This window comes from Sparus aurata, chromosome 6 (assembly GCF_900880675.1).
Source record: "Sparus aurata chromosome 6, fSpaAur1.1, whole genome shotgun sequence".
NCBI lineage: Eukaryota > Metazoa > Chordata > Actinopteri > Spariformes > Sparidae > Sparus > Sparus aurata.
The window spans coordinates 1,048,932-1,193,110 of record NC_044192.1 but is presented as its reverse complement, the minus strand read 5'-3'; the positions used below and the strand labels follow the sequence as shown (position 1 = coordinate 1,193,110).

The 144,179-nt window shown below is 44.3% G+C and overlaps 2 protein-coding genes across 5 annotated transcripts in view; both read right to left on the bottom strand.

The window, feature by feature from the left end:
- The window catches only part of pcbp4 (poly(rC) binding protein 4), a 488,978-nt gene extending 413,710 nt beyond the window's left edge, over positions 1 to 75,268 (bottom strand). Inside the window, exons 1-2 of the mRNA XM_030418806.1 lie at positions 75,214 to 75,268; positions 74,728 to 74,842 (exon numbers count right to left, since the gene is read on the bottom strand). The gene's annotated coding sequence lies outside the window, so the exon portion shown is untranslated. The remainder of the gene's footprint in view (positions 1 to 74,727; positions 74,843 to 75,213) is intronic.
- Positions 75,269 to 77,721: 2,453 nt separating this feature from the next.
- dag1 (dystroglycan 1) lies at positions 77,722 to 128,533 on the bottom strand. Of its 4 annotated transcripts, none has more exons than XM_030419737.1 (4): positions 128,002 to 128,533; positions 99,817 to 100,589; positions 82,122 to 82,583; positions 77,722 to 81,965 (listed from the first exon to the last, which is right to left on the bottom strand). In XM_030419737.1, the coding sequence occupies exons 2-4, from the start codon at positions 100,240 to 100,242 to the stop codon at positions 80,136 to 80,138; spliced, it is 2,718 nt and encodes a 905-aa protein (XP_030275597.1). In that variant the 5' UTR covers positions 100,243 to 100,589; positions 128,002 to 128,533; the 3' UTR covers positions 77,722 to 80,135. The 4 variants fall into 4 exon arrangements, with proteins under 4 accessions (XP_030275597.1, XP_030275600.1, XP_030275598.1 ...); XM_030419740.1 differs by lacking the exon at positions 128,002 to 128,533 and adding an exon at positions 127,427 to 127,449; XM_030419738.1 differs by lacking the exon at positions 128,002 to 128,533 and adding an exon at positions 127,051 to 127,375.
- Positions 128,534 to 144,179: the final 15,646 nt, after the last annotated feature.

Below are 144,179 nucleotides of genomic sequence, written 5' to 3'. Positions count from 1 at the left end.
GAGGTTCAGACACATGAACCTGCTCACTGATGTTACACCTGCATGTGCTGCCGTGTGCAGATGCATCTGATGCATTTACACCTTTTCAACATCTAACTAGCAGCCGTCTGTAATGCTTCTGGGATGCATTAACACTCACTAATCTGCTCAGGATGCATGAAGCATGAAGAGAAAGGTTCCTGTGAGCAGCTCGTCTCAGAGAATCATTAACGTAAACCTTTGTTTGTGTGTCAGGACCTGTTTTCTTACAGCAGCACGCATGAGATACTGCAAATAAACACCAGAGACACACCCGGGACTGCACGATGCCGTGACGTTAATGCATGAATTAAGACCGCATGTGCTGTTGGACCTACATACGAACCTGCATTATTCAACACGCAACAAAGAGCAGCAGAGATGATTTTCCTGCTGAGCTGAACGATGAACACATTCCTTCAGTAACAACGTGTTAATGACTCAAAGTGAAAACATTCTTCACGCTGTCAGGTTCACCGCTTTGACTCGGCTCGTCTCTCCACGTGATAAAAGCTCCTCTTGTACTTGTTTTAAACAACCATTACTGTCTCGTCCTCTCTCACTGCTGTTGTCTTGTTTAATTATTACTGAGAGTCACGCCTGAACCGCTAAGAAACAGGAAACCTTTCCCCGTGTCAGTGTGAGAGTGCACTGTTAGTCATGTTCTACACACACACACACACACACACACACACACACAGGGCAGCCTGCAGCGCCCCCCTGGAGCAGTTCAGCGTCTTGCTCAAAGGCTCTTGAATAATGTCGCCTGGCACTTTGGATGTAAAACCCGCCACCTTCTGGTCCGCAGCTCACAGCTGGAGTGTTCCCAGTTGATACCGGGCTCGAGCCAGCAGCCCATCTGATTTTCATTCTGCCTCTTTACCGCCGGGCCAACTCGTTCCCCGGCGACTCACTGTGGAGATTTCCTATTTTCATGTATTTTAATTGCAGAATGTGGCATTTGGAGCTCCGTTCAGGCTGTGTTTGTCTTTTTCACCATCGCCAGCCTCATTTTAAACGCTCCCTCTCTCAGCTTGTGGTTATATTTAACGTCTGGCAGAAAATCACTCGGTTTCAATCCATACAAAATGAAACAGTTCTCATATTTGATCATACACCGAGTTCATATTCATTCAAATTAAAATCCGTCTGTCTCCTTCTACCTTTTGCTCTAACGATGCAGCAGTGACATTACAAACCTGTTCATTTACACATCAACACCGTCTGTGATTGGCAGCTTGAACTGTATTGTTTGTAGCCTGGATTCTTCTTCTGTGTGTCTGATATCACAGCTGAGCTCTGTTTGTAAAATATGCTGCTCTGCTGCCAGACTTGTCCATGTTTCTGACTGGTCAGACGCTGCAAACACTGACCCTGTGAACACACTCATGCCCAGATTAGATGTGCAACGACTGGTCGACTAGTCACTGACTAATTTAGTAGTCTGGGACTAAACTAAGTTTGGAACATTTCATCCTGGACACAACAAAGAAAACAGCCACTTTCAAAATGTGTTAGATGAAACTCGTGCATGAGCATTTGAAGAGGAAACACATTTTAGGAGACTCAGACGCACCTCAGGAAGAGAGTTAGCTCCCATGCTAGTAGCTAGCCTATTACTGTATGTGCACACTCGACCACTTGGAGATGCTGACTTTCCTCAGTATGAATAAACTGTGATTGGCCTGTCGCCTCATTAAGTTGCATCTTGCAACTCTTGAGTCTTTAGACCAGAGAATGTTTAACAAACTTTATGTTGTGCATGCTGATTGTGATGCACAAAATGCACTTTTGTTAAAGGAAAGAAAGTTTATTTTATTGCAGCTGCCACGTACATAAATATAATAAATAAGAGCCATTGTTTTTTTGTGCAATTCATAATCTGACTAGTTGACTATCAAAGGGTGGATGAAAAAGGGCTGGTTTATATCAGGAGGACATGTGAGGGAGGAGGGGACAGGTGAGGAGTGAGGACAGGTGAGGGAGGAGGGGACAGGGGAGGACAGGTGATGGAGGAGGGGACAGGTGAGGAGTGAGGACAGGTGAGGACAGGTGAGGGAGGAGGGGACAGGTGAGGACAGGTGAGGGAGGAGGGGACAGATGAGGACAGGTGAGGGAGGAGGGGACAGGGGAGGACAGGTGAGGACAGGTGAGGGAGGAGGGGACAGGTGAGGACAGGTGAGGGAGGAGGGGACAGGTGAGGAGTGAGGACAGGTGAGGACAGGTGAGGGAGGAGGGGACAGGTGAGGACAGGTGAGGGAGGAGGGGACAGGGGAGGACAGGTGAGGACAGGTGAGGACAGGTGAGGGAGGAGGGGACAGGTGAGGACAGGTGAGGGAGGAGGGGACAGATGAGGACAGGTGAGGGAGGAGGGGACAGGTGAGGAGTGCGGACAGGTGAGGGAGGAGGGGACAGGGGAGGACAGGTGAGGACAGGTGAGGACAGGTGAGGGAGGAGGGGACAGGTGAGGACAGGTGAGGGAGGAGGGGACAGATGAGGACAGGTGAGGGAGGAGGGGACAGGTGAGGAGTGAGGACAGGTGAGGGAGGAGGGGACAGGTGAGGACTGGTGAGGACAGGTGAGGACAGGTGAGAGAGGAGGGGACAGGTGAGGACTGGTGAGGACAGGTGAGGACAGGTGAGGGAGGAGGGGACAGGTGAGGACAGGTGAGGGAGGAGGGGACAGGGGAGGACAGGTGAGGGAGGAGGGGACAGGTGAGGAGTGAGGACAGGTGAGGGAGGAGGGGACAGGTGAGGACTGGTGAGGACAGGTGAGGACAGGTGAGGGAGGAGGGGACTGGTGAGGACAGGTGAGGACAGGTGAGGGAGGAGGGGACAGGTGAGGACTGGTGAGGACAGGTGAGGACAGGTGAGGGAGGAGGGGACAGGTGAGGACAGGTGAGGACAGGTGAGGGAGGAGTGGACAGGTGAGGACAGGTGGATGGACGAGGAAGTCAGGTGATAGCGAGCGGAGGCTCTGAGGGCATCAGTTTGAAATTAGTGTGATATGGACTGAAGGAAATGTCCCGACCAATCACGTTAGCCTACACTACCTGGTGTATCTATAAGACAGAGGCTCACAAAGGACCCATCAGGACGGCACCGGTCCAATAATAACAAGCCTATTAAAAATAATGATCCAGTCTAATGATACAACCACAGGTCACATGACGGCACGGCGGACTCCAGTAAAATGATGTCCTTCATTGTAATCCATGGTTCTGTTGGTACTGTGGCCACGCTGAGCCCATAAAGCCGCGTTCATATACGAGCGTGTCAGCTGCCATCGTTCCTGCAGCTCCCAGCTGCCGCCATCTTTACACCGCGGCTGTAACTGTGTGCTGTTTGACAGCCGCTTCATTAAAGGCACATGGTGTAGATTACAGTTTATCAGTGGGAGGTGACAGCGTGTCCTCTGAACCGCGTCCTGCTGCTTCTATCTGTATGTATGTATCCACATGAGGACACAGAGACACACACACACACACACACACACACACACACACACACACACACACGGTGAAAACAATTATGAGTTGTCAAATATCGACCAATCAGAGAGGAAATGGTATCACCTCCTATGAAGGTCAGGTCTTCAGCACATTCATAAAACCTTAAGATGCCTTCATAAGGCTGATTATATTAAAACGCTTCACTAATGTTTATAATCATCAACGACAACTTATACCAAAGTTTATAAAATATTAGAAATGACAGACATGATGTTAATGTTCAGCAATCATCATGATTTGTACCTTTTTAATGTGACGACAGTGTTTGAGAGAAGAATCTGACTTTATAACAGTGGTATAATTCTAAAGACATATACCACTTTTATACCAACATTATCATCTTTATGCAGGTTTTTAAAGACGGTAAACCCACTAAAAAGAGACTTCACACTCCCAGTGGACGACTTTGCCTTTCTGTTACATTCTTTAACACAAATGCACCAGATATCAAAGATCAAAGTTCATCAGACTGAAGACATATTCAAGACAAAAGTACGTAAAACTGGATTTAAGGAAGACAGATTTCTCTCCTGTATCATCTCTTCATCGGTGTCTAAGAACAATTTAAGTGCTTCTTGAACAAAGATGGATGGAAAAGTAAAACAAGCCAATGGTCTTAACTTAACATCGTTCCTGAACAGGTATGAAACACCTGTGACTGCTGCAGAGTCGATTAACGCGGGAGTGGATATCGAATATAGAAGAAGGGCCCACATCGTGTTCTGGGAACAATATTTGTGGTTTTGGTTCGGTGGATTCTGGGTTTTGCACCGTCCCTCTCCGTCTGACGAAACGAGGCATTTTTGGGCCACTATTCTGCGTATTACTGGAACATTAGTGTCCATGGAAACAGAGCTATGGACAGGTACCGAGCCGCTCCAGTGTTACTGTAGAGGTGTCGGCGTCACATTGGCCCGGTGGCTGAAGGCAGCAGCACAGAGCAGCTCCAGGTGTGCCTTGAAACTTTGCCCAAAAGCTGTGAAAATCATCATCAACCAAAATGACTCCATGTACTTTATTTAATTTTTAATGTGCTTTTTAACCTTCGGGTTAACGATGTTAGAGCCCGGCCCGGTGCCAGGTTCTGTCACGTAGCGCTGAATTTCAAGGACTTTGCCAAAGTAACTTCCTGAGTCCCTGAGCGTCCTCCCCGCACACCTGCTGGGACTCAAACCAACAAACAGGATATGAGGTCACAGCATGATATATCACCATGCCAACCCTCAATGGGCGGGCCGCTGGACCGCAAATAAATCTCTCCCCAGTTGATCATCTGTTGGTGTGTGTGTGTGTGTGTGTGTGTGTGCCAACAGGTGTGTGTATACACGACACACACAAACAAATATTTGTGCATGTTTTCCATTACGTGCATATGTGTGTGTGTGTGTGTGTGTGTGCACCCACAGATGCTCTTGTGTGAAGCTTTGTGTGAGCTTTGTAAGCATAAAAACAAAATTCAAAGCAGATTACACGCGACACGCTGCGTGCACATACAGCACTACAGTCGTCTCCGTGCTTTGAATTCCTCCGGTGTCGACAAAATAAGATTACATCAAAAGCTGTTTGTTTCTGTGAGGTAGAATGAAACCCCGTCCATACTGCCGCATTCAGCGCTTTAGCGTTGGTAGTCAGATAACGGCGTACATAATCAAAAGCATGTTTTGTTTTGTTTTTTTTACGATCAATGAAACGAGAAATATAATAGGATTTTCCCTGTTGCGTGACAGAGAGGAAACACAGCGAGCTGATTGGATGGACCAGTGGAAGAGACACTTTGAAGCGAGGGTTTATTTCGATGTTGCTTCGTGCAGCAAGGTCACAGATTTCCACAGTGGATATTTAACTGGTCTTCACCTGCTGGATGACCGAAGGACGCTTCAGTGTTTTTACCATGTGTCTGGTTTTGCTGGATTTCCTGTAAGGATAAAAATAAATGTATGACTGGTTTTTCATCCAATACACTCTCTCTTAGATTTTATGGCCCTGCTATGGACCAATAAAAAAAGGAAGTTGTTTCTGTACAAAACCATAACTCTACAACTTTATTCACTGACCTGGGTGATACTGGATCTTACTGTATGGATAAGAAAAGATGTTTTAATGTTTTCTTTGCCATCATTTTCCTCTCAGAATGATCTCGGCCAGTTTCAGTGCCGAGGTCATGTGCAGAGTTTCCTGATGGACAGAAACCTGCAGTTGCTTTGTTGCAGAAATAACTAGCTAAGGGCAGTTACATTTAGCAGCAGTTAGCTAGTTAGCAGTTTTATTTGCCTACTCAACCCTGAAGTGCCAAACCAGGCAAGAAATATCATCGTGCATCCTCCGTCCTCAGGCTGGCCCCGTTTCTCTCAGAGACTGTGTGGTTCTGTCACGTCCAGAGCTGCCAGTCTGGACCGTCACCAGGCCGCCAGCTTCATGGCAGAAGGCCTGACACATGTTTAGTACTATTGGCTACTGTGAATGCTAATCAATATCTGTGATAAGTTCCTGCCTAACTGCCTATGTTTACAGAAAACACATAACTATGCTCCAACAAAAAGAAGTCCAACAGCAGTTCGATGGGACCTGTAGTCGTCGCTGTTCACGTGTTCAAACAGCCGTCAGCATAGAAAGAAATACCTGTGTACACGTGGACCAGGTGTTTGTCTCCAATCCTTCACATATCACAGGAAGTGCATCAGAAAGAGACAGGAGGAATTATTACTGCAGGCAAAAACTGACAGCTGCAAAAAAATGCGAACTCATTCATCAACAAAAATTTGAACTGGGTCACTTTAAGCTCTTTATTCTTTGTTCTGTAAGTGGTGAAGAACTCCAGAACATTTCACAGCCCTCATATATAAATGTGCTGTTTGTGATTATGATGTTATGAGTATGAACAAAAGAAGGAACGTTCATCTCTGTCAGTTCAACTTTTTGTGTCACGTTTTTGTTTCTTGCGTTCTTCTCTCAGTTTGACCCGTGCGTCCTCACGATGTGACTCCAGACAGCAGAGGCTTTCTGTTTTATTGTTTATGTCCTGGCACACTCATTTGTGGCACACTGGAGAGTCTGTGGCCTTCAGATGAAGCAGCAGGAATTAATAATTGATGGACCGAAGTGTGTTGAGGGGAGGAGGGGCGGGACAGGAGGTTATTCAGCATATTTATCTGGGTCACTCCTGACTGCACATTTCAAAATACGCTGAGATGCTTTTCTGAGTTCCCTTCATCCCTCATCACTGAAAAGCACCGGTTAACATTTTAACTGTTTTATTTCCTCTGATCCACGACAGCAAACAAGAAAAACATCATAACTAAATGATCAAACTGTAAAATGTATTCAGTGAAGAACAGAGAGAGCTCAAGGTGAAGAAGAACAAAACAACACCACAAAATTCACTCTCGTCGACAAACACTGCACACTGATAATGCAGTTTCAGGTCACGACTCTCGACTGATCGCATGAGCAAAATCAGCACGCAAATAAAAGTTCTGATGCAAGCAAATCAGGCCGAGCAGCGCCAGTAGACGGAACATGATCCAGTGTGATGAGGCAGACGGGAGCCACTTATTGAAGAGATGAGTTTCCAGCCTACACATGCGGTCATGGTGCACACACACCAAATCATCACATCCAATTCATTTACTTAATCTTCCCGAATAAACGCACAGCTGAGGAAGAACTGCTTTGGAAAAAACGTGGGGTTGTTTCTGTGAGCGGGCGACGAGGGTGAAATCTAACGAGGGGCGTGTCGGGAAACTGTTTGTGAAATTGAATTTAATGGAGTAACAATATCATCTTTGGTTACGAGTCGGTTTTCTCTCCTCAAAGAAAGACTACGATTAATGAACACACACACACACACACACACACACACCTTTAATCACCCATCCCAATCCGCTTCACTGTGTTCGACAGAAAAGGGCAGAGCGGCGCAGACGGAGTTATTCCTCGATATCCCACCTCAGCTGTAATCTACACAGCAGATAAAACCAGCACCCGGCTTCAGAATCAAACCTTTGGCCCGCATTATTCACAGAGAATCCAGAGGTATGAGGGATGTCGGGTGACGAAGGGATAATAAATCCCACACACTCAACCTCTGTGTTCCCATTAAGCTGCTGGACTGGATGGAGAGTCGTGAGGTCAGATACAACAGGAAGAAGTGACGAGCTCTGACCTCCAGACTGTTTGTAGTAAACTGTGTTCAAGTGAAACAGCTGCTCCTCTGTGAACTGTGTCAATATGTATCAGATAATATTTGTTATTACACCCCTGAGAAATAATCAAACAAATAAGACCCAAAGTCGTCTGCAGGTATTCTTAATGTAAAGAGTTTATTACCCCGACTCCTCCTGCAGCAGGGGGCGTGTACTTATTCTCCGTCAGGTAATCTCTTCATCTTAATGACGCTGCCATGGACAATAATTATTAATAATTGATTCCTCTCACAGATTACTGTACATTTATGTGTTTATTGAACCTTATTCACTAGTTTGGGTGGAACTGGATCATATTCTATAATGATTTGCTGCTCTGTTCAGCTCTGGACACTCGGCTGTATTTGTTGCTGATGTATCTGATGATGGAGTTTACAGGACTGAGGTGATTTATGGTTTCTCCTGATTGAAAGATATCGGCAGATTGTTAATAACGCCAACCGACTGAGATATCTGTAGATTAAAGTGTTAAAGAGTCAGACTGCTAAAATGGTTTCTCACCTGTTGAAACGTCGCTGTGACTGTCTGATTAACACCCGCTCAAACATTAACGAAGCTGTGAATCGAACGTGACGACATGCTCATCACAACATACAGAGTGTGGAGACTGTTTCTGAGTCATGGAGGAAATTCCAGCACTCAGTTTTCCCTTCGTTGGGCTTCGTTTTGTATCAAACATACTGAAATGACAAATGTTTATATCTCAGATTGATCCTCTCGATATATAAACAGAATGTAAAGTGCAGCATCGCTCAGCACTCACACATCTGTTGGAGACGGTGATGGTGACTAAACGGCACCTGAAGCTGCTGAACCGCAGGAGCTGGAGCAGAAACTGAGGATGCTGTGCAGCTGAATCAGCTCAATACGCAGGTGATGAGGGTTGTTGTCTCAGATAGAGTTCAGATTAGTGCTCATTCACTGACGCTGCCTCCAGGGTGTCCAGGCGTAGACCCACAACAGAGCCAACCTTTTAAACAGTCTGTTAATCCTGATTGCACGCCCGGCCTTGATGCCGCCTCTCCAGTGAGACGAGAGCACAGCGATAAAACATCTCCTGGAGTCTGCGAGATTGTTTTAGAGCTGAAGAATCTCAGGAACAGCTGAAGGCTCAGTTGCACTCCAGTTTCTTTCTCCTTTCCTATTCACTCCTCATCTCACTGCCACAGTTCAAACTGCTGGAGAGCGGGAAGACAATCATATAAATTAAGTTCAGTTGCTTTGTTCTTTCTACAATATTCTCTCTGTGCAACAGCACCTGCTGTGTCCTCAGTCAGGAGTTACAAATGTTCACTTTATAAGCAGCAAACACAAATAACAGAAGCACATTTGACTGTAATAGCTTCCAAATATCCGCAGTTTCTTTTTCCAAACTGTAAAATTAAGAGCTACATGCAAGATTACAAAAGTATTCAGATTCTAAACTTCTCTTCCTGTCGTCCTGATGTCGACTCAGATTCAGCAAACCTTTTAAACATTTTTTTAGCTTGTTAATGTCACCTCATCCTCAAGAGTCTAACATACAGTTGTGTTCAAAATAATAGCAGTCCAAAATCACTAATCAGATCAATCAATGTTTTTGGTAGAAATTATATTTTTACATGGCAAATAATTTACTAATAGGTGTAGTAGAGTAACAGAAAACCAACAGACCCATCAGTCATGACATGCATGCTGCTGAGTCTGAGTAATTGAATCATTAATTGGAAGGGGCGTGTTCAAAATAATAGCAGTGTGGAGTTCAATTAGTGAGGTCATTCACTGTGAAAAAACAGGTGTCAAACAGGTGTCAAACAGGGGGCCCTTATTTAAGAACAAAGGCAGCACATGTACCAGCTGGTTGTAGAGCATTTCTTTCTGAAAGTCGTTCCACACATTGTTCAGAAGAACAGTGCACTTTGATTAAAAAGTTGATTGGAGAGGGGAAAACATACAAAGAAGTGCAGAAAATGATAGGCTGCTCAGCTAAAATGATCTCCAATGCTTTAAAATGGCAACCAAAACCAGAAAGACGTGGAAGAAAACGGAAAACCACCATTCGAATGGATCGAAGAATAGCCAATATGGCAAAGACTCAGCCGATGATCAGCTCCAGGGTGATCAAAGAAGATCTAAAGTTACCTGTGAGTACTGTAACAGGTAGAAGACGCCTATGTGAAGCCAAGTTATGGGCAAGAAGCCCCCGCAAAGTGCCATTGTTGAAAAAACGACGTGCTGAAGAGACTACAGTTTGCCAAAGAACACATTGGCTGGCCTAAAGAGAAATGGCGCAACGTTTTGTGGACTGACGAAAGTAAGATTGTTCTTTTTGGGTCTAGGGGCCACAGACAGTTTGTCAGACGACCCCCAAAAACTGAATTCGAGCCACAGTACACTTTAAAGACAATAAAGCATGGAGGCGCAAGCATCATGATATGGGGATGTTTCTCTTATTATGGTGTTGGGCCTATTTATCGCATACCAGGGATCATGGATCAGTTTGAATACATAGAAATTCTTGAAGAGGTCATGTTGCCTTATGCCGAAGAGGAAATGCCCTTGAAATGGGTGTTTCAACAAGACAACGACCCCAAACACACCAGCAAGCGAGCAGCATCTTGGTTCCAGACCAACAAGATTAGCGTTATGAAGTTGCCAGCCCAATCCCCGGACCTTAATCCAATAGAAAACTTGTGGGGTGACAAAAATGCTGTTTCTGAGGCAAAACCAAGAAATGCAGAGGAATTGTGGAATGTTGTCCAATCGTCCTGGGCTGGAATACCTGTTCACAGGTGCCAGAAGTTGGTTGACTCCATGCAACACAGATGTAAAGCAGTTCTCAGAAACAGTGGTTATACAACTAAATATTAGTTCAGTGATTCACAAGAAAGCTAAATCTTCAAGCATTTTTCAATTTATAAAGTAAATGTTTGAGTTTGTAAAGAAAAATGCAGACACTGCTATTTTTTTGAACAGCGTAATATATGATTTTTTCCCTCACTTTTGTAAAGTAACAACAATTCATGTTTTGATTCGGAATAGAATGTGCAGTGTTCCCAATGCATTTGCGTGTATGGAAATAAAAACTGCCATAAGGATTTTGAGCTTTACTCACTGCTATTATTTTGAACACAACTGTATGTGGGTTTCAGCTTTTACTTGATTTACAAATTGTCACTAAGAGTGAAAAATATTTCCCAGTCACACGCATAAATTATGCAGCTGTTATATTAGAGAGCATCAAAAAATGAGAGAGGCATTAAAACAGCTGCCAAAGCTGGATTATATTTTGGCCGTGCGTTCTGGTTGTCTGGTAACTGGTCAGAGCCAGAAAAGACTCTGGCACACACCTCAACACAACTGTGAAGAGATGCTCGTGTAAACGCAGTTTCTGGGACATCATGTGTTCATCAGCGAGCTGCAGTGGAGCTGGTCGGAGTTCAGATAGAGTCGGGCGAGCTGGTTCCGTCTGTTCCCAGTCTTTGTGCTCAGCTAAGCTGCTGCCTGTGGCTTTCTAAAGAAACTATATCATATTACTGTCCGAGTCTCAGAAAGTAAACGGAAGAATCTCTCTCAAATTGTTGCTTAAAGAAAAGACGGAGTCATTCTGTGCTCTTTACTTTCCTCAGCCAGCCTGAACTCTTCTGGCTCATTAGCCAATCGACTGTCTGTTGGTTTTAAAGCGGTGAGAGGAGCTGATGTGACAAAAGTCCAGTCCAGCACCAGATGCTGATGCTGCATTTCTACTACTAATAAATTATTTTTAGGTTCAGCCTTTTAACAGTTGAACTCTCCTGGTGCAGAGTTACACAGAAGCTTCACTCCAAAAAAAGTTGGAACGCTGTGACAACTGTGAGAATCTGATCAGTTTTGACATACTGTATTAGAAAAAGTACAAAGACAATATACCTAAAGGGACAGTGTGTAACGATTTAAGTAATTTATTAACTCAAATCAACGTCTTCGTTCATAAGTAAGTCCTCATTGGTGAACATATACCTCTGCCAACAATCTGACTTATCCTCCTGAGTGAAGAATTACCTATCTGAATATACATAACACGGGCAAGCTCTGTGGAGGCCGCCATGTGTTTCCGGTTTTATAAAAAACTATGGACTGCCGAGAGGGACACAAAGCACTACGTGGTACTACGTATTGAGGCTAAACGCGTTTTCGCTCAGAGCTAGCTTGACTGCAGAACTGAGAGGGAGCTCAGCGAAAGCGCTCGTCACTAACAATAACAATAACTAACTACATCTTTACCTCATTACTTGAATCAGTAGAAATACTCGATGCTGTTGGGAAAGAGTCCATATTTTGAAAATGAGTTTCTTGTCCGTCAGGGCCACCGTAGCTTCCGGAACGTCTCCAACGTCTTCAGAACGGGAGAGGTGAGCAAAGGAGTGTTGCAATGTAGAACCTCACAGCTAGATGGTGCTAAATACTTGATATATTACACACTGTCTCTTTAAACTCTTCCAAACATTTCCTTGTATTATAACTATTAGCCACTGTCACAAACACAGCATCAGCAACATGGCTACCGCTAGCAGCCTGGCCACTGTCACTGGTGATATGTTAACGTTTTCCAATAGGCCACCATCAGCTAATCAATCACCCATTGCCAATATATTTGCAGGTGTGTGACGGCACTGCATGCATTTTCAGCGAAGGCAATAATGGAGGAGCTCACTGCAAAAAGCAAAACAAAACTGTTTGTCATTTTTTCTTGGTGAGTACGTAACTGTGAAGCTAACAAGGACCTGACTGCAGCCGTCTCTGCAAACATACGGTACCAGCAAAAGAGTCTAATGCTCAATTAAACCGAGAGATGCTCGGCTCTCACCAGACAAGTGCCTCATGAGGTGGATTTGTGCAAGAAAAAAATAAATACGAGATGCTGCAAATCGCACGGGATTACATTTATTCCCAACTCTTTAACTTGCTCCAGTAACCTGCAGACAGAGCTCCACTCCTCCGGCTGTCTACAGCATTTCTTCATGTTGGTCGACCAGCGACGAGTTGAGTCGATCGACGATGTGTTCGTCCAATCGCCTGTACTGTATTTTGTGACTTAAATAATGGAGGTTTTGAAACGTGTTGAGTCTCAGTGGTAAAAGGAAACTTATCAACGGGGGAACAGACTTAATCATAACACCAGAGCGCTCTCCATCTAATGGATGCCTGCAGTCAGCCGTCTGGCAGCCTCGTTAGCTCTAGTGACGTCACCACTGTCCCCTCCACCTGCTGATGTGAAAGTCAGCTAATCAGCGTTTAATGTGAATGTGATACACCGCGTCTGCTACCAATGTCAACCTTGGACGTATGTATCTGCTGTTAACTGCTAACATTACATCCTGGTCACTGGGCCGGCGAACGTTTACATTCTGGTGTTATTTGTTTCACGCAGCAGTTCAACACGTGCCAGAATCTGCACTAGATTTCGTTCTTGTGTCCAGTTTTCAGAAACGTGTTCTCTCCAAGTCACGACAGCAGGTGAGAAAATGGAGAGGAAAAAATCTTCAATCAGCGCCGCTGGCATGAAGTTCAATTACAAAGTCCCTTGTTCAGCTTGAAGACCTTCTGGTGCTTATATATGCATAGCTCTCAACAAGAGTGTGTGTGTGTGTGTGTGTGTGTGTGTGTGTGTGTGTGTGTGTTTAACTCAACCTGTAACTGAATGCATGTTGAATGCACGAAACCTCTGCAGTGTTCCAGTACGACGCTGTCAGGGTAGCTGTGACTGAGTGTGTGCGTATATAAATATATATGCATGTGTATCTGTGTGTGTGTGTGTGTGTGTGTGTGTGTGTGTGTGTGTGTGCATGGAGCGAGTGTGTGAGCATGCATATATATCTATATGTGACTGCGGCCGCTGCAGCGTGCAGGTAGCTGGTTTTTCACGCTGGCCGTCTCTGAGGTTGTGATTTTATGAAGCAGACAGTGAAAACTGGCCCCCAGACACTTCACAATATACATTACACACTCTGCTCCTCTTTGAAATGGGAACAAGTATACACTGTGTGACAGGAATGTACCGAGCTTATTAATTCTTCAGGCTATGTGGGGCATCGCAGGAGTGTTTTATGTGCTATACACCTCAACCTGTGTGGGGGGGGGGGGTCTGCAGCAGGGTGGCCTGGTGGTTAAACAGGAGCCCCAAGCTTTCCAGTTCAATTGCATTATGTCCATCCCAGTGAAGGTGTCCTTGCATGAGTCACCCGGCGTTCCCCGCTCGAGGGGCGTCGCTCACGGTTGCGACTGACCTCTGAACCCTGGAGAGCTCACGGGGACGCGGCGAGTAACAAGCCTCCAGTTTTGCTGCGTATGTGTCGAGTGCAGCGCTCTGAAGTACTCCTGCTTCTTTTAAATTAAAAAGTTTACATGGTCATGTCAGTGCTGATTAGGTTTCATGGCCTCAGGGCCCAGCGAGCCAACTTTAAATACACAGTATAATGTGCGTGGCCAATCACAAGTCAAGGCAGATTTTAAGAAAAACTGGTGTTTTTAATATCTCACAGGGACCGTTGTGTGAGACTGTTTTCTCTTTTCCCTCTTCTTGGCTTCATTTTATGTCTTTCAAGTTAGTTTTTTAATTCAAAAAGTTTATCTGGCACCCGAACAGACCCAGGTGATAATCTGAGCTGCCATTTTTAGTTTCACTTTAGTTTCGCCAAAATAAACCAGCAGTAACTGACATATTTTGTCTTGTTAATGTTAATCAAACAAACATCTTGATAAAAGTGTTTCAGTAAGAAAACGTGCAACATAATAACTCCTCAGGTTCAATAAAGTGCATTAAACTGGAGCAATAAGCCAAAAAAAGCAGCCGTTTAAAAGTCACCACAGCAACAAAGGACCTCCGAGGGATGTTTGATTTTATTAAATAGTTACTACACACACCTGGAAACTAAACGTCAATAATCTACTGAAAACAAATCATCAATCTGTTTCTGAACGATGCTGCAGAACAGTCGACATGCGACACACACACAGTGGAGAGCGTGATTAAAGATCAGGATGATTATTAACATTTATCTGGATATTACCATTAATGGTGCAATTCTAGCATTATTGTTGAATTATGTTATTGCTTGTCAGCTGGCACAGGTGTGTTTCTCTGTGGACAGGTGTGTTTTTACTGGTGCCAGAAGCCAGAATATTGCTCCAGGATCGAAGCGCCGACAGGAATACAGAGGACGATTCACATCATCGCTGTGTTGGAGCAGGTTCACTTCCCTCGTCTCTCACAGGGGCATAAAACTAAATCAACGAGTTCAGTTAATGGACCACACAGTCTGTTTAACAGTCCTCGTTTCTTAACTTTTCCAGCTCTTCAATTTCTCTCATTATTTCAACTTGTCTCACATTTCCTCTCCACCACTCATCCACCTCTAATATTATTCAGAACAGAATCCCAATGAAATGAACACTTGCATGAAAACAGTGATATCCAGCTTTTACAATACATAAGCCTACATCCAAATTCTAAGCAATCCTAGCATACTAATAACCACAGTTTACACTTTTCTTAGTAAGTATACAAAAAAAATCCACCTGGCTAATGTCAGAATTCTTACACAGAGATTTTGGGTCATTTCAGACCTGAGAAACTTTTTTAAATGATTTATTCACAATCAAAATAATGTTTTCAAGGACAAGAAACCCTTTTATTCTACAAGTTCTGCAGATTTATTTACTGAAAAAGTAGGATTTTACTAATGTAGTTGACTGGATGGAGCTCACTTTCAATTATTTGGATAGCACTGCTGTTGTGAAGGACTGCAATTCATTATTGTTTTCATTCTGGCATCAACTGATAGTGAAATAGTGAGATGTGACACGTCCACAATGTTTGAACGGTCCGAACTTCAATATTATTACAAATACATTCAGATGACTCAGAGAAAAAGCAGCGAACCTCCTGAAACCAGCAGTGAAGCTGAAAGCACTGAATGTTTAAACAGGTGAAATATCTCCCACAACAGTTGATTATTCAGTTTCAGTTCATTAAATAATTGATTATCAGCCAACTAGTTCCAGATGTACTTGTAGAAACTCGTTAGTAGTTTCATTTCAAACAAAACTAATATAAAGCTAAATAATAGATGAATGTTGTGAAGTAAATAGTACAATATTTCCCTTAGAAAGGGAGAAGTAGAAGCTGAGAGTGTGGAAAGAAAAGAACAAGCACACTTTATTGCCAAAAGTATTCGCTCACCTGTCTTGACACACATGAATTTAAGTGACGTCCCATTCTAAATCCACAGGGTTTAATATGACATTGTTTCCACAAGGTTTAGGAGTGTTTATGGGACTTTTTAACCATTCTTCCAGAAGTCCATTTGTGATGTCACACACTGATGTTGGACAGGAAGGCCTGGCTCTCAGTCTCCGCTCTAATTCATCCCAGAGGTGTTCTGTCGGGTTGAGGTCAGGACTCCGTGCAGGCCAGTCAAGTTTATCCACACCAAACTCTCTCCTCCATGTCTTTATCGACCTGCTTTGTGCACTGGTGCAGTCATGTTGGAACAGGAAGGACCATCCCCAAACTGTTCCCACAAAGTTGGGAGCTGGAATTGTCCAACATCTCTTGGTATGCTGAAGCATTCAGAGTTCCTTTCAGTGGAACTAAGGGGCCAAGCCCAGCTCCTGAAGAACAAACCCACACCATAATCCCCCTCCACCAAACTTTACATTTGGCACAATGCAATCAGACAAGTACCGTTCTCCTGGCAACCACTAAACCCAGACTCATCCATCAGATTACCAGATGGAGAAGCGTGATTCATCTCTCCAGAGAACACGTCTCCGCTGCTCCAGAGTCCAGTGGAGCTGCTTTACACCACTGCATCCGATGCTTTGCATTGCACTTGCTGATTTATGGCTTTCATGGCTCATTCCATGAAGCTCTCTACTGTTCTTGAGCTTCTCTGAAGGCCACATGAGGTTTGGAGGTCTGTAGCGATTGACTCTGCAGAAAGTTGGAGACTTCTATGCGCCTCAGCATCATTTTACATGACCTGTCACTTTGTGGCTGAGTTGCTGTCGTTCACAATCTCTTCCACTTTGTTATAATACCACTGACAGTTGACTGTGGAATATTTAGGGGAAATTTCACGACTGGACTTGTTGCACAGGTAGCATCCTATCACAGCACCACGCTGGAATTCCCTGAGCTCCTGAGAGCGACACATTCTTTCACATGTTTGTAGAAACAGTCTGCATGCTTTTATACACATGTGGCCATGGAAGTGATGGAACACCTGAGTTCAATTATTTGGATGGGTGAGTGAATACTTCTGGCAATATAGTGCACCTCAAATTTGTGAGTTAATCTACTCAGTTACATCCCAGCGGTGTCTGGACCTGGTTTACATACAGAGCAGGTTCAGGTGAGGCGACGGAGCTGCGTTGTTGTCACTGGATCAGATAGAAATTGAATTAACTTAATCAATTAAAAGAGTTTGTCTAACGTGTTTTAAGCAGCTGTGAAACTGATTTGCAGGATTTTACGCATCAGGAAAAAGTAGATAATACCTCGCAAACTGTCAAGATAAGAAGAGAAAAAAGAAGAGAAAGGATTTATGATGAGGAGGAGAGAGAGAAGGAGACAGAGAAGGAGAGAGAAAGAGAGAAGGAGACAGAGACAGAGAGAGAGACAGAGAGAGAGAGAGAGGGAGACAGAGAAAGAAAAGGAGACAGAGAGGGAGACAGAGAAAGAAAAGGAGACAGAGAGTAGGAGACAGAAGCCCCCTTTTAGATAGAAAAGGTGGCACATTTGCAGCAAGGTAAAGGCTGCAATGTGCCACCTTGTCTATTTAAAAGGGAGGTGAAATATTTCTTCATTTCCAAAAAGCCGCCACTGGTGTAGGCGTAAATATGTGACGTGACGTGAAGCATGAATTTGGGCGTTAACAGTGAAGCAGGTCAAATTTGTCTTCAAAATAAGAGCTTTACATTGCACCCCATTGGAGTTTAGAACTGGGTTCTTAGTGGGGGGCTTTTAATTTGAAATTTACGACCGTCCTTAGTAGGGCTGTGTATCACCAGGTACCTTGCGATACGATACTATCACGATATTTTGCCCACGATAACGATAATATCACGATACAGCGATTCTGTGATAATCGATATATTGCAAGGAATTTCATCCACGATACATCACCAGTGTATCGATAACGTACCTCAAGACGAAATATCTCGATATATCGTAGTATCGATATTTTGGCACACCCCTAGTCCTTAGCCTGCCACTACAACAACAAGCGGGAACAACCAAACAGCTACAGAGACCGAGGAGACGCTGCATCTCCTGGATCTCAGCGGCTGTCCAGTTGCTCATCTTAACGTCCGCGGATGAAGTGATGGACTGACTGCTGTGATCAGCTGTTTCCTGGTTTTAAAACTCCCCGGCTGTGGGTCGCACAACAGTGCAGGTCATCCACACCTCCGCCCACCTCACGCAGAGGCCGGCACATTAATGGCTCGGATTTACAGCAATGGAGGCGGAAAAAAGTGTTCCCTCCAAGGCCAAAATTGATGGAACAAAACAGACCCCCAGTATACCGCCTTCTGTCTAAATCCGCAGACCGAGCAGCAAAATGGACGGGCACATTAGCAGCTTGCTTCAGCAGCATCACCTCACTGTGAGACGACGTGTCTGTGTGTGTTTGTGTGCGTCTGTTTGTGTGTTGTTTCCAGGAGTGTGTTTCTCTTTAAACATGTCTGCTCTTATTTCTAAAATCCTTCTGAAGAGCCAGTTTGAGTTTTATGTAAACCAGCGGAGAGGACATTCTGGCAAAGTGGGGTCATCGTGTCGGTCCATCGTCGCCTTCCAGCAGTTCAATGTGTTGACTTCTGGTTCTGGGTTCAAGTAATAATTCAACACATTTGCATGTAAATTAATCAGTTGTGTTGCCTCCTGATCTCCGACATGATACCAGTTGATCCTGCGGCCTTCACAATGGCTGCGTCTGTAACTAACACATTATCATTTCTCCACCACAGCCATCCTTGTTCTGTGTTTTATTTATTTTTAGTACTTTATTTTCTAATTTTCATAACACAGAAAACACGAGGTCACTCAGAGGACATAAAGGGTGTTTGGAAACTTATAAGAACATTTTCTTTTTACATTAATTTCTGGTTCGCGGTCACATCATTTCAGATGTCAGGCTCCTTGTTCGCCCCGTGCTCTTCTCCCCTCTCCTTCTGCAATCTCAAGTCCTTCATTACATACTGTTTATGTTGTTTACAATCTCTGTCCATTGTTGAAGAGCGAGAGGTTCTTACAGAGGCCAGCGTCTTGTTTCTGCCTCCTTACTAGTCACCATAAGGATTTTAAAGTGTCTCTGATGTCCAGGTTCATATTAGTTTCTTAAGTACAGAGAAAGACCACTTGGTGACTTTAATGACCTTTAAGTCGACTGAAGTTAATAGAAAAGTAAAATTAGAGATGGTGTTTAAACGCCCCGAACAATGAAAGGCTAATATATTTGGGGATTTTGTTTCAGATTTAATTAGAACGACTCAATGACCAGAATAAATCGTGGCAATGTGTGTTTCTGCAAACCACAGATATGTAGAAAAGTTTCATTTATTTAAGACAAATTTTCTATTTCATGTTGCGCTTGTGGTCTAATGAGGTTTAGGCACAAAAACACTTAACCCCTTAAGGAACACCGTTCCAACATAGGAACACCCTTCACTAAACGAACATCCTTCGTAAAAACTAATAGTTTTTTGCTAATAGTTTTAGCATCAGAACTTAACAGTATATACTCACTGTTGGAAAGCTGAGACTGTCGTGATTATTTTAAGCCCAAAAAAGTTATTTCCAGACCATGTAATAGCCTTCTAAACTCACCATGACACAACATTAGAAAGAGCCCTCTGCCGCAGGAAGCAAGAATGCCTACACACCTTCAGAGTGTTCCCTTTTTCCACAGCTACAACGTCATGACACAATTTTTTTTTCATAGCTCACCAAGAGTCCATAGAATGGGAATATCCATGTCATTCTAGCCAAAACTAGCTCCAAGTGTCGAACCAGCAAGAAACCCTGCAGGGTCTCAGCTTTCATTTGAGACCAAGATTATGTTTCTAGGTAAAGGGGTTCTCAAGTTATAAGCCTTTGAATCTCAGTAGGCGCTCTTGGAAAAAAAGGACCCAAGCAAAACGCACAGACATGCCTTTAGAAAAAAAATTGTGAAAAATCAATGTTTTAGTCTTTTGACTTCAAATTTTGAGTGTAGCAAGCTGAGACCTGTGGCTGTGGCCTAATTGTGTCTGCTGTGTCCATAGACACACCTGAGCCCTTATATCTTAGTCAGTTTATTGACATTTGAATTGGACGGAAACCAAAACCTGTGTTCCAACCTCTGTAACTCTGTGTCAGTATGTCATAGAATCACACTTTCACCTCTGTTACCAAGCACATCCCTGAGTCTCAAACTATGTGGGAGCTGTCATGCTTTTGATTTTGGTATGTTGTTTTGGAAAAAGAAACCTTAAAATGGGGGCGTTCACTAAGAGGTTAAAGGGTAAACAAAGTTTTGGCTTAAAATACCTTTAAAGTCTGAAAATATCCCGACGTCTTATTAAAAAATAAATCATGGGATTCATTCTTACAAATGTTAAAACGCAATATCAGGCTATGACACCATCATCATCCTCTCCAGCTCCAGACATGGAAGTCAGCTCAACGTGAAATCGGAAAATGCTGCAAATCAGAAAAATGACCACACGGGTCGACTGTTAAAGCAGCTTATCACGACCCGTATGTATGGCAGTTATAACTGCAGCAAAGGAGGAAGTCAGCAACAGAGTCTGCAGAGGGAGGAGGACGATCACTGGGATGTGACGGTGATATGTGTCGTCAACATACATACAATAAAAGAATAATTCTCTCTAACACTGCCTGGAAAATGTGTCTCACTTCAGTTTGTTTGGGTCAAAATGACCCATTTTACACAACCTGAAACTCTACATGCTCGGCTTGCTCTAACATGAAGGAACATGGAGTAAATGTGTGTTGCCAGAAAGCTCAATTAAACTACGTTCCTGATGTGGAGTCAGGCTGACCCTGGTGGAGCTGGAGGGCAGAACACTGTACATGAAATCAGACTGGTTCCACCAACACAACTCGGGATATTCACTTCTTCTGACATTAACTTCATCTCTGATTTGCTCTCACTGGTGTAAACTGGTGTGCAAACTGACGTGCACAGGAACAGCAGCAGCACACACTCAGCTGGAAGGAAGCGTGAAATGTTTATGGTAAGTCTTCCTGTTTCCCCTCATCAGCGTCTGATCTGAGATCCTTCAGACAACGAGCAGAATTTCAATTACACAACTGCCTTCGCTCATCATTCTCAGTTCTGAGTTGGGCTTTGGAAACTTTCTAATATCCATTTTAAAGCTTTATTTCTGGCTGTTGCAGCACATCAGTAGTAGACATTATCCAACATTACAGGTGGGCACATTCACTACGTTCCACGCAAAACAAAATCTGGACTAAACAGATGGTTTAGAAGTTAGAGCCAACCACCATCTGATCGGATACACGTCACAATGAACGGCCTAATTCAACTGAATAATCTGAATCTGCGAGGTGCAAAAAAATGGAGTGGAGTGGAAGTATAAAGAAGCAGAAAATGTAAATTCTCAAGTAAAATACCTCAAAATTATACTTTTAACATTCCATCACTGGATAATAATCAGTATCAACCCTGAGAGAATCAGTCGACTACTCTCTGTGCCTACACACATCAACAACACAAAACAACAACAACAAACTTGTTGGTCAGTAAGTAAAGGTTTGATCTGAAGGTCAAATCTTTAAAGTGAAACTCTCGCCAAAAAGCAACCGAGGCTTTATTTGTGATTGAATATGAGTCAAACCTTCGTGTAAATGCATAATTACCAAGAAAGAAGCACTTTTAAGATTTACCTCTGGTGCGCCGCCGTCATGGCAGACAAAAAGTGTCGATCCCCGAGTGCGACCTGACAGGTAGGAGAGTAATGGTGGCCACCATTACTCTCCTGCCTGTTAGGTCGCACTCGGGGATCGACACTTTTTGTCTGCCATGACAGTGGTGCGCCAGAGATCCAGCTCCTACGGTGACTTGTTCAAAAAGCTTCTTTTTAGTAAACTCTGTGTACACAAACAATGTTCTCAATGCTCGTGTTCATGTGTAGAGACCCTGGTGATACTACCAGCAAAGTTTCATGTTGTGTCGAGACTTCCTACTGTTTTAAACAGAGAGATTTTGATGCTAACATAAAAGTGCCCGTAGCACTCCCATTGAAAATTAGCTTGCCTGAAAACGAAACTACGGTAAATCTTAAAAGTGCCTCTTTCATCATAATTATGCATTTACACGAAGGTTTGGCTCATATACATTCACAAATAAAGACTCGGTTGCTTTATGGCGAGAGTTTCACTTTAAGCTGAAGAAGAATTACATCACAGAGTAGTTCATGAGGTTAAAGACGGACAACGAGATCTGTCGTCAACAAAACCTGTGCACATTTTAAAATAAATGAGTTTATAGAAAATAACGTTCATTATGATCTGCAACACAAAAACAGAAGTCTATTTGTTCTGAGGCAACAGGTCGCTGCGCTGCAATGAAAGAAGAAGGTCACACCTGTGGAGAAAAGTGGTGAACGACACGTCACCTGAAATGATTTGTTTTCTGTTTAAAAACCAAATGAAAGAAGGACTCATGTATGGAGGAAGGACGCCGTCACCATCTGCAGAGCTGCTAATTGAAACGTGATGTCTTCAGCTGCATCGACTGCCTCCAATTTTCTGTTTTTCATTTTAGAAAATGACACGATGCACTTTGGGTGCACATTCAGTGTGCAGCTAACAGGTAAACAACCCATAATGAGCACTCGTCCCTCCGATGGCTTAATGAACACCGGAGAATGGAAAACAGACACATTTGTTAACGCAGCGATAGCATACGTCTGATATGTTTCTGCTTTGAACAACCTGTTTATTTTTAATTGATGTAACAGGCTGTGTAATGCATGAAATGAGTTGTGCATCGTGCTTCCTAAGCCTCGCCATCCATTCGGCTGGTGTCGCACAAATTGAAGCCATATCTGCTCTTTCCTGCTTCAGACGCCGCTGCTGTCAGACTTGTAATTCATTCGGTCTTAATCTCATATTATTATGCTAATAATAAGCAATCAAAAACATTTCAACAGCAAATTGAAAATGGAGAGTATTCCGATAGCAAACAATTCAACAGTGACAGCACATTTGGCGGCGCTGAGCTCGGGGAAACGTTTGGCGTTGATGTTTCATGTTTTCAAAAGCGCCGAGCAGCTTTCTGTGTTGACGACAGTCAGAAATGTTGATCGTGATCCTCAGATTTAACACGGCGGCTGCAGAGACGCACAGATTAGTGGACGACGCTCCTGTGAAGTGAACTGCTCTGTGTTGAAGGCTGATATTGATTTATTGACCTGATGTCCTCACACAGAGAAAGTTACTGTTTCACACTGTTATCAAACCCGTGAGCTTTTATTTTTATCTTTTATCTTCATGCACACGTTTGTACTTATAGTGCCGGCAGTTGCACGGTAATGTTTAATTGCAGCAGTCATTTGTTAAGTTATGAGCTTGTCTGGTTTCATTTGAAAATCAATTTTCTTTTCACAGTGCAGTCGCCACTGAGCAGGCTGGCAGAAATACAAACATTCAAAGTACCAGTGATTCTGCATGCTGCATCGCCTGGGTCATACTTCACATTACATGTACTTTACATTACTACAAGACATTTGGCCTCCCTGGGTCCCAATCCTCCTGTATTTCTCCCAATTCATGACAAACGTTCACACTTTCTCCCTTTTCAAAACAAAAGTCAGACTTCTGGGAGATTAATTCACATTTCTTCCATAAAGTTTTAAAGGAAATGTGTCAGTCAGAGAGGCCGACTAACAGGGCAGTGCTGTCCACAGACTCTCCAGACAGGCAGGTGTGAACAATAAATCAATGAATGAAAAGTAATCAGTATCACTTCATGCTATTTACGCTAATTAATTGTTTTCGCTTTAAATGCCACCAGAATATAAAAACCACAGCCCTTGAATCTCACATTTGTGGGGGGTCTAACTCACTTTGGTTTCAACATCCTGCCTATTTTTAATGTCTCCAGGTTGGCCGAGTGTGTCTATATGTGCGCCTCGCGTTAGGCAGCAGATTCTTTTGGCTGTAGAAATTATAACCAAGCAAAGGAGGAAGTCAGGTGAAGGAGTATGAAGAGGAATAAGGTGTATGTAGGAGAAGAGGATGGATGGTTCGGCCGGAAACAAGCACAGGACTTTCATCCAGTATGAAACCAGAAGTCAACAGTGACGCATCTTGGCAACAGAAGTTACAGAAGTAATGTTGTTAGTTTAACCTGAACCCCGATGTTCTCCTGACCCTCACCAAACTGTGACCAAACTGTGACCAAACTGTGAGCATTCAACGAAGGTCAGTACGTCTCTCGCTGAGACGCTGCAACACTCCACCGTCAATCGCTCTCTTCAGTCATTTAGGTATCAGGATGTGTTTCCTCTTTTGGGCAATCAACACAAGTTTGTGGCTCATTGGTAGAGCCAGAGTCTCGTTATCGGACGGTCGCTGGTTAAATTCTGCATGTCGAAGTGTCCCTGGGCAAGATATTGAACCCTAAACTGCTCCTGATGTGCTGGGCGGCACCTTGCATGACAACCACCTCCATCTGTATGCATGAATGTACAGTATGTATGAATTACTGTCGCTTTGGACGACCTAAAATGTCAATGTAAAAGTTTCCCCACAGTTTGGCAGCCACAGTTTTCACCCTAGATGTCAGTAATATGGTTTGGTAGGTCAAGTATGTGTTGGTGTTTGTGTTTATGCCGCTTGTCTAAAAAGGGGCGAAGCAAAGGAGGTGTAGATCACAAAAAGGCGTGTGACGGGAACGGGCTGGTCGCAGCTTTCACTAATTTGCTGTATGGAAACAAACAAGTATGAAAATAAACTTGCTGACTCGGTTGACTGCTGCTGCATTCAAATGTTCACTCCATGTGCAGAGTGAAGTGTGTTTGCTGTGTGGGAGGTGACGAGCAGCGTGAATATCTCGTGTTGTTGTTTGTGCCGTCTGTTTCCCACAAACTCCTCTCTTCACGTCTATTATTTGGTTCGGGATGAGAAAATAAATGATTTTGCAGACACGGTTTCCAACATCATGAGACAAATAATAAACCCACGTACAGAAAAACGATGCTGTTGTTCAATCATCAGGGCTGTCTATTGATGTGAACCAGCTGTCATACTGCAGTATGCTGGTAAGGCCAGCTGTGACTTGTGCGATTCTCCAGAGTGTGATTTCAGTTAACTTGATTCAACCTTGAAATCCTCAATCACAGACCCGGCGCGTCTCTCAGTTTGGAGAAATTAGCCCTCGCTCACAAGCTCTGCAAACAGAGCCAGAGTGAGTAAGGTCACTGATATTATTAGCAACTCGCTGACATTTGGTTGCCATGACAAGAAACAGCAACAGAAACAGCTGAATCAACTGAGGAACAAGTTAGCCTGTTAGCCAACAACAGAGGACAAAGACTAATCAGTGAGGCTGCTTTCTGCATGCATGAAAATAACAGAAAATAAATGTATAATAAGAAACTGAACAAAGCTGCGGTTCTCCAAACATCAAGTGTTCCTACATGAATTGTGCGTGAGAAATAAAAGAGCTCTCTGTTGCTGCACCACCATCAGGAGGAAGCAGTCGTACAAACATCAGCTGCAGAACTCTGGGTGGAGGTCAGCTGGAGCCGACAGAACGCTGCATCACCTCATCGTGTGAATAAAGCACAAGTCAACTCTTCCAGCTGGACTGCTGGACCTGGACAACCCCAGCACAGCGTCAACAGACTGCAGGTGTAGAGCACCTGTTTCTCTGAGAGGCAGCTGGAGATCACATGGTCATGGATTTCACACACACACACACACACACACACACACACAGACGTTTAACCAATCAGCATCCTTTAAGGAGCTAGTGGCAGCTGTGGGCGTGGTTTAGATGTGATGACCAGCGAGAGGAGGGACCGTTTCTTTGACGACAACAATGGCGGCTCCTCATGAGGTTAGCATAGCTGCTGTAGCTTCAGTTCTATCAGAGCTGGGCCAAAGAACGACATAATGATGTTACACTTCTCTCCACTGACTTCAGAGTTTGATTATCACCTGGTGGTACCGCTCTCCTAGTGTTGATCTGATTGGCTGAAGTTAGCCAGACGAAGACAGACGGATGGTTGACGGATAGTTTTTGCGGCGTTGGGTTGAAGAAGCTGCTTTTCCTTCTATTCCTCACACACAAGTAGAAAATCCCATAAATCTAGAGAAGTTGCCCGTGTTCAAACTCACTCTAATGATCACATTCACACAAACATTCATACACTGATGGTAGACCAGCTCATCAGGACCAATTTGGGGTTCAGTATTTTGCCCAAAGACACTTTGACATGCAGCTGGGGGATCCGGGAATAAAACCACCAACCTTCTGATTAGTGGACGACCACTTCTATCTCTTGAGCCACAATCCACATTAGTTATAAAACAAATCCTAACTAGATACAACAAAAAATACATTTCCATTTACCTATTTTCATATTTTCTCATGAAAAAAACAATCAGGATGTTCAGAATCTAACAGATCTGGTCATCAGATACACATGACTGGATCGTGAAATGCTGTTTTTGACCATAAACGAAGATGAACTGTTGCTGAATTATTAAACAGATTTTGAGGATTTCCCACTTGCTGTCAGAGACGCTGTGTGTCTGGAGTTTCGGCTGGATGTAAGCGGCTCGTTGACTCTGTTTTCTTCTGAATGTCAGGCTGAGAGTACGGTGACAAATCTCAGACATCCTCGTTAAACTTCCCCGGCTGTCCCCTCCCTTTCTGTCTGTCACAGACAAATAAAAACCTTCATCTTCATTCCCGTAACCTGCACTTCTTCTTATCTTCCTCACATTCTGACCATCCTAAAGGACAAATAAGAGACCACAGCCCCGTCTAACCCTCCCCTCCTCTTTCTTTTTTCACAGCTCATCAAACCTAATCTCTCTGGCAGCTTCCAGTTTGGTTAAAGAATCACAGAGTGGCGGGGCTGTAACCTCTCCCCCAGATGTTCAGTTCACATGACTAGAGAAAGACAGTGGTGCTCGTGGGGGCGACTGTGAGAGCGGCGCACACTGGTACCAACTAATTAAAGAAAACTCCCAGAATCCACTGTTTTTTTTTCCCTGGCTGGCTGAGGCAAAGCCATGTGACCCGTAAACAGAATGAGACAAGTGACCCGTGAAAAACCCACAGGAAATAGAGTCTGTGAGGGGCGGAGAGAGAGAGACAGACGGAGATGAGCGAAACAGGAGATGAGAGAGGTGCGACAGGTGGGTGGGGGTGAGACGGATGATGTGAAACTGAAGGAGGGAATGAGGGAGAGAGACAGAATGAACAGGACACAGTAGTAATAATGTCGGGTCACGCCCGAGGGTGGAGATCTGGACAGAGGGAGGAGAAAATACACCGAAACACATAACGAGTTTCGGTCTGGGCTTTATTACGCTGGTGTCATGAGGTCGTCTGCTGCGGTGGTCAAGTGCTTCACTCTGTTTGACTCAACACAGCGACGAAAACCGCAGGGGAAATTAATTAAAACATAGTCTGACATTCATAAGTAAAGCTGTTGTGTATTCTTTATAAACTTAGAGCGAAGATGCATCAAATTGTTACAGGGGGTGTTAAAAGTCCACAGACTGTTTCCTCCAGGAGAAGTTCAGATACTGAAACAGACTCATTTTTTAAGGTCAAATTCACGCACTTTTCAAGCACTTTTAAGGGTCATTTTCAAACTTTTCCAGTACCTTATCGCTGGGGTAAAATACATATCTACAGGAATATATATACTCATGATTATTTTTTATTTTTTTTTATCACAATTATGTACATTGTATTACGCTGTAAACATCCAAAATGATGTTTCATAATAGCAAAAACTTTAGAAATTAAAGGAGAACACAAAGTTTTATCCAAAAAAAAGGGAAGCCGCTCCGCGTTCTTCAGGCACACTTGCACCGAGACAAAGAGAGACCTGAGAGCACTCATTTTCTTTTTTGAAAATTTCTCGCTTATTCATCAAAAGTTTATTAATACTGAACGTGTCATCAGTCCAAATTGCATCAAATTCACCTTCTCCTCAGCCATCCTTCTCTCTTGCTACCAGGCTGCATGTGTGATGACACACACACACAGATTTTATTTATTAAGCACTTTCAAGCCCTTAAACTAAAATCCAAGCACTTTTCAGACCTTGAAAATGCAACATTGAAATTCAAGCACTTTCAAGGATTTTCGTACGAACCCTGACTCCAGTAAAGTAATAGATTACAGGCTCTGACATGTACTCAGAGTATCAGAGTAAAAAGTCTCCCTCTGAAGGACATTTGTGGTCAAAGCTAACTGAAGCTCACGTCATATTAATAGAATTCAAAGACTATTAAAGTTAAAGGTAGAATCAGTAGGATTTGTCCCAGCTGTTCCTGAACGCACCACAAAGACAGTTGATTGTTGAGTCTCATTCCCAGGACGTCAAATAGACACATGTTGGGTTGGTAAAGCGTCTTGAGCAGCAACAAAGAGAGAAAATCAGAAACTCTCTGCAGATACGAGACACTAACACGCCTTTTCTCCACATTCCAGTCTCCCTCTCTGTCTGTTTACGCCTTCTTACGGCTTTTACGTCTTTGTCTCTTCTCGCTGCGTCTGCCGGGCGTGATGTGCTCTGATTGGCTCTTCTTTGGACTTTGGCAACAATCAAGTCGCAAAATCAAGTCAAGAGAGCGACGACTGTGATTCAAGTTTAACAGAGAAGATACATAAAGAGGACGTAGATATAAAAACGACTGACGGCACCGATTCACTTCTGAGTATTACAAACAATGAAGGAACAAAACGACGTGTAGAATATATTTAATTGCTATGTATTCATGAAATAAGCCTCATTTGAACAGGTTGTGTGTGTAGTTTGTAATAACTGACAGGAGATCATTGCTGATATTATTCCTGTGCAAATCTGCCACGTCTCTAATTTGTACAGGAAACATCCCGCTGCACATCGATGATGACATCCCCCGATGAAACTAATCTCCTGGGAATCCAACTCTAATTTCAGATGTAGTTTGTTTTTGGCCGTGTAATTTATTTATTTGGCTCTGAGAGATCTTCATCTGCCATGACGAGAGCCGGCAGCAGCAGAATCCACACAGACGGATTGTGAATAAACATTTTAGTGTAAACTGGAGGTTTTTCTGCCGTTTCTGAAAGTTGTCAAATATTTGCCTCAAATAATTTTATGAAGCGCCGCCGGATTTCCAGCCGGCCTCTGAGAGGTGACTCATGAATTAAATGAGATCTGCACATAATTGCCTTGTTTAAATTGCATGTTATTTTGTGTTTTATTGCAATAAAAGCGTGTGTGTCGTGTGTTACGCCCTGTGTGGGTTAACCAGGCTCCCCCAGATGACTCGGGAGCATGTTCAGTGCACTAAAAGCCCTTTAAAGGTCTGTAGAAATGCTTGTGTTCGAGGCTGTATGCTAATAAAACACCACTTATTCAGTCTGATTCAACATTACTGCCCTCCTGGCCTAACACTTAGCCTCTAGCCATGCATCAGCATTCATAATGAGGCACACTGAGGCAGCCGCTTGCTCGTCACAGCTAAGTGCCTGAGAATGCGCCGGGTCGGTTTTATTTTACTGCCCTTATGCTTCATCCATCTGACAAATGCACAGAGACGAGCAGGAATACATGCAAACACAAGACATGAGAGAGCTACTCAGTCTTTATCACACTTGTGAGATCCTAATTTCATTTCTTTTAACTTTAACTTTTAAACCTCGCCGATGCTCGGCTGCTCGTAAAGCAAAGAATGATGCCCGGTCCGATCCAGACCAGGAGGGGTGATTTCTCAGTTTCTTTATTGTTAAAACATTTGGAGCCTAAAATTAAAAAATGGCCTTTTCTCTTTTCCCTTCACTAATCTTTCCCTCTCCCTCCCTCTCCACCCATAAACAGCTACAACACCATAAATCCACACAGATAGCCTGCTGCTTCTGCTTACATTTGTTAAATATTAACAACGCATTGGATCACAGATCCAGAATCGCTATAGCAGTAATATAAGCACTCCCCTGGCAAACAAGAAAACCTCCAAAATGTTAGATTCTTCACTCTGAACGCAGTAAAAAAGCAGTAAAGAGCAGCAGCAGCCGAATGTGGTGATTCAAAGGAAGAACCAACAGAACACCTGCTGAGGAGATCTGTCTGTGAACGCTCTCATGCTTTAAATTCTCTGGCTGATTATCCAGCACGAGGTCTTCAGGGGCCTTCAGAACCCAGAACTGACCCAGGACCTGAGTCAGACCAGGGTCCGGTTTCACAAACATGTTTAAGACTGGTCTGCATCGTCAGGCCCGTCTCAGTGTGGTGACAGTACAGACAGATGTTTCCGAACCCTGAACAGTCAGCCAGCCGACCCCGAGCTGACTCTGAACTAACAGCCATGTTTCCATGGGAACAATCGTTGTTGACCAGCGCCAACAGAACAACCACAACCACATTACGGATCCGGAGCAGCGCAGCTCGGCTACACGTTTGTACCGTGCAACATATTTCCATGCAGCTCTGCCACAAGAATGCATTCGTCTATTCTTCGTCTAAGGTAGCTGCAGATACATGTTGCTAAAAAAGTGTTAGATTGGTAATTAAAACTGCTGAATAATAGAGCACCAAAAGCTCTGAGGTAGAAATGACTCATTAAAAATGCATCTTGATAAATGAGAGACTTCTCAGATCCAATAAAATACAACACAACACTGCAGACGTGAGGTGATCGTGTCAAACATGTTAGCAAAGAAAGATACAAAGGCACAAAGCATTTTCCTCCAAGCTGCAATCAAACTCCTCAGCTACCTCATCACTGCAGTCTATAACCAACTCCTCACACACACACACACACACACACACACACACACACACACAGTCACACACCAACACACACACACACAGTCACACCAACACACACCGAGCTCACAGAAACATAAGCTAGCGAGGCTATTTGTCAAACTGATTTTCGCACATTTGTCATTTATGCATCTTCGCCAATTCATCACTTCTGCTGTACTTTACACTTCAGCTGCTCTCAAATATGCCAAGGTTGTTACACACTGGAACTATTCTTCATCTGTGAATACTGTTTAGTCTGCAGCCACACGCACACACACACACACACACACACACACACACACACACTAACAGTAACACTCGGGGGCTTCTCTGCATTAACACGGCTTTCACCTGAAAAGCTCCTCTATATAACAACTCACAAAGTACTGTAGTGTTACACATACTGTATGTGCTGTGTGTGTGTGTGTGTGTGTGTGTGTGTGTGTGTGTGTGTGGATTTGTGCGCCCACTGAACAAACGTGGGTTTCTGGATGCATCTGTGTGTGAAGGTGTGGGTGTGTGTCTGTCTCTCTGTGCATAACAGTGGAACAGAAGAGCTGCCATCTGGTAAAGCCCCCCACCTGCTCGTACTTTGGTGGTCCTCCACTCTGTTTGTGTCGGGTGTGTGTGTGTGTGTGTGTGCGTGTGTGTGTGTGTGTGTGTGTGTGTGTGTGTGAGAGGGAGAGGTAGCATCTAGGTGGTCCCCCTAAATCCCTGGATCCCGCCTTGGTCTGTTTGAGCAGAGGCATGTGTGTGCATGTGCGACCAGCAGCAGAAAACCAAACGCAACGACTTATTCTGGAAAATGTGGACGGTTCCATCACTGGTTTTAATTCCCGTTTCCCAGCATGCAACAGTTGTGAAAAACCCACCGAGCACATCACATTGCAATTTGGCTCGGAGAAAGTTTGTGGCCACCGCATGGAAAGATGATGGATGGTAAAAACCTGGAGGGACGATCTGCCATCTTTCAAGGTATAACATACTATCTGAGAACCCCTCAGCTAATGTTAGCATTCAACCGGTTCCTCGTTACAATTACAGCTTAATTACAATCAGTGTGTTTCCTTTTTTGTATCATGTCACCTGTGTCAAATGGCAGTGTTAGCTAGTAGGTGGTTAAATGCTAACGTCTAACGGATTTATTGATACCAAAACCGATATCAGGCAGCTAAAAATTCTGATGTTGCAATGATCGCTCAAATGTGATTCATCTAATATCGTAATCATGATATATATCGTCTAAAATGACACTGATGCACTGAAACACTAAACTGATTGAGAAATGAATGATAATAAATTGTAACAAGCATCTTTTCCTGCATTATTATTTATACAAAATATGAGTTTTGTGTCTGCCTTTTCACAACCCTTTGCTGTTTTTCTCCCTTTCGATCAGGAAGCAGTGAAATTATAATGATTTGTCAGATTCTTTATGTTTATAAGACTTTACACGACAACATTTGACCTTCCCACCCTGAACAGGATGTCAGAACAGCAGCAACACTGTTCATATCGTCTGGCGTTCACTCACGTTTGCAGCCCTGCAGTCACCCCTGACTGTAAGTGGTTCTGTAATTACCTCGATCCATCCGCGGGTCGGGTCCATGGAGAGGTCTCATGTCCATGGCCTCGACGGGTCGGAGCTGTTTTGACAGCACGAGGGCGACCGAGACAAAATCAGGCAGGTGGTGTTAATGCAGTGGCTGATGTTTGAATCATAGCATGTTGCTTGTTCGACAACACTAACACAAGCCGCCCTGTGACTGTCACAATGCTAACATGCTGACGTCTGGCAGGTAAAATGTTTCAATCTTTGTACTTTAGCGCTGTGACCTTTGCTAATTAGCACTAAACATTAAGTACAGCTGAGGCTGATGGGATTTTGACCTAATAATGGCGCTTGATGGAAAGTCAACAGAGTGATTACAATTCATCCCGAGGTGGAATGTCACGGCGAAATGTCACAGCAATCCGTCCAATAGGAGCGGAGATATTCCGGCCTGGAAACACAGCGCTGGACAGACAGACGTCGCCAGCAGCAAAGCTAAAGCAGTAGATTTAAAGGGATATTCCGGTGTAAATTTAATCCATGGTCTAAATCACTGTGAAACTGCGTTAGACTCCCTCTGGAGAGATCAAGTTAGCAGACCGCTAATTTACGGAGTTTTATCAACCTCAGAAACGACCGCACGACAACAATACACTGCAGTAAATGGATCCAACAGGAAGCTGCTGCAGAAGAGTGGTAAATTTAGTCAGCTTTTCAGTAGAAATCCAGCTAAGCTAGCGGAGGTTAGATGCCCCGGACTATGTGCTGAGACCCTATTTGTACTGTTGCTGAAGTTTGGTGCTGTTCTGAGCATTATTTGTGGCTTTTTGGTGGCGGTTTATATTTGGATCCATTTACTGCAGTGTATTGTTGTCGTGCGGTCGTTTCTGAGGTTGATAAAACTCCGTAAATTAGCGGTCTGCTAACTTGATCTCTGGAGAGGTAGTCTAACACAGTTTCACGGTGATTTAGACCATGGATTAAACTTACACCGGAATATCCCTTCAATTGTTAAATTATAGGTTACAATCTGGTGAATTTGTCACTGTTAGATCAAATGAGTTGATTAGATTTGCTGCTGCTGTGTATCTAAATCTCTCAGACTGGAAAACGTCTGAAACCTTTCGTTAGATTCGCACTTCATACGTAAAATTGACTTGACTAAATAATTCCATCAGTGCATGTGCCCCTTTTATAAAATGCCAGATTTCTCAGTGTTGAATGGGTCTTTTCCTTTTCACAGGTTGACAAGTGATCTCAGTAAAGTGCAGTGTAACCAGCCGCAGCAGCAGCGACACCGCAGCACTATAAATGCCACCACAGTCGGTCCGGCTCTCAGCTCGTTACGAAGCCGAACGACGAGCTGTTAAAACAACCTGCCCGTCACCTCCTAATGGTTCGCTCGTGCTGACCCTCTCCTCGACCTGTTATTGTTCCCCACCAACACACGAGGCGGCATTCAGCGCCACAATCTGGTATTTTCTCCATCTTTTCTTCCACCTGTACTGTTGTGTTCTCCTTCACACAAGTCCAATTTCCGTCCACAGAGATAATGTGCTCTGTGATGAGGCCGGGCAGCGCTCACTCCGCTTCTCATCATCCTGTCACCGCTTCTTTATACGCCATTCGTTTCTTTCTCTGGCCATCTTTGTTTCAAGATTCTCTCGGTGAAAAGCACCGCAATTCATTTCACTGACAGTTCGGGGCAGACATGAATCATAAAAAATATATAAATTCAAAGTATGCAGCATAATACTGTCAAGGTGTTGAAGTGTATAAAGGACTGCTCTGCACACTGAGGTAATATTTTATAATAAAGCTTTTGGTCATCAGACTGTCGATCAGAAAAACTGAGGAATTTATCCAGTTTCCATGTGTACAAGAGGTATTTTATGGTCTATTAAAAACTCAAGTACTGGACGGTGTTGGCCCAGATTAAAAGTCCAAGTCCAGTTCATCCTGAGGGGACCATGAATGTGTGTGATTCAAACACCAGTCCACTAGCAGGTTACCATCATTCTGTTTCCATCACTGTCCACATACAAACTGTTCCTCGTGTCTTCTGGTTCTGTTTCCCCCGACTGACCCTGGATCTGTAGCAGATGACCCGTATTTGTATCGCCTACTACTTCCCAGTTTCTCCCTCTCTCTGTTAATCTTCCCATCCTTATCTTTCGATCACATTCTCCATTCTCTTTCCTTTTGTTCCACTCGGTCTCACTTTGCCCTCCTCCTCCTCCTCTTCACCTCCCCATTATCTTCCTCTGTGACCCCAGAGGTCTGTGCGCTGAGCTAACTTGTCATGAATCATTTGGTCAGCGGCTGCTGAACATCCCCTCTCTTCCTGCGTATCTCGCTCTCGTGATCGCCCTGCTTCTCTTTTTTCTGTCCATCCATCTCTCTCTCGTTCTCCCCCCTCCTGATCTCTGTGTGAGCCTCTCTCGCCCTCTGCATTTGTTTTCTTTCCCTCTCTTTATGATGTCATCCATCTCTTTTACCCCCCTTTTGTTTTTCTTGGTTATGTTTTTGACTGCAGGACTACAATGAGCATCATTTACGACACCATAACACTTAGAGACAGGAAGTATACCGTAACCGCATAAACACCGTTCAGCCATAAAAGAAAATCCTTTCCATGGCAGCCGAGTGGAGACGAGTCACATCACACAGAGTGACGACATCAGCAGGAGCATTTATTGGGCTGTTTGTCTGAGCGGCACATTAATCTGACCGGCTCTGAATCGCTCCTGACAATCTAAAGTGACGGCTAATGAAAGAAGCAACCCGTCATTACAGGCCTGTCTGACAGTTGGCCATTTTCATTTAGCATTTCAAAACACACACAACCGGCAAATGGAAGCAGTTTGGATGTTTTACCTGACTGGTTCTTAGCTGTTTGTTTTGCATTTTAAAGATCGACTGTGAGCTAACGTGTTGGTAGCAACAGTGTGGAGGACGATGTGTTCGATCAGCAGGACTAATAAACTATATAAACTTTACTGCGGCAGGCTGGTCATACGTGTAGTGCTTTCTATGGCTGTCACTTTTTATTATTCGAAATTTGAATATTCGTTCGAAAGTGGGGGGGGGAAGTTCTTATTCGAATGTAATGACCTGTTCGAATTCAAAATGTACGCAACAAATGAGCGCGACAGACTGTTTGAAGTAGTTCGCCTTGTGATCCAACAGAGAACGCTCTAAAACTTCACTATCAGCTTGACCTATCAATTCAGCTAGTAATATTATGTTGTTTGCTACAAAAATGGAGGACACTGGCGATCAACGCCGTCCCGAGCGGACAATCACGACACCAAAGCATCCGAGAAGTAGTGTATGGAAGTATTTTGTACAAAGCAGCTTTCTTACTCGTCAACGACAACAAATCTCTGGACTCACCTAGCTTTCAACCTCGTAAGCTAACGTTAGCAGGTGAGCATACAACCTCGCTTGACTGCACGCGGCACACTCAGCTTTAGCAGGCCCTTTGCCGGCAGCTCGTAAAAATGCCATCACGGACAAGATAGCAAGAGTTATATGCAAGGATATGCAGCCCATTGGTATCGTTTCGGGAATGCATTGGAGAACTGGAGCCTAATGTCGGGGGGGGGGGGGGTTTATACATTCGAATAAATTGTGTGTCATTTCAATTTCATTTGAAATGGACTTTTTGAAAAAGTGACAGCCCTAGTGCTTTCTATATGTGTCTGTGTTCCTGGTGTTGCAGGGTGGACGGCCACATGACGTAACTTCACCACAGTCGTTTTGCTGCTTTGTCAGACGACAGATGCTACAGTTTTAAACTCCTGCAGGCGTCTCTGAGTAGCAGGAGTCACATTACACTTCAGACACAGTCACATTAGACCAGAGTAAGGAGAGCTGACTGACAAGACAATGGTGGAGGATTTGTTGTCAAAGCAAAAAGCAGAAAGCAAAAGCGTCCATCTGGCGTCATGTCAGATTTAAACCCGATGCTAACAGGGAACCTGATAACGTTTGGAGGTGTGCAATCTTTCTCCTGCAGCTCCCTGATAGAATGTAAACTGATCTGCTGTCAGCTAAAGCCGAACACGACATTCGTTTTGCCATCTGATGAATGAACACGCTGCATTTCCTGTGACTAGCCTACTTCAAGAATAAAAGTCAACTTGTATTTCACCAAACAAATGCTTTTAATTTGAAGCTGCAGCTGTAGGAAGTGTGTTATCAGCTCAGCACTTTGAAGACAGTGAGCAGCTTTTATTGTAAAAAGCTTGTGACTGAGTATTAATAATGTTTTCAAGCTTATTAGCTGGTTGGAAAATGTCCCATCTGAGGCGACCCTGATGTACATATGTGGGAAAAATGTGGTTTTAATTGCTTTAACTTCATTAGAAATCAGTCTCCTCTGTAACTATGTGATCCTGCAGTATGACTCATGATGTTTTCCCTTATATAACTCGTTCTTTGTGATTGATAAGATACAGATACTCACAACACAGCAGTGATTCTATGAGCAGTTAGAGAAACAAAGTCTTGTTTCACGGTCATCTTTCTAACTTGTTGAAAAATATAACTTCCTACTTTTTCTTGTCACTTTTCTCTATTTGTTTGATTAAACCTTAGAAGTTATTTATAATCTCATCAGGTCTGGTTTTAATATCTATTATTCTGGTTATTCTCAAATATGTGCTGTCTCAAAAACCTCCCGTCTTATATCTCCTTATCTGTCCCTTCAGTTTTCTTCAACTTTTGTTTATTTTATCTTCCACCATCATCAGTTCAACATTGTTTCCTTCAGCGGTCCGTTTATTGTCTGCATTTCTTTTTGCTGCTGCTGAATAAGTTTTAGATAAAACAAACGGATGCCTTCTTGTGAGATTCTGAACGTCTGATAGCAGCAGAATTACCACAAAAGCGAGTCATTGTCCAAATGTTGAGCGAGACGCCGCGGCGGTCCAATCTGTGCCGCTGATTAATGTAACATCATACATCTCTGACCTACACAACAGCTTTTTCAATGGGCTTTATTTTGAAGAGCTAAAGCTAGTTAAGAACACATCTGCTGGATGATGGTGTGATGATGATGATGATGATGATGATATGTGGCTCCGCTTTCTTCTGCGGTTATGTATTTGTCTTGTTTCTGCAGCACAATCACAGCTAACAACATATAACTGCAGTGGATTTGATGGCACAAACACTTCCAGGTGATTCAAAACAACAACAGAACAGGATCTCTCTCAGGATCATCTGCTCTGAATCGTGAGGGAGGCAGAGATTAGATATTTAACGTTTCCATATTTATATATTTTATGTATTCAAATGGGACACACTCCTTGATGTCTAAAACATTTTACAAATCAGTCCATCGAAAAGGTCGAACGCAGTCCAAGTTTAAAACTAGTGCAGATTTTATCAGCCAATTAAGTTTTTACAGGAATTTTGTGAGGAGCCGAGGTCGACTGGAGGTTGATTTACTCACACCGCCACTTCAGTAAATTCTTCAAGGAGGACCTGAGCTCCTTAAAACGGGCGACTGGAGGAGGAGATGGAGGCATCGCCATCACTGCCAACATCCTGCTTGTCCAGGTAGACTACAACCGCTGCCAACCTGAGGCAAAGGAACAGTCGTCCCCTCCATGCTGATATAAACGTAAAGCTGGTCTGCTGTGGTTGTTGTGAGCAGAACGCTCAGATTACTTCCGTTGTGTCACGATTTTCAGGTGTTACCCTCCAGAATGCAACAATATGTGAAATAATTCTTACTGGTTTAAGTCAGATTACAGATTTCAGTAACCAGACACCAGCCGTCATCAGAAATATCTCCCGGTAAACGTCTTTATGACCTACACAAGCAGACAACCCAGTGATGTGCCCAATTGTTGAAAAACGCGCGCTAAAGTCCCCTCCTGGGAGCCAAAACGTGCGCTAAATGCCCTTTTGGGAACCAAAAAAGCGTGCCAAAGTGCCCTCTTGGTTGGCAAAACACACTAAACTGCCCCCTTAGCTGGTTAAAACATGATACACTGCCCTCTTGGGAGCCAAAACGCACGGTAAAGTGCCCTTCTTTTCGCCCCTGCCCTTCAAAAAGTCTGTGCACGCCACTGAGACAACCGGCTATGTCTCTCAGATCCAACTTTTCCGGGTTGGATACGTCATAAAAATCATAATATTTCTTTATGGTGGAGTGCTGAAGATGAACTGAGGAGTCTCGCAGCCTGAAGCAAGAAGCTGCTCCCTTTCAAAACAAAAGTCAACACCAAACCTGCCAACCTGAGGGCAAAGGAACAGTCGTCCCCTCCATGCTGATATAAACTCAGAAGAAGTCCACAAACATTTCTGGAGCTTCACAGTAAAACAGAGCTGCAGCGTCGGTGTGGATGTTCAGATAACACGGAGCCTTCCTCTCCCTCCTGGACCCTTTTTTTTCTATCTTGCCTATTTTTTATTGGTTTTCAACTATATATTGTATTTTCTGCACCACTCATTTGGTTCAGCCAGTCACACTGAGCAGCTCCTCTCCACCTTCAGCTGCAGGGTGAATGCACACAGTCACATCAGGACACCGAGGAACAAGAAGAGATTTATCATATTTTTCATACTTGGCCCTTTAAAAAGGTAAAGTAATATCTCCACTGTGTTTCCTTCTGGCCAGCAGCGGGGACTGTGATTGGTCAGCATGGACTGGCTGTGTTTAGTGTGGAGCTGGTAGTCGGAGTTAACCAGCCATGGGCAGCTGCTGTCAGACTCTCCGTGTCTCTGCTGGACAAACAGGGAGTCTGCTGGAGTTTGACTGCCAATACAGGCCAATTACGTCCCTTTGACAGAGTCTGTGTGGACACCTGTGCTGTAGCTGAGCTAGCAGCTCTGCTACCAGAGTCTGTCTGGTGTCTGACGTCTGTGGGGAAGAGCCTGCTGCTTATTTAACATCACTGTTTGTTAATGCAGCGCAGCTATCAGCAGGCCCACGTGCTGTGTTCACTGCAGAGGAATGCATCTCAATCCTGATTGTGTTTTGTAACTGTTGCAAATGTTTAAGGGACAACTGCACTGGTCATGCAAATGACAGCTGGCACTTCACTGGTGAACATACTCAAAGTGCACTGTTAAGCACTGCTGGAGGTCACAAACGTCAGTCCTCCAGGGGGCGATGTAGAGCTAATCAGAGGGTAAACAAAAGTCTGTGGTGGAATGTTTACTTCTGGACATCATTCACAGACGGAAGACAATAAAAAGACAAGAGGAGATATGAAGACTAGTGTCATAAATGTTCAGGTGTGGTTGTTGTGAGCAGAACGCTCAGATTACTTCCGTTGTGTCACGATTTTCAGGTGTTAACCTCCAGAATGCAACAATACGTGAAATAATTCTCACTGGTTCAAATCAGATTACATTTTCAGTAACCAGACACCAGCTGTTATCAGAAATATCTCCCAGTAAACGTCTTTATGACCTAAACAAGCAGACAACCCAGTGATGTGCCCAATTGTTGAAAAACGTGCGCTAAAGTGCCCTCCTGAGAGCCAAAACGTGCACTAAAGTGCCCTCTTGGGAGCCAAAAAAGCGTGCCAAAGTGCCCTCTTGGTTGGCAAAACACACTAAACTGCCCCCTTGGCTGGTTAAAACATGATAGACTGCCCTCTTGGGAGGCAAAACGCGTGCTAAAGTGCCCTCTAGGGAGCCAAAACGTGCGTTAAAGTGCCCTCTTGGGAGCCAAAACACACTGTAAAGTGCCCTTCTTTTCGCCCCTGCCCTTTAAAAAGTCTGTGCACGCCACTGAGACAACCGGCTATTTCTCTCAGATCCAACTTTCCCGGGTTGGATAAGTCATAAAAATCATAATATTTCTTTATGGTGGAGTGCTGAGGATGAACTGAGGAGTCTCGCAGCCTGAAGCAAGAAGCTGCTCCCTTTCAAAACAAAAGTCAACGCAAGCCACATCCGGATCTGTAGACGTGAGGCGGCGCTGCTCAACGTTTCAAAAGGGGCCACAAACAATTTAAGTTCCTGAAACTGCGAGACTGTTGTGACTTAATTGGAAAACTGTGTTTGTGTAAGAATCGAGAGTAACAAGTATGTGTATAAAATGGATGGAATGCATTTCATCTCGCTGCTATGCAGAGGACTGTGGTGAAGCCGACTGAGCCTATTAGCCTTTCTGAAATACAACAGTTGAAGCTCTGCCAGGAAGAACTGGCCAAGTAAGACCAGATGAAGACTAATGAACTGGATCTCACTACCGCTAGTATTCACATACATCCACAGAAACTCACTTCTTCAACTGTATGCATGAGATTTTTGTTATTGATTCACAATGGAGAGCAACATGGCGGTCTCAGAGAAGATTGTTGTGGTGCTGCAGGGAGACTGCGACAATTAATACCCATTTTTAACGTGATGGCAAATCCCTCATCTGTATTTTTGTCATTTTGACCTTCATCAGATAAACAGCACCTGTTAAAGTCTTTAGTTATTTAATTGGAAGCACAATTTAGTCTAAATAGGCTCATTTAATAGATTTCACAATAAGTAGTTGAAGATAAAAGTCCTCGCAGTAGAGAAAGTTTTATTTTTCTGTTTAACCTGAAGTCAGTGTGTGGAGGAAACTGTTGGTAGCTGTTTGTCAGCGCTGTCATCTGCAGTGATTATGCAGCTGTGTCCTCTCTGTGAACTGCTGAGCTGATGTGTAAAGAGACACCTCAAACCTAACAAGTCTGAGGCATCTTCCTGCATCCACTGCACATTAAACAAACATTGCGGGCTAGAGCTTTAGTCTACATTTGTAAAGGCAGGATGTTGTTTAAGAGAAACACCCCGAGCTCATAATGTTCAGCCCCGCTGCATCACAGCGGCAGAGGGAGGGCTGGATTTGTTTCTGTGCTGTTTGTAGATGCATGCTGAGGTCTGATACCAAATTCAGCGTTTCCAGAGTGATTTGAATGGTAAGTGGAATAACTCCGAGGGTTAGGGAGTCGCATGATGCACAACTCAGAGATGACTTCTGGGGAAGTGAGCTTGTTCCCGGGAGGCACCAGAGCAGATATAAGAGACCTCACCGTGTGTTCACACAGCGGCCTGCGTACCTCAGTAAAATAATCCCTCCCTCTCCGTCTCTGTCCCCCCTCGGCCTCTGGATGTGCCGACGTCCATCAAAGAGAACCGTCGAGGCTGCAAAAGATTTTCCGCTCTGTCTTTTTCTACCCTCTCTCAGATCAACGGGCGTCGTGTCCAGGAGACAGTTTGTCAACAAACACAGATGGTGAGACGGGAGCGATGGGGCAGAACCAGCAGACGAAGAAGAGGGAGATAAACGCCGCAGAAATGTAGAAGAAAATCAATTAAACCAATTATATTTTGAGGAATAAGAATCAATAACTTAAAAAGAAAATCAGCCCAGTCACCAGGAAAAAGTGTCAGCAGTTAACAACCGACAGAAACGGTTTCTTGTTTTTTTTAAATTTCAAATTAGGCATTGACATTTCCACGAAACATGTCACACCACCTTCACGTTACATGTTTATGGGATGGTGGCAGAGCTGCAGACGAGAACGACATTTTAAAGCATGAAACCACTGAATATTTTCAACCTCAGCACAATAATCAGCCTGTTTGTGGCAACATGATGTTTCTGAATCAAAGTCTGCAGCCAGGTGACCTGCAGCCGACACAGGTATATTAAGACAAAACAAGATATTTTTCTCATTTTAAGGGTTTCTGTGTCTAAACCTAACCAAAGCATCATGTGTGCATGAGCTGACTTTCATGTCAGCAGGTGGAGGGGATGGTGGTGGAGTTGCAGCCAGACGAAAGGGCTGCTAAGCTGGAGACATCTTAAGAGGAGACCTTGGGCCATTTTCCAGCCATGTGGCGACACAACCAGGTATTTTAAGCCAAAATATGATGTTTCCTGACCGTCACTAAATGTTTTTCATTGTGCCTGAACCTAACCACACCATCCAAGACAGGGTTGTCATCAAAAAAAATGAAAATTAAACCCAGAAACATGCTTATTATCAACAAAAAGAAAAGTTCAAAGATATCCGTGATTTATTCTGGTGAAAAGGTTCAGATGTGAAGGACGTGGAGGAGAAAGAAAGGAGGAATATTCTGTAGAAGGAAAAAGGGAATTTGAATGAATTGAAGGAAAGAAGGAGAGTCAAAATATAGAAAAGAGAGCAGATGTGTGGAGGCTGTAAACTTATTTTCAGACTGAGTCAAGGGAGTTCACCGATGATTTACTGGACTGAAGCTTCCCTTCAGGCCACAGCACAAAATCATTGGGCTTTAGTCATATCCCTCCACACTAACCCTCATCAAACTCAGCACTTAAACCCTTCTGACAAAGGCTAAAAGCAGCATGTTGATTTTCAAAAAGTCTGTTTACTGCAAAAATCAACCTTTTACTTTGGAAATTAGCAGCAGAATTAAGTTAAACCCACTGAATATCTGACATTTCTGAACTTTGCAGATAAGAAGTTATCTCTGAGCTTTTGGGTCCATTTGAAGCAACAAATTAAAACCACAGAACAAGGAGAGAAAAGATTTGGCCTTATCAAAATGTTAAATCTTGAGCTGATGAATAGATGTCGAGGTGCTTGTTCCTGGAAATGAGAAAGGACATCAGGCTACAGTTTTCTGATAATTTTCTGGTGTTTGATCTTCGGTCAAAAGCTGCTGAAAATAATCTTCAAACCGCAGCGATAACATATAATCTCTGAACGCCTATTGGCCTCGAAGAACTATTCAATGGGTGACAGCTGCACGTACTCAAGGCTTTAACCAACTTTTAGCAGACTTTAACCACCAGCTAATGGAGTTGTCGATATATACTACAATGTGAAAACAAAGTACGCCATCTGTAAATCTGGGCTGCCATTCTCAAGATGGGCTTTTGACCAAACTGGGTTTAAATATAGTCTTTTGATACTCAGAACGTAGTTTGATAAGTTTGTTGTGTGAAAAGAAACTCTGGACAAGAAGGAGAATATATAAATGTGTCAGTGCCAAGCTTAGTGAAAAGACTGGAAACAGAGGATAACCACAAACCACCACGTTTAAAGCTTATTAATCAACACATAATATCTGGTTCACTTGTTTTATCTGAAAGTCGAAAATCTTCAATTTTGCTTTAAAGACAGCAAACGTGCGTGCAGATCGAGCAGTTAGCAGGTCCTTCAAACTTCACCCTCGGACTTTGAAACGATCACGGCACTTTTCAACAATTCAACCCGACCAACCGGAGCACCAGACGGAGGAGAGGGAAGCAGATAACAGCTCTTCTAACCCAGCTTGGGTTTCAGGCTGCTCCTGTGAGCTGGACAGACGACAGGAAATCCGATTGTTGTGCTCATCTTTACAGAGACCCGTCTCCACCACAACATCCAGGATCAAGCTGCTGGACTCGACAGGTGGACCATTAGGGCTTTGACTCCGAACTTCGTTATTCGAATATAATTCAAATATTTACAAAAATAAAAAAGATATTCAAACTAATATTAGGCAGCCATTAATATTCGAACCTGTTATGGGCAGTATTTTTTGTAAACGTGTTTGCTTGTAAACGTTGTTTTCAAATCAGATTCCGAGGCTTTTTCATGCCTGGTGAAGTTGTGAATCGCGAGCTCATTAGCAAGGCTGTTATCGGTCATCTGGGCTCCTGTAGGTGACGTTAGCGTCCTGGTAAGCGCCTATTTTGTATACCAGAACAATGGCCGCGCCAAAGCCTACACAACTACACCTAAGGAGTACGAAATCTACACTCCAGACCATCTGAAAAGCAACGTGTGGCGCTACATTGGGTTCCCAAAGGAACAGGGAAAAATCACGACTAATGGCGGGTACACACTACAGGATTTTTCAAATCTTCACAGATTAGGAGACCACACACTTGATGATAACAAAAGACAGATTGCACAAGATCTCTCTCTGCTGATCTTATAGTGTGTGGTGTTCTCCATAGTGCACACCACACACTAACCGATTCTTCAGCAGAGTATCAGGTTCTTCACGCACAATATTCTAAATCTCGCGTGGTCAAACGTGACTTTAGTGGAAACAAACATGGCGGACGAACCGGAAGATGCAGTGGTGGTTGTTTTAGGCCTATCACTGGCTGAAAAAGTCATGGAGACGGCGAGAGTGTGGGCTGTATGCGTTACAGCGCGAGTTGGAGGTGAGTAAAAAATTGTCAAAAGTATTACAGATAGCTTCGAGAGCAGCGCTGTGCGCTCTGGCCCCCGGTACTGCGGGTAACCATGGTTACCGGTAAATAAAAGGCTGACGGAGAAAAACACAGCTGACTCAGCTCGCGTCTTGATTGGCTGTTGGTCCGGTATACGTGACATCACACACTGTGGGTGCTCGGCTCCGCTCGTAACACCCCACACACTACAGGATTTCTAGTCGCAAATATTAAACATGTTCATTATTTACGATCTGACCTTCCGACGCCTTTCCGAGCGGATCTGACCGGACAAAATCACTCTTAACACACCACAGGACAATCAGACACGATGTCCTTTGCACACATCAGATAATCGGGCCTTTGCTGGCTTTGATCGTAAGGGGGAAATCGGGACAAAAATCGGCCCGATTATCCTGTAGTGTGTACCCCCCTTAAGGACAAAGTGATATGTAGAATATGTATGACCAATCTCACGTACCACGCGACGACCAGCAACATGAGAGCCCACCTGTAAACCCTACATCCCGGCAAGCTAGAAGAGGAGGAGGGGTCTGACTTTTAATAAAAATAAAAAAAAACAGTTGTGTGTTTTTCTTCTGAAAACATCATTGCCTGCCTATTGACATTGATTGATACACTCCCTCTGGTGGACAGAACATACACAACTTAAGTTTGATACCAATATAGGTCTTACTGAAGGCATTTAACGGTCAAAATATTATTAATTATTATATCGAATATATTTGAATATTAATATTAAAAAACAAACGAACTTCGAATATGATTTTTGGCCAAAAGTCAAAGCCCTATGGACCATGTTCTGGGACGAGGAGAGGTGGACTCTGTGTCTACATACATTCAGAGTGGATTGTCCAACGTTTGATATCATTAAGATGTTGATCAGATTATCATCAATATATTACTGCTGCTGTTTAAAACTCTGCGACAGATTTTTTTTAAAAATGCACCACAGAGTTATGTCCTAGGTTTATGTTTTTGGGTACAAACAACAACTTTATATCTGTACAAACTTTAATTTTGTCACACAACGCTGGAGCACATCAACTTCATTTTGCCAGACTGTTGTTTGAGTTGCCAGGCAACCAGCAGAGACTCCAGGAAGTTTCTCAGCCTTGACAAGAAACAATCAGGCACACCTCCCAGAAAATATCTAATGGATGTGTTTTTATCCCTGTGAACTATTTCCATGATGTATTCATCCCTCCTAGTCTTCAGTTGTATACATTATGTTATTCAGTGGCTGACAGCATTACAGGAAGATGCATGTTGTGGACTGTAGCAACCTTTAAAAGACCTCCAGGAGGATGTATGCAGGATGTATGCATGATGGGGAGTACAACGAACCATTCCTGTCAGACTTCACGCTCAGTGGTTTTTACTTTTCACTGGACTGTTGGACTCAGGATCAATAACGAGAAACTGGTTGCACCTGATTCTCCAAATTGCCTTTTTTACCCTTGACCGCTCAAGTGGATAGTTAGTTCTGTAGGCTAACATATGGGGTCTGAGCTTATAGTCTATCAGCAGCGGAAAGATCAGTTAAATATAAAACTACCACCGGGGAACAGATGGAGCTGCAAAGTCTGAACTATGACAGCCAGAGTTTCCATCTAAAGGCTGAAACACAGATTCTGTTGTGACATTTCTATGATTGAATCAATTTTTATGTCAGTTTAGGTTTATGTAAGTATCCTTTGTTGTGGACTAACACTACACTGGAGCGAATGAGGATGCCGGTTTCTGAAGGTGTGGGTTTGTGCGTCTGTGTGTGTAATTAGTTTGGTATATGGGTTATCAAATGGGCACCTCCCATCACAGATGCTCCCTTAAGTTGAACCCAAGTTACCTCCAGACGGCTCGGCAGCAAATTCTGGAGGAAGAACAGAATCGTATCGCTGCCATTTAACTGAACCGACACTGCAGCAACAATCAGACAAACACTACTCAAGAAATGTCCAAAACTGTAGTGACAGCACTGGTTGTCTTTGACTTTTGTGTCCTTCTATGTAACTAATCCTCACACCTTAAAGGAAACAGTTCAGCCTTGAGAAAAACCTACTTCACAAATATCTGTGAATACACGACTAAAGCTGTCTGTGAGTGTGACGAAGACTGAAAACTACGGTGGCCCTGAAGTGCTAAACACAACGGCAAATCAGAAAACACGAACGCAAATCAGAAACGCAAATGTTAATGTTGTTGTGTTTTCTGATCTGCGTTCGCGTTTTTTGATTTGCGTTCGAGGTTTCTGATTTGCGTTCGTGGTTTCTGATTTGCGTTCGTGGTTTCTGATTTGCGTTCGTGGTTTCTGATTTGCGTTCGTGGTTTCTGATTTGCGTTCGTGGTTTCTGATTTGCGTTCGTGGTTTCTGATTTGCGTTCGTGGTTTCTGATTTGCGTTCGTGGTTTCTGATTTGCGTTCGTGGTTTCTGATTTGCGTTCGTGGTTTCTGATTTGCGTTCGTGGTTTCTGATTTGCGTTCGTGGTTTCTGATTTGCGTTCGAGGTTTCTGATTTGCGTTCGAGGTTTCTGATTTGCGTTCGAGGTTTCTGATTTGCGTTCGTGGTTTCTGATTTGCGTTCGTGGTTTCTGATTTGCGTTCGTGGTTTCTGATTTGCGTTCGTGGTTTCTGATTTGCGTTCGTGGTTTCTGATTTGCGTTCGTGGTTTCTGATTTGCGTTCGTGGTTTCTGATTTGCGTTCGAGGTTTCTGATTTGCGTTCGAGGTTTCTGATTTGCGTTCGTGGTTTTTGATTTGCGTTCGTGGTTTCTGATTTGCGTTCGTGGTTTCTGATTTGCGTTCGTGGTTTCTGATTTGCGTTCGTGGTTTCTGATTTGCGTTCGTGGTTTCTGATTTGCGTTCGTGGTTTCTGATTTGCGTTCGTGGTTTCTGATTTGCGTTCGTGGTTTCTGATTTGCGTTCGTGGTTTCTGATTTGCGTTCGTGGTTTCTGATTTGCGTTCGTGGTTTTTGATTTGCGTTCGTGGTTTCTGATTTGCGTTCGTGGTTTCTGATTTGCGTTCGTGGTTTTTGATTTGCGTTCGTGGTTTCTGATTTGCGTTCGTGGTTTCTGATTTGCGTTCGTGGTTTCTGATTTGCGTTCGCGTTTTCTGATTTGCGTTCGCGTTTTCTGATTTGCGTTCGCGGTTTCTGATTTGCATTCGTGTTTTCTGATTTGCGTTCGTGTTTTTTGATTTGCGTTCGTGTTTTCTGATTTGCGTTCGTGTTTTCTGATTTGCGTTCGTGGTTTCTGATTTGCATTCGTGTTTTCTGATTTGCGTTCGTGTTTTTTGATTTGCGTTCGTGTTTTCTGATTTGCGTTCGTGTTTTCTGATTTGCGTTCGTGTTTTTTGATTTGCGTTCGTGTTTTCTGATTTGCGTTCATGTTTTCTGATTTGCGTTCGTGGTTTCTGATTTGCATTCGTGTTTTCTGATTTGCGTTCGTGTTTTCTGATTTGCGTTCGTGTTTTCTGATTTGCGTTTATGTTTTTTGATTTGCGTTCGTGTTTTCTGATTTGCGTTCGTGTTTTCTGATTTGCGTTCATGTTTTTTGATTTGCATTGGTGTTTTCTGATTTGCCGTTGTGTTTTGCACTTCAGGGCCACCGTCGAAAAACAAACCACAAGCCTGGCGTAGTCTGACGGTAATGAAGGAGCAGAACGATCTCTTGGCCAGGAGTAAAGACGTCACTGAAGTCTTGACTGGTTGTTTGGAAACCTCAAAGTGAGAATTAACCTCCAGGTCTTCACAATAACTTCGGCTAACAAGCTGCAGCTTTATTTTTCCAGCACAAATATATAAGTAAATAAGTGTACTTTCTGTAAAAACACAAATCTAAACAAAGAGTTGCTTCAAGTGGAAGAAGCTGATATGTGAGACAGAGGTTTGAGGCAGGGAGGGTGTATGATGTCTGGAGTGAAAAGAAGCTCTAGTGAGGATAAATTAGACAAATGTACAAGGATTTGTTTCAAACAGAATGAATACATGTGATGTGCCGCCTCTTTGTGATTTGGGTTCATGTTTTTGATGTGTTTTGATATAAAAACTTACTTTAAAGTTTGCATCCCCCAAAGACAACCTACATGTTTTTCTTTTCACAAGCCAGCCTGAACATGCAAGAGCGAGAACTCTAACAATTCACCATGGGAGGCATAAATCAGAACTGTGCCGCAGCAGAGAGAGAGAGTGGGTGTTGTGTGTTGTTGGGCTGATTCCAGGAGACAAATGACAAAGAGTGAGACAGAGAGACAGGGTCAAAACAACAGACAGAAAAGACAGAGAGCTCGACAGACGGGCTGACAGGAGCAGGAGAGTCGAGGGGTTTGGAGGCTGAAGAGGCAAAAATGAGCAATCTATCTGCTCTACAACAGCTGCTTAACATCTGCTGCGTGCCAATCAGAGCGCTGGGAACACCAGGGCAGTCGAGAGAAAGTGGGAGAAGAGAAGGCTAGAAGTTTACTGATGAGAATGTGAGTGGGATGGAGAGTTGAAGAGAGATGGAGAGACACACAGCAGAGGAGAGGAAGAGAGAGACAGATTTAGAGAAGAGGGAGACGGAAGAAGGTGAAACTGTGAATGAGAAGAGAGAAAAGAGAGAGAAACATTATTGAGAGAGTCGCAAAGGGCCAGAGAGAAGACTTAAGATGAGAGAGAGATGAGAGAGGATAAGTCTCCAGAGCAGTAAACTTAATTAAAGATTTTTTTTTCTTTTTTTCAGCAGACTGACGAACACTTTGGCGAATGAGAGGAGAGGAGCAGAGGAGCGAAGTGAGGGGAAATGGGCAGGAGGCCCAGACAGATAAAAAAGTAAGAAAAAGAAAGATAGAGAGCCAAAAAAAGTTTAAAAGACTAAAAAAAAGTGTCGGTGAAAAGTGTGCGTGCAACTCTGTGGATTAAAGAAACAACGTCTGCACACGCCCAGAGAGCGTCGGATGTTGTGTTCATGTCGGGTTCAAGATGACGAGGAGTGCAGCTCTGCAGCACGAGCAATAAGAATTAACTATTTAGACAGAACACACCCAAAAATACACATAGCTGACACAGGTACACTGAATAAAACACATTTAAGTTCACTGTGAGCAGACATGTGACTCATTTCATTCTGTCAGAGTCTCAAGCAAGTCCCAAGTCATTTTCAAGACCAGTCTTACCAAGTCAAGGTTATATTAAACGTCTAATAAATATAATATTTGCCACTTCAGCTCCGGCCGGAGATATATTTGCTTTCCAACCACCTGTTCATGCAGACAACCAGCTGCGTCGTGAACATATTGATCACATACTTGTCAGTAAACTACAGTTGTTAACGGGGGACAACACAAGATGCCACATGTTAGCATGTCTTCAAAACTTCTCCACACGGGTCCAACGCTGCCCCCCCACTGGTCATGCATGAACTGCATCTAGAAGTCACGTAGCGCTCATTTCTGAGGACGTGCACAACAAACACTTTCCAACAACCTCCCATGTTGTTTGTAAGATTTAGGATTTAGGGGCAGAAACTGTAATATAATATCCATAGTGATGTTTTTATTACTGCTGACTCAGAGTCCAGGAGCCCACCGTGTTTCTACAGAAGCCCAAAAGGACAAACTGAACTCCAGCTACAGATGGAGCTTTCTAACATTGTTAACAGCCACCATATAATATATATAATACATATATAATAGGAGCAAAGTGTGTTCAGCAAGGTGCCACTAAATCCTACACACTGGACCTTCAACTGTACACTGTAGTTTGTTTATTTCACATTAAAGATATTCTTTTGATATTTGTCTCCCACTATGACAACAGGAGGGCCTCATACACAACATACTTTCAATGTTTCTGAGTTGATATAATGAAGCCGTCAGCCTCTCAGCGGCCTGTGTGTCTCTGACTCTCCCTGATTAGTCAAGAAGAGAATGCTAAAAAGTGCCTTGACATTGAAGCAGCAAACAGTATGTTAATAACTGTTATGATCTCTGTGGGTGGCGCATAAACCAGGGTGAGAAAAATAAACATCAAATTCACAGCAACAAGCCCTCCACACACACACACACACACACAGTCTCCCTCTGTGTGTGGTTGAACAAACAGAAAAACTTGGAAACAGTCACGCACATATTTTGTAATGCATATCTACGGTGGTAATCAGTTTAACTGTGACATGATTGATATTTCCATATGGACTCCAGATTGTAGTCAGAAGTGTTGCAGGAGTTTCGCCCTCAAAAGTATCACAAATGCAACATTTTAGCATTCCCATGACGGTATGTTGAAGGGGTAACACAGTTCTGATGTTCCAACATAATGGGGTCACAGTCAGGTTGTATTACAAGCTTAAAACACAGCGACAGTTTACTGTGAGCAGGACGAGTGTCGCTTGTGGTTTACTCTGTTTGTAGTTTATTTTTCAGCTGTGTTTCAGTCAGCCTTCCTTAAATATGCACCACACTGTTACAGATGAAAACAAACCTAAAGAGGTATACTGAGGAATATCATATTGGGTGTTTGCATTTCCTCTATTGTGTTATGAAGCCTTTCTGCACACGTTCAAGTCCAAAGTGAGTTTCTCTCCTACAGAAGACACTCCTGAAACGTCTGGTTTGGAATCGAACTCATGTGAGTCACTATGTAACAGGTGTTATATAAACTATCTCTCTCTATATATATACACATGTTTATATTATGAAATATATAAACTCCAGTCAGTCAGGAGACATGCTGTTGCTACTGTGATGTAGAGAAACTGCAAAGTTAAAACGATATATTTGAAATTAAAGATAGTTACATAATAAGAAATGATGACTCTGGTGGTTCTGTTTGTTCTGTCTGTGTGTCGGTATCAGAATTGGGCTCCAACATGTACGGCTGTACTGCAGCCATGGTTACCAGCTGTACCGCAGCCATGGTTACCGGCTGTACCGCAGCCATGGTTACCAGCTGTAGAGGCGTTATTTTTGATCACACTACCTCGCTCGACATGACCCGCCCTACTCTGCCACTGATTGGCTTCATTGTGCCCATTGAATAACTCTCACCAAAGACAATGAGCTTAATATGATCTCTTTAAGGTGATGAATAATATCTTCTGATACTCTCCATTAGTGGAACCAACACAACCAAAGAAAAGTCTCGATCACGTCGGCCACTTTTAGAAAGTGACACAGATGAATATGGCTCAGTGGGAGGCATATCATTTTTATGAAATTATAGGGATTTAATCATTCTTTCTTTTAGTTTTTACCTTGAATGAGTTTAACATGAAAAGAGAATTTCTTGTAAATCTCATAACCTGAATGAAGCCATATATCTGAGGGACTCTGGGGGAGCGGCAGGTGCAAGACTGGAACATAGTTCTCCTTAATTGGTGAAACTCCAGATTTTAATTAGGGAAAGTCTTGCTAGGCTTGCACAATGTCTCCTCACCTGTGAGTCTAATTACATGATGTCTTGCCCCAGGCACTGTTTAACTTAAATACAGAACACAGGGGGTATATTAACAAATGGAGTCAGGATCACTCCATTTTGGCATTATACGTTATGAAGAAAGGTGGTCAGGTCGCTTAGTTCAGGAGCAATACAGCAGCAGTGCAAAGTCTGAGAGTAGCAGAATAAAGACAGCAGGAATAGGTGGGAAACGGAGATCAAGAATGTGTTTCTGTGCATGAATGTTTAAATAGCTGGCTGTTGAATGAAGCAGCGTGCGGATGACAAAAGAACAAAAGACGTTCAGTTTCAAGCGTCATCGCTGACCTCGGTAAGAAAAATATCTCCCATGAAGTTCCATTTGGTCATCCACATCGCATGTTCGTCATCAGAACATGGTGAGTGTCCAGTTGTCATGGAAATGAAGATATTCATATTTTATATTTTTTACAGAACACTTACAGCCTGCCTCATTCATGCTGGCTGAAAATTGAGATTCAGTGAAAGACTAGTTTAGTGCTTAAGTGGTTAAAATCATTTTTTAAACAAAACATTACAAATTAAGCATAATCTAGAATGTGATCTTGAACATTAAGTTGAGGTGCCACATTGGATCAACCGTGGTAACAAAATGAGCTAAATCTAGAGTAACAAACTCGTGTTTATTCTGTAACCCGGTGACATTTAAATGCCAAACACATTGTGGGATTTTGAGATCCTGACGCAGCCTGGTGATATACAACAACACCATAAATATTGTCTTGCTGTAACATCAGTTCTGCTCTCCTGAGATACTTAATTTATGCTGCAGCAAATGGAGCCTTAAAATGCTTATTTACAACCTAATCTTAAACTGTATTTCATAACTGCTGTCATAAATATTCTAAACACAAAACAGGCATATTTATGGACGACAACCACAAAACTTAATGTGGAAACAATCAGTGAAATTGGTTTATTTTGCTATTTCGAGTGCTTACACAGATGCAATTAATTATTCCACCAAGATTAAGCTTGTTTTAAAAAGCCAACTCCCCTCCTGCTGATTTCCTCAGATTTAATAGACGTGGCTTGTGTGCTGCAGAGTGATAACCTTTTCATTCCCCAAATGGCCACTTTCTAAAAGGAGTTCTGCATATATGTCACTCGCAGGGACGTCCTCGGAGAATATTCACACCAGCGAACTTCTCATCTCCGTCAAGGTCAAAGGAGGGGAGAAACTCCGAGCCAAAGACAAACCCGTGCTTTCCCTCAAGTTTTCTCCACTGTTGTCGACTTCTTACAGACCTACTGGCCATTTACAGAGTTTTTCGTCGACACATGCCAGCATCTCTTGATGCCGTGCCAGCATCGCTTAGCCGCAGCCCGGTTGTGACATTCCTCCTGGCAGAACAAGGCTGTGACTCCGGCGAGATTTTCAAACATTTCTCAAAGCCCCGATGAGCAAAATTATGGCTAATTAGTCACCAGGCTGCCATGGTTTATTAGGAGTGACAATGGCACATCTATAGCTGACAGCACATCTCTCTCTCTCTGCTCTAACTCTCTGCAAACATCTCTCACTCCATCCGTCGCTTGCTGCCGTCAGCAATGACATTACAGAAATGGAAGACGTTATTGAAATAAATAATTCACCATCACATCTGTTATCTATTCATGGTAAACATTCCTCTCATCAGCGTTTTTGACGTGTAGAGCTCATCTGTCAGCGCCCCTGACAGTGGGAGAGTTCTGTGCAGAGCAGATGCCATTCAGATGTCTATATATTTTTCTGTGCATTTCAGCCTCAGCACAGCTTTTCAGCACGCCATGCTCGCTGGATGGCCTACATGCTGCTTGGCCTACATTAGGACTAGTTCAGAGAACGAGAGAGAGAGCTCGGTAGTTAACAGCAGGGTCATCACTAAAGGGTTGAGTCCTAAGATTGTTTGTGAGCAGCTTTGCAGATGTATTGCTGTTGCAGTTTCCTTCACCTCCTATCTTCATTTGGCCTCTTGTGAGCAGCATAAACTACAGCCCTGACATATTGTCACCCGTTAAGCTGAAATAGCAAATATTTCAACAAACATATTTTCCCATCCAGCAGATGTGAAGCAACATAAGCAGTCATTTGGAGCTGAGTTTCTGGCCACATGGCAAATCCAAGTCCAATATCCTCTCTCTTGCTCTCCTGGTGGAAGAATCTGACAATTCAGCTGCTAAATGTTTGTTATTAGAGTTTTTATTTTGCTTTTAAAAACAGGTGACTGCAAAACAGTAAAGCTGTGGCCAGACAGTGAAACAGAGAGCTGAAAGACACTTTAAAGGATTTGAACTGCAGAGGTGGGTGATAATTCTCTAATTCTATGTGATCCATCTTTAATATGGAAACATACAGAATACAGCCACTAATGGTGGTTGTTTAAAGTCTGTGGCTCTTGTCTAAAGGGGCGTTCAGACCAAACGCGATAGACGTGAATACAATCGCTTGAGACGCTTGTATCATGCCGCTTGATAATTTTGGACTATTAGCGCCATTCGCGCTCGACACTCAGGGGAAAAAAAGACGACACGCTTGCCCGCTCATTTTTGAACCGGTATTTCTCAACCCGCTCTCTTTGCACGTCGATCATGGCTGATATCACCACCATTGCTGCTCTGTACCTGCTGTACAAGTCCCAGAAACGCCGGAAAACCATCCGCCGTCGTGTCTGGGTTCATGAGGTCATCCGGAGACGCACGGAGCTGGGGGAATTTCACTGTCTCCTCCAGGAGCTCCGTCTGGATGACGACTAGTTCCAGCGGTACCTCAGGCTGACCGGAGCCCAGTTCGAGGACCTGTTAGCTCGGGTCGGTGCCCTCACACAGCTACAATTAGCTTCTCCTCCATGTTGGTCTGAGTGTAAACAACCGTACGTGAGTGACGTCGTCGGCTTGAACTCGTTGCTGATTGGATGTCGCTTCAGACGCTTCATTCGCGCCGCCGCCGCCTGAATCGCGTGTCATCACGCCATTTACATTGATTTTCAATGTAGAGTTGCCGCTTAATTCGCATCTATCGCGTTCGGTCTGAACGCCCCGTAATAGGTGTTGACTGACTGTTACCTCTGATTTATGGCAGGAGGCTCAACACAGTTGATGAGTGTCGCTCCACAGAAATTCAAGAGCTGCACTACGTTTTTAATCTGTTCTACAAGACGCTGTCCTCCATCAGCTCATCATGTTTTGTGTCCTTAGAAAAGGAGACTCCCTTTGCCAATCCCCTACATTTTACTTTAAAACTTTCCCTCATTACCAGTGTAATAATATGGACCCATTTTCATATAATTGTTAGAAACTTTTTATATACCAAATGTTGAAGGCCTGTCAGTATGTGTTCTCCCTCCGTCTCTCTCCCTGCCTGTCTTACTCACTGTTCTGTCCCTCGCTCGCCCCTCATTTTCCTCCTCCAGGCCCTTATAAAAACCATATTAGTTGGATGTGAGTAGCAGCAACAGCCTTTGGCGACATGTGTGGGGCTAAGGGACCTTAATTAAGAGGCCCATTTATAGTTCCTCATGCCGGAATGACAAAGCTGCAGCTCTCGGTTTTGACACAGCTCTGTCTGTCTATTTGAGTCATTGTCTGTCTCTCCCCATCTGTCCTTCTGTCTCCATATTGTTCTTGAGGGCCTGACTGACCTTATGAGTGGCTGTAATGAGCAGGAGAGTGGGGCCCACACCGAATAATGCACTATGGCAGAATAAGAGTTATACTGGGCTTCAGAAGGAACAGTCACATTTAACTGTCTGCAGAAATATCCGTGATATAAACATCACACAGGAAATGGTCTTGTATAACACGACTGGCTGAGTTGGTGGCTGGAGGTGCAGAGCTGAATACATAATTGGGTGTTGGGTTAGCTTGTATGCTATGTGATTAGGGGAGAGATAAGTTATGATATTTAGCCACGCTACCAGCAGTTCATCTGTCTGGAGGTTGGTCCACCACTTTGGTCCAATCTGAAATATCTCAGCAACAGAATTTGTTTCTCACAGCGTCTTCAAGCTGACATTTTCAGTTTCGGGTGAAATTGTCTTGACAACTACTGGATGGATTTCATTTGGTTGATATATTTAAATCTTCTGCAGGATTCATTTTAATATGTTTTCTATTTCTGTAAATTTCTCGAGTTGTTCATCATGTCTAAATTTGACTTTGTCTAATATTCAGAATACCATAAACCTGCAAAACACAGACGGGTATCGTGCCAAACTAGAGGACAGCATGTGAGTGTCACAGTTTGTCTCAGCTAGACGTGAAAAGCACATGCGTGTCTGACACTGCAGTGCCAGTAGGATGTGATAATAACGCCAGCAAAGCATGTACATATTAAAACGAGTCAGGTCAGGATGGATGGGTCGGTCAATGACAGGACTCTCAGCCAGATGATCAGTGATAGAATCCTGCATGAAGCCAACACATGTTGTTCATCACTGGTGGAATAGTACAGTAGTTAATACAGTTTTTATGTTATTAAACCAAACCATGAACTTCTCCTAAACCAAGTGCATTTCTTTATCTTCTCTCATGTTTAGCCTGTTTGTGTTTCACGCTCTAGTTTGTCTGCAGACTCCATATTGTGAACTGTGTGGATCTTTGTCTCGGTGTTTAGCTTATAAAACAGCGATACATTAAAAACATGGTATTAAATTTGCACCCAACACACAATTAACTCATCCCTTTTGTGCTTTTGCTGAAAAATTTGTGTTTTTTTACACTGTAGACTATTAAAAATATTATATACATAATGAGATGCAACCATAATTTCAAAAAGCAGAATTGCACTTTCATCATCTATGAACAGAATTTCATACAGAAGTCATACTATCTGATCATTATTTATTCATTCTGCTGGCGCCGGTCCTAAGAAATAAATGTTACTGTGTTGAAAGAATGCAGCCTTATATGTAAGAAGGACAAACAAATATTTCACATCATTAAGACTTCACATTTTATACAGTACTGTGTGTATTTTAGTTAAGTAGTAAAGAGAGAGAGAAACAGGAAAAAGACAGAAGCAGAGTGGAGAGCTGCAGCACTCTATTCTGGGATTTACATATGCATGTATTCCTCATGTGTCATGTTATGATTCATGAGACGACGCCTGGTGTCCTCAGGCACTTACAGTACAAACTATCCAAACATACACACATGACTGAGGGTGTAGAATACAACATATGAATAATACAAATGTGCATCACAGTCAGTTAAATGGAAGAGGGAACTGCATATCCTTTAATAGATTTCTTCTACAGGAAGCAGCTGCGTGGCAGAGCATGGAAAACGTAAGTTTAAAACAAGACAGGGATAATGAAATGCTACCATCACTGCTTTTTAATCACACACAGTATGAAACTTAATTATGACGCTTTAATGATTTATATGCTATTCAGCGCACCCCGTGGAGTGTCGTGCTCATCTCCTGTCTGAGGACTGCCGTGAACTATATGATAAGAATAACACTGTGTTGAGATAACTGCATTTCTTATTTGTGTCCCACCTTGAAACATATTAAACCTCCCACAGAGTCGTGCATCTGCATCACTATCCTCACTATCCTCACGATGCACTGTGTGTCCCTGTAATTGAAACTCATGAACCACACATGTGCATGTTTTATTAAATCTAAGGTTCATATGATATATATATGATACTAAACACGCCCAAGGGTAGCCACACTTGTATCAACACACTACAGTTATTCATAGTCGGAAACGAGGAGAGGAGAGGCGGGTGGTTTAAGATAACAAATTAACATGGAATTACAAATATACTTAAAGGGGAATTGCATACAATTTCAGCATCCACATGTTTTATTCAGCGTGCCTCGGGGCAGTGCAGTTTGTTTATGTGAGCAAGCATTACAGTTCCCCACTGGAACAGATAATGATAGAGAAAACAGAGGCTGGGGAAGAGCCATGGAATTAGAAAATGTTATTAAATGTGAGCAGTTTTGATGACGGATGCACAAATTCAACAAAGTTATATACAACTTTTATGAAGGTTAAGTAACTCGGGACCTTGTTTGGTGTTTGAATTATGTTTGACCTCACATAACTTCTAACAATGGAGCTCACGTAATATTAACTGTTTGGAAATTAAGTCTGTATGCTACAGCACAGTGTTGGCTAAAGCAACATTAACTGTAATGGTGATTTAGGATGGCAGTTCTGATTACATCGGTTCTGAATATGTGGAATTCAAATATGTAAGACAATCTATTTCAATTCTAAGTAAAGAACGGGGCTTCTGAGGTCAGAGTCCAGAACATGATAACAATCTGATAAGAAGTCTTTATGACAATCTTTTAAATCTGTCTATGTAGAAATGAATGGGATAATATTATTTTCGCATATTAATTATTAAAAGTGCAGCGGTAGTTCATTCCTGTTGTTACGACTGCAGTATGTTTACGCTAGCTGTAGAATTTGTGTTGTTGAGAAAATAACACTTTATATATCTGCGATTTAATGTTAATGCACAAACTCTGCAGTAACAACACCTTCAGGAAAATAAGCCACATTAAAACCACATTCATCTGCGGACGCTGTGTATTCAAGGTTGCTGATGAACAGAAAATTCATTTCAAGGTAGAAAACATCATAATGTTTTCTATGTTGTATAACGCAGAATGAGCTGGGTCCAGATTGACTAGCTGTTCGGCCTGACGTTGAGAAGTCCTGGTTCAGAATAATACACAACTTTCTTGCTGCACATCCACGACGGCTTTCAGGCATCTGCATAAAAAAGCCTTCTATCAACTTCCCCCACAGCTCGACACAGTCACATAAACAACATTACAGGGACAGACTTTCCATCTGGAGACAAAAGGCTTCTGCCCACAAGGTAAACTACTAATTGTAGGGTTGAGAAAGAAAGAGAAAGAGAGAGAGAAGCCGGCCTCTCACCCTGAGAGCCACCACACTTTCAGACACTCGTCAATAAGCCATTTTTCTCACCTCTCCAATGTCATTTGTCTGGCCGGCAGAAACCAATAGGAATCCATTATATTGAGCAGCAGCCTGATTTCAGTTGGACAGTCGGGCTCACAGTGTCCTGACAGTGACCAATTGAACGCTGAGATACAGTCTCTGCTGTCCAATACAGTTCAAGGAGAATGGAGGGAGATCGGGATTCTTAATTGCTAATAGACTCAGTGGCAGAGTCTATTCTCCATCTGCCCTCCGTCTACTCCCACAGCTGGTCCTTTCATACTCTGTTCCATACATTACACACCGAGGTCATTGTTATATTTAGTTTCACAGAATGAGAGCTGTGTTTTTAACGTATCCATTCTTTATGATTAGCAGTGTGCAGGTTTGGTTATTTATGAATTGTTGAGGTTAGATCTGAAGTTACTACGGAGAAGAATCGGTCACGTCGACAAAGTTTGCCTCATTTTAATAACTTACAGCAAAGACAACGAGGTCAACGAGTGGATGTACCATCTGTCACAGACCATAATGTAAGTGGGAGGGCTTCTGTGTCTGGAAAGGAATATGCAGTTCTGTCACACCAAAGCAACACTGATCAATAATCAATGATGTGTTGTATCGAATGTAGTTGTGCTGCTTGTGAAGCTCTGAGGTGTTAACTGGAATACATCAACTGTTTGACACCCAAAGGATGAACTAAACACACTGACTGACGATATAAAACATCAGTTTTCTTTTGTGCATTCTACTGTTTTGTTTTGCTGCGCCGTCTACAAGGACATGCACTTTTTAATAATGTGTCTTCCATTTTATCCTGACTTATTTTGGTTGAATGGTAAAGAAAAGCTGTTACTGGAGCAGCGTTTACTTGTCAAGCTCTGGAAAAAAAAAGGTAGACTATTTTTTAAAGACTGAGCGGTAAAATACCCTGTGATTCTGCAATCAAATGTCTGACCCACACATTTTGGTGCCATGTAAACACAAGACTGAACACAAGGAATTCAAATGGCTCCACTAAAATAAAAACCTCAAACCAATCAGCCAAGATTGTATGATACGAGCAATTATTTCTAAATATCAGATCACACATTTTAGGCAAAAGCAACATTTGTAAAGAGAGACGGCGAATGAAAATGAGTAGAGATAAAGCTGCGAGGCGATGCAAAGAGGAGAAGCAGCGGCGGCGGCAACGCAGCATCCTCAGCAGTCAGTAGGTCTGTTGCACAGCAGGTGATTTAATCTCAGCCCCGAGCTGAAATACTCCAACCTGGTGACCTACATCAGGGTCCTACTATCATCACATTACAGCAGTGATTATACATACAGGCTGCAGCTTTTCCACCACCCACTTCTAAATATTCCACTGTGCCTGCAGGAGACTACTGAGGGCACTGCAACACACCGGAGGCAGCGCAGCACACAGGAACGCTGTCTGAAGCAGATTTGAAGTTCACGACTCAGTAATGAAACTACAGCGTGCCTCAACCTGAGAGACTTGTATTATCATACCCTCAATGTCTTTTGTATAAATGATACATTCGGGTGCTTGGTTTTTGGTACGACCCTTTTCTTTAGAGACTGCGCAGGACTGAAGAAAATATATATATTTATGATAGTTTGTCTTTGAATTTACATGCTGTACTGTTGTTGTTATGTGTTGCCCTCTCTCCTGTCAAAATGTCTACAGAATTACCTCAGCTACATGGCAGTTTCAGACTGGACAGCTCATCCAGTCATAAGTGCCAATTGCTGGCAAAGGAACTTGTATTTTCACCGCCTCAAGGTAAAAAGTTGCACATTAAAACAGCGACTCTGGAGAGCTTTTCCCTCGAGGCGCAGGTTGCTTCAGCCGAGGAGATTCTTGAGCACGTCTTCATTGACACTCACACTCGATAATGAAAACTAAATCCAAAAGCTCCACCACTTTATTTATGAAGTGCTGTTGTCAGTTCTCATGGCTTTGCACACTGATGGAGCTGCAGCAGTTCTAACTAATGAGTCAAGTCAGGCCCACTGGAGCCTGTAAGCTCTCCCCAGGCTTCTGTGCTTGTATGTAATTTGCGCTGTAAACATCTCCCCATCGCTCTTGACCTTTAACACTCCAGCTGGGCTGAAGAAAACACTGCCAAGCAGAAACCATCCGCCTGCCAACTACATCCTGGCTTATACAACCATTAATATCTGAATAAGTTCCGTGAAACTATATTTTCTCGTTGGCCCCTGAATTGCTAAGCGAGGTCTCGACAGTGTTGGATCATAAATATGTTTTCCTTTAATTTCTTCTCACTAATTCTCCTGCAAGCGAGAGCTACTAGTGCTGCACTGGATTTGATTTAAATACATTTTCCCATCAGTATGTTTCTGATTTAACTGCTATGAATACGAGCAAAACATCAGTGAAAGACAAAATGTGTCCCGACATCACTGATATTCTGTTGATTTTCATGTGGATTGTACATAACAAATTGTAAAGTTACCAGTTATTGTTCATATTGTCATATGACACTTTAAGTGCACAACAGCCACATTTTGTCCAAAGCAACATATAATAAATAACAAGAAACGACAACATATCACTGCTGATGAGAGTGAAAAGAAATGTCAAGCCCTCGTCTGAGAAAAGTAGCTGCTATTTATCACGGATACCATGAGAACATAAGTGCTATGATTTAAGGGTAATAACATACAAGTGCATATACTTTCTTTTTTTTGAGGGTTTGGTGAGAAGGACTCATGCTATGCGGGTGTCGAGGTGAAGACTGAAGTGAGTCTTGAACATTAACTACAAAGAGCAGACGTCCATGCCAGCTCTGACCTGTGTGCTCACTCATCCTTATACTGAGGCTGATAGAAATGTACGTAATTTTTTGGTCACATGGTCATAAACCAAAGTATTAAACAAATAATAATGACATCAAACATTTGTATGATGGCGCTAGATGAAAAGCCACAGGTATCCAGCCCGATCACTGCAGAACTGACAGTGTAATAAATAGTTTCTGTTGACGCTAACTTGAAGTGTAAAGATGATTTTTTTGATGACTGTATTTTACATCTCATTTCCCCTGAGAGCAGATTTTAATTTCGTCTCCTCCTCTGCCATCTCTTCACCGGTGACAGAGAAGGACGAACAAAAGACCTTGGCAGGAGCAGATGACAGCTGTACTTTCTTTTGTTCCTTCTCTCACACTGGTTTACAGTATGTTTGTCTCCCACATCTCGCTCCTCTTCCTCCTTTACTTATTCTACATTTTCCCTTCTCTCTCCTCCTTCCTCCCCTCCTTTCATCTGCCCCCCCTACCCCGCTGCAATATGGCAAATTTCTCCTCTCCACTTCCCAGCTCTCTCCTCCTTCCTCCTCCTCTCCTCTTCCCTGCTCGTCTCATTTTGCTTCTTCCTGGCTCGACCCCTCTGATCCCGAACCCGTAGGGGGCTAACACAACCTTTGATATCAGCTCCTCTCTGTTTGACACGACTCCTTCGGGGAACGACTGTACCCAGACAGACAGACAGCGAGAGAGAGGAGGAGGAGGAGGAGGAGGAGGAAGGAGACGAGGGACACGAACATCTCACTGATACTTTAAACGCCACTGTCTTTGAAACAGATGACTTGGTTTCTGTATCTCAGTGCCCACGGCGAGAACTGTAGCAACATGACATGACACATAGGTCACACTGCTTCAAGTGGCAATATGTGTTCAGAGCAGACGAACAAAACCCAGATAAACTCACTATTTGAGAGGGAAGGCTGTATCACAGTCACTGCTACACTTCTCTCTGTGATTACATGTTATTTTCTCGGGTCCAAAAGCCAATATTAGCAAACAAAAGTCACATTTTCTCACAAGTGGCTAATTTACTGGACTATCATTTCTTTGCTTTCGGATTTGGCAGCAGCAGGAATCAAAGACTAAATGACCGTTTGCTCCGTTGAGGTTTTCATTTCACAGTGATGACAGTGACTATTTTCGTAAAAGAGATTCTCAGTCATTTTCTAAAACATTTGGGTCGAAAAGCATCTTATTTCCAGCCAGCAACCATAGATCTGCATTGACTTAAATTAGAGCTGTCACTGGCTGTTTCTATCAGCTGCAGCTAGCAGGCTAATCAAGCTGAAGGTTCTATTTCCAGTCACAACAGGCAGATATTTATTTACAGCCTTCGCAAAGTTGGCTTGAAATAGTAAAAAAACAAACACATACGATATCACAATCGAGTGTCTCATTAAAGGGATATTCTGGTGTAAGTTTAATCCATGGTCTAAATCACCGTGAAACTGTGTTAGACTCCCTCTCCAGAGATCAAGTTAGCAGACCGCTAATTTACGGAGTTTTATCAACCTCAGAAATGACCGCACGACAACAATACACTGCAGTAAATGGATCCAAGTTCCGCGGCTCATGGATGAAAATGTATGATTATGACTCCATGGAAAAGCAATCAAAGTTCATATGTGTCTTACCTGCCAGTTTATAACAGTTATTATCGAGAGCGGACAGGGAAAAGAACGGAATTGAGCATTTCTAACCGCACTCGGTAATCGTCTCGTCGGGACTTCCCCGACCCGGAAGCTGATGGAGGAGAGATGAACTCTGTTTTTAGCTTCACAATAGAAATCCAGCTAAGCTAGCGGAGGTTAGATGCCCCGGACTATGTGCTGAGACCCTATTTGTACTGTTGCTGAAGTTTGGTGCTGTTCTGAGCATTATTTGTGGCTTTTTGGTGGCGGTTTATATTTGGATCCATTTACTGCAGTGTATTGTTGTCGTGCGGTCGTTTCTGAGGTTGATGAAACTCCGTAAATTAGCGGTCTGCTAACTTGATCTCTCGAGAGGGAGTCTAACACAGTTTCACGCTGATTTAGACCATGGATTAAACTTACACCGGAATATACCTTTAAGCGTCCACAAACATCTAAGTGAAAATCAACTCCATAACAATTAAACCCAGATCAAAACAGTGTATGAGTGGCAGATCACACTTTTCACTGGCAGCTCCCTGAATCGTCTGCAGAGGAAGAGGCTGAAGTGCAGTGAGAGGGTACAACTCCAGCGGCAAGACATCACTATTTTGCAAAACCTATAGCTTTCTGGGAAAAATTATTGTAGCTGCCTGAGGGGAATGAAAGCTGCGTATGTGGGAGATTCAACGACTCCACAACATAAAGAATGACCCGGTTTTGCTGCGCCTGTTCTGTTGAGGAAAACAACTTCATGATTGGTTTGATATGTAAGAGAGCATCACAGCACTTTACCTCAGGTGTGCTGTGTGCAGATAAAAGCAGACTCAACCATCATTCAGCTATTTTAGGGTGAAGACGTGCAGAAATTATAAGGAGGAGAGGTGGAATCTCACAGGTCTGTTCAAAGAGAAGGACTCATCATTCAGAGAAATTACAAACAGGACACGTTTCAAAAGGTCAGTGTTACCTGATAACACAATTAGTTTCATGACGCAAGTGAGCAAGCTGACCTCACCGTCAATGTCAGTGCGACACTTCTGTCCTTGACACAGAAGCTTTGTATCGCAGTTATATAACATGACGCATAAATCAACCCACTGGGAACGGTTTCCGTGTGTCTACATTATGAGTGGGCGAGGAAAGATGCGTCGATTTATTGAAATCATTGTTTAAAAAGCTTCTCATTGATTGTTCGTCTTATATATTGCAATTCAGAAGATTTAATTCAACAGTATGACCATGTTGCTAATGTACGGTAATGTAACGTGGCTGTTTGAGGTGAATAAACAGTTGCAGAAGTAAACTCAAGGTGAAAATGAACTTTGCCGTCAAACAAACACCACTGCTTATGGAAATCTGTCTACATCACCCAAGTTCAAATGTTCACAGGCAAGGTGATTTATTCACGTCATGTTTTCATTCTCTGACTCCTCCTGGAAGTTCTAGCGACAGACGATCAAATGAAACCTACCGTTACCCTCCAGCAAACATTTTTGGAAACCTTTGGAATGATGTTAGTTCACAACTTGACAAAATATTTAACAAAGGGCATTTTGAGAAATTTGAAATGCTTAAATCTCCCAGCGTTATGTTCGTACTGTAGCTACACATGAATGCTAGCAGAATACTGCTGACAATGTTTAGTCTGCTGCTTTAAATCATCATCTTCTCCATTAGGGTGCCCTAACTTGTGGTCATAAAGACATAAACAGCAGCCTAACCAAATAACAAGTTAACCTACCATCACTGTCATATATCAAAAGCCTCTCCTCACTGATAATGCAGATTTTAAACCATCACAATGACAAAGCAGCGAGACATCAAATCAAATACTCTGATCCAACTGATCTGCCAATGTTGTCTCTCTCTGGTTTAAAGGAATTTAAAACATTCATGAAATTACTGCATGCTCACCAGAACTTCAGCAAAAAGGTTGGAAAACAGACAAAAAATGAAGTTAGAGTGACTCTTCATCAAACCAGTTAAGCTACTCGACACTTTCTTGTGAAAGATTGTAAAATTTAATTCCTATTAGACACGCGCATTAACATCTTATCTCTTGTCTTGAGCAAACATTGGCTTAATCCCTCACCAGCCTCTTGGGACAAGAGAGGAAATAAAGACCAGCACAAAAAAAAAAAGACTCAAACACTAACACACAGAGAAAAGCAAGGCCACACACACACACACACACAGATGCATGTATGAAAACAAAAACACAAGTTAACAGGTTTTGACTGGCTCATGCGACACAAACAGACGATGTCACGCACATACATTTGGGCAGAAAAACACACAGATACACACACACACTCTTCCACCCTGGCTGGCAGAGCAATGTGTTGCTTGGCATTCTGCAAATGTCAGAAGGATAGTGTTCACAAATTCAGCCAGGCACCTGGGAGATTACATTTTATCAACATACAAATGAGCACTGCTTCATACTACACTGGGCACCGAGACAGAATACTAACCATGTCTGAGATGATAGCAAATGGCTGTGACATTGAATTGTGGTGCCCCGGTGTGTCAGTGTGGGTGTGATAATGTGTGTTCATGCACCTTAGTGTGTATGTTTGTTTTTGCATTACCCATGCCTGTGTGTGTGTGTGTGTGTGTGTGTGTGTGCGCTGCGATGTGGATGTTTGTTGCCTGCAGTGTCAATGTAGCTGAATATGAAAGGAGAATAACCAAATAGGGAAACACTGACTGTCCGCGGTATGTATTTTATCTGCAGTCCAGAGACTTTTGATTAAATAGAAATGGCTGCAGGACAACACAAATTATTAACCATATCTTAATACTTGAAGTACAGTAGCACAGCAAAGTCACCGTCTCTCTCAAAGCCACAGCAGTCGCACTGTAGAGCGTCGCTTTAATCTTATGACTTACACCACCATCACTGGCCTTTTTTCATTTTCTAGTCGTCCGTTTCAATCATAGGTAAAGGCAGTTCAAATTTAGACGAGTGAACAACTGTGTCTCGTAGAAATTACGTTTATATAAAACAAATTTGTTTTCAAATTACATTTTGATGGGAAAGCTACGTGCTGAGTGTTTTGATGCCAGTGACCGAGATAGGAAGGGTCAGTACATCGCTGAATCTGGCTTCGGGGCCAGACTGAGGCGACAGCTGTGCTGAAGTCAATGGAAGATGATGGAGAAACACTAAAACTCAACATATCTAAGATGATGACTTCTGATGATGAAATGTCCCCAGGAAATGAAAGAACACACTGCAGAAACATGTTGTTCATTCCTCAAATTTGTGTAGGAAAGGCTCATGTTCCTGCTGTTGTTTGCATTCTAATGCAAAATATCAGTCTTTCATTTCTTCATCAGAAGTCAAACCACCACAGTCTGGCACCAAAGCCAGATTCAGTAACGTGATGACTCTTCTTTCTTTGGTTCCTTGAGTCCTGTGTGTGCTGAGCTTACGTGTTAAAAGCAACGTTAAAGATATTCAGTCTGAACTCAGTAATCACATCATGTCTCATTGATCAAGTCACTGTTGACGGCTTGAGGAGGACTTTAGTTGAGTTTGGAACAGTTTTATACACAAATAATTAGGGCTGGGCGATTAATTGAATTTTGATCGCGATTTCGATTTTGGCTTCTCACGATCATGAAAACACTGTAATCGAAGAAAAACGATTAACGTGCCGCCGCGCGGCGTGTATGCAAATTACTGCGCTGTAAAAGCACAGTGAACGCACCTGTGTCACCTGCAGCTGCAGCAGTGAGTGTGTGGATCAATTGTGGAACGAGCGATTGACAACATGGCAGAAAAGCAGCCTGAGCCTTAAGTTGAAAAGAAAGGTAGGACAACTTCGGTCATTTGGAGACATTTTGGCTTCAAATCGTCAGACGTGGAGCAGAAGGAGATTGTTTGCAAAGTCTGTCACGCCGTCGTGTCTGCACCCCAGGGCAACACGACACATTTATTTAACCATAAAGTGGTCTATGACAAAGTACTGAAGGAGCAAAAGACCCAAAAAAGTGCAAGAGCGTCAACTTCAGCCACAGCCACCGCCACCGCAACACTGTCCTCCATTGACGACACTCTTTACAGTGCCGCTCCATATCCCACCGGCTCCCGGCGACAGCGAGAGATAACGGAGGCTGTGACGTTCATGCTAGCTGAGGACATGTTACTATCAGTACAGTTAGCAACCCAGGCTTCAAGACACTGGTCAACACTTTGGACAAGTGGTACGCGTTGCCATCACGCAAACATACACATATTATCATTTACTCTTTTACTTGTTACTAATCTATCTGATTGTTTTTCTAAAAGTTATATTTAAAGTTGAGTTTTGGTGGCTCAATAAATCCTTTTTTTGAAATCAGTGAATAATCATGTTTATTAATCGTGATTTCAATATCAATCAAAATAATCATGATTATTATTCTTAGCATAATCGCCCAGCCCTACAAATAATTACTTGGAACAACACATCAGCAGGACCGGATCTGATGCCAGGCATCTCCAGGTTCTGGCAGGTTCCAGTTTCAACAGCAGCTGTGTAATAACACAACTTCAGTATATTCAAATCATTTTCAGATTTTTCTGTCATTCTACAGGCCTCTCAGTGACGGACTCCTTTGGGTTATTGCTTTGGAGCATGTCGTTTCAGGAAGAAAGGTCACGAGTCTGCTGGCGAGGGAGTTTGCTGACTCCCCCGCCTGAGCTCCACTTCACTGGTTATTCAAACTGTCTGTTGAAAATAAATGAAATAAAACCTATTTGAGAATTTTAACATACCCAATCATGACTGTTTATATTGCTCAGTTATTTATAAAGATATTCATTTGTCTTAGTAATTAAAATATTTGCAGTTGAGCACCTTAGGCCAATATACTGCATTATTTAATGGTTAATTTAAGGAAGCGAGGGTGTGCCTCATTGCACACAAATTAAAGTTGTCAGAGACAAAAAGAAGTAGAAGAAGAGGAGGGAGACGTGGAGAGAGAGACCAGCGGTGTAGAGGAAGTAATAACATTTACTCATTAAACTGTTGTGAAGGTCACGTAGTGTGAAAGTTAATCGATTAATGTTAGTAATGATGATTGTAGGACCGGCTCAGAGACACACTGACGCTTCCTCTCTGTCTGATTTGATCTCTGAGCAGCTCACGACCAGCAGACCAGACGTCGATGTCGCAATATGCTCGTGCTATTCCACAGGCATCAAAATATGATGTATTCTTTCCTATCATACACTTCAAACATCTATCTATATGTATGTGCGTTATTTATTTTCCCATCAATATGCAAAGGTTTAAGGTAGCGTAGAGCTTCTTTCGGCATTTGACTGCAGAGATGTGCAGCTTATACAACAGAGGATGCAGCGTGATATAAAGAGATGAAGTGGAAAGAAGATCTGCATCTTTTATCTTTAATCTACTTCTCTATACGTGCAGAGTATGCCTGTAGTACTCTACCATAGGTAACATAACAATGTTCATGAAAGCATATGTGAAAGAGAGTTCAGTGTGATTATCACGACACAACGAATTCTAGACAGATTTTTCTCCCAAAATTGCAAGATCAGAGAGGTTCAAAGTATCTCAACAGTCGTGGACACATGCTGGATGTTTGCATTAACACTCACTGACGAATAAGAAACCCTTCACATGTCTGCTACTGTGTGCCTAACAGTATACATTATATATGTCATTGTAAAGTGCTGTCTTACAAAACAAGAGACAAGAAAAATCTATAAAGAAACTCTTTCCTTCACAACAAAAACACATCAAGCACTCTAATTTTCCTCCTACAGTGAAGCATTCACACACACGGTGAAAATGATGGGTTTGAAGAAGACAGGTAGAAACTTGTCAATAGTTGCAGCATTTTAGATGAGAGGAGAGAAAAAAGAAGCATTTCAGCTAAACCAGACAAGAACTCATTATGTGGTTTGCAGAAGCAAAAGAGGGGTAGGTGGACTGGAGGAGGAGAGGAGAGGAGAGGGGGGTGGAAAAAAGTAAGAGAGAGATAGAAAGAGAGGGGATAGAGACTCTATTCACAACCCTCTGTTGGAGGATGCAAGGTCAAGAACACTCAGTGTGACAAGATGAGTGATTGGAGAGTTTAAAGCAGAATCTGTTCCATTAAAATTGCTGTGAATCAGACAAGTGTGGCGCCTTTGAGTGTGTCAGTCCGCACATCACAGGAAGATGGACAGATCTGGATCAGTGGACGGACGCACGAACAAACGGCCTCAGTTATATATATATATATATATAGTTTGAATATAAAAGGAAACCCATTAAATCGGATCTGTTCCAAAGGTCTGTTTTGTGCTCAAGACGCAGCAGACAAACAGAGAAGAATGTGTGATCGGCCATTAAGCTGCAGTGATGCATTTCACTTTTCTCTGTGCTGCATTTAGAGAAGATGTCCCCAAAAAACTCTTTGCTTTCTCACCTGTTAGTGTCAAAGTTGAGCTGGTGTATTCTGGTGTTTTCTACATATATAATCTAATGTAACAGAAAGGAAAGAAAGGAAACAAAGGAAGGAAGAAGTTCAACCAAAGATGGAAATGTAGTCATTATCTCCTCACCCCCAGTGCTGTTTGAAATCAGTTGAATTTTCTTAGTCCACAAAACATTTCTGGAGCTTCACAGCAATAAAAGCACTGCAGCATTCTGCTAAACAACTGAAGTAGCTGGGGACACCTGGCAGAAAAATATATAATAGTTCCAAACAGCTCGTCTGGCCAGATCCAAGTGTCTGGAAGCTCTGAGATCCCAAATTGGATTGAAAAGACGTTATTTTCACCCTTTTTTAAACCAAAATCTTCACTGTAGCTCCTGAGCTAGAAGTGTTAGCGCACATCCTGTCTGAAGTAGGTGCATAAGCTCATCTGTGGATGGAGGGAGTAAATAACGTCTTTTCAAATCAATTTAGGATCTCGTGGCGTCTGGAGACTCGGATTACAGCAGATGAGCTGTGGAGCATTTAAGCAGATCTACAGCTGTAGTGAAGAGAATTGGTGGAAAAATGCCTTTAGTGGTGTTTGGTGGTGGAATGAAGAAGCTATACTGATATACGGCACCTTTAACATTTAAAAGATGCAGATAAAATGAAACCTAGTTGAGTAAAGTATAAAGGCTGATAAATTCTCACCTATTGAAAAGCTCATAAAGGCATGAATCCAACCTTTAAGGCCCTGATTTACATTAAAGCAGGCATGGATGTGGACAGCAGAGGGACCCTACCAGGGGGTGAGGTCATTCTACATCGGGCGTCTGCCTCCTCAAATGTATTTACATTTGATTTGATGTGATCCTTACAGTCCACACAGGCCAGAATTTAGGCTGCACAGACCCTCAGGGACACGAGCAGAGGACAGAATTTAAATCACACAGGCCTCTCTTGTGTCACAGCAATGCAGATATGGAAGACGGTGCATTCAACCATGGCAAGAAAATGTTGAATTTAGTTTCTGCCTCATGGCTTTATGTGTGTGTGTCGGTGTTTTTCTAGACACGGGGATGATGGTGAGAAGAATAAGTGGGTGTTTTGTCCCAGTTTAGTCTAATTTGTCCTTGTTCTCATTAATTGTGTCGAGGACAACATGGGAGGGAACTAATTTATCCATTTCATTCATTAGAAACACAGGTGTGATTTTGTGACCAAAATATTAAAGCATGTCATATCCCAGGTATTCCTTCACATAGTTCTTTATTTCCCTCTTAAACTAACCCAGAAAATAAGTTCTGGTATCTTTAGCACAACGGTCCATCAGTAGGATAAAAATGACCCATATACATCTGGAAGTTCTCAGCATACATCATACATCATTTTAGACAGCAAGACCATGTTCCACTAGATGAATGTAGCGCTTAAACTCATTTTATACTTGAGGAAAAATGCTATAGCTAAATAGTTAACATAATGATTACAGATTAATTTATAATACTTCAGCGCTAACTAGCATCATCGTTCGACAGTTCTGTATGTATTGATATGACTAAGTAGATTGTAGCCTAGCGACGTAGCTTAGCAGCATGTCTAATCAAAACAGTAGAGCGAGTTCTGTCTGGACGAAGTCACTAATGGATCATTTGTAGCATGAGATATAGTTTAACTGGTAAAATCAGCAACGTTACCCAGTTAGTAACTACATATTTAGCCAGAAGTTCACTGTTTTATCCGTAGCATCAACCTACAACTTAATCCAAACAAGTTGGCTTCTGTATGTCTGCTTGTCTGATGTAAAGTTAGTTATACAACATCAACACTGACCGATGCCTCTGGGCTAACTCCTGTTAGACTGTTTGCTAGTTTAACAATTTGCTGATATGAGTTTAGACAGTTTAAAGAGGCAGATATTAAAGTATCATGTAAAATATTCTCTTGATTTGTTTATGTCTTTGCAGGTTTGGCTGCCGACACTCAGCTGAAATGATCTCATAGATGCTGAATGATAAACCAGTGAAGAAGTCTCAGATGGAGATGTCAGAGACTGAACCATCACAGTGTTTCCTCCGCTGACCGGGGAGCTTGTCAGACTTCACATGAGGAATTGACTTGAAAGCTGCCCTCAACTATCATCCTAGTTCACTGAAGCAATGGGAAGGTGTTGGTTGCCACACAGGAGAAGCAAAGAGGGTCATAACACTGACCATGAAGTAAAATGTGAATAACTGAGCAATGACCACAGACAGAAGCAGACAGATGTTCTTACAGTCTCGTGAAAATGTTTTGAAAACAAAAAATAAACATTACAAATGTTCAAAAAATTATTTTGTGTGAGATTATGAAGAGAGCATATATTTATTATCTAAAGGGGGATCACTGTTAAACATCCCTTAATCAATTTAAATATAGAGATAAAACATGGCAGGAAAAAGGGGGAAAGTATTTACACGTTTCCACCTTCATGTTTTCACAGAGTGAGTAACTAACTTTGCACTTTGAGCTGCGCAGCGCTGTTATCCTGCAATTTCATCGTATTTGGTGTTGAGTGTTTTCCATCGACCGCGACAATTTGAAGTGAAGAAATGTCTGGTGTTGGAATCGGCTCTCAGTACGTGCTAATGCTTCTGAAAACCAGGCTGACAGAGCATCCCTCTGTTGCTGCAAGATGTTACATAAAACCAACCCCGTCTTCTTGTAAATGTTGTCTTCAGAAATATGTCAAACAGTTGTGAAAGCAGGCAATGTTTAGTTCAGCTGATAAAACAAAAAATAGCCATTACAATTGCTCCATCATGTAAAAGTCCAGTGAAAACACATTAATGAGCCCTTCTTTCTTTTAAAGGATATTACTGAAATATATATCTTTTTACATTTATGAATATGTTTGATAACTTCTGCTTCTATTTCAAACAACTCCACCGTTGTAAAATCTGGGACAGACTGTGTGTGGGGTCGACACCGCTGCACAATTTCATGTTTACTCTGCAGAGTAGAACAAACTACACTGGCCTTGTTCAGTGTAATGAAGGAGTATTTCACCGTGGGCAGTGCAGAAAGTCCTCTTGATTGTACAGATAACAGTCAGGCTGCAGGAGAACAGCTGAATTGTTTCCTGAATGACTTTCTCTGGGATGGATTGTTAATTTATTTTCAATTTAAAGCCCAGAACCTGAACTTCACTGCACAGTTTCCGCCCGATCGTCAGACCCTGTACACTCCACCACATGCGCTGCAGTCGAGGGTTTAATCAACCTTCCCTGCAAAATGAACTGTAACAGGGGGTCCTGTGTGACTGGGGCTATACCATTTCCTCAAACAATGCACAGCGCAGCTGTCAAACAGTACAACCTTGTAGCTTTCATGAGATTGTTCAATTACTGAAAAAAGACATTCAGTCAGCTGAAATTACGTCTCATGAAGTCTGTCACAACACCACAGAGAACCAATCATCTTTCAGAGGGCTGACTCAAGGAGAATTCATCTCGCTTTTCTTTGTTCCATTATGTCAAATACATTTTTACCTGGTTCGTATTGTGGGAGATCTGCCCTGCGTTATTAAAGGCTTCATGTCCAAATGATTGCATGTGCTTTATACTTTAATTCAGAGTGAGAGTTACATACAATGACAATTCTTTAGGGGGTAAAGGGAAACCAGTACAGCGCAGGTGCGAGCTTCACTGAACTGAAGTCTCTCAATCCTTACAGTATCCTGCTGGATTAACACCTACAATCAGTACATGATGACAAATCAAATCCATTTCACCAGCTCACTGGACATGTACAGAACAGAACAACGACTGTAGTCAGGGGACCTCAAGAAACTATTCAAGAACAAAACTGCCAGAAAATCAGACAACAGCTGAGCATCATTTCCACTCAAACACAGAACCATACAATACAGAACCAGAAGCGAAGAAATGATCAACGTGCCAAGGAGGCAGAGAGATTTGTGACGACCATACAGCATCTTATCCTGTGTCTGACTGACATTAAAGGGACAAACCAAATAATCACAAATCATCAGCTGTTTTCTTTCAGGGTTGTTGATAGCAGGGAGTCCCCGGGACCCACAGGTCTAGGTAAATACTTATCAAATGTAGTGTTAACCTCATCAAAAATTAGTATTAGGCTTTAGTGTAGTGCTGAACTTTAAAAAGGGAACTAACGGTCGATTAGTCTACAAAATTGCTATCAACACAATGGTGGTTATTTCCATGGTTTAAGCTTGACATTGGATGGTAAAGTCATCATAAACCATCATCGACATGAGAGAATACAGCACGGATCAGAGTTCACTCTTGAGTTGCCTTGTTAGTTTATTTACAAAACCAAGTTTGTAGCTTTGATTGATGAAATAAAATCTGTGTGTCATGAATCTAGTGACAGCAGGAAGTTGCATGTGAGACTAAGAACAAAGTGAGCATGGTAGGAAATGGTGAGCGGCAAACATTTTCTCTTTTTTGATGCAGAGTTGAATTTTGTTTATTATGATTTCAACACAGATTTGTTGCTCACAAAACAGCAGAATTGGGGGGAAAACATGTTGCGGCCCTTTTTTGCAAATCAATAGTGATAGCTATCAACATCACTGTCTTCATGCTGAAAAAAGTCCAACAGAAAAAAATAAATCAAGATTCCACAGTATAGATTGTGTAATGTTTCCTGTAGTAAATCAATGGATAAGACGCGGCTCAGTCTATAGGCACAGAGAGACTCCTATCTTCTGCATATCCATAGATCGAGTATGGTAAACAAATGGCTACCATGAAAAAATATCCTGTCAGATATAGATGTAGTTAATGTAAAATGGAGTAAATAATTCATTTTGTTCTATAAAGCTATTTTCAAGTAAGAAAACTGCTGAACAGATACGATTTTTAGGTGGTCCATGCTTTTAAGAGGACGCTAAGCTAATGTTTCAGTCTTGAAAGTAGACTAATGCAAAAGCTCCTATCAAATCAGTCCTACCTTTATAAACTGGCCTCAGAAGTTGGAGTTGACTCTCCTGGGCTTTCCTCCCTGTCAGCCATCATCTTGAACAGACAGCTGTCACCCCCGACATCACACAGGAAGTGGTGTCACTCTAAAATATGACTCATTATATTTATCAAAGAGAGGGAATCAGAAATAAAGGCCTGCTTCAAATGAAACCAACACATACACACTAAAGACTACTAAAATAAAAGAATGAACTACATGTTGATGTCTCTAAAGCAGCTAATCCTCACCTGTCTCACAGCTCAGCCTGAGCAGCACAGTTAGCTAACATGAGATGATATGACATCTTATATTGGGGATGAAATGCCAATAACAGGCACAGCTAGCTAGTTAGCCAGCACTGGAAATGCAAGACCGACTAGCTAAGTGTTAGCTTCGTTTATACAAATCTAATTAAGACACTCTGAGGGTATTAAAGTTGCTAAAGTGTATTAAACTACACAGAAAGCTACTTACGTAAATGTTCACGATGCTACACCATGACGCAGGAGCGTGGACAGGGAGTGGGCGTGGCGTGACGCAGGAAGGCGAACGGTCAATGTTAAAGAATGGTATGGTCCAGTGTAGGGGTGTCTGGAAGCGTATTACAAGATTCTTCAGGTATTCATATGGGAATATAATATTTAATATTATCGATAAGAAGGTTATATAAATATATAACGTGACGTGTTGTTTTGACCTCGTTTGGTGGTCCAAGTCTTAAAAAAGGGGGTCAGTCAACGAATCCCCCCATAATGCTTTGGGTGGAAGCATCCCCTCAGAGGCGGTAAATCTAATGTAACAGAACATAAATGAGCCCGTGTTGTTTTCAGCTGTCAGGAGCCATAATCTGATTATTAATGAGGTTTTTATCATTTTGTGTCATATGTTATATGAAAAAGAAATAGGCTTTCATCTGCCTCCATCAAAAGCATAAATAATTACCTGATTGAATGTAATGACTGTCTGCTCACAGGTCTATAAATGTAAGAGCCCAAAGGTAGCCATTTTGTGCCGCCCTGATGAAAGCCTTAATGGCTGCAGAGGGGTAGGCATGTTTTTTACAGCTATGATTAATTAAAGGCTTTTTAACTCATTACCCTACTTAGAATCTGCCTTATTGAATGTTCAGGTGCTGTGTTTCTGTGTTAAGACAGTTCATAGAGCAGTTCTGGAGTCCACTGTGATATTACTGTAAACTAACAAAGCACAACTATTGTTTCTATTCTGATAGATGCTCATTTGACGCTTTACCCTGACAACAGGAAACACATTTTAAATTAAAGGTATTAAAGGTGGACTGGCTATTCAACTGTTTCATAAATTTAGTATCAAGTAAAAAAAAATATATTAACAACAAAAACCAGGAGGAATAATTAACCGTTCACAGCTTCACAAAATCTGTCTGTTGTTTTCTTTCGTTGCTGTCTGTGTATGCAGAGGATCTGACTGGACTGAAGCTGTGTGATAAAATCAGACCTTCTCTACAGCAATAGCTAAAAAAGCTTTAAAGGCATAATTATACACGTACCACATTCCCAAAGATAAGAATTAAAGAAATAACATCATTATTTTTTCTTTACACTCTCTGGTAACTTCGTAGCACCGCAGCCCACTTCTAACGAGCGGAACACAAAGGTAGCTCAATCAAAAGAGCCGTCTCAAGAAGGGAACAGAACCACTTCACTTCAATGTGCCTGCGTGTCCTTTATCTCTGCTTTTCTTCTCTCCTACAAGAAGATCAAGTTGTCCAGGATTGTGACTGTGTGCATAACAAGAGAGGAGGTTTTTAACTACTAAAATTACCACTGGAACATAATCTTTAGAGTCAGGAGTGAGTGTCCCGCATACCAATTCATGGTCATTCATTAATGTCAATTTAAACACTTACTTAGACACGACTTAACACTCCTTTCTGATCAGGATTCAGGCCAGCATTCATCATGTATCTAAGAATATGAACACTGAGATCTGCATATGCAGGAAACATTGTTAAGTGTACAGTCATGCAGACTGACAATTGATCCTACTCTGGGGCTGCTATTCTGAGAAGTACTCCTGTTCTTGTTTTAATCAAGTATCCATCTGCTATTCTGAGAGGCTTTATGAAGTACCAGCCCCGGCCTCTTAATCACAAGAGCCCTACAGAAACCATGCGACTGTAATGCAGCCTTTGTAAACCGTAACAAACAGCTTTCACCGCTTCATGTGTGCAAAGAACAGCACAGACATCACGACCTGGTCTATTTGTAGACTCCATTTTACCTCAAATTCTGCAGAAAAAGAAATAAAGTAGACTGTTTGTGGTGCAATGTACCTGCAGGCTGCAGACCAAATGGCACTACAAATCATTTTAGCAACTTCCCCGTGATAGATTGAGCTTGTCTGATACTTCGAAGGCGACTGATTAGGGCCCGTAAAATGCAAACTCAGCACATCTATAATCTTCCAGAATCTCCAATCAGATTTTCAGCACATTTGAGATGAGAAATCTGTCTATTGTAAGTGGCTGAGTGCTGGTCTACAGGGTAAGGGCAAAATATCATCAATATAAAATGTGCAATCCAATACGACAGCCTTTTACATCTATTTTTTTTTTACTTTGCTAGGCTAAAATCAGTTTTCATAAAGACTGAGAGACCATATATGTGTAGATTCAACCTCCTTCACCTCTGGAATGAGCATTTTAGTTTGAAAGACGAGGACTTTGTCATAGTACATTCAACTATGCTGTCTCAGTCAAACCAAATCAATCCTCCATTAGTCTTTGTCGTCACTATGATCCATTTATCCATTTTAGCAACTAGCGATGTCTTGGGAATACATTCATCATTGCTTCCTCTCCTTCCAAATTAAACTCTGTCATGAATTATCACAGGGGTGCAACAGAGCTGGCAAATTGTTTACATCTAATCAATATTCTGAGCAATCAATGCAAATTATCTGTATGCAGTGTGTGGAAAGACAGATCGAGCTGAGAGAGTGTTTTCACAGCGTAGCCTTTTTAATGGGCAGAGCTTTCACACTGAATTGTCCAACTAGTCATTCAGTAGCAGAATAATTTAGTACAAAAAAGGACAGCAGTACGACTCTTTCAACGGGTCCAAAAGACCATAGATGGTTGCCAGGCAGCAAGCCATCTCGAGAGGTAAAACCTCTAGTGGACTTCAGACTGATGGATTTATCAATTCAAGGCTAAGTGGAAGCAGTAGAAAAGTGACAGTGATCAAAAACCTCATCCATAAACATCAGTCAGGTTTTGAGCGGAGAATATGACAGGTGGGAGATTTCTCATTGGTGGAAAAAACTCCCGACAGAAGCAGCAAAGATACGTTAAATCAGATACATGAATGAAGAAGGGTGATTGTTTTTATCGTACCAGTTGGTTTTATTATGACAATGCACACTTGAAAAGCAAAAAAGCCTTGGCATCCTGCAAAAACCAACAATATTATGACAATACGAGTCACTCGCTTCAGCCTGCATCCACCAGTCACTGAGTGGACTGCACCTTACATTATTATTGCAAAGGGTCACTTTCAGTTGAAACTCATTAGCAAACATAAGGACATAAAAATAAAATTTGTGATTACATAAAATATCGGTCATTCCGTCTTTGTATAGTGGGAGATACATTTTGATATGCAAACACACACGATAAAAGAAAACACTTAAAATATGTGACCCATGACAAAAAAAAAAAAAGAAAGTGTACATAATTGAATCATAATTGAACTTCTAGGCTAAGATTTTACAAATCACAGAAGACTAATCATTAATCATGTTTTCTTTTAATAATCAACGATTTGAGGCTGTATCAAAAACTTTGTAAAAAAATTAGAAGGAGATTTTCATTGACAATTTTTCAGTGAGCTAATTACTGGAAATTCAAGCTTCTGTCTTCCTTCTGAATCTCTGCCTCAGTGTCAGACACTCGTCTCCCCTGTGACCTCTAAAATGTGAATATCTGTACAATCCCATCTGGGAGAGTCTCCATGGCACACGACGTTTCTCCTCTGACTGGAGAGCAGAACTGCCTCATTACATAAAAAAATAATTATCCCTGGTCCAAAATAAACTGAAGGGATCCTTTCCTGTTGACGGACATGTTGTATGTATGAATGAACAAAAGGGCAGAAATGGCATTTCATTTTTACTGTGGTGTTTGTCACCTCAAGGCGCCAAATTGAGGTGAAATCTGCATAAAACTATATATTTTGCATCCAAATCTACACAAAAATCTGCATTTACAGATTAGTTAGATAATCTCTTTAGTAATAAAAACAGTAGTGTTTCACATTAGCCTCATCCCACCCAGTTTTTTGTTGCTAAAACCTTATTGAGCCGGTTAGATCTGCTGCAGCGATCAGGGCAGCTGAGAGGAAGGAGTTTTTATAATCTAATGGGCTGTAATTGACATATTGTTATATGCAAACAGGAGTAAAGAGCTCCTGCAGGTTATTTCAGCGAGGCATTCCCTCTTCCTTCCCACTTTCTTCCACCACCAAAAAAATAGAACACAATCTATCAGAATATCTTCCAGATATACAGTGAATTTTTAAAACCAATGAAACAAACAAATTATTTATTATTCATCTCTAAATCTTTTTATAGGCTACCTTGTTATTCTCATCTTTACTAGACATTGTGAATAAGGATAGAAACAGACAACTAGTGTTAAAAGGCAAACCGTATTGAATCTGAATAAACACACCCACTCATTCACACACACACATACACACACACACACACACACACCTCGGCCTCCCATTCTCTTGTGTCGTCTGCAGGGGTGATTCGAGATCCTCGTGATAGCTTCTTTCATATCCAGAGAATCTCACTCCTTATTAAAAAACACGAGTGGTTGCCTGCAGTGGTCTGATGGCAGTTCACTGTCTTCTCGTATTATTTAAAAGCAAGACAAAAGAAGAGTTGTTAGGCAAACGATTCAGTCCAGAAAGAAAATGAATAAAAACCTTTCGGATAATGAGAAAAAACAAAACCAAAAAAAAGCCAGTATTGAAAATCAACAGAGGAAAAAATGAAATGCTGGGAAGGGAGAACACATCTCCCAATCATCGCTTCTGACCAACTGGTCGATCAAAAAGCCAATGTGACGAGAATTTGTTTGTCTTAGGCCACTGTAGTAGCTGGGCTACCACTAAAACAGTAGTCCCTCCCAGCTGTATCAACCAATCATCCCATCTGTCGACTGTAAAACCCCACCCGACTCATTACTCCCCCTCCCAAACCAAAGTCCCCTGTAGCTGTTTTGTACTTTAGCACCTCTTGTCATCTCTCCCTGTAAATGTCCAGACAGACAAACACCAGAATGGAAACCGTCACAGTTCCTCGGGCATCCTCTCCCTCCACCCTACGAGGGGAGGGTTAAACAAGTCTTAGGGTGGCACGTAGGGAGGTGGAGATCTGTAGGGAGTCATGTTCTTGGGACGGGAACCCTTGCCCTCCATGGGAGTGGTGAAGGGTGGTGGTGGCTGGTAGGGAGGCGCGTTGGGGTCCTCGTCCCGTAGGGCTGTGTACTCCCCCAGCAACTCCTGGTTTAGGGGAGTGGTCTCTGGTGTGGCCATGTTTGGGTACTCTGGGGGTGGAAGCGGAGGCTTTTCTTCCTGTAGAATCAAGGGCATACTGGAAGATGGAGGCGGCTTAGAGTCATCAAGTTCATCTGCAAAGATAATCGGCACACCTTTCTTGATGAAGGTGGCCTGGTCCTCGATGGTCAGTTTTCCCTTCCGTTTCTTCCTGTAGCAGATCATCGCAATGATGCCTGCTATCAACAAGATTGCGGCCACCACCACAGCAGGAATGACCGTGTGGAGATAGACGTCATCAGTGCTCTGCCGGCCTGTTCCCAGAGCTGGAGTGACTGCTGGAGGTTCTGGAATATCGATCTCTCCCTCTGGGATGAAGGAAGTTGTTCTGCAGCTTGCCCTTCCTTTGACCATGACGTCCAGTGGTCTGAATTCAGGCTCCATAGAGTACCTGAAGGTCTGCGAGGGTTTCCCATCATTACTGGCGAGTATCTTGCTCATGGCTTTGAGCTGTTCCTTTGGACATGGGTGCTGTGGAAGGCTGGTGTTCGTCCACTCCACCACAATGGAACCTTTGGTGATGTTTCTTAGACTGACTGTACTGCTGTTGCGGTCTCCCAGTGCATATGCCAGCTTCTTGACCAGAAGAATCTTCTTGTGGATGTCATTTGTTATTGAACGTGGCTCACCATCGAATCGGGCCGTGAAGATCACAGGGGTCTTATCATTGAATGGCCAGCGGTTTACACGGACCTCAAAAGCATCGATGGCATTCAGACCACCTTTGTCAGTTGCCTGCATGAAGTACTCATGTTTTCCCACATGTTGGACATCAGGCAGACCATACAGGAGCTGGCTAGTGGTGTTGAACTGGATCCAGGAGCCCTCACCAACCACTTCATTGTGGTTCTGTCTCAATGTTAGACGCAGCTTGTCTGTTGTGCCGTCCTCTTTATCAAAGAATGTGTCAACTGGGATCTTAACCTCAAAATAGGTGCCCACCAATGCATTAACCTGGTCAATTGGGTTTCGCAGTACAGGCTTCACATTGTTTGGATCCGGGATGACAGCAGGCGATGTGGTACGCCTCGAGGGCTTGGCTGTGGAGGTCTTTGGCTCTCTGGGCACCGGTGTGGTTCTGGGTCTCTTGGGTTTCTTGGTAGGTCTTCTAGTAGGTGTAGGTGTAGGCGGTGTGGCAGTGGCCTCCACATAAATCGGCCTGGAGATTGTTGGCTGAATAGAAATGGTGCTGGTGGTCTCCAATACACTGGTTGGTTGAGGGGGTCCTTGGGTTGGGGTGTGGACGATAGTGTCACGGAACCTGATAGTAGGCTTGCCTGGCAGAGGAACAGGGCCTCTTACGGGTGGGGCAGAGCTCTCAGTAGGTGCAGCAATAGACGGGGAGGAGAGAGTTGGGATTATCCTCACTGGAGGCTCCACTACAGTTGTCGGAGGAAGAACTGCCAGGACAGGCGTCGGAGTGTTGTTTAATTGGCGCCTCACCCTCTTAGGGACATGGGGTTTCTTATTGGCGATGTGCCATCCCACCACAGGGTAGCCCAACTTGGCCGACATTGTGCCTTCCTTTGCTGGACCCTGGACGCTGTTGATATTTGGGACTGTGCTCTGGTCCAGTGAGCAGCCGAGCTTCCAGGACAACAGAACTCCGTTTTCAACCACCTGGGAGGACATTGAGAATTGTTAATTTAATTATCCATCTGATAATATATTAAATTATTCACTGACTAACACATATTTACTCATCCACAATAGCACTCATGCATTCACCAGCATGTATCCTCATTTCCTAACTCACTTGCCTGCACATCAACTCACCTTTTTCGCATTTCCCGGGCCAGCCATGAATGCTGACATGTCGAACAGCCTGTTGTTGACCACAGGGAGTATCTTCATGTGCTGGAGCCCCACCCCAGAGAAGCTCCTCATGTTATCCAGGAGCTCCACCCTCTGTTCCGAGCTCATCTTGGTCAAATCAGCGTCCAGGATCACCGTCAGCACTGTGACCGGTTCCTCGTTGCCACACATGAATGCCTGGATGTCGTCTTGCGTAGTGGCTTGGTTGGAGACCAGCTGGGCTGAATCTGCGTCGGTATAATCTTCAGGGTGTACCTCAATGGAGAACACTTCTGACGAAGAAGAAGATTTTGTGTGGTTGGAGATGGATACGGAGATGTAATGGACACCCTTGTCCTCCTCCAATGGGAGACCCTGAAGGATTCTGCTGCTGGCATCCCAGTGCAGCCAGGCGGGGAGGGACTCCTTACCCATCTCTGAGATCTGAAAGATAAAGGAAACAGAGGGTGAACTGATGTTTCAGTATGAATACCAGGAGAGACGATTAATCACCAACGAGTTTATCACAGAATAAAGGGGGATATATGATTTAATGGGATAACAGATTATAATCAAAGTTTATCTTTATCTGTAAACAACATATGGAACAAAAGAAACAAATGTCAGAAGCATCATTTCTGATCTGCACACAAACGGTCTAATGATAGACACAAACAGTGAAAGCCTCATAGTCATAAAAGCTTTCAGAAATAGAACATTCTGCGAACATGAAACAGGTAATGTTTGCTCATCAAACAGATAATGTACTTCGCAGATTCCTGAAAATTCTTTTTGATGAAGGCTTAACGGAAAAAATACACTTTTACGTCAACAAAGTAGGCAGAGAGGTCGTTGCCTGGAACCCGGTAACCTCTTGCTGTGGGTTAGAGTTAGTGCTGCCTTAACTGCTATTCATGCAAGTTGTGCTTGATTAAAATCTTTTTTGACAGAGAGTGATGCGGAAATATAGTGCTGGATTCGTGCTATAAATGACAGGAGCAGGATTTACTGCTGGCGCCCCTCTCAGCCCGACTCTGCACATACAGACACAATGAAAAGCAGTGCTCTGAATTGTAATCTAAACTCGACTAAAATTAAAATAACTTGGCCAATTATACGAGCGGGGACGTCCCCGTGGCAGGAGGCTGATGGAGAGAAATGGATCACAGGGGAGTGACAATGCATCCACAACCATAAATCCCAAAACAAGAACAAATGCACGCTGTGCTCCCCAGCCCCTACAAGTTAATTCTGCGGCTAATAAATCCTGGTTGATAAATTATGTAGAGGCAGTGCTCCCTCGACACATCATTAATGCTCTAACCAGCACACAGGCAGCGCCGGGGGAAAACGCACACACACATAAAGACCCACACAGACCAGCACACATCCAGACACACACGTTCTCTAACATGCAGACATACACAAAAATGGACACACATTCACTCAAGCTAAAGGCTAAACGCACAAGGCTGCACAGTGGGAGGTGTGTGTGCGTTTTCCCTCAGATGTACAGTTCACACATGGCCACACAGATAAAATCAAATGTGTACGTACACACACACACACACACACACACACACATGCAGACACACACACACACACACAATTTGCCAGAAGCTGGGCTTTTAAAAATTATCCCCTCATGGACAATTCCTTTAAAACCCTCCTCCCCCCCGGACAGGCGTCCACACCTCGCACAGCCTCTGCCCTTTTCCTAGAAATACTTGGATCTCTGTCTTTTTTCCAGCAGCAGAGGAAACAGTGAAAACAGGCAACTCCAACCATTTTATATCTGATTTTATTTGCTTTTTCTTTTTTTTAGTCGTGCCTCCCTTTTTCATATTCAGTTCCCTCTCTTATTCCTTTCCCTTCATCTTCCTCTGACACCTCACCCCTCCTCTGTAACCCCGCCTTCCTCTTTTCTGCTGTCATCATTTCAAAATGTCATTATCAGATTCTGACAGGCTTTTTCACAGCGAGATAAAAGATTATTTCTGAGGTGGTGATGTAGGAAGATGTCACGACTTCTGGCCAAGATCATGAAATCAAAAATGTATTTACAATACAATCCTCCAAGATAAATGTAGGTGACAGGAAAACATCAGAATGTTTCTTGTTTTCTGAATGTCCACTGCTGCAAACAAATATCACTGACAGACCTGATCACACATATTTGCCTGAAAAGGAAAACAAGAAACAAAAACCTGTACGTGTCTTCACACGCAGGCTCCTCCAGCAATATTTGATTTAATTTGTCTCACGGAGCTCCACAGCCTCCAAACTTCAAACCAATTGCCTCTTGACATGGCATTACAAATTAAATCAGAAAGAGATGATGAAGGACAAGTGAGTTGCCAGGCAGTAATCTCATCAGAACTGTCATAATTGCTCCGTAAATTACTAAATTGTGTCCTGAAAGCACAACAGTGATCGCTTCCTTATCTGCTGACAATTAAATATGAGTGTGAGGGTGAAAATATAGGTGAGACTTTCTGTATTCATGTTCATGGTTTTTTTTTAATGAGTTTATAACAAAATAAACATGAAAAATAGACGATTATTCCTGATATGTCAATAATGGAATGTCTCATTATTTTACTGGGAAATATTTCATTTTCAGGATATTATTACATTATTATGTGAACTGAAAGCCTATAACTATACTTTAAACTATAAATGACAAAAGGCCAATAAAGCAATGTAACTGAGTATATTTACTCAAGTTCTACTGAAATGTGTGACTTTCCCTTTTACCAGAGTAACATTTTAACTCAGTATCTTTACTTTTACTCATGAATGACTTTTGGGGACTGTTCACAACACAGCAAAAGGCAGAACAGAAGCGTCGCCTCTGGTTTATTTAACGGCTATTATTTTATTATCAGAAAAGTATAAATATTAATACAAATCTCCCGTCATTCATCCCTGTAGACAAACAGCAACGTGCTCTCAGTCAGCCGTCCTGACTCGGTAAGCGTTAAAACAAAAACACAGCGGTGCCTTTTTAAACTCCGACATGAACTCAGCAGAGAGCTTGTAGTTTCCTGCCTCCCTAACAGAACATGAAAAATACATCAAATCCCCCAAAATGTCAAGAAAAATATTTCATATCTTTTCCTGGCACAAGGCTGCAGCGCGCGAGAGAGCTTGATGTTTGGCCCTAAAGGTTATCGTGTGCTCTCACAGACTCCTCTAGCCTCCCTTCCCCTCCGATACAACACACACCACTGGCAAGGTTACCTCCTAAGCCCGTCTGCAGCAGCGAGGGAAAACCCTGCACTGGAAGATTTATTTGGAAGGAGCGCAGAGGGCCGGGCTGCAGAACCAAGCAGACTGAAACTATTTTCTGTGAAACTATTAAGGTGGTGGCAAGGGCAACTCAGGGCAAAGACACAACACACAGACGCAACAATCAAAGTTAATTTACTCGGGCTGTGATAACCTCTCCCAGCAGAGGTTATATGCCTTGCTCAAGGACTTTTCGACAGGGGAATCAACGTCTTATTAACCTCCCAAAAAAAAAGATTCCAGCCCTGACCACTTCTGAGTAATACGGCTTTTGAGGAGGTACACAATTACGTTAAGCACCGTGTACAATGACTGTTAATGTCGATGACAGTAAAAACCCCAGCCAGCAGGAGATAAGAGCCTATTGGACGATTTGAAGAATGAGTCACTGTCATCATGTGTGAAGCGAGGCTGTCACCCCCAGTGTGAGTGCAGCAGGGAGCCACATCCGCCTCACCCGCCTCACCCGCCTCACCCCTCCAACCCCCCGACTTAAAAGACTGTTAATTAAAATGAGTGATAATCTCATCAAAGTTGAGGCTTGTTTGATCATTTTCTCATTTTTTTTTCCTTCACACACACACACACACACACACACACACACACACACACACCATAAAGCCGGCGTGACTATCAGCACTATAAGCTACAGTGATGGGCAACAAACTCGGGTGAGAACGTATTTGAAGTCTATGTGAGCGACAGGCGTGAAACACTGGCAGACATTATCGCACATCATCATCTTTATGTGACTCTGCATGGCCGCCGTCGCTCGCTCGCTCTGCCTCCTCAGCTGTTTTGTTTGGCGTCGCAGCCGCTGAGAGGAGCTGCAGTTTGGAGTTAAGACGGTTCACGTTGTAGACCGTGAGTCCGATGCTAAAGCTGTTTGTATAGAGAGGGAGGATGCCAACGGCGTTCTGTGACATAGATAACAACTTGTTAAAAGGTCCAGTGTGCAGGATTTAAAGCGAAACTCACCTAAAAGCAACCGAGGCTTTATTTGGGATTGAATATGAGTCAAACCTTCGTGTAAAAGCATAATTACGATGAAAGAGGCACTTTTAAGATTTACCGTAGTTTCGGTTTTGGGCACGTTAATTTTGAACGGGAGTGCATGGGGCAGGACATGCTAGCATCAAAATCTCTATTTTTAAAACAGTAAGAAGTCTCGACACAACATGAACGTTAGCTGCTGCAGCTCCTGCGCGTCGCCGTCATGGCCGACAAAAACTGTCGATCCCCGAGTGCGACCTGACAGGCAGGAGAGTAACGGTGAACCGCTCCTCAAGCATGCCTGTCAGGTCGCACTCGGGGATCGACAGTTTTTGTCGGCCATGACGGCGACGCGCAGGAGCTGCAGCAGCTAACGTGAGTTGTTCAAAAACCTTCTTTTTCATAAACTGTGTGTACACAAACAATGTTCTCAATGCTCGTGTTCATGTGTAGAGACCCTGGTGATGCTACCAGCAAAGTTTCATGTTGTGTCGAGACTTCTTACTGTTCTAAAAATAGCGATTTTGATGCTAGCATGTCTTGCCCCTAGCTATCCCGTTCAAAATTAACGTGCCCAAAACCGAAACTACGGTAAATCTTAAAAGTGCCTCTTTCGTCATAATTATGCTTTCACACGAAGGTTTGACTCATATTCAATCCCAAATAAAGCCTTGGTTGCTTTTTGGCGAGAGTTTTGCTTTAAGGGCGGGAGTGGAATATAATATTCATGAGCGTGTTTAATATCTGCAGAGCGAGTTCTCTCCTACAGAGTCGGTCTAGACGTCACTGAATCCTAAAAACTGGACTTTTAATTAAAGTTTGTCTCTGAGAAATCCATTTTTTTGTATCTTTTTCTGTTTCTAGTTATCGTACCGTTCACTTCACTACGTTGATGAGTTACTAATCAACAGATTCTCACCTTACGTACTGGACATGTGATCAGGTTATATTAAAACATTTCGTTTGAAGGATTGAAACTACCCTGCAGTCTGTGAAGTGTTTCTGCTCCAACATTAAAATGCTGCCTGCACAGTGCTGCAACACTTAGCAGGAGCCGTGCTGCTGCATAATGAGCACTTTCACTGTTGATCCTTTGACTACATTTTGATGATGATGATGCTTCCAAACATGAAAATAAGTACAGTTTCTGAATGAGTGACCTTGGCTGCATTCAGACAGACAGAGTCCAGCGCTGTGGTGATTAGCTGCAGAGTGAAGTGTTTGTCCACATCGACAGATTGTAAAAATACAATAATGAAGAACCAGGATACAGAGCAGTCTGTTGTGTGTCCTCTGTAGCATCCAGCCGCGCTTCTAGTGACCCTGCGACCGACCCGTTGTGACCCACAGTGACTGTGCGGACCAACAGTTGAATAGAAACTGGTGAACGCGGCTGAATTATCATGTTTTGGACACACTGGCCTCATTCAGGAGCTGCGTTTTCACCGTAACACTGTATTTGGTCTGAATTCAGCCTTTTACATGTGCCGTTAAAACCTGGAACCAATCACTGTCGGCGCTGAATCCATCAAATATTCACCCAGAGATTTAAAGTGCAGACGTTTTATCAGATTTCTACAAAGTGCCTCCGCCTGCAGCTAGCAGCCAACCCAGAAGAGTTTTGAAGTTATCGACAGGACCTCCTCAGCAGCCGACTCCCCTCGTGTTTTTATGTCTGCGGGCCGGTTCCGTCGTCTTCTGAAGCGGCCGCTAATCTGTATTTTATTGATGATTCTGCCAGGAGAGTTTCACGCACATCCAGAGCTCCAGTTGCATTTCATTTAAATCCGTCTATGCAGACAAATGAACTGGACTTTAACTTCTCGAACCCAGAAAAGATTCTCATCACAACTCTTTATGGCTCATTATCGCAGCTCATGTGTGCTGCTGATCCACCTCCACCAACACGCACACCTTAATTACCCAGGAGACTTCACAGAGGTCTGATGAGGACACAAAGATGGAGGAGTGGGAGAACGAGTGTTTCCAGAGAGATGGAGGGAAAGAAAGAGGGAGGTCAAGCAAGAAGAACGACAGACAGAAACAGAGAGATATCAGGAGGAGGCGTCGAGGAGAGAAAGCAGATCATTGTTGCGGCGAGACGAGAACACGGAGAAAGAAGGCCATTGTTAGCAAGGACCCGGCTGACAGCTCCAGAGATAAGCTTCATATTTTGGAGAAGGTGAGGAAGGAGGAGGTCGTGTTGTGACTTGGGTGAAATGAAACGCTGCGTGGCGAAGGAATGAGAGGAAGGAAAACAGAGGCAGGATGGAGGGAGCAGGGGAAAGAAAGGGGAAAAGGGAGGGAGGGAAGATGAAGGGAGAAGGAGGGAGGAGAAGCAGGGGAAGTGAGAGATAATGTGAAAAGGGGTGAGAAGTGGAGCGAGACGGAGAGTGACCCAGCAGGGGGCGAGTGAGAAAGTGGTTGCATACAGCGAGCGAGCAGCAAAACCTACAGAGAGAAGGAAGGAACGAGGAACTGCTGGCATCGTCGAGCGTTTCCAGCGGAAAATATGAGGCGAGGACGAGGGATGGAAGGATGGAGGAGCTATAGAATGAGAGAGGAGGAGGGGGCTAACAGGCCGGCGGATGTTTACAAGAGGAAATCCATCTTACAGCCCATTTTCTAACGTTAAAAATTCATCCGTGGCCCGAGTCCACGGCCGGCACATTCACACTGCTGAACAGGAACAGAAGTATACGAGCAGCGAGGGCCGCGGCTCTGAAGAGACGTAGCAGGTGTGTTAGACATGACAGATTCAGGGAAACCTCTGAACTGCATGTTTATGCATCACACGAGAGACTAGAGAAGAAAATGTTTGTGTAATTTGGGTGAACTGGCCCTTTAAGAGAGCACCAGGAGCTCGGCCTCGCACCTTGTTGCTCAATGAGAAAATCCACCATGCACACATTATCATATACCACCTGCACTGTAAAGCATAATATAATTATGCATTAACGACTTCTCGACCATAAAATCTCCAACGCACGTCCAAAACTCTGCACAACTTCCTGTTCGAGTCCAAAATAAAAGCACAGCAGTGGAACTGCAGTTATGAGATTTTCTGAAACGTCATAAAAACTGAATGGAAATGAATATTCCCACAGAGGAAATACATTCCAGCAAAAATATACCGTTTCATTAATAGGCCCGATTGTAGGACGCAGCAAAGTCAAGACATCCGCAGGAATCAGCTGTGTGAGGAGGAAATTATGGGATGTGGGATTAAAATGTCAGCAGAGTGTCTGACTGCTGCACCAAGAAGAGTTCACCGACAAACACAAGGGACGACTCCTCAGACACACAGTGAACAGGCATGTGCATGTGTGTACATTAACACACACACACACACACTCACACACACACACACACACACGCTGTCTCTGAACCACAAACACACCCCTATTATACAGTCATTAAAGTATAATGATGGAGAGAGCTCTTAGCTATAAAACCTGCCCTAAAGTATACGCTCTCTCTCCATCACACACACACACACACACACACACACACACACACACACACACACACACACAGTTGTAACCCTCGTTGCCAAAGCCTGCAGCAAAACTCATAAAGCTCTCCCCCATCGCCTCTCTACCTCTCTCTCTCTCTCTTTTACAGCGATGAGAGGTTGCTGTTTGATTCCAGCTGTGTGGGTGAGGGATCGAGGAAGAGGTGGTGTGTGTGTGTGTGTGTGTGTGTGTGTGTGTGTGTGTGTGTGTGAGGGCAGGGACACTAAATCAGCTGCTCGTGCTGACCACGCAAGAGCAGAAGAGAAATACTGAGTGTGAATGTGTGAAGGCAGAAGACGGTGAGGCTGCGCATGTGTGAGAGGAGCACAACGATACTAGAAGTGTGTGTGTGTGTGTGTGTGTGTGTGTGTGTGTGTGTGTGTGTGTGTGTGTGTGTGTCTGTGTGTGTGTTTTGTTATGACAAGGACAACTGGAAGGCGAGCGAGGAGACCAGCACACAGCTTGCCGTCTGTGCAGCAGACTCGGCTTAGCAAACACGACGCTGCCTCGCCGCCTCCTGTGCTACTGGACCCGGCGAGCGAGGGGAATAAAGCAGCGCGTAAACAGAGTCCTGCAGAGACAGATGTTGTGTGTGAGTGTGTGTGAAAGACAGAGAGACGGTGTGAAATAGAGAGAGAGAGAGAGGGAGAGAAAATGAGCTCGAAGGACACAGAGAGACTGAAAGAATGAGGTGAACACACACACACACACACACACACACACACACGGGCAGGAAACACACTATATGTACTATATGTATACGTGAGCGTGCACGTGTATATTTGTACAACCCCTGCTTGGAACAATAACACTGTGTGTGTGTGTGTGTGTGTGTGTGTGTGAGAGTGTGTGTGTGTGTGTGTGTGTGTGTTATCTCTGTCTCAGCATGTGGCTCGTTTTCCGCAGACTCTCAGCTTCAGCTCTGACTAATGCTGCAGCCCCACCAGAATTACTCACTATCATCACACACACACACACACACACACACACACACACACACACACAGTAGAAAACATACTACTGTATTTTTAACTCTTGCGGGTCTCTGAGCCTCGACACACTCACGCTGTGTTTCTTTGCTTTAATTTGACTTTTGTAGCGAAGAGAAAAACAGAACTGTGTTTTTGTTTTCTTTACGAAACATGTTTCCGTGTTTTCTGACACACACTCGTCTCTGCACGTTACAAAATATGACAGAGGAAAGTATGACAAATCTATCTCGTGATTATCCTGCAACAATCGTCCAAACGCGGTCAAAACTCTGGGAAATGGCTCAAAAACAATCAGTGGAATCTCTTACAGCTAAAATCTGAATAAAAGTATCTCTAACATCTTATTTTATTTAGCTTAGCGTCTGGTTTTCAACAAACTGAGAACTTTAGGTGTTGCTCCTACAAAGATAACGATGGACTTTGGGAATCTTGTGTCTGATGACGGGTCAAAATAGCTTCTAATATCTGTGGACACTGAGCATGAAAGAAACTGACATTTTATATGTTTTATATAAATTCTTATCAAAATGGTTTCTGATTAGGAATGATCACAGCCCCTTTTTATTTGACTGTAATTAAACAGTGAATGTACATGCAGGACAGTCGTCTCCGGGCTTCAGCAGATCAGCAGCTTTTGCACGACGCTGACAGATTTATAAAAAAAAAAAAAGACGACAGGACCTCACTGAAGGGAAAACACAAACTGTGCACTCAGCTTCAAGTGTCACTCCGCTCTGTACGAGCAGGAGAGGAGAGTTAGAAGAAAAAGTGTGATGAGAAGCAGAAGAATTTAAAAAAAAAATAAATAAAAGAATAGAAGACGGAGCTGGAGGCCAAATCAGAACTCTGTTAAATCCATTGTGACACGGATACAATGAAGCAAAACACGAGACAATTAACCACACTTCACCCAAAGTTTAGTTCCCATCATTTCTCCTGAGACGCAAATATAAAGAATTCAATTAACTCGACTGTACAATAAGATGTTTGACAGACTTTCTTTCTTCACTGTATCCTCCTCCTCCTCCTCCTCCTCCTCCTCCTCCCCCTCCCCCTCCTCCTCCTCCTCCTCCTCCTCCTCCTCCTCCTCAGCAGCTCATCCAAAGCCCTCTCTTGTCCCTAGGTCAGCAATTATCATCCCCTCTTTCTTTGATGCCGTGTGAATAAAACATTAGCTATCTTTATCCGGCTAACGAGCTACAGCGCCGACACAAACCATTAAATCTTAAACACATTGCTCTGGGATAATGAGAGACATGATATAGTTTTTGAAGTGAAGGAGATGCAGGGCGTCGCCGGCCGGCCGGCCGATCACTCAAAATAAAATCAATGCAGTCTGAGATGAGACGAACAACATGTGGGGAGTTAAAGGCTCCGAACCACGCGACTCTCGTACGAACAGTGAAAGCGTGCTGAAAGGGTTTGATCCCATAATCCGGCCTGTGTATTATCACACCACGACGATCAACAAATTTGCTCGGTGGAGAACTTCCTTAATAGGCCAATCTAGCTCCGCACATCCAGCATCTAAATATAATCTGCTACTGTAACCTTCACACGCCAAATATGGCTTCGGCTCACTAAGCCTGGAAAACCAATGAAAGCAGCACGCCGCGCTGCAACTCCACTTCCCCCCTTTGGGCGACAACCAAGCATGCTGTGGAGGACGTCTGCCAATCCCAGACCTGTGGTTGCTAGGTTACAGGAGGACACACCATGACAACATCATCAGGAGACACAAACGCTCAGAACTTTTTACTCTCTGTGGAAACTTCAACCGCCAAATAAGATCTTTTGTTCTCTTCCACTGGATTCAAAATGTATCTTTCATGAGACAAAGCAAACTTTACATTTGGAATCTGAGATGATGCAAGAATAAACAAACTAAATAAATAATCCTCATAGATTATCAGAGGATTAAGGCTTCTGGATCTAGAGGAACATGGAGGTTTATTCCACAGAAATATCAATTTTCATTCTCTTTTTTGAAACTTAAACCAACAAATGAGCTCCTTTTTTTTCTCTTTCTGACTTTTCCTTTGAAGGTCGGGATTTTTCTGTCTTTTGTGAACCACAAAATAAAATGAACTTATAAACTGAAACCTGAAACAGAATCTCACGTTTCGTCTACGTAAAGACAGAAAACACTGATCTTTCTCTGAGATGGTCGTCAGCTGTCTGGTTTCGTCTGAACAACAGTGTCAAATTAAAATACAGTCAGTTAAAGAGAGAAAAGTAGTAAAATCCTCACAGTTTCGACGCCACTAACCGATAATCAAAATAGTCGATCAAAGCCAAAAATTCTGCATCGGTTAACTTTTACAATCAGGAATTTACTTCCTCATAAAACTCAAATGATTAGTTATCATCTCCCTCCATGTATAAAGACATTAAACCTTTAATATCAAGTGTCCTGCATCAGGAACGACGTGATTGGTTGACTGACAGGCGTCTCTGAGACTCTGGTGGTTGCTCGGCAACAGAAAAGACACACGGCAACAACATCAGTATCGACTTCACCGTTTTTTGGAAAGTTAAACCACCAAATGAGCTCCTTTTTCTCTCCCTCGCTCCTCTATTGGAGGTTAGGGAGTCAAACAGTGGCTGCTTGGCTGTAATTATGTGTGCTAAAGGTCAAATGGAAATTGCGCCCTGAAATCCAACACTGACATGAAGGCATCACGGTGACTAACAGAGAAACAGCCGTCCATCACACACAGACGGGATGTTTTCCTGTCATCCGTCGGCTCGAACTAAGAAATTCTGAATGAATTGTCGGCGGGAGCGTATAATTTAGAACATATGAATCAAAAAGCCCCGCCCGCTGTACGTTTAATTACATAGCAACATGGCCACCGCGTTCTGGTGCCAGTAAACGGATCGCGGCGGTGCTAGCTCACAGCGAGGGTGACTCATATGTTCTGCTGTGTGTTTTTATCTTTGGGCCGCCTCCTCCCTCTGCTCCCTTAATACCAGTTTTCCACTGCTGCCCTGCCAGCTAACAGCCACGGAGCTACAGGGGCTTACAGAGGGAGGCTTTCTCTAATGCAGGACAGCACGGACAGACAAAGAGTGACAATACTTTACTATGAGAGGAGAGCTGCGAGCAAAAAAAGGTTCTGGAAGCTGGGGAAGTAAAGAGAGAGAGAGAGATAGGCGTGGTTTTAGAGGAAACGTGGAAAAATACAGAGCAGAGAAAAGAAGGAGAAATAATTGTTGCAGAAAAAATATAAAATGCATGTGTTGCAAGCTAATCAGTAGCTGAGAAGAGACAGAACGCTTCCTGACGTGGAGGAGAAAGGACGAACGACAGCGACAGAAAAGAAAGGGTGGTGGAGGAGGAGGAGGAGGGCAGCAAACACTGGAAATTTAACACGATGCCAAGAAGACAGTGAAGAACAGACGATAATGAATTGAGAGGAGAGGAAGGAGGCGCAGTGGGGAGGAGAAGGGAAAGTTAGTTTTCCCACCAAAATGCCCCCGAGGGGAACGAACCCTCCACAACAGCAAGCTACTGTCTCCATTCATCAGGAGGGAGCGCCTCAGACAGCCAGTCAATGTGTACTGACAACCACACACACACACACACACACACACACACACACACACACACACACACTCTCCCACAGATATGCATACATATCCATGTGTTGGGTTGGCGGTACACTGCGTTTCAACATATTACAGCGAGCAGTTGGAGGGATGATCGTGTCCTCAGAACTACAGTTACATCCAGTTACTACAGTTTTCCTCGCTAATGCTGTTTTAAACAACTGCTGATATCTTGCAGGCGACACGTGTGCTAACAGATTTAACGCTAACAGCAGCTAACGTTAGCTTTAAACTAGAGGACCTAGAAGTTCAACGACGCCCCGTTAACTCGAGGAGGGATCGTTAGCGAGTTCAGACTTGGAACCTGCACGTTTTGACATGTCGATGATGTTACTGTTTATTTTACAGGCTAACCAGAGTCTCAGGCTCCATGTAGGAGACTGTTGGCTCTTTGTGGGACTCTGGTTGTGTTAACGTTACATGAAAGCTCGTTCTGCTCTGTGATCCTCGTCAGGATGTGTGTCTGCTGCTGCTGCACTCCATAAACCAGCCGCGCTATTCTGACTGTACAAACAAATACTGCTGAGACGTCTGACTGTGGGAATAAAAACACATTTACTCTACTAATTAAGCTACATCATCAGACAGGCTACACCTCATTTATATTCTTATTTGAAGACAATAAACACACTTTTGTTTTTCCCAATCTTTTTCTTTCTGGAGATCACAGATGTTCTCTGTGTGTGATGTCAGAGCGGAGCGGAGGGACGCCGTCGTTTTACCAAAGGAACTGTTTGTTATCCAGGAGTGTTGCTGTGGGGAGATTTAACAGAGAGCACTGCAGAGGGGTGGAGGTGGTGGTGGTGGAGATGGAGGTGGTGATGGAGGTGGTGATGGAGGCTCACAGCAGAGAGTAATTATACAGCAGTTAGCTGTTAGCATCTCTTTTTAATCTGCATGCAAATACACAATCAAAATAACTCACAAAGGAATATGCAACATATGCTTTTAGGCACCAAAACACACACACACACACACACACACACACGCACACTCTCACACACACACACACACACACGCGGACTCTCATTTTCTGTGAATTAAAGTACAAAAGCAGTTTTCAGCTAGCGTCGGTAATTTCCTGGATTAAAAAATAAATAAATAAATAAATAAATGAATGAAGGGGGGTTAGCTCGCCTGCCTGCCAGCCAGCCCATCAGCCAATCAGCTAATTACACTGGTAATTGTGGTAATGAGGCTATGGAGAGTGCTCATCTCTTGGCCGGAAAGCCCGTTCTCGCGGCCACTTCCATTAATAACAGTAGACGATACAACCACCGCAGGGCTTTTCACTCCCAGCAGCACCTGCAGACAGATGCTGCCGTCGCACAAAAGGTTCCAACTTTGCAACTGCGGTCGTTTTGGTGAATTATCACGTCGCTGTTGCAGAAATAAAATCACAAACGGTTTCCTTTCCAAGCTAAAGTTGTGTGTTCTGTACCTGCGTTTAAGTTAATTCAAGGCTAAAACATGTAAAACCGTCTCTTCTCTCACACTTTTGGTGACAGACTGAGTTCTCTTCATCATTTCTGCTGGACGTCTGAGTTCCTGCTGTGGTTCAGTCGGCCACGTAGTTGATTCATTTGGTTATTTGCCTGTTTTGACTGGATGTGCTCGGTGCACACTGACGCAGCTGTGGTCCACTTCTGTCCAAAATAGACTCAGCACGTATTCTCCACGGAGAACAGCGCAGAGCTGCTTCTGGGACGCCGGTGGAAACACGAGCATCGGCCCCGGCGACTGTGTTGTGGCCATGACGGGCCTGTTGGGGAACGTCGGTCAGATCACAAGTAACAGGATGCACCAGGAGCCACGACCGTGATTCAAACGAGGCATCGTGGGGCAGATTTAATGCCAGCTTCCTGTACCTGACAGCTTCTAAAGTTACCGCTCTGACACCAGAAGCAGTTCTGTTGAACACCCGCTCAGAGTGTCTGATCGCTGCGTCACTAATTAAACAAACCTTCAGATGTGAAGTGAAGTACTCTACTCGTAAGATCACAGGCTGTATTTCCCATCTGTATTTTCAGGTTAGTTTAATCCTGCGACCTCTTTAAAAGCTCCCTCTCCTCCTCCGAGGTCGACGTCCCGCCCGCCCGGCTGAGGCTCCACAGCTCGACGCGCTGTGAATGGATAATCGCTGGTGTATTCACTGAACGGGGCCCCGACCGCTCAGCAAAAGGTGAATGGGCAGGCGGGCTGTCACAGAGCTGGAGACCTCTCAGACTCTGGCAGATTTTCATAAGAAAAGGCCATTAGTATGAGCGCAACGCCAAGCACAAAAATTGATTTGGCCTTTTCGCTCCACAACCTTGAGCACCGACCTTCGAAATACCTGAGGGGGGGACTCACATCTAAAGAGAAGAGGGAAGGAAGGCGGATGAAGGGGAAGGTGTTGAAATTTGTAATGGAGGAAGGAGCGAGCGTGGAGGGGAAGGAAGGCAGCGCTGAAATTAGAAAAGGAGCAGGAAGTAAACAAACTCTGAAGTCGGAGGTATTACGATGACAGTCCGAGAGCAGAGGAAGAAGTGGAGTCTCGTGGACGGCACCCTGCGTGGATCACATCTCATCTCTGACCTTTTATTTACAGGACAGGAGATTTTACCAAAAGCTGCTTCTGAGGTCACGATCTGCTTCTCTACCTCAGAAAAAACACCTCAGGCCTGTCCTCCATCTCTCCTCCTCTCTCCTCATTGTTCCTTCCACTTCACCCATTTTTTGCAGCTTCTTTGCCCACGCTGTCAGCTCCGATTGGCTCTAATAGGAGGCCCCCAGCTTACAGTGTGACAGATATAATCAGGTTTGGAGGAACAGCTTTGGGCTGCGGGACAAATGGAGAAGCGGGAGGAAAAAGACGGAGGAGGAGGTGAAAATGGTGACGGGAGGAGTGAGAGAAGGACGAGGTGGAAGAAGAGGAGTGTGACTGAAGAACGAGGGAGGAAGAGGAGGAGGAGGGTGAAATATGGTGGAGAGGAAAGGTCAAGAAAAGAGAGAAGTGAGGAGATGTGATGTCGAGGGAGGAAAGAAGACGGAGCGGCTCAATCCAATTTCTCATTTCTGTCTCCAGTTCTGGAGTTCCACCTCTTTTCTTGCGGACGGCTGATTGGACGTCTGCTTGTGTTTGTTTACATAAAAGGCCTCCATGAATAAACTTGTTGGGGACACGAGATGTGTCGGGACTGGACCGAGGTGTGAGGAGACAGTAGAGAAGAAAACAAGTGAGCACGACCTCTCAAATAAAACCTCCGCAGTCAGTTTTTATTTCCGTCTCCAGGAGCTGAGATAAGCCGGGCAGCTGACCCGATGAGTTCGGTATCAGCCGTCACATGAAATCGGCATCACATCCATTTAAACTCCCAGACGGAGCACACACGGCGCCCGTCGAGCAGAAACTCTGCAAACAGCCTCGTTCAGCCGGCTGTAAACTGCATAGAAACATCAGGATGAGTGAAGAAGAGTTCCTACGGAGAACGAGATCTAACATCCGGAAACACCAAATCACTGATCCTGCTTAACACCACAAAACAGAGAATTCAGACGGTGTTGAATTATTATTTATATATGACATTTTTGCGGCCGGGTGTGGAGGAATAACGTCTCTGTGCAGTCTGATGGTGTCAATGAGCCGGGTAGTTATTAGAGAAGTTAAAAGTATGAGAATATTTTCATGCTGCTCATCAGCGGGAAGCCAGATTGATATGATCTGATGTGAGCTGACAGGGGTGGAGGAGAGGAACAAGGGAGGGGGAGGATGTGGAGGAAGAGATAGGACTTAAAAGCAAAAGAGGGATGAAGGCCGGGGAGGAGAGGAGAGGAAGAGGAGAGGAAGAGAGAGGCTGAATATGATGGGAGGATGGAGGGAGGAGAGCGAGGGAAGATAGAAAGGTAAGAGCGATGACTGGTTAGAGATGGAGATGATGTGAGGAAGATAAAAGACAGGAAGGAAGGAAGGAAGGAAGGAAGGAAGTATGAAAGGTTTAGCCCGCAGGAGTGAGAGAGGAGAATGAATGAAGGGAGGAAAGGAAGAGAGAGAGAGAAAGCGCTGGTGTGAAAGTACATGCAGAGGTGTGTCTGGAACAATTAGAGAGGTGTGGGGGGAGAGACGGAGAGGGATGAGTTAAATCTGTTATAGCTGGAGGTGAAGTCTGAGAGGATGGAGGGAGGAGAGGAAGATAACTGACATTAAGAGAGGGGACAGGAGGATGAATCGCTGGGATTAGACTGAAGAAGGGCCAGAAAGAGAAGAAAACAGGAGGAGGAAGAGAGCGAGAGAGAGAGGGCAAAACTACTAAAGCCTCCGACTCAGACGTGAGGCTACATATATTATAGGAAATTGGCCATCGTGGAAAATGCAGTGCAATTAAAAAAGGGCATATTGCTCCGAATGGCTGCAGATATGAGTCGCCTGCGGGCAGGTTGTGAGCAGCGAACACGTCTGCATCGCTGCACTGACACATCTTTTAGGGAAATGTGTCCTTTCTGATTGTTCACCGGGTTCACCTGGAGTCAACCGGCTCAGCGAGCTGGAGGCAGCCGCACCCCGACGCCCCGTCACCTCCGTCACTCCTCCACCTCCCCGCGTGTTCCATCTGTGACCGCGGCTAAACATTTAGAAACCCGTCGATAATGTTTATGTGACAGAGGGTCAAATTCTTGATGTTTAAAGGACGCCGCAAACAGAAAAAAGTAAGAAATTATAAGAAATTAGCTGAACGATTTAGTTTCAAGCGGATTAAACAACGTTAATTATGTTTAAGCTGCCAAAGAGGAACCGGGCGTGTTCACGTTACAGTCACCAAAACATGGAAACTCATCAGGTTTCACAAACAACCAGAACAACGTGGTGCGTCTCCGTGCAGCTCGTCTGCAGAAGCTCCGAGGTGGAGCGGCCTGCAGACGAGTGTTTGAGCTCCAGTTGTGAGCAGGAAACGACTGCAGTCCTTTGTTTGTTTGATGAACTTCAGTCTAAACGACTTTGCTAATTTTATGAGAATTTCCTAGAAACCTTATTTTTCTTTCCTGCTTCAGGAAATGACTTCTGTTTGAGGCTCCAGAGGCTCCGGCCTGCTGTGGTTTGGCTCTTCTAACGCAGCACAAACCCTCCAGAATCCAGAAAAACCTCTATTTGGGTTTCTGTTATTGGAGTTTTATAAGCGTTTGTTCAGAGGAGAAAGTTAGAACTCACACACAGCAGCTCACAGGATCATTTCAGCAAAACCACTGTGGAATAAAACAGAAGAGAGAGAAGGAACAAGCAGCTGACGTGTGACTCACCTTGACAATATCACCCAGGTAAACGTCCTCCATCTTGTTTGGCACCTTCATCTGGAAGATCCGCCCCACCACCGCCGAGGAGTCTGGGAAGGCAGCGGGTGCAGCCGCGTTCTGCTGAGTCGCCGCAGCCTCACCGGTCTCTATGGCGACAGCATCCATCGCCCGGATACTTTCCGTCACTTCCTGGAAGTCGTGAAGGAACGAGGAGTGCATGGAGGCCTCCAGCTCGCTTCCTCTGCCTTCCCCGCCGGCCTCCATGATCACCATCTCGCCCAGCACGTCGATCTCCACCTCGGCAGTGACGGGCGGAGGCAGCCAGCCCGCTACGGCGAGAAGCAAGCCCAGCAGCAAGGCTCTAGTCCTGGGTAGTCTGACATCGAGGCCCCTGCTCGCCCCGAGGCTTCCCAAACTTAGTTTATTGCGCATTCTTTGCCTTTTGTCACTGACGCAGAAAGTAAAATAAAAAGGAGGATGTCCAAGTGGGAGGGGGGGACGCAGGAGGGAGCATGCACCCCCGACAGATCGAGCAAATCCCTCCTTTCAAATCTCCCTCCCTCCTTCTCCTTCTCCGCCCACTCTTCAGCCGAAAGCTCTCCTGCTCGCCTGGCGCCGGGCGAGACTCTTCCCTCCTTCTTCTGCTCCTCCTCCTCCTCCTCCTCCTCTTTTGTCCTCCTTTCCCTCCTCCCTCGGCTTTATTCTTCCTCTTCCCCTCGGCCCTTTGTGCTCGCCCCTCAGAGGTTTAGGAGTCCCATTGTGCCGAGCACCTTTGAGATCTGTGAGGAGAGACAGACAAGAGAGACAAAGACAGAAGACACGGTTAGAGGAGTCGCTTTCAGAGCAGGAAGACACGTCCAGCCTCCAAACGCTCCACACTCAGTCCCGCCACAACCTCAACACCACCTCGACACCACAACGTAAAGCGCCGCACTGAATCAAAAGTCAATCCCCTTGATAAGTTCAGCCCCTTAAACTGATTCGTGCCACGCAAATCTCATTGTCGATAGAAATCCATCATGAAGGGGGGGAAGGGAGGGGGGATAATATTATCAATGCTGTGGAGTAATCTGATTAGTTCTTGCAACAATTCTGGCTCTCTCACTTTCGCCCTCTCTCTCCTCTCACGAGCTCACACGTCTTCTCAGAAATCGCTCATCGGCGACTTCAGACCGGAGAATAGAAGAAGAGCCGGAGGGAGAGGACGGAGAGGGGGAGAGAGAGAGGTGGTGGTGGTGATGGAGGGAGAGAACAAGATGGATGGATGGAGGGGGGAGTAAAGGTGATATACGGTGGGACCTTGGATTAGCCAACAATCCCGAAACCAGTCAAAGCCTTCTTGGAACCGCTAATGAATGCATGCCTCCTCTATTGTGAGAGGGGTCAAACTGAGTGTGTGTGTGTGTGTGTGTGTGTGTGTGTGTGTGTGTGTGTGTGTGTGTGTGCGCTGGTGTGTGATGTTGTGTGCATTGTCAGTGTGGAGGACTGAACTCTGGGTTTGTTATTCATACAGCTCTTTTATAGAGAAGAGGATCCCCTCCTGCGCAAGTGTGTGTGTGTGTGTGTGTGTGTGTGTGTGTGTGTGTGTGTGTGTGTGTTTCGACACAACCGATTTCCCCCGAGGGCTTTCGTCAGAGAGAAAGAGATGGACAGAAAGCAGAACAGAAAGAATGAAAGAGAATAAGAAAGGCAGAAGGGGGGAAAGAGCGCGCCCCCCCGCTGAGGCTCCACGCTGCCCGCTGGAGAAAGTGAAATCACCGCAGGACTCCCCCGGCAACAACAACCCGCGGCCTCCCAGGTAGCTTTTGACCGACTCAAAGGACTCTTTGTTGTTGCTACCTCGCCCTCGCTGCGCATCACCTTTGGAGGAAACTTTGTTTTTTTAATCACGAGCCGTTCCCCTGCTGTTAAAGCTTTTGTCGACTTCAGGAAGTAAAATAGCTTCGACTCAAATTCTTCTTCTTCTTCTTCTGCGCTCCTGCAAGCCGAGAATTCTTTAGCTTTGTGAAAGTCAAGACATCCACTCTTTGAAATGTAGTTCTTTCATTGATGCTACCTTGGAATTATTCCCGCTCACTATCTGGAGCGTTAAAGTTTTTACCAAGCCCTCCTGAAAGTAGTCCAAGATGGCTGCCAGGGATAAACTCCTTTCCTTTCATGTAGGCTACCTTCCACCGCAGCGCCGGGGGCAACATCCCTCCTATTTCCCCTTTCCCCTTATTGCCTTTTCACTGCTGTTCAGTCTGTCATCTGTTTCTCTTTCTTTATAATCCTTTTATTTCTTATTTCATTGCATCTCTCTGACTCTCAGGATGTCTTCATAGTTTCTTCCTTTTCCTTTTGTCTGTCTCACACAGCTTTCTGTTTCCTGTCCTCTAAAAGAGGTACACCACACCTGCTCTCAGGACCTGTTCAGACCTGCTGTCAACATCCATCATGAGATATCCAATCACAAGGTGACAGCTCTGAGAACAGGTGTGAACAACTCCAGGACACATCGAGGACGCAATCTGATCTCCGTGTGCTTTACTGTGATGTAAATTACATGTTTGGACTCTGTTAACCTGTCAGCGTCAGCAGCAGCTGTCTGAGTCACCAGACCCCCTTAACAAATGGTCTCTTTTTAAGAGTTGTTGGGTTAAAACAAACTTTATGACCATTGTGAAACACTATCTTGGACAAATTCTTAATCCCAGGTGCCTTCTTGTAAATTCGGCATTAAATGCAAAACATAAAATGAACCATTAACTCAATACCACCAGACTCCCTTAACAAATCAGCCAATTTTAGGAGTTGTTCAGTAGGATAACACTTTATAAACATTATGAAACTGTGTCTCTGACAGATTCTAACTCATTGTGTCTTTGTTGTAAATTCTGCATGAAATGTAATACATAAAGCCAACTATTAACACAATTTCACCAGACTCCATTAAGAAATCCGCTAATTTTAGGCGCTGTGAAGTAGGATAACACTTTGTAAACATTATGAAACTGTGTCTGTGACAGATTGTAACTCATTGTGTCCTTGTTGTAAATTCAGCATTAAATCTTTCAGCTGAAGTTGTTTGTCTCCTTGTAAAAAGTGTCAGTTTGTGGCAGCATGTCTGTACCAGCCTGTCTGCTTCTGTGTCTAAAGTGCTAAAGTCTTACCTGCCAACATTGATCAGCTGTTTGAACACACTGTTTACACTGATTTCACCATTTACACTCCATTTATGAAAGAAGAAACATGTTATTGATCTAAACATGTCACATGTTACAAAGACACTAAACAGTAACAATATAGGCTACTTCTTTGTCCCCGTGGAGAAAGTCCCCAGACTCCCTTAACAAATGTGTCAGTTTAGTGAGTTGTTGAGTTGGAGACACTTTATAAACTCTGTGAAACTCTGTCTCTGACTCATTCTGCATTATTTGGACCTTCTTGTAAATTCTGCAAATGTTCTACGTTAAGTTTCTTCTTCCTTTTCCATAAATTAAATAAAGAGCGGGGAAGTGAAATCTGATCCCAAAGCGAGCTGACGGCTGAGAGCTGTCCACTTGTGATCGGATCACTGAGGACGGATGTTGACACCAGGTCTGAACAGGGCCTCTGAAATCTCTAAACCCTTCAAGGCCTTTTTCCCCCTCCTCATCAAAAACACAGCCTGTCTATTCATGGCGTGACAATGGAGCTGATGATGGCGGGGGAGTGTCGCTGTGAGAGCTGTCCACGCCGCTGGATAAAGAAGAACTGCCACACAGAGAATGAAGGACACACACAGACAGAGAGGTAAAGAGACGCTACCACCTACAACACCACCCTCCCTCTGAAAACACACTCCACCCTCCTGCGGGCATCCCGACACTGACGCAGAGACCACAGAGGAAGAAGTGCCAGACTGATCGTTCTCTGCAGCAGAAGTAGATGTTTGAGATTAACACCAACACAACAAACTCAAAGAGTAAAAAGAGACTAAATGTCAGACAAACTTCACCTGAGTCCACCTGCAGTCAGGGGCCTCCTGATTGGCCCAAAACATCAAAGAACTACGAGTTAGAGGTGTGTGTGTGTGTGTGTGTGTGTGTGTAGCATTAGCATTTAGCCTGAGGTTGTGGGGCCAGTCGGGGGGAGACTTGTGTGTGTTTTTATGGATGTGTCAGCCCAAACTAGTTCACCGGGCGCCATGGTGACACCTTTGTTCTGACCAGGCACTTAACTGTGTGTGTGTGTGTGTGTGTGTGTGTGTGTGTGTGTGTGTGTGTGTGTGTGTGTGTGTGTGTGTGTGTGTGTGTGCGCGTGTGTGAGAGAGAGAGAGACTCTCCTCCTATTGGTCGAGGTCTGGCAGAGTCTCTCGCTGCCCTGCAATTACTTAACCAGTGAGTGCAGATTTACGGTGTTGGAGGAATGATTGTCCGGAAGACTTTCCCACATGTTGATCACATCGGGCTGCGTGGGCGGGAGGACGAGCCGGGACATTAAAACACGCTCACATGTTCGCATGTGTTCTGAGCGTTTAGGGATTATCACTAAATGCTGAAAGTTCATTCCTCGTCTCTGTATTTGTCCCGACTGGAACTGAAACAGAAGCAGCTTATGAACTCGAGGAACGCCGAGCGGCGTGTTGAAAAACAAGCCTTTTAATAATTGGCTTCATGTTGTCTTTGCTTCACAGAACCAGGGATAATTAAACGGATGTACTCGTCAGACTAATGGAGTGGGTTTCTGGCTAAACACAAAAGGTAGCGTCCTGAATAGAGAGCGTGAACGCAGCCGAGTTAATCCTCGACACTTCTGCAGCTCGCTGTGTAAACTCGACGCTTCACTGAAGGCTTCTTGTTGTTGTTCGCTGTGTGTTTGTGTAAAGCTGATGATCTCCATGAACAGAAAAAATAACTGAGGAATCCTGGAGGATATTATTATTATTTTCTTTCTGAAACCACAGCAGCTGCAGCGCTCAGAGAAACGAGGCGACGCTCTGCAGAACAAGCCCACAGTAATGGAAGTGTAACGACCGGGTCAGAACACGAGCTTCTCCCAGTCAGACGTCACATTAAAGACACTTTTAAAGGTTCTGAATCCCAAACTGATGTCAGACACACTGACACTGGGTTGTTTCAGATCAATCTAAAGGTTGATGATTTATTCTGCAGTCAGCATCGTTTGATTCTGTCCAAAGTCCATTTTCTTTGTCTGGAATGGATGAACTTGTCAGAATTTATCAGAACATGGTGTTTTCTTTTGTTTCTCAGGTTGTTGAGCTACTTTTTCTCTGTCTGTGGATGTTTGAGACTTCCATGTGATTTCTGTCCCTATGTGACCTTTCCTAAGCAAGTTACAGCCATTTATCATATCATCATCTTCCATGAAACAGCGGTACCATCCTAAATTTCATTTTCTGACCATGTAGTTGTGTCCAAAAAAAGTCTAGTGAGTAAATAGAGAGGTCCAAAATAGACATGTGATCCACTTATAAAGCTGAGAAAGTCACTTTACAGAGTTTTTAAAGCATGCAGCACAAATGTTACTGAACATTCTCCAACAGAAGTTATTTCGGGTCGCCGCCGGCTGCCCGGGTGTTTCAGGGATAACAGAATATCAAAGCTGATAAAACATAAGTTAAAAATCTTTGCTGCTTTCTTGTAAATATATCTAAATAGTAAATTCATGGATGATTAGCCGTCTGTATCGTCCTCGGCTTCTTTACGATGACTTCAACATCAGACTTCCTTCTTCAGAGTGAAGCAGCTCTGAGGTAAAAATAAATATCCAGACATGACACCTCGTCCCCTCGTCCCCTCGTCCCCTCGTCCTCCTCACGATCAGGTTGCGAGGACATCTTTATAAATAAACAGTTAACTGGACACTCGCATGCCTTCGCTGCCTCTCTTCCTCTCGGGGGGTTGAATGGACTTGGACGGGAAAATGGGGGACAGGGCAGCGAGAGGCGACCGGGGAGCAGGGTTCAGAGAGGAGACGGAGAGCACAATGTGAAAACTGCTGCATGAAATCTAAAGTTAGCAGCAGGCAGATGCATTTCCTATTTTGTTCTTACCGGGCTGCTTGTCCAGAGATATCTGACGGGTTTTATGCCTCGTTACTCTCCGATGTTAACATCTGACAAACGTCTCAGCGGGCTGATATCCAACCTGTTCATCTCAGAGTCAGAAATAAATGTCTCACTCAACGTGCAGCCGGCTTTACTTTAACAATTAGTTTATTTAATTCAGCTTAAATCCGTTAATCATTGAAGTGAAATGTTGAGATTTTGTTTTGTTTTTTGCCGCTCGTGTATCATCAGCTGATCTGAGAGCATCAGACAACAGTTTTTGATATTTCCCGACTCATTTTGCTGACGTGATCTTTCACTTACAGGATGCCTCCAACTCCCAGAACACATCTCACCCTCCTCCTACAGAGGGCTGATCGTCAGCTCCTCTTTATTGTTCGGGTGGAGGATGGAGGAGACTTCCTGGGTGGTGTCATGAGACGAGAGACAGACTTTAATGCCGTCACTGGGGTCTGATGAAGAGGAGGGGACGGGACGGAGGACAAGGACGCTAACATTCCTAGAAAGTCTTTGATTCTCTCCCACGTGAGGAAGGTGAGCACACTGTAAAGAAGAAGTCCGACACCAGCGAGAGAAAGCGCCCTGAAACTAAATATTAACAACTATTTAATTAAATGTTAACTAGATGCTTTAATACAAAACTTTATCAATCAGGTTGTCAATCAACAATAAACTCTTTGGCACCAAAAGGTTTTAAACTGATGAATTAATCATAGAAAAATTAGTTACCAACTATTTTCATAACCGATAAATCACTTCAGTTTTCTTTTCCTCGTCATTTATAATATAACATTATATATAACAGCAGATGAAGAACTCTGTCTCTGAAACTGATGTCTCACAATCTTTTGGGCATTTTGAGTAAACATGAATCGATTAATTGTTCAAATAATCAGCAGATTAATCAATAATGAAAATAAGTGGCAGTCTAGTGGAGGACGTTCTTTCACATGTTAGTGACCAAACGACAGACTGATGAGATGAGAGGCCGTTAAATCAATGTATTAAATGATTCTTAATTGCAGCCAAAATATAAAATAATGAAAAAAAGCCACAACTGTCTATTAATAACTTGTATATTTCTTGTAGATTACATGAAAGCTCGATATTCACAGCGATTCTTTGTGGACGTCCAAATCTAAAAATCATTTTATGTGAAGTGGTGCTCGTTAGTTTTGCCCTGAGCAAACTTCTCTGCACATCTTTACTCACCATCTCTCTGATTATCAAACATAACAACTAACTTTATAACCGTGTTGTTTCCCGTCAGTCGTCTCACAGCAACTGTCTCAAATAAAGAACTCAGCGTCCAAATAAAGGAAGTGAATCCCTCCACACGCAGCCAATCAGGAGCTCTCTCCCCTCCATCAGCCTCACTTTCACTCCACCTCCTCTTCCTCCCTCTCTCCTCTCTTCACCTTACAGTCACAGCCGAGGCCTCTGATTGGCCGAGAGCGCCCGGAGAAACAGAAGCAGGACGGAGACTTTCTAAAACGGTGACATTCCTGAGGAAGCTCGCAGACTGACAGGTGACACTGACGCCACGCAGGACCGAAATACTACAACACACACACACACACACACACACACACACACACACACACACACACTCACACACACACACACACACACACACACACACACACACACACACACACACACACTCACTGTTGCAGCTGCTGGATTACGTTGCGTAGGTGTTTACCTTTACAATGAGATTTGGATATTTAAAGCAGCGATTAGGCACATTTGAGGTATTTAGGCGGCTCGCTCATCCACAGCGATCTGCAGGCTGTGAGGACGAGAGAGAGATTATGTTTCCGGTGTGTGAGGAGAGAGGAAGTCTGCATTGTTCTTCAACAGTGTGTGTGGGAGAGAGAGGATGACGGAGTGTGTGTGTGTGTGTGTGTGTGTGAGCATTTAGAAGTCATTATCGGCTGCTTATGGACGAATTTCAAAAACAGCTCTGAGAGAAAAAAACTGAACAACCTGTGAGGAAGCAGCTGCCTGGAAACAGGTTCTGATGTGAACGTACGGCAGCGAGGAGACGTCTGTGCGTCACGGCAACAGTGAGCGAGGAGACAAGGAGACAAGGAGAGGAGACAGGGAGTGAAGAGGGGGAGGTGATAGGAGAGAAGGAAAGGAAGGGAAGAGGCAGTAGGAGACCAGAGATGAGGCAAGGAAAGAGAATGAGACTGGAGGTGACAAGGAGGGGAATCAAGGACAGGATAGAGGAAAGGAGACGAGGTGAGACGAGAGGAAAGGAGATGGGGGGAAGAGACTAGGACAAATGACAAAGACAGGAAACATGGAGAGGAATCAAGGAGACGAGATAAGACGAAAGGAGACAAGGAGAGGGGAGGAAACAAGAGAAGGAGACAAACGAAGAGAGAAAACAAGGAGAGGAATCAAGGACAGGCATAGAGGAAAGGAGACGAGGTGAGACGAGAGGAAAGGAGATGAGAGGAGAGACTAGGACAAATGACAAAGACAGGAAACATGGAGAGGAATCAAGGAGACAAGACAAAACGAAAGGAAACAAGTAAAGGAGACAAACGAAGAGAGAAAACAAGGAGAGGAATCAACTAGTAAAGATAAAAGGAGGGAGGAGGCGTGGAAAGGAAAGGAGAGGAAAGGAAATGAAAGGAGAGGAAATGAATGGACCCGAGGAGATGAAAACAGAATAATTACATATCAAACTACATTTTCTCTCCATCTTTGCTGCAGTAAAGTGAAGATGAACTCAACGACGTGACGACTTCTGAATCAAACCTCAGTTAACATCTTATTAATTCCACAAAAAAACAAAGTGGTGAAATGAGACGTTGACTGACAGAAGATCAGAGAGGACAGAGGAGCCGAGCAGCAGGGAGTCAGAGCTCCACCAGAACCAGAACCAGAACCGGAACAAACACCACGTTACAAACCTGCAACAACCACAAACCAGCCGGCAGGAATAACAACTCCCGACAGAGAGATCCGGCCACTCCTCGCTCACACCGGCTGTGATATCGCTGTCAGAAAAGCGTGTGTGTGTGACGGACAGCTGGAAACAGATGTGAACCCGACTCATAAAACACGAGGACGTGGTGGGAAAACCAGCGGAGCGGAAAAACAACACGACAGAAGGACGAGAAAGGAGCGAGCGGCGGCTGGCAGCAGGCTCCTGCGTGGGCGGAGTCACGTGTAAATATGATCCATCATGAAACTGATCCGGCTGCAGATGTCCGTCCATGCTGCACCTCTCCAGCCACAGATGTGTGTACACATGGATCAGAAATCTGAGCTGTGATGTCATGACATTAACCTGGTGTTTGTGTACGACGGAGTTAAAAGTCAGACAGAACCAGTTATTGATTTTGTTTCATGACTTTCCGTCGTGTGCTGATGAAGACGCAGGTGATAAGAAGGAGATCTGCAGCAGGAGGCTCATCTTTGAGGCACGGAAGCCATATTGAGCTACAAAGACACAACAGGGCGACTCGTGACCCGACATGCTGAGGGTGGGGAAGCTCTTCCGGACCTCCCGGCGCTCCCAAAACACACCAGGAAGGTTTTGTTCTCTCGAGTTACGCGGGCGACCTGCGGCGACCGGGGACGCCATTTATTATCTCCTAAAACAAGATCGCTATCTACCAAATAATCCTCCCGTCAAAAACAAGATTGTTTTACCATGAAAGCTCGACGCTTCAGACGAGCATCACAGGAACATCTTCTGCTTTGTTGTTTCAACATTAGCAAAGAAATCAAACCAAACGGTGAACTTGACTGAGATGAAAGAAGCAGAAAAACTTCCTGCTGATAGAAAATATTGTTCAGATTGAAGTTTGGTTTCCTCCTGCCACTGTAATGACTTCACAAAGACTTCCTGTCCCCCCCCGAGGGCTCGATGGGCTTCAAGTTCCTCGAAATGAGGATTTAATTTGAGGCGAGGCAAAAAAAAAAAAATAAAACGAAAAGTGGGACCAGCGGGGCAGAATCATGGGAATTGCGGTTCTTTTGCGAACGCAGCCAAACACGCGTCCACTTTGATTAGAGTCGTGTTTTTGGAACGCCGAAGCATCAGCGCTTTCACCCGCTCGCTCACAAAACTCATAGGCTTTAAAGAGAGTGTGTGTGTGTGTGTGTGTGTGTGTGTGTGTGTGTGTGTGTGTGTGTGTGTGTGTGTGTGTGTGTGTGTGTGTGAGCGAGTGAAGGCTAACAGCTCATAAGGGGAAAGAGCGGCGATGCTTTGCGCATCTCAGTAGGCTAATTATAACACTGCAACGGCTGCAAAAATGAAACATGAAAGAATTAAAGATCACAAAGAGAGAGAGAGATGGAGTGGTGAGAGAGAGAGAGAGAGAAGAAAACAACAGAGGGAGAATAAAAGAGAAGGAGGAAACACAATTATTGTTAAAGAATGTGTAGGCAGCAGCAGTAATTACATTTCACTCCAATTAGATCGCTGAAGTTGTGTTTCCTCTCTCGCCTGTTTTTTAGAACACACACACACCAAACTAACTTAAATAACGAGCAGCGCAGCAGGACGACTGTCGCGCCTGAACACACCTGAACACACCTGAACACACCTGAACACACCACACAGACTACAGCCGACTAGCTCGCACTAACTGCGTTTGAGAGGAAAAACCTCTTCAACCCAGCAGATCATCTGTAGACGTCACTTCTAATGGAGAACAGATTCTAGTGGTTTTGAAATATTTGCAAGTTATCAACACGAGGCGCCAAAACACAGAGATGTGTCGGTCACATATCTGCTCTCTGTTCAAGGTCCGCTGTCAGAGTGTGTGTCCGTGTGTGTCCGTGTGTGTGTGTGCGCGCGTGTGTGTGTGTGTGTGTGTGTGTGTGTGTGTGTGTGTGTGTGTGTGTTTCTGACTTTCAGGGACACATTTAAAACCTCAGCTGAGTTCAGTGAGGACGACGCTGATGAATGAAAAGAATGATGTGAGGGTCAGCGGCTGAGGTTACAGTCAGAGAGACGACTCCAGGAAATGATTCAAGTCCATGAAAAGTCCAAAATGACATGAATCAACGTGTGTGTGTGTGTGTGTGTGTGTGTGTGTGTGTGTGTGTGTGTGTGTGTGTGTGTGTGTGTGTGTGTGTGTGCGTGGCCGGGTCCAACTGGGACCACCAGCCAGGACTTGAGATACACTGACAGCTGGGAGCAGCTGGTCACATGTGAGTATTTGACTGTGTGTGTGTGTGTGTGTGTGTGTGTGTGTGTGTGTGTGCATGTGTTTTAGATGTGTGTGTGTGTGTGTTTTAGACAGCTGGGGACAGTTGCTAGTGTGACAGAAAATGACAGCCGGGCAACACGAGACCTTCTATATGCTCCACCACACACACTGACACACACACACACACACACACACACAGGCGTCCTCACCCCTCTCCCCCTCCTCACCCCTTCAGACGGCGCTGCAGACTTGCTAATCTGCGCCCTTTAATCCGAGCGTCTCTTCAATCCGTGCACTTTCCCTCCCAGGTGCCATCCAATTCCCTCCCAGCGTGCTCTGCCTTGCTTCCCTCCGACAGCTCCGATCGGGGTAAATAACCCGACGGGCACTATTTTTAGACTTAAACACAGTCAGAGGTCACAGCGAGTTACGCTGAAGTCAAACTCGCGCGACAAATTCATACGAGCGATAACTTATTTCATAAAAACAAGTCTGCCGTGTGTTTGGACGAAGCGGTTTGACCTTCACTCATCGTCTCACACACACACACACACACACACTCTCTGCTCAGATAAACAGCTATTTCTGTACCGCCAGCGAGTCGATACGCTTTATATTTATAATATGAATCATTTTATAAGACTGGATGTCAGTGCAGCTGTTCACAGGCTGAGACAGGCGTCTCGTCTGAGATGAAACAGGCTTCATCTGCTGCAGCGAAAGCAGAGAGTTTGCTTCCAAAATGTCATTTTCATTTTAAATATTTCTTTATGTTTGACGGATTCTTGCAATCTAAATCTAAACATTGTGACAGTTGTGGAAGTGGAAGACTTTAGAGTCGCTCTGACAGTAACTCTGTGTAAACCTGCAGATGTGGATAATTCAGAGCTGGGAATTATTCTCACTCACAGATTATTTCAGTCACTATTATTATAAATAACCTTTACAAAAATGTCACATGTGAATTTGAGAATCTTCACTAAAAACCCTCAAATCTCTTCCAGGAGTCTTCAGGTGTTCGGAGTTTGATTGGACTTCCTGTCCGGCTCCGTTCAGCTCCAGAACACAAACAACATCTCAAAGATAAACAGGACTAATCTGGGTCAGCCGAGCCGAGCCGAGCCGAGCCGAGCCGAGCGCAGGTGAGGAACCACACAAGAGTTTGTCTACACACACCGCAGTGACCTGGATACTGCAGCAGCCGGTACGTCCTCTGTGTGTGTGTGTGTGTGTGTGTGTGTGTGTGTGTGTGTGTGTGTGTGTGTGTGTGTGTGTGTGTGAGATGAGTTTGCAGTGATAGCCATCTCCTCCCGTTCCTCCGGCTGATGCAGGTCATCAATTCTCATCTGTGTGTCTCTGCTATCTTCACGTTCAGCACCGAGTTATAAATACACGAGCAGGCAGCGACCGACGCAAACCAGTCGGCAAGTCTGCTGATGAGCCGGTCGGACACGAGCAGAAACAGTCGTCCACCTGAACTCACAACACAACACAACACAACACGTCACGACAGCAGCCTGCAAACCTGCACAGGCTGTCAGCAGACAAACAACAAGACAACAAAATGTTTTTTATCTGAAGGACGATGCTTCTGGTTTCCAACAATCCTGCCTCTTTATTCTCACTATTAACCTCACGCTGACGTACACACCGTCACTGGATCAGTCTGGTACTGAAGAGAACTTAAAAATGTGTCGATCCTCAGACAGCTTCTCAGAAATCTACCTTTCATACGTCCCACCAACATCTTCCTTCCTGCAGTCAACAGATCAGCGGTCAATAACAGCATCTCTCTCTTTATTCAGTCGGCTCAGAAGTCCGATCCGTCCCTCAGTCAGCTTCTCCTTCACTCAATCAGCCCGTCAGTGTCACTGAGACGTCCGTGAGTCCGGCTGGATGTTCTGTCAGCGATGCAGGCCGGCAGCAGGCCGTTCACTCCTCCAGGGTTTCACCTTCGCTGCCAGTCACTCACTACTTTCTGTTTTTCTCCTGGAGAGCCAATAACTCACTGCAGCCAGCCGGTCATTCAGCCAGTCAGTATCTCACATCCACCTCCCTCCACCTCCACAGTCACCGCAGATGTCTCCGCTCCCAGGCTCCATTCTTTATCTCTATGATAATAACGGGCCGCGGCTGGAAGCCGAGCGGACCGAGCAATGTGACCTCCAACTCCTGCGGCAGGGTTCTGAACGCACCGCGGCTCGGAGTTTTTCACCGGGTTAAAGATCTCCCCGGTCTGCTGAATTTATCAGTCGACTGGACGGAGACGGCGAGCGTCGCCGAGCTGATGTTTATCACCAGATTTTATTTTTCTCTTCTGTGCTAAATGTTTCTGTGGAGAGATTCAGGTAAACGCCACCAGAGATCAAACCTAAAGCTCCTCTAAAATGCTGCAAATGGAAACACAAGAGGACATTTTGGATTCTGGTTTACTTCTTATCTACAGACACAATCAGCGATGTATGGGAGCAAATGTTGTTAATGGCTGAAGGTCAGACGATAACAAATAAATGATTGCGATATAATTTTTCTCTGACAGAACAGAGAGCACGGCGCCGGTCCTGCAGTACTTCAGGTTCTGGTTCACGTTCCTCCACTCGTCTGTGTGAAGTGCAAAACAGCCTCTTTGATGCTAATCGCTCCATTAAGATGTGATATTCTTTCCAGACTTACAAGGTGTTTCGATTTGGGTGCACAGTGCAGCACAAGGTTGTGTCAAGGCGACACCAAACACACACACACACACACACAACATTAAAGTAAAGAAGAAGAAGAAGAAGAAGAAGGAGTGTGAGTAGAAGGAAGGAGAGAGAGAGCGCGTCACTGATGGAACTTCTGGAAGCTTGAGCTGGTGTTTCAGATGCGAGTGTGTGTGTCTCACAATCATGATATTAATAATAAGTGATTCTTGTATTTATGACTCCCACACTGACTTGTTGATTCCTGAATCTGAGGGCGTCCACAGTGTTTCTATCTTTATCTTTTATTTCAACAGTTCCCATGAGGAGCGGTACGTGGAGTTCTGCTGGCGTCACCGGAGCCGTGAACGCAGGAGCGGCTAAAAAAGAGCTCCATAAGTGGATGATACATATAGGAGGGCAGAAAATAGTGCTTCCTACCTGTACAGGCAGAGAGCGTGAGTCAAACAGTGAAGCCAGAGGAGGAACAGAACGAGAGAGGAGAAGTGAAGCGAGGTGTTTCTGCTCCGAGTTAATCTGCAGCAGCAGCAGCAGCAGCAGCAGCAGCGGCGGCAGAGAGCAGCTCGGGGAGTCGGAGCGGCGGGAGGCTTCCTGCAGGCCTCAGGATAACAATGGTATTTAGTAGCATGTAAACCAGTGAGCCTGACACACAGACCTGCAGATACTCCTACAGAGTACACGTGCACATGTGTGTACACTCAACACACACACACACACACACAGAGTGAGTCTTGAGGGATTGTAGGCGGCAGCCACACTGCTGCACGCAGAGATAGCTCTCTCGCTCTGTCTTTTCTGCTCTGCCTGCCCTAATGACTTTCTCTCTGCCTCCCCCCTCCCTCCCGCTCTCTCTCGGGTAAGTGGGTGACAGTCTTTTAAAGTGCAGTCCTGTACCTTCTGATAGCAGCCAGCAAACAATGAATGTATTGGCCATGCTACTGGATCTGCGAGCGTCTCGGAATAACAACCAAGCCGAGGGAGGAAGCTGTGGAAGAATTAATGCGGTTCAAAGAAGAGTTGACTCTCTCTCTCCTCTGTAAACAAACAGGGTGGGCGAGTCGGCCTTTGTCTCCGCTGAAAATGAAGGACGCGTTTCAGTTTCAGTTTGTACCGACGGATGAAAACAACCACAAAGTCAGAATATTACAAATGCTGATCGTGTTTAAATTCACGTTACTTTGCCTCGTACAGTTTCTGTGTGCCGGCTGTTACAGAGATTAAATGTCAGCCGTCAGTGTTTCTGTAAACAACTGACACATTCAGATTACATGTTTATGACCCAACTTACCAGATGTTTCAACATTTGTGAAGGTGACACCGCTGGATATTTTCAAAGAGATGTCCGGATATTTTCCAGCTTTGTTTGTATGAACAGCACCAGAATCTGAACTCTAAACAAGATGTTTCTGTGCCTAAAACATATTAAATCATAAGTCCAGCGTCGTCACAACACTGAAACTAAAGAAAGGTGAAGTTGGGTAAATTCTCAGTGAGCAGAACACAAAGCTCAGAACATAAAGGTCCACATTCTTGGCGCACTTTCCGTCACCGGGCGGCTGAGAGGGTTTGAGCCTCGTCCCGAACGTTCAAACAGAATTCATATCATTCTTGCAGAGCCGGGCTGATTACAGGCCGCGCTCTGCAGAGGCTCAACACCTGGTTTGAGGTGAACTTCAAGAGAAACTGTGGCTCTGCAGCAAATCCACCTGATGTCTCAGGACTTAAACACAGAGCAGATGATGGCACAGCGCCTCCAGCTTTTCTCTTCACTCCGTCATTTTTCTGTGAAGCTGAAGCATAACTCATGTTGGAGGTTATGAAAATGCGTTTTTCTAAAGTTACTTCTGGTATTTTTGTGGTTATATTGATGTTTTATTGAGCATATTTCTGCTGTTAGACGTTGCTGTATATTCACTTAAAGCATATTGTCTCTCCACTGGTCGTACATCAACATCTAATGGGGCAAAAAGCCTGAAAATAACCTCTGAATGTTAATATCCTGAGAGTGAGAGCTCACGGAAGATAAAGACATTCAGGGTACATCAGGATGTATTTATGAGAGAACTGCATCCTCGTTTTTGTGTGAAAATTTCAAAAGAAGTTGATACAAAATCCCCGACATGTGCCACCCACAGAAGCCCCTCAGGCCGCGCTGCAGAAAATCACATTTCTCTGACACCCTTGATGACTTTAACGTTCTTACAGCGCGCAGAGCTTCACAGAGTCCATATCTTATATCCCAAAACCAAAAAAACTGCACTTCAATAAGCTCAGTCAGTGTGAAAATGAACTCTGCAGAAGAAGAAGAAGAAGTGTAGCATACTTCTTTTAAATAATGCACTCTGCAGAGTTATTTTCCACAAACTGCAGGCGGCCGTCAGCACAAATATCAACACGTACGTTGAAATGCAGCAGGATTAATGACCAACAACATCCAACATTACAGACGGGTCAGAGTGCGTTTACACTCAGAGGAACACGTCTCGCACTGCAGCCGCTCGCACGTCTACTGACTCCTGCAATCAGTCAGCAGGCGATAATCTGACGGCTGTCTCACTATCGAGCTGATCAGCATCATCTGAGGAACTGTTAGCAACGACTAGAAGCCACCGTTTAAAAACAACATGGCGGCTTTCACAATTACATCCACACGGGTCACGAGTGTCTGCAGGTCCGAACTGCGTCAGGTTCTGAAACGACTGATGAGGCGTCACGTCACATCAGAAGCAGGAAGATGTCAACAACAGAGCAAAACTGTGTGGAGGGACGTTTGCACTCTCTGCTGAAAGAGAAAAACTTCTGGAAAGTTATTTTTAAAGTCGTCTAATAATAAATTCAGATGATTCTTATTCTTGATAAAACTTTAAAAACAAACAAACTTCAGCTCCGCTCGGCGAGCTGCGAGGCCTCGGCTCGACTCTGCAGTCCTGCTGCTGGGCTGTGAACAGCAGGATTCGGGTGTGAGCTCCGTCGCTCTGTTTGCCCTTGAAGATTATCGCTTTATTAAATTGTAATGCTCTTTGAAGCGGCAACTATGTAAACAATACCCCTCCACCCACACACACACACACACACACACACACACACACACACACACACACACACACACACACACACACACACACACACACCCACACACACACACCTCCACCCCTCTGAGGTCCAGAGCTGCGAGTGGAGGTCGAAGTGAACACTTGGAGGACGTTCACCGACTGTAAACTGCTCCGTCGCTCCGGCTCTCCATCCTCTCCTCACCTGTCTTTCTCCGCCCAGCCTCCTGCTGTCACTGCCTCCCTCCCTCCCTCCCTCCCCCACATGCTTATTTTCTCTGTTGCACTCACTCCCTCGCTTTCTATTAACCCCGTTTCTCTCCACCTCCCCCCTCTCTCCCCCTCTCTCCCCCCTCTCTGTGTATTATTTCTGCAGGCTCCAGTCCTATCCATCAACACATCCCACCACTACATCCCCTGTCACTCCCAGATTCACCCTCAGTGCCCCCAACACACACACGCACGCACACACACACACACACACACACACACACACACACACACACACACACACGCACACACACACACACACACACACACACACACACACACACTCAGTCTCCAGGACGTGAATCATCGGCGCACGTTGGCAGACGACAGCTCTCGTCCGTTTGAATGACTGCCCATCATAAAAGACGGATTGACGGATGAATGTGTGGGGTGAATAAATGACTTGATGGGTGGATGAGTGTGTGGATAGATGGGTGGGTGGATGAATAGAGGGATAAATGGGTGGATGAATGGGTGACTCACGACATCCTGATCCGACACAAATTTGCCAATAGGCTCGGAGATGAGCATTCATGCCCCGTGACACGTTTCCCCCCCCCGACTGTTTACTTCCTGGTGCAGCGCCGCAGCGGGCGGAGTTTAACAGAGTGCATCAAATCAAACATTTAGTGTTGAGCGTCGGGCTGCGTGCCGCCGGGAGTCTCTCACAGTGAAGTTAACTTCACACCATCACAGAGGAGGAGGCTCCATTACAACTAATCATCCGCTCATCTCATTGATTTATGGATTTTAAATGCACGTTATAAAAGAATCAATACACACTTGACCAGTAATTTGGTAATTTAGTTATTTTATTGCTCCGAGCGTTGAAACAATTAGGCTGGTCGATGTTATTGATAACTGATTAATCATTAGAGTCCCTCTGGAGGGAAGAACGGCGGCTTTTCTCCTTTTTATACGACTGTAAACTGAACGAGTTTCAGTTTTTGGACTTTTGGTCGAAAAGAATAAAAATAGTGTGAGAATAAACTCTGGACTCTGTCAGCAGCTCGGCTGCACTTCATCTCAGAGTGTTTCCACCGAGGAACAAATAACAATAATCAAACAATAATTTGACAGATTACACAATAAAACAAACTGATGGTTTGTGATTAAATAACAAGTGGCAATTTTGATGACTGAATCATTACAGTGATTATCTTCAATTTGTAAAATATATAAAATTCTGTTTGCAGCTTCTCAGATTTTGTGGTTTCTTTGTGTTTGTTTTTTGGACAAAACAAGACATTTGTGACCTTATTCACCATTTAAAACACCAAACTGTTTAATGATGAATCAATAAATAATCAACAAATGATCTGATGAAAGAATGATGAAATAAAATACTGACTGTTTGTTGTGTCTGTATGTTTTCATCCTCTCACTTCACATCAGTTCTTCACTCTGCTGAACTGAGTCGCCATTCACAGATTCTGCTGACTCGTCCCAACTCGTACAAGGTGTGTAACCTGAAGCCTCCTCTGTTTGTGTTAGATTAGGCAGCGTGTGTGTGTGTGTGTGTGTGTGTGTGTGTGTTGTCGGCACACACACACAACCTAACGTACATATACATGTATGCCCCTGCTTGTGCAAGAGTGTGACTGTGTGTGTATGTGAGTCCACACCAGGAATAATGTCATCTATTGAGAACCCAATCTCACACACACACACACACACACACACACACGCACACACACACACACACACACACACACACACACACACACACGCAGGGCGGGTGTGAAGTGGACCTGGTGGTGTTTGACTGTTAGATTTAACATGTCAGGTTCTCTCACGTCTCATTTCCTCGGCCGGCTGTATTTGCCTCCCGCCAACGCTTTAAAAGCTGCCGGCCAGGTGGAGAGGCCGAGCTGTTTGCCTGAGTCAACACAACACACACACACACACACACACACACACACACACTAACACACACACACACAGACACACACAAGAACCAGATGAAAGATCTGGGTTTGCTTTCAGTCGTCGTGTCGTTTTGTCGCTTCGTGTTCTTTCAGTGACTCTGCAGTTATTAATTTTTAATAACAAAGCGTGCAAACAGTCTCAAAGCAGCGGCTCCGTGTGTCAGGAGAGATTTCTCCCTCCTCCTTTTATGTTCTTGGTGTTTTAATGCTTCATGCCAGATGAGCCAAAACAAGCACTCAGCATTTCTCCCTCTCTCCATCTAGAAGCCAAGAAAAAACCCAGAATATTATTCAAACATTTGTGAATGTCTGCACTTTCATCTCAGCCTGAATGAACCAAACTCCTCATACTGAAAGTCCTTGTCGGAGACCCCACCGCCCCCGTTCGGCATAGCAGACGAGTCTCCATGGTGACGGCACCAGCAGGCCGTTCTGGCTGTTGTGGTGAAGCTGAATTCCTTCACGGATGACCGAGCAACACGCCTCTACATGTGGGTCCGTTTCCAGCGCTTTAAAAAGAGCTAAATATACATCATTACAGGGCGACGCCGGAGTGGAAACTCTGCGCTCGGCATGGATCTGGATCGCTCTTCTGTTTCGCTGCTGCGGCTGCCAAACATGTCAAACACATTTTTTACTATTCTACTTGTTTTTTTTTTTTCATGATGTGTGGCGCTGTGGTGGAATTCCTTCACGTTAAGGTTGAACCGAATGTTTGAGGACAACGCGGCGGCTTCGTTTACTCGTTCTCACACGCAGACTGAACGTCCAGAAGCGTCGGTAGCAAAGTCAGATCACAATCAGCTCTTTCTCGCAGCGTTGAGGGTTCTGGCGTGGCGGCGGGATTCCTCCACGGTTGACCGGGCAACTCAAGAGCGCCATTTGGCTCCATGTCCAGAAGGCTAACCAGCCAAAACACGGGGGCTAATAAAACTGTCCACTGATAAGCAGTTAATGCTCCAGAACTAATGACTGCACTGCCACCCTGCCACACACACACACACACACACACACACAGCTGTGACATCAGCTTCTTTCACAATTTAAAGTCTTCTGATTGGACGTAGCTTTGAGTAATGAGGAGCAGAGAGAATTCTGGGAGCTCAGTGGAGGTCGTGCAGCTAGAGACCGAAAGAGAAATGTTTAACAATGAAAGAATATGAACTTTGTCTTGAGAGTTTGTCAAGATATTATCGAACTATTTGAAAGTTTCCAGGAGTGAAAACAATCATCATCATCATCATCTTCAGTTTTTAGACTTTGAGAAACTACAACATTTTATATTCTGATAATCTACAAAGAATTCTGCAGATTATGCAAAAATGAAAGACATTTTTAATTGCAATCCTAAAACAAACTCCACAAGAATGGTGCTCAGTAGAGCGTATACCTCAGCCAAAACCCAACAGTCCCCAAACTGTACTCACTCCTACATACAAGCCTGATTTATCAAACACAAATCCTCTTTCCTTCCAACAACCCAACAAACAAACGGACACGGGTGACGACACAACCTCCGCGGCGGCGCTAACAAACACGGAGCTGGTTCTTCACGCTACAGCCGAAGTGTCAACAGCTAATCTACAATAAATACGTTCAGAACGTGCAGAGCAGAGCTGCAGGTCGCCCCGCTGAGACGGAGCAGCACAACAAGAACAATCCGCTCACAGTCCTGAGCTCCGGCACTAAAACGGCCTCTCTATCAGTGACATCCAGGCCCGAGCAGTTAGCTACACTGATGGCTCATAACGGCCCGGCCGGCCTGCTGCTGCGGCGTCTCCCTCTGCAGCACTTCACAGCTTTGTCAACTGCAATTATACAGCAAACTGCCACTAGGAGCAACAGAGCAGCAGCTCCGGAGCTGCAGACACATGGCACCAGTGTTGTCACGCTTTCTCACAGCTTGAGTTAAAAAAAAAAAAGAAAGATTTCCCACACCGTATAAACATGGACATTTGGTGTCACTTGGCGTCTATAGCTGCCAGAATCATGCTGCAGGATATGACTTTTAAAAAATCTGCTAATTTGAGGGCCTGCTGATGAAACAGCACATTAGGAAGATATTTATGGTCGCGGTTTCAGTCAGTCAATAACTCAAATTTCTGCCACGTCAGATGGATTTCAAACCCCACATATACTGTCGGGAGGATTATTCCTGTTGCTGGGCGGTAAAATGAGTCACCAGAAGAATAAATCCCAGTTCAGGCGCACTTGTGATTAAGCATCCGCCCTGCTGAGCTCCCTGTGGAGGGAAAAACACGTCCATCAAGAGATCTCTCATTACAACGCTGCTGACGATGCTCCGCCTCCTCCGACCCGGCTCCGCCCAATCACAACTCGTACGACGATCCAAAGCCGGAGCTCTGAGGTGATAAATACACTCTGTGTGACGTGATCTGCTGCGTTGGTGAGCGACGAGTGTTTGCCGCCGTCAGGTGTTGATTGGACTGTTTGTTTGCTGGCTCTCAGGACTGATGTGGCTCCGGGCCAGCGTTCAGAACCGAGAGTGTTAAATTAACTCTGAAGGGTGTGAACTTTTATAAACACCGACACAGCACAAATGTACACACTTTGACTTGAATGAATCATTACGGCTTCCCTGCTTCAGAGAGCCGGCTGAATCCTACATGACTTATTTCTGCATCGTTTCCACACGTCAGGACCGAGAGCGTTTCATGTTCCCTCTCACTGTGACAGGGTTCTGATCCGGTTTGAACCAACACCTGGAATTTGTGCCATTTCTTTTACAAAAAAATTTGTTAGCAAATATGATCAGCATTGCTTCAAAAGGAGGAAGCAGCTGAAGAAACTACTGCTGGAATATCAGCACAGAGTTGGAGTATTTTTTGTAAAACTACTAAAATAACATCAAGACAGTAAAAATAATCAACCAGCTGATTAACCACGCGATGTTTCAGCCTCGTCAACACATCAACACATCCTCATATCCAACATCTGAACCGGTCGGCGTTCAGAGTCGTCTAAAAACCAACATGACCGCTGCAGCGCACCAACAACACGTCATCATCATCGTCGTACTGTCACTGTCTGGTAAACTGTAATTTGGGAAATCCAACGTAACCTGATCCGGACCCGACCTGCTCACCTGCTCTCCCTCACACTGCTGTTGACTCTGCGGGCCTGTCGGGCTCTCGGTGGCGTTGACTGGCTTCCAACAGGTGAGTGAAAGCAGCAGCTGGAGACTAGAAAACAACAGCAGCTCTGACAGACACACGGGCTCGGCACCGAGCGCTGGAACCCAGAGGAAATGTATTCTGAAGAATTACAGCTCGTGACAGCAGCGACTGTAGATTGCAATCAAAAGAAAGGCAGCGCAGCATAAATGCTTCTGCAAACAGAGGAGGCAGCGAGGCGGCGAGCGGTTCTGAGGCCATTGACTCATCTACTGCACATTATGGATTAAACCTCCGCTGAGCAGACTGTCTGTTCGCTTACACGTTTTTATTGGCCTCTATTTTAAAACATATTGAAACCATGACAACTGCAAAAAGACCAACTTCAGCTCTCTGTCCCGATTTACACCGCCGGACCCTTTGAGTCCAGCAGCCGGCGCCATCAGCAGAATCGCCATCGGTTCTCTGTTGTTATCTCCCACTAAGAATAGCACCGAGGCCCACACCCTTTAAAAAAACCTGCAGGGCTCTTCAAACATCCCATGACTGTTTTATTTTCGTGTTCTGACAAATGTGCCGTATGTGCATCGACGAGTGGAGTTTCACTCATGGCAGGATGGTGACTCACAGCGACAGAGGAGCCGCCAACTGCAGGCCGAGGAGCCGGATATGCCTCACACCCTGTTTTAGCCCAGAGAGGCTGCAGGAGGGGGAAAGTGAAGCATCTAAATCTCATCTCCCAATGTGAAAGGCCGACTCCACAACACGCACACGCCGGGGTTTTTAACCTTTCTCCAAAAGCTTTTGAAATCGGAGAGGAATAAAAAGAATCTCTCAGCTGAAGGAAGAATCCTTCTCTCTGCTTGTAGCTGAAGTTTGAGAAGCAGGAAGCCAAAGATTAGACTGATCTGCTGGAGGATACACAAGGTGTTTCATAACAGAGGAGCTCAATCCTATTTTGGATGATATTGATTTGTGGAATAGGGAGTAGCTCAGACGTAGACGAGGAGGAGAAGTCTGACTCCAACCTGCTCATCTTGATTGCTGAGATGAAACTGGGATAAAACTGAAGCTGTTGCTGGATAAAAAATAATGGATTTCAAAGCTGTGAACTCTTCAGGGATAAAAAAAGAAAACCCGTCCTGTTAGCACGGCGATGAGTCGCAGGTGACCACTAATCAAAAATCGATCTAAATTAGCTTTCATTTTTATCTTTAAATCCAGAAGCCGGCGTTGGAGATGCTTCATTTTCTCTCTCAGAGATGATTTATTGATTTGTTTGTGATGACGGAACAGAAACTTAGTAAGAAACTGAATTTCTATCTTTTGGTGTCGAGTGTTGAATCGCTGAAGGCTGTTTTTCTTTTTTATTCAACTCCTGAATCTTTATTTTTTGGGGGTGAATATTATCTGAACTCGTCTGAACCTGCAGAAACACGGCAGGATGAATTCAAGCTGTTGATTAAAATCTTTATAAAGAAGGAAAAACCCGCCATCTGTTGATCTTTACTGATCCAGATGTGGCGGTCTGACGACGACATAGCTGTGTGTTTTAAATAAAAAGCAAAATACAATTTAAAATCGACACACTGAAGAGCAAAGACACATTCCACCTCGACTGTTTAACCACATGTGTCACTTGTGGAGCCTTCAACAGATGCTCTGAGTGGATCATTCGTCTCCACCGCCTCCGTGAATGACGTGCAGCTCTTTGAATTTCTACAACCAGTCAGTACCGGGCTCCTCCGGGTCACCTCGGGTCAGAAGCTTCTCAGCACATCAGCTGTTACGTAAGCTTCGAGCAGTAAAAGACGAGAACCAAAGCTGCGTTCCAGGGTTTCCTCACAGAAACCACAGAACCGACCCGCTGACTTTGTTCCCCTCCTGCAGCACGCAGCGGGCCCGACGCAGAGTGTGTGTTACATCTCGTGCGGCGCTGTTCGATACCTGTTAAGCTGATCATCACCTTGAAGAGACGGTCGCAACAAAACGGCTCCGCTGCCTCCTCGAGGTAATTTAAACCTCTTAAGCCGAGCAGCACATCTTTCTACTGGAGACTGAGGAGCCTTTCAGAGGAGAGCGGCGCCGCTGCACAGACACACAACACACACACACACTGTTTACTTAACCCGTCAAGGTTAGCACAGAGATCTCCTCTGTGAAAATGATAGAAAACATTATGACGAACACACACACACACACACACACACACACACACACACACTGAAGACTGGACCTCTTGTCGTTGCAGAGGGAGAGAGAACAACATCCAGAGTGTTTCTCACCTCTTTGTGTTGTTACAGCGCAGCGTGATGGAGGTGCTGCACAAACACATCCAATCAAACACACACACACACATCACCTGTATGTGTGAGTGTGTGTGTGTGTGTGTGTGTGTGTGTGTGCGTGCTGCATCCTCATCAAAAAGACAAGACGAGGTTATTTACTGCGACCGCTCGAGACACTAATCTGTTTTATAATCCGTGTTTTTTCCATCGGGGGAAAGTCGGCTGAACACGTGGGGCTTTTTTTTTTTTCTTTCCAGCGTCATCTTCACACGCTTTGCAGAGAGCAGCGCTGACGACCCGTGTTCTGGGTCACGGCACCATCCGATACGTCGGTGTTGGACTTAGACCATCAACATGAACGCTGCTCCAGAACCAGTGGAGTTCTTGTAATGTCACAGCTGTGACGTCACACCAGTGTGATCCGTTACCCGGAGAGAGAATCTGGCCCAGATACCGTGTGGGACGATGGCCTGATCCAGCCCACCAGAACAGAGGGAGCTGTGGTCCAGATTCTGGCCGGTTCTGGTTGGTTTGACTGGCTCTTGGCTGACATCAGGAGCGGACCGACCCGAGTGCCTTCATTCCACACGGTATGTGGGCCAGAGGAACGCATGGAGTGTGGGCCGGATCTGGACCCTGACACTGCAGCGTCTGTGATTCAGGATCAGCGGCTGTTTAAATCCTGCTGATTTGTTGGGTTCTGATCCAGACCAACAAAGATCTGTGGGTCAGTACATCTCTGCAGCTCTACAGAACTTAATTATGAGTCACATTTGAGCTTTGGATCAGTATTAATGATGACATACCAGGAACAAAACCAGCAGAGCGATATCAGGGATTATACGCCTCACTGTGGGCGGGCCACACCGACACACACACCAGAATCAGCACACACACTCACGCACACACATACACACCTCAGTGAACAAATTAACAGCACAGTGTAGAAACTGACACACACACACACACATCAGCAGCAGCGGCGGTGGAGGTGGTTCCTGCAGCCCGGGGGGAAACAAACACGGTTCTCTGTGGAGGATTAAAAGACCCGCTTGTCTACAGAACACGGCGGTCCGATCAACATGACGCCTGTTTACACACACACACACATACGAGCAAGCGTGCTCAGCTGCAGGTCGCCTACGTCACCGAGCAGAGCAGAGGAGACCAGAAAACCACCGGACCAGAACCAGGAGAGGATCCGGGCCGCTGCACTGAGAACATATTGATTTACGTCCAGTGGGGGTAGCAGGAGAATAGGTGGACCTCCAGGCCTCCTCTGCAGGCTTCAGACGGGGAATAATGGCCCCCGCGGGACCACTCAAAAGCCTCCAAATTGCCCATCACTGAACAAGCAGAGTCCTTTAATTCATTTAGGGCGTGTGGGACGCAGCAGCCAAGTATTTCTGAACAATCAAATGACATTAAAACGGAGCGACGCTGGAGAAGATGTGAGGGATTTTTCACTCGCTGCTGCACAAACTCTGCAAATCAGACTGAGGACAGCAGCCAGACACGGACTGAATCAGTACCAGGACCTCAAAGGTCGGGCTGCAACAGCCAAGTGTCTAAAAAAAAAACACCTCTGTAGTCGAGCCAGAACTGTACGACTCCTGCTGACGGACAGAAACCCTCACACAGGAGGACCAAAGACAAAAAACTCAGACTGAGGGAACGCCAGAGACCATACTGATCCATGTCACACCTTCAGGTTACTACCTGACGGATCCACATGCCACAGAACAAACATGTGGGTCGACCCGGAGAACACCAGCTTCTCTATCAGAGGCCAGAACTGAACGTTAACGGATCAAACACCTTCTGTTTGATCCGTCCTGCGCAGGTTGTGTCAAAAATCATGAATAATGAGGGAACGATAACATCTACAGATCATTTATCACCACAGAAACAGAAATTAATATCAAACAGCTGGAGACACTCACGATCACTTTCTATTGATCACTGGTAATCGCTCGGCTGTTCGGGCCAAAAAATGTCACGAAAATGATTAAAAATATTGAGAACTTTTATCCAAATGGTCAGTTTACAGAAGATAATCAGGAGTCACATCAAAACCAATCAGAACGATTAATCACAGATCAACATAGTTTGTGTAACTGACGATTAATCGATTGATCGGCTGCAGCAGCAAGTGTTTCCTCAAACTCAACTCAGTCTTACTGTAGTTTTCTCTCTGACACTTCACCTCCTCTCCTCTCCCTCCTCTCACCTCCTCCTCTCACCTCCTCTCTCCCTCTCTCCCTCCTCTCTCCCTCCTCTCACCTCCCCCTCTCACCCTCTCCTCCTCTCTCCCCTCTCCCTCCTCTCTCCCCCTCTCTCCCTCCTCTCTCTCCCCTCTCCCCCTCCTCACCCTCCCTCCTCTCCCCCCTCCTCTCCCCCCTCTCCCCCTCCTCACCTCCCTCCTCTCCCCTCTCTCTCCCCCTCCTCTCTCCCTCTCCTCCTCTCTCCCCCTCCCCCCTCTCTCTCCCTCCTCCCTCCCCTCTCCCCCTCCTCTCCCCCCTCCCCCTCCTCTCCCCCTCTCCCCCTCTCCCCTCTCCCCCTCTCCCTCTCTCTCCCCCCTCTCCCTCTCCCCTCTCTCCCCCTCTCCCCGTCCTGTCCCTCGGTCAGAGGAGACATACCCAGACCGCGGCAGGCTGTCAAACGTCTCCATGGCAAAGCAGACGTGAGCGGAATCACGACGAGGTGTGCGATCATCCTGACTTCACCTCTCCGGGCTGCTCCCGCTCGTCACCAGCACCACCGGATGTGATTGCTCTTATTTTGTTAATTCCTTCTTCTCCAGCACGTCGGGATTATTGGGCTCATTAATGCTCCTAATGAGGTCTGTGTCCCCCCTCGGCCCGGCGCGTCTCCCCCCTCTGACGCGCTGCGACGTTCAAACTACTTCCACCACTGGCACGCACGCGCGCGGGAGAGAAAGAGCGCACGCGCGCAGGCACGCAACAGCACGAGACAGACAGAAAACACAGGATGGAGAACAATGAGGTCACTGACTCGGTTCGGGTGCAGCGACACACAGACTTCATCCCCCAAAAATACACCGAGGCCGCTCTCTGCTGGACCGCAGCCCGGCGGTACGCGGCACCTGTTCGGGTTCTGAAGCCAGAGGAATGAGCCTGGTGTGTGGGGCTTCAGCTGTCCGAGCACCGGGGAGGGGGGGAGGACACACAGCGAGGAGGCGAGGGAAGGAGGTGAGGAGGTGAGGGAGGAAGGGAGGAAGAAAGGAAGGAAGGAAGGAAGGAAGGAGAGGGCGCAGGGCGGAGAGCTGGATAAGAAGCCCAGCGAGCAGCTAATAACACAGATCTCCTAAAAATACCCCGGACACACACACACACACACACACACACACACACACACAACCCGGATGTGTTATCAAAGATTGCACTGGTGTGTGTGTGTGTGTGTGTGTGTGTGTGTGTGTGTGTCATATTCCAACAGTAAACATTTCTCTGGGAGTCGAGTGATTTTCTGCCCCGGACACACTTTCTCTTTCCAGCAACACACACACACACACACACACACACACACACACACACTGAAGGACTGAGATCATGTTTAAACAGACTGACCGTCAGAATCTCCTGCACGTTTATATCCTGCCCGCTTTATTCAGCCTTAATCCTTCCTCTCCCTCCGCAGGTTCTGGTGTCGGAGGCTCCGGTGCTGGTGGTGACAGCGGAGCTTCGGTTTCTCCTCCTTCCGTTTCCCCGCAGACTCGAGCGGACAGATATAGTGTCGCGGCTCGGTGTCGGGTCCGGTTCGCTCCCTGGCTGGCGGCGGGCTGTCTGAAGTTCGGAGGCTGAAGCTGCTTCACGGTGGAAAATCTAAAAAACGGCACCGAGCGGAAGACTTGAGACGAACCAGCGGACAAATCCTCCGGCAGAGCAGAACACACCGGGACGAGAGACAGAACTGTCGGTTCGGAGCTGAAGAGGAAATAAATCACGTCGCTGTGTGTTGCAATGAATCACAGCTCGGTCCAGCCGGGAACAGAACCACGACCCGGGCTGAGAGGCTGCTGCTGCTGCTGCTGCTGCTGACTGAACACGTCCCGTCCTCCCGAGCTGCTCCACACAAATGTCCGCTGCTCAGCCTGAAGGATGAATTTCCACCCGGAGGAGGAGTGAGGGAGGGGGGAGGAGGGGGGAGGAGGGAGGGAGGCAGTGCCTTGCATTCTCTGAATTACTCCACCCACAAACTGCCTCCCCCCTCTCCCTTTTTTTTCCAGTCCCTCCACCTCTCCACCTCTTTCATTCACTTGATCTGCTCTCTTTCTCCCACATTTCTTTTATTGTCTTGTTTCTCCCCCCTCCTCCCCCCTCCTCCCCCCTCCTCCCCCCTCACAGTCTATCCGTGTCTGTAAAGGCTCGCGCTCTAATCAGGAGCAGATCGATCAATATGTTTATTCACCGCCTCCTCCATGGAGTTATGATGAAGACATTGATCCGGGTGTGAATGATCATCATGTAGGTTCCTGTTGATGTGTGTGTGTGTGTGTGTGTGTGTGTGTGTGTGTGTGCAGAGGGAAAGTAACTGAGTACTTTTAGTTACTGGTACTTTCTCGTTCACAGTTCAGAGGAACTCGTGCACTTTTTTTAATTTCACCACAATAATTTGTGCAACAACCAAACAAGCCTGAGTTGATCAGTTACACTTAGAATATAATTATTTGTGACATTTAACTTTCCTTTAATTAATATTATAAAAGGTAAGCGAGTTCTTTTCTCTCCAGCAGAACATGAATCTGTAAAAGCCTCATTTATTTGTGATCTCGCTGCCTTTGCTCATGTTGACTTCGCGGACGCGCTGACGGGACCTGGAGTGGTTTTTATATGTGCCTGTGCATTTGAGCGCTGCATGAAATGAGGCTTGATTGGATATAAAAGCTCCACTAAGTGTTCTGTGAATTCATAAAAATCCCTCTTTGTGATAAAAGCCTGGTGTTTTTTTTGTCTTGTAATGGATTTTCTTTCAGCGGCAGCGTGGTTCATGTTCACCTCTCAGGACTCCTCCGTCACCTCACGCTGGCGGCCGCAGACTCAGAAACACAGTTTGGATTTTGCAAAATTCAAAAACAGACGGACTGTGATCAGTTGCTGTCCAGTGTGGACAAAACCAGCGCCAGGATGATGCGTTCCCAATCTTCATGACACCTTTTTGTCATTTCTATGAAATCACGTTCACTTCTACGTCTGTGACCTGACTTTCATACCTGACCTCGGATAATCTCCAACTGTGCGTGCGGCAACAAAACCAGGTATTTTAAGTGGAACCATGAAGTTCTCCTGATCGTCACTAAATCTAAAAATAGCATACGGACAACGTTGTTACGAGATAATGCTGAAAACGTAACATGATAAATGTGAAGTTGGCTGGAGGTGGACAGAACAGACACAGGACCTTCACCTCCTTCATGCTGCTGTGGAAACAAAAGTATCTAATCATAATTCATTGAACTGAGGTTACGTAACGTAACGCTCCCAATGGTAAGAGACTTGATTTGAACGTTTACATGCACAGCTTAGTCGGATTACAGCCTCTTTATGTCACCAGCAACAACAAACTGCATCGACATTCCAGAAAGATGGCGTACGAAGAGCGAGACGAAGCTCCATCTTTGTACATTTCATATATGGTGTACATGATAATTACACAAACTAGATGCACAATGGAGCTCTTTCTCTCTTTCTCACGGTGATTTCTGAGGAAAGACGCCGTCGTCCATCTACTTCCGGCTCACGGCCCGGGAAAGAAATCTTGAGCCTGCGCAGAACACAAAATCTGATCTGATCTGATGGAACGTATACATGCAGGAGGAATGCGGCTATCAATCAACAATCTGGGTGTTTTAATCCGACTATGAGAAATCCGATCCGGTCCTATTTTAGTCAGACTAATGTGTATACATGCATCTTAAACATCCCATCATAGTCGGACTAACACAGTAATTCGGTTTTCTCGTGTGACATGTAAACGCACTGACTGATGTGTTCGACCCGACCTACAATCCCAAAGAGTCAGTATTACTGTTTTACTCACAGGAGCTTTAAGACACAAACATGACAGAACAGAACAGAACAGTTTCCAGAACCAGACAGACGCTGTTGCACTGATCGGGTCACGTTGTTTTGAGAGTCACAAACCTGTTGAGAGGCTCAGGTGTGAGGACGGGATGTTACTGAGGCAGGCAGCATGTTAGCATGCTGATATAAGGATATTTAGCTCTGAACAGCGGAAGTGATTAGTTTCGCTATTTGGACCCAATGAATGATCTAAATATGCTGCAACAGTTGGAGACATATTGTTCTAAAAACAATCCTGGTGGAAGAATCTGTGGATTGTAAAAGTCTGAAGTTTTCTGCCCCTGGAAACCTCGACGATCGAAGGCTGAACCGACACGACTCAATATTTCTGGCGATTGTGTTGAGAAGCGGCGCTCTGATGGAAGGTCGCCGCCTCCGATCCTGGTGGTCGAGTGAACACACTTCCCTCCACACGTACCTGCTGTTCAGGTGCCGCCAAGCAAGGCACTTAACACGCAGTCGTCCCGGTGAGGGTGCAGGAGATGTAATAGTCTGAGTGTGAAGTGGGGTCGTGGTAAATGGCACATGGACTGCATTTATACTGAGCCTTTGTGCAGAGAGCACCGAAAAGCACTTTACAATATTGTGCGTTCACCCACGCACACAAACAGACTCACACACCGACGGCGGCAGAGTGGCCGTGTGAGGCGGCAACCTGCTCGTCAGGGCGCCGTTGTTTGGCTCGAGGGCGCTTCAACACGCCGGGAATCGAACCAGAAACAACACACGACAACAAGTCGGTCAGTCGGTCCAAGAGAGACATCGTGTTCTGCTGCTTCTGTTCTCCGTCTGTCGCAGGTGTTCCTGTCGTGTCACCTGAGGCTGTAAAAACTCTTTTAATTTGATTCAGCTTTTGTTCCCGTTTGTACGAGCCGAGCGTAGGCGTCACTTTTGAGTAATGTATGTCTCATTTAGGAAGCAAGTGTAATGTGAAACTTGAAGCCGCTCATTTAATTTGTTTCATTTCATTTACGTTTAATTGGCGGGTTGAGTCTTTGTAGATCAAACAGACGAGCAGCTCCGTGTGAACGTTCATATATGAAAGAGAGGAGGTGAAAAGAAAAGCCGAGCCGAGCGGAGACGTGAGCGTAAAGTGGATATTTTTCTAAAAGCGAGAAGAGAAGGAAGATGTGTAGCTTTGACGATGTACAGAATCTGTGTCGAGCCATTAAAGAAGCTGTTGAGCTGAAGTGTAGTGATGGAGCAGAGAGCGATATGATTGAGGGGGAAGAGCAGCGAAACACGTCTTGGAAATTGTTGGTGTTTCGTCACAGAACTAGGCCATCTTTGAGAGTGTTATTAGAAGTGACAGCAGACATTGTCCCTATTGTGTAGAAAAAATGTTCCATGACTCCGGGGCTGAGCCTCATAATTGAAAATGTTTTGTTAAATGTCACGAATGAAAAAAAGCAGAAAAAAATTGGACAATTGTTCACCTCACCATCAATTATTTGGGAGAAAAGCCCAGATTTTCTGTGGCAGTGGAAGATTTCCTGAAGGACGTGACGGATCAGCTGAGAGAGTACGAGCTGAGTCGACCACGATGGAGCTCGAACACATTTTCCTCCTCAAATCTTCTAAACAGCCTCGTTACTTTACGCACGGCAGACGCAGCGAGACGAGACAAAGACGTAAAAGCCGTAAGAAGGCGTAAACAGACAGAGAGGGAGACTGGAATGTGGAGAAAAGGCGTGTTAGTGTCTCGTATCTGCAGAGAGTTTCTGATTTTCTCTCTTTGTTGCTGCTCGGGACGCTTTACCAACCCAACATGTGTCTATTTGACGTCCTGGGAATGAGACTCAACAATCAACTGTCTTTGTGGTGCGTTCAGGAACAGCTGGGACAAATCCTACTGATTCTACCTTTAACTTTAATAGTCTTTGAATTCTATTAATATGACGTGAGCTTCAGTTAGCTTTGAGCACAAATGTCCTTCAGAGGGAGACTTTTTACTCTGATACTCTGAGTACATGTCAGAGCCTGTAATCTATTACTTTACTGGAGTAAAGAAGCTGTACTGTATTACTTTATTGGAGTAAAGAAGCTGTACTGTATTTCTTACTGGAGTAAAGAAGCTGTACTGTATTACTTTATTGGAGTAAAGAAGCTGTACTGTATTTCTTACTGGAGTAAAGAAGCTGTACTGTATTACTTTATTGGAGTAAAGAAACTGTACTGTATTTCTTACTGGATTAAAGAAGCTGTACTGTATTACTTTACTGGAGTAAAGAAGCTGTACTGTATTTCTTACTGGAGTAAAGAAGCTGTACTGTATTACTTTATTGGAGTAAAGAAGCTGTACTGTATTTCTTACTGGAGTAAAGAAACTGTACTGTATTTCTTACTGGATTAAAGAAGCTGTACTGTATTTCTTACTGGAGTAAAGAAGCTGAATCAGTACTTCTACTACTACACAAGTATCTGAACTTCTACTGGAGGAAACAGTGTGTGGACTTTTAACACCTCTTAACCGGAGTGGGTCAAACTAAAAATGATGACCTGATGTCACCAAAAAACGACACATTTTAGCATCATGGTAGCGTGAGAGGAAAAATCAGGGGATCACCAAAGTCAGACATAATCGTCCTCATGTAACCGTGAATGTCCGCACCAAATTTAACGCCAATCCATCAGATAGTTGTTGAGATATTTGAGTCTGGACCAGAGCAGCTGACCTTCCTGCTGCTAGCTGCACGGCTAAAAATAGAGGATGACTTGAGTAGTTAGCATTCAGAGGGAACGCCACCAGAACTGAACAGACAAAGAGACGAGTGCCTACCCTCAACTAACCCAGCGATACATGTGAGGAGAACAGTCTTCACTGAGCAGGAACTTATGTAAATGTGTGTTAATTCTCTCTGAACACTTCGGCTGAACTGACAAGAAAATGAAGATATTCTGATGTACACTTTGATTGGTAACATCTGTGTTTTACTTCTGTACGCGGCTGACTTCTCACCGACTCACAGACATCATAGGAAACGACACCGAGGTCAACGGACTGTCAGCTGCACTCCGACCGTACCTCTCAGATCGGACTACCAGACTTCTGCTCGGTGCAGCATCCAGGCAGCGCTCTCACATCTGAGCGCAGAGCGAACACTAGCTGCTGCAGGAGGTATCCGTTGCTCCTAACATCTTCAGACAGGCCAGGCTTTACTGAGGGGGGTGGTGTTTCAATATTCATGACGGTACATGACAGAAGCGTCGATGAGAGGAGAAGTAGGAGTAAACCAACGCCACGGAGGGAGACAGGGAGAGAGCGAGAGAGGACGGCGAAGGAGGGGGAAGTGATATTGAGTCTGACAAAGACAGAGAAAGTGTGCGAGCTGCAGAAGGAGAGACTGAGGAAGAAGGTATGATACTATGAGCTGCCAGAAATATAGAGAGACCTGGCCGAGACAAGAATACACTACAGGCTACAGTATGTTATATCAGACAAAGTGATAATGGAGTGCTGCAGCTGAGACAGCAGAACCGAGTCAGTCACTGGACCCAGTTTAGGTTCTATAGTTCAATCAATCAGAGACCAGGATGAACACGTGGTTCATTTTACATCAGTTTAAATGATTTCAGCTTCATCTGAGCCGCTGTTGCTATGGAGAAGAAGCCTGGAGCAGATTAAAAATGTTTCAGCGTTGGCACCATCGTTCCACAAATCATCCAACATTGATCCAGAATCCAGAAAACAAACTGATCTGATCCAAAGTTCAAACGAGAACATCTTCATTTCTCATTCTTTCTTTTGATGTGAACAAACGAGTGAAAGTGTGTGTCAGAGGTTTTAACATCTTGCTCTGCTCTCCATGACGGCCGGCTGAACCACACCAGAAAGTTTGGTCATTAAAGCAGAACTCTTTCGCCCTCTGACGTGGTCGGATGACACGTTGTACAAGCTGGTTTCTTTTCTATCTTAACTCGGCCATTATTTCTCACCTCTCAGGGCAGATTATTTTCCTGCGTTGGCGCTGCACGCTGCCACAGGACGTAAATCCTGAGGTGCAGAATCATCCAGTATGAACATAACTCTCAGCGATACTTGGCTGGATTCAAACAGCTGAATGTGTCATCAAGTTTCTAACAAGAACATTCTTAAGTTTCTGCTCTCTGAAGTTTATTTTGTACAGGTGTGTCGAGATGTTTCCTCATGAATCTTCTGTAGTGATGATTCAACTAGAGTTTCTAATGTACGAATAATGAAACTTGATCAGACCTGTGATCAGCATCCATCCGTCAGTTTACTGATAATTACCTGCATCTGATTAACCACCTGTGATCTGACTCGTCCACCACTGAGACAAACAGACTCCATGTTTCTACTCAAAGATAGAAAGAAGTTCATGTAGAACAATTGCCGAATGAACAAGAAGGTCCAAATAATACAGAATGAGTCAGAGACAGAGTTTCACAGAGTTTATAAAGTGTCTCCAACTCAACAACTCACTAAACTGACACATTTGTTAAGGGAGTCTGGGGACTTTCTCCACGGGGACAAAGAAGTAGCCTATATTGTTCCTGTTTAGTGTCTTTGTAACATGTGACATGTTTAGATCAATAACATGTTTCTTCTTTCATAAATGGAGTGTAAATGGTGAAATCAGTGTAAACAGTGTGTTCAAACAGCTGATCAATGTTGGCAGGTAAGACTTTAGCACTGTAGACACAGAAGCAGACAGGCTGGTACAGACATGCTGCCACAAACTGACACTTTTTACAAGGAGACAACAACTTCAGCTGAAGGATTTAATGCTGAATTTACAACAAGGACACAATGAGTTACAATCTGTCACACACACAGTTTCATTATGTTTATAAAGATTTATCCTACTTAACAACTCCTAAAATTAGCCGATTTGTTAAGGGAGTCTGGTGATAATGAGGTGATGGTTCATTTTAATGCTGAATTTACAAGGAGGATGATTAATGATTAAGAATTTGTCAAAGATGTTTCACAATGGTTGTAACGGTTGTTTTAACTTGAAAACTCTTAAAATCACTACATTTGTTAAGGGAGTCTGGTGATGTTGTGGTCACTGTTGAAACAGACGGTGTGTTCACTGTCCTGATTGCATCTTGCAGGCGTTCACACCTGTACTGAACAGCTGTCCACCTGCGATCAGATCATTCAGGCTGGATGTCAACACACACCACGTCTGAACAGAGCCTCACTCGTCTAAATGTGCACAAAACGAGCCGGTTGTTTACATCTCGAGCTGCAGACGGCAGAAAATAACTCACAAATAACCCACTTCAGAACAAAAGCAGAGAGGCTGGTCGTACAGTAGAGAGAGAGAGAGAGAGAGAGAGACGCTGGCAGCACGGGGGACAGACGCAGGACATGTGACATCAAAATGACAGATGCATTCAAACACACACATGCAGAGACGCTCACATGCACGCTGCACTGAGGGGGTGGAAGAAGGTAAATCTGTGCAGCTGTGCGGCTCCGCGGCTCCCAGTGTGAATGCAGGGAAGGCGTCAGGCAAGCTGGGGCCCATCGGTGCGGCTGTGTCTAATGAAAAGTGACAACTCCCTTCTCCCGGAGAGCCTTCCTGTTTTGCTAGGCTTCAAATCCTATTTGCTTGCCCCCCTCCACCACCACCACCTCCACCTCCCACACCATCACTACCACTCTCCGTCTCTTTGCTCTCATCATCCTCTCACTTTCCTAATGAGTGTTCCCCACATTCTGCAAAATGTGTTGCCAATATAGTCTTATTATATTTTATTTAAACATTGTAATTGTTCCCCAGCAAAAAAGGGAAGCGAGGGAGGGAGGGAGGGAGGGAGGGAGGAGGCTTTTAAATGTGTGACAATCTGAAGAATTGGAGGCAGTGACTGGATACTGCCTGGCAGAGAAAGCGGGAGAAGCAGAGCGACGGTCTGACAGTGTAATTTGAAAGATAGCAAGTAAATTGATTATTGAATGGCAGGTATTCAGAGCGTGTCAGATTATCTGATGAGCATGTGATAGGAAAACTTTGCACTGTACTCAATCAATCTACAAGAGAGATAAACCGCCGCTCTGATACGACGACTCTCCATCTGCGGCGGGCGTTTAGAAGTCGATGAAGCCAAATAGCTGCGGTATGAGACGGGTCGGGGCGTCGTGCGGCGCTCGGATCCAGAACACACTCGGTTTGCATTTATACTCTGCAATTGAAAAACAGCAGCAGCATGTGCATCTAGGTTTATAGACACCATTATTTTCTGTGTGTGTTTTAAAGTAGGGGTGTGTGAGTCCTCGCAGTGAGAGTGTGTCGGTGTGTTTCCCGCTGCTGTGCCTATTAGGCCAGTCAGTTAAATTGGCGGTGCAGGATACAGTATGTGGGTTAGGGTGCCGTCCTCCTTGTTAATATTTCATCTCCGCGCTGGCAGAAAGAAATAGGGCAGAGACACACAGAAGGCCTAATGTGACTGTGAGAGGGGGGATGTGTGTGTTCAAGTGTGTGCACACAGTTTTAGTTTTTGTTTACTTCTTATTGACTCGATTGATTTCCGAAGGCGTCGCTCCTGTTTCGTCGCCTTTGTGTTTTCAGTATCTTTGCATGAATAAAGAGGCTGCGACGCGACACGTCCTCCGTGTGCGTTTCCATCTGCGTCCACGACGAACACCAACACATACGGTACCAACGTGGATCAGTAACGTGTCCCGGCACACGTGGGCTTTGTGTTTTCTTCACGTGTCACACTCTTATCTCGCAGCTATGATCATGTTTGTCACGTATGTGCATGACAAGCTTTCTGCTTTCTGTCATCGACGTGTCAGCTGCACTCCACACGCAGAGTGGTATACATAAGAAATGCATGGCCCGACTTCCTACAGGGACGTCTTAATCCCACTGCATTAGAGGAAGTTAAATAAACATGTCGGCGGAGTCAGATGGAGGAAATACCTGCAGGAGTTTCAGCCTGTAACTGGGTCGAGTAGAGCTGCAACTGACAGCTCGTTTCTTTATTAATTATCTGTCGATCATTTTCTCAGTTAATCAATAAGTTCTTTGTGTTTAATCCTCAAATGTCGTTTTTGTCCACAGGTCGTTCAGTTCACTGTCACACAGGACGGAAGAAAACATTCACATTTAAAAAGCTGGAATCAGAGAATTTGACTTATTTCCCTTAAATCAATTCTCAAACACAATAATTAATTATTAAAATAGTTGTTGATTAATGTATTAAATGACAACAAATTGATTATCGCTCGTATTAATTGTTGCAGCTCTACCTGCGGACACCTTCTGTGTTTCTATGGGAGCAACTTTAAAATGTTAAATTAAAAACTGGTTATTCTACAATACGATGGCCACAGGTACTTCTTCACTCGGATTGGTTAGTCACAAACACAGCTGTGTATCATCCAGATATTATTTTAATTGTTTGATATTTGCATCTGTGCGTCCAAACCAACGAATGGAAAGACGAGAGAGGATTTTAAAGATAGCAGAGCTAGCTAAGCTAAATTAGCTACGGTGAGGCTGTGCGTATATGATCAGTGACAGATCAGGAACCAGCCTGATGATTCATCGTACACAAACAAAGTCAACAATCTGTGATGGAAAACTGACCCTGGATCTGCCATTAATGATACAATCACATCACAGCGGCGACTCAGAAACTCTTCTGTAGCGTATTTCACCGGTTATTTGTTGGTTATCCTTCTTCTTACTCCTCGCTCCACACGATACCTTTCATGAATTATAGCCGCGACGTCCGACATTTAACCAGGACCAGTGTTTCCCCTGTTAACAGGACCTGACTGACTTCATGTCTCAGCCTTTGTGAAACGTCTTCCTCCCAGTTTTACTAGACGTTTCCAAGCAACTCATGATCAGGAATTCTGGGGTGAAGGAATTCCGTCACGGCATTTAAAACAGAGATGCAAAATAAAATCAGCCCACGGACGAGAAGCTCGACCGATATGTTCGTTCAGTTACCTGCTGTGGTTCATGCAGCACGTCAACACTCAGGAAACACTCTGATGATGCAGACGGTTCAAAACTGCTCAACTAAATAAAACCAGAGAAGAAGAGAGAGACGGGGGTTTTGGGTCAGCACGTTTCCATGGCGATGACACAGCCGCCCGGGAATGTCAACGGAAATTCACCGCGGGTTAACCTGCTGAAGCCGGGGAGAGAAACGCTTCCTCACACCCTTAATGAATATTAAAGGTGAGAAACTGTGGACCATAAGTCACTCCTGCTGCAGACACACACACACACACACACACACACACACACACACACGCACACACACACACACACACACGCACACACACACACTCTTCATGTATTAATTGATTAATTCGCTCCACATTATTCTGACACACGATGGATTCTGTCTGTTCCTGTTGAACAACAGGTAAAAAGGTATATTCAAGCAGAAATGTTTCCCTTCTGCGAACATTGTGTTTCCACGAGAGATGATAATTGCAGTAATCAGTGAGAGCAGTTATCATTTTGTCAGTGTGCAAAAGAAAAAAAAAAAATCATAGGAATGAAATTACGGTCGACTGACGTCAAAACATAACGTGACAATCTCCCCGACCCAGAATAAATGCTGGAAAGGTTTCTGCAAAACAAACGAACACAATGTTCAAATGTTTCTTTATGTTCCAGTTGGATGTTTCTTTAGGCTCAGGCTTTTATTTATTTTATGTAGATATTTTAATATTTTAATGAAACGCCGTCTTGAAATGTGGACAGTGGCTCCTCATCTTTAACTCCATCATCCTCCTCATCACAGAGGATAAACACCAGACGTGAAGGTGAAACGACGTGAAGGTGAAACGACCTGCAGTGTCGACATAACGTGGACCAACCGTGACATCATCCTCAGGTGTCTGAAGACTGGGTGGTACCGGCTTTGGACCCGACCCCGCCGAACTCCCAGCCAATCAAAATGGACAAAGAGGTGGAGCTGGAAGCTACAAAGCTAAAGCTAACAATCTATCTGTGTTCACACATACACAGAAACATATTTGAGCTCACATCACTCAGGTGACTTTGACCACAGGTTTATTTTACAGACTTTACTTCACATTAGCAGCAGGATAGCGAGGACCAACCGGCACCAAGGGTGTGTTTATGATTTGCTTCTGAGCATAGTTAGCACTCAGCAGATATTCTGCTCCTTTCTGTCATCCTGCAGTGTTGTTTCTCTTCTCTGTACGTTCATAAAGTAAAGTACAGTTCCTCCGTTCGGCTGTCAGATTTACAGCACATCACTGTGGATTTCAGCTCCTCCGTGGCTCGTTGCTGCAGGTCGAGAAGAAAACGTAAAGATAACTCCACGTTAGCCTTTCCTCTGCTCCGGGTGTTTGTTCCTCCAGAAGCTCCACAGCTGTGAATGCTAACAGGGTCGCTCATTAATCCAAAAACACCGGCGTCTGTCCCTCCACTGCAGTGTGTTAGTCCAATTAACCTGCACAGCACGACCTACTTTCTGATATTTGCTTTAACAAGACTGCAGAAGGCACCGGCACCACAAACATGGCCGACAGGTGAAGATCAATTAGCAGACAGCTCGCGGCTAACTGTCACTCAAAGCAGCAGCATCCTTCATTTTGCATAACTTAACTTCACTGTAAGCCTTAATAATATAAAAAATTCATCCCCCACATGAGCAGGAAACTCAGCTTCAGAGATCAGATACGAGTCTGAATGTAACCAGGCTGTAAACATGTTTATTTAAACGGTTCTTTGGGGATCGAGTGGCCGCTCACTGAACTGCAGTCTTTGGTTCCTGACAGTCGGCCTCAGCGTTCAGCCCCAGAGGTCGACGCTTCCTCTAACAAATCTGTGGTTTGCAGAAATTCTAACTGCAAAAATAATTCATCCTGGCCTGGTTTCTGCCTTTAATTAGGTTTGGAGCATCAGGCTGACACAGCGGCCGGCACCAGAGTGTCCTGACAATATTAAACTGACCCGAGAATTATCATGTAAGAGAAGAGTTCTTTAAAGTGAAATAAGAGAAATGAAAGCCGAGGGGAGAGGTAGAAAGGATTTTGTTAAGTTCAAGATAAGAGCATATTATAGCCAGTAGAGGAGGGGAGATACGGGAGAGGGGATATGATTCAGCGGGGACAAGAGGACGCCAGCCACTTCTCCAGCAGATGAGTTTTCAGCCTGTGGTGGAAGATAACTCTGATGTTCTGACTGGAGGAGGCCTGGAGGTATCACACTGAGCCTCTCAGCGTCTGCAGCCTTTTCACAACCCGCTCATGCATTCTGTATTACCACTGTCAGAAAATCAGGCTATTTTCCTCTTCAAGATATACGGCCATTACCCGGGACAGAGATATTAAACTCTGCACTTTCTTATGTCTGTCTGTCCTGGTTCCGCGGATCTTCAGCGGTCCTGCTGAGCCCGGCTGCTCGCTGCAGCCTCGTCAGGCCGTCGTCGGGTGAAATAAAGAGGAGCCGTAACAGAGATTTGTGTTATTGGATGTGGAAACCATGACTGGAATGGTTGATAGGGATTGGCAGCATGAAGACTAATGAGGGAATAACTGATGACACATCTGCTCGTCTGAGTCGAGGCTTCAAAGAGAAACAGTCAGTAGTTAACTCGTCTTATAGACGTGATGGAAACATACGACACTAACAGTCAACTAGAATTAATGGTTCATCTCTGGTCCTTTGTCTTCATACCTCCTGCTCAGCATCATTCATTAATACAAGTTGCATTAATGCATTTGTGTGTTTTTGAGTTACGAGGGGTGTTGGTGGAAATCTGAAATGAAGCAAAACGTCTGAAGACGCTCGCAGTCGATCACGGTGTTAATGAAAGCAGACATGTAGAATCTGAATCTGACGTCTTCAGCTGTGGCGATGTGTCACATGTTACCGTGGCAACCAGCTTTATCTGACGAGTGTTCAAAACACGCCGACTTAGTGGGAATTAGTTACAACGAAGGATGAGTCAATTAATCACTTTAAGAATGTAACCAATTAAAAATGTCTTAACCGACAATCAGAGACAATAAATACATATTTTACAAGATTACAGATACTTTCTTTTCAAATATATACAAATAACACACAATTCTGGTATGAGAATTTATTTATATTTATATTTTATTTTATTTAAGACACTGATATTACATGTCAGCCTCAGTATTGATCGGTATTGATTGGATTTTGTTGCTGAAAAGCGACAGAATAATTATCAAGAAGTTATTATATCATGTTCATCATTCAGATAACTTTATATTCACTTTATTTGTTCTTTCATCTCCAAATGTAGTCGAGTCTGATCTGACATCAAACACAGATCATGTGATGTACACATATTCCATATATTATTAATGATTAATTGATCGTTAATGCAGCTGACTGTGGATTAAACAGAATGAATTAAAATGTGCATCCCTCGTCACAACCGCGAGTTATTACTGAAATATAAAACTGAAGAGTTTTTAATGTGTTTTATCCCTTGTTGTGCACATCAGAGAAAACATCTATACATTAAAAAAAAAACTTAAAGAACATCCAGGGATCAAAAAATGAACGTGTGCGGTAAAAAGGCTGCATGCAGTCATATTAACACAGCTAGCTGGTTAGCTACCGAGACGTCAGAAAACGTGTAGCGACTGTTTTGTGAAAAAGAAAATGTAATCCATTAAATGGAGTTCTCCTCAGCTTCAGTCTGAAGGGCCACGCAGCCTCCACACTTCACCCTGCACCTCCCCACCAGCTCACACTACATCCAGACAACAAGTGTTCGGGGCAAAAGGTGAAATAATAAAACCTGCTGATTAATTTCACCGTTTGCCGTCGCGCCCCCGAGACTCTCGTCCGGTCGTGCACTTAGAATATCTTTCTGTGTTTTCATTAAAATTATTAATTTAGAAACACGAATGAATTAAAATCCTCGAAGATGTAATGAGTTTGAACTCTCGGCTGAATAATGTTTTAATCACATGAGCTGAATTTTATATTCATGAATGCAAATTTACAGGTAAAAAGTGGAACTCTGGAGGTCATCAGCACATCGACTCCATTTGTTTTTCTATTAATCCAAAGCCAGTTTAAATCATTAATACTTTGGATATATATATATTTTTTAACTCCCGCTGGCTCACAGCTGTTGGATCGTCTTTTAAAAGGTCTTAAAAGTAAATGTGCTGTTCTGGTTCTTTGTCTTGGTGGAGCGGGACGGATCATCTGAGCTTCCCTCAGTCCAAAAACATTCGTGTTGAGTTCACTGGAGACCGGTTCTACACGGTAACCGCCCAGCTCTGGTTTCTGGACCGAGCTGTTAACGTTGCGTAACAAATCCCACTGAACTGCTGGAGATCAGAGGAGGAACATACGGGAGTCCTGCTGTGAGCGAGAGGAGGCTGCATGTGACGATGAGTGAAGATCCATCCTCCTCCCGTCACCGCCAGCAAGTCTGCACGCATCACTTTATCTTTATATGCATCTGCACAAACAGACGTATCACGGTCATGACCATCATCTGTAAAAATGTCTTACTTAATAAACTAAATAATTTAAAATACCTTTCATAAAGTTTTATTCCGACGTGTACATCATTTATAAAATCCCTTCAGGCTCAGATGCCAGAATAAAATGCTGCCTTTTCATATTTCTACAACATATGTTCACATGATCATTTATTCTCAGTCGTGTTTTAGTCACTTAACGACACAAACGCTTCCACAGTGAGAGCGAAGTGAGACCCGGATGAGTCGGTCCAGTTAAAGGGAAATTCCGGTGTAAGTTTAATCCATGGTCTAAATCACCATGAAACTGTGTTAGACTCCCTCTGGAGAGATCAAGTTAGCAGACCGCTAATTTACGGAGTTTTATCAACCTCAGAAACGACCGCACGACAACAATACACTGCAGTAAATGGATCCAAATATAAACCGCCACCAAAAAGCCACAAATAATGCTCAGAACAGCACCAAACTTCAGCAACAGTACAAATAGGGTCTCAGCACATAGTCCGGGGCATCTAACCTCCGCTAGCTTAGCTCTGGAGAGGGAGTCTAACACAGTTTCACGGTGATTTAGACCATGGATTAAATTTACACCGGAATATCCCTTTAACAACCTCTGGTATTCTTCATGAAGGTGACCTGAAGGCTCACAGCCGCCATGACAGCTGTCCTCGTCCTGTATATCAGCATGTCGCTTACAATACTTCATTCATGGTCTGACACCAACAGCACCAACACCTACATGTGGAATTTGCTGGTGAAAAAGAGAAAATGATTCACAGCATGTTCTATAATCAATCGTCAGATCAATTCTCAAACCATGTTTAAACAGAGTATTATTGACTCCTGGTCTGAAAGGTGTGTGTATCAGTGTGTGTGTCTCAGACTCAATTTGATTTTTGATTGAAACATATTTTTCCAGCGCGGGCGGCTCTGCCACCATCAGATCAGATCAACAGATCATAGTTTTCTGTCATTACATTCTCAGACTCTTTAGAAAGACGGTTACAACAACAGCTTCACTGGAAAGGTCGAGGTCGGACAAGCTCAAATAATATGCACCAGAAGTAAACAGACAGCCGAGTTCATCAGAGACACCAGCCAGAAATCAGTCTGTCAAATGTGTTCAGAGTGAGCCCTCTTCACAGGCTAATCAATAAAGGGTCTTTGAAACAGAAAATGAATGTGACATGTCCTCCAGCACCATCAGCTGATCGTC

What these genes read in the sequence shown, in the direction of transcription:
- dag1 (XM_030419737.1), bottom strand. Translation starts at nt 100,242, where the DNA reads ATGCGCAATAAACTAAGTTTGGGAAGCCTCGGGGCGAGCAGGGGCCTC. An exon ending in ACCTGGGTGATATTGTCAAG is followed by an intron (nt 82,584 to 99,816) that starts GTGAGTCACACG and finishes TTTATCTTTCAG; the next exon opens with ATCTCAGAGATGGGTAAGGA. An exon ending in GCCCGGGAAATGCGAAAAAG is followed by an intron (nt 81,966 to 82,121) that starts GTGAGTTGATGT and finishes ATGTCCTCCCAG; the next exon opens with GTGGTTGAAAACGGAGTTCT.